General features: G+C 40.9%; 6 protein-coding genes, 2 long non-coding RNA genes and 1 other non-coding gene across 12 annotated transcripts; 5 read left to right on the forward strand and 4 right to left on the reverse strand.

The window, feature by feature from the left end:
- Nucleotides 1–14,453: 14,453 nt before the first annotated feature.
- Nucleotides 14,454–16,247, forward strand: LOC133730902 (peptidyl-prolyl cis-trans isomerase CYP37, chloroplastic-like). Its single transcript, XM_062158406.1, has 5 exons — nt 14,454–14,735; nt 14,817–14,909; nt 15,131–15,226; nt 15,739–15,846; nt 16,092–16,247. Exons 1-5 carry the CDS (start codon nt 14,454–14,456, stop codon nt 16,158–16,160), a joined length of 648 nt encoding a protein of 215 aa, XP_062014390.1. The 3' UTR covers nt 16,161–16,247.
- A 6,722-nt stretch (nt 16,248–22,969) lies between these two features.
- Nucleotides 22,970–23,076, reverse strand: LOC133735013 (small nucleolar RNA R71). The gene has a single exon (XR_009858750.1). It is a non-coding gene; the product is annotated as a small nucleolar RNA R71 (small nucleolar RNA).
- A 736-nt stretch (nt 23,077–23,812) lies between these two features.
- LOC133730903 (uncharacterized) lies at nt 23,813–24,892 on the forward strand. Its single transcript, XM_062158407.1, has 2 exons — nt 23,813–24,081; nt 24,181–24,892. The coding sequence occupies exons 1-2, from the start codon at nt 23,813–23,815 to the stop codon at nt 24,890–24,892; spliced, it is 981 nt and encodes a 326-aa protein (XP_062014391.1).
- Nucleotides 24,893–37,695: 12,803 nt separating this feature from the next.
- On the forward strand, nt 37,696–41,402 carry LOC133730905 (zingipain-2-like). Its single transcript, XM_062158408.1, has 3 exons — nt 37,696–38,200; nt 38,313–38,954; nt 41,341–41,402. The coding sequence occupies exons 1-3, from the start codon at nt 37,762–37,764 to the stop codon at nt 41,400–41,402; spliced, it is 1,143 nt and encodes a 380-aa protein (XP_062014392.1). The 5' UTR covers nt 37,696–37,761.
- Nucleotides 41,403–51,813: 10,411 nt separating this feature from the next.
- Nucleotides 51,814–54,057, reverse strand: LOC133727790 (uncharacterized). Its single transcript, XR_009855357.1, has 3 exons — nt 53,657–54,057; nt 53,119–53,179; nt 51,814–52,051 (listed from the first exon to the last, which is right to left on the reverse strand). It is a non-coding gene; the product is annotated as an uncharacterized LOC133727790 (long non-coding RNA).
- Nucleotides 54,058–56,797: 2,740 nt separating this feature from the next.
- Nucleotides 56,798–60,662, forward strand: LOC133727789 (uncharacterized). Its single transcript, XM_062155196.1, has 7 exons — nt 56,798–57,412; nt 58,205–58,345; nt 58,439–58,552; nt 58,641–58,814; nt 59,269–59,384; nt 60,001–60,085; nt 60,174–60,662. Exons 1-7 carry the CDS (start codon nt 56,909–56,911, stop codon nt 60,177–60,179), a joined length of 1,140 nt encoding a protein of 379 aa, XP_062011180.1. The 5' UTR covers nt 56,798–56,908; the 3' UTR covers nt 60,180–60,662.
- A 1,789-nt stretch (nt 60,663–62,451) lies between these two features.
- Nucleotides 62,452–63,208, reverse strand: LOC133733038 (uncharacterized). Its single transcript, XM_062160643.1, has one exon. The coding sequence runs from the start codon at nt 62,998–63,000 to the stop codon at nt 62,629–62,631; it is 372 nt and encodes a 123-aa protein (XP_062016627.1). The 5' UTR covers nt 63,001–63,208; the 3' UTR covers nt 62,452–62,628.
- Nucleotides 63,209–74,198: 10,990 nt separating this feature from the next.
- Nucleotides 74,199–75,982, reverse strand: LOC133727794 (NAC transcription factor 56). The gene is made up of 3 exons (XM_062155199.1): nt 75,704–75,982; nt 75,201–75,526; nt 74,199–75,087 (listed from the first exon to the last, which is right to left on the reverse strand). Exons 1-3 carry the CDS (start codon nt 75,894–75,896, stop codon nt 74,578–74,580), a joined length of 1,029 nt encoding a protein of 342 aa, XP_062011183.1. The 5' UTR covers nt 75,897–75,982; the 3' UTR covers nt 74,199–74,577.
- Nucleotides 75,983–141,692: 65,710 nt separating this feature from the next.
- LOC133732418 (uncharacterized) lies at nt 141,693–143,916 on the forward strand. Of its 4 annotated transcripts, XR_009857120.1 has the most exons (6): nt 141,694–142,169; nt 142,312–142,402; nt 142,644–142,736; nt 142,814–142,882; nt 142,985–143,063; nt 143,644–143,916. It is a non-coding gene; the product is annotated as an uncharacterized LOC133732418 (long non-coding RNA). The 4 variants fall into 4 exon arrangements; XR_009857122.1 differs by lacking the exon at nt 142,312–142,402 and having other exon boundaries at nt 141,693–142,169; XR_009857119.1 differs by lacking the exon at nt 142,644–142,736 and having other exon boundaries at nt 141,696–142,169.
- The last annotated feature ends 263 nt before the right edge of the window (nt 143,917–144,179 follow it).

Below are 144,179 nucleotides of genomic sequence, written 5' to 3' on the forward strand. Positions count from 1 at the left end.
GAGGCGGAGCCACTGACGGCAATAACTACCGCCAAGGTCATTCGCTTCCTCTGGAAGAACATCTACTGCCGCTATGGTGTCCCACACACAATCATTACAGACAACGGTACACAGTTCAACAACAAAGAACTCATATCGTTCACCGCCAACTTGGGCACCAAGTTAAGTTTTGCATCTGTCGCCCATCCCCAAACCAACGGATAGGTCGAAGCAGCAAACAAGATAATCAAGAAGCTGCTAAAAAAGAAGCTCGACGACGCCAAGGGTTTGTGGGCGGAGAAGCTTCCAGAAGTCCTATGGGCCATCCGGACAACTCCAACTACCGCCACCGGCGAAACTCCTTTCTGTATGATGTTCGGCACGGAGGCTGTCCTACCTATTGAAGTAACTCAGCCTACCGCTAAGGTCGAAGGCTACTGCCCAGAGACCAACAGCGACGGCGTCAACTTGGACAGGGACCTCCTAGAAGAAAAAAGACACAAGGCCCATTTGCACAACTTGCAAAACAAAAGGCTGGTATCGCGTTTCTACAACGCCAGAGTCAGAGCCCGGAACCTCCAACTGGGGGACTGGGTAATGAAGGAGGTCATTCCGCCACCAACAAAACTCCGCCCAACTTGGGAAGGTCCATACAAAATTGTGGAAGTCGTTAGCCCAGACACCTTCTACTTAATGGACAAGGATGGCGTCACGTCGACCCACCCTTGGAATACCGAACACCTTCGGTATTACTACAAATAGTCAGACCGCTACCCAGGAGCATCTTGACTTAGCTAAATTTTTGTTCAATATTTAGCTAAGGGAAGCTACACAACGGGTACTACCCCTCTTTTGTACACCCTGATCAATCAGCTATCAATGAAACGAGGAATTATTCAAACCATTGTTACCAAGTCTAGCACTGAGGGCAACTGGCAACGCCAGCAATCGTCAGCGGACCTCCTCCGCTACGTGGTGCACTTGGACCAATCTTAATTCCTTTAATGTTTCATTGATTGACAAAAGAAAAATATAACTCAGTACTAGCAGTACAAACACATCATAGCAAACACCAATTCAAAACTTCATTTCATTTCGCAACATTCATTACAAATTGTTATGCCTCGGCGGCTACAAAAAAAAATATATATAAGAGAATCTACTGCGGTCCCAGCTGGCTTCAGGGGTTGCCCTTGGCATCTTCTGCTTCAGCAGGCGGGGGCACGATCGCTCGACTCGTTTGATCGGACCCTCGGGCTGTCGGACTTGGGGTCTCTATGGTGCCGTCCGCCCGGGTGTGCGCCGCCAGGAATCCAGCGCGTGACACCTCCGACGGGGTGGGATTGGGAGTCTGCTGGGATCCTTCCGTCGGATTGGCGCCACTTTCTCCACTGCCTGAGCGGGCGCTTCCCGCTGGGGCAGGCACGACATCTTTCTCCGGCGGGGCACTCTTGGCCGGCGGCACATGAGGCTGTGACGCTTTGGTGAAGTCGATGGCGCCCTTCCGCTGGGGCAGGCACGACATCTTTCTCCGGCGGGGCACTCTATGTTTGCTAGGGCCCCAGCCTTCGCTGACTCGGTCATCGCCTTCGCATACTCCGCCGACTGCTTGAATGCTTCAACAGCGGCGGCCGCGGCAGTCTCCCCTTCAGCCCTCAAGCGGGCAACCTGGCCTTCCAGCCGCTTCAGCTCCGTCGCCCTGGCGGCAGACTCCCGCTGCACGATAATGAGTTTCTTGTCCTTAGCGACAATCCGCTCCTGCAGCAGCGCGACGTCCTGCTCCAACTTGGAGACGCGTTCATTCCTCTCCAAGTCCCGCTCGATGGCCACGTTGAGCTTACCACGGGCATCGGCAAAGTCACATTCCGCCTTGGCTAGCCACTTTTCTGTCCCCGCCAGCTTCTCCCTCGCCTCCGCCAGCTCCCTCTGGAGGCTTTGAATCTCCTCCCTCAGCTCCCCTTCGACCAGAGGCTGCTTCTTCGCCGCCTCAAACATGTCGTGCAGCCTAGCTGAAATCTGACCAAACGCCGAGTTGAAGGGCGATTGGTCAATTGCGGTTGGGCGTGAGATCCCCGCTAGGCCGCCAAACCCTACCCTTTCGCACAGATGGAAGAGGAACTCCCGCTCACCATCTGTCATAAATTCCGCGTAGGCGGCGAAGGAGTCCAAATCACTGGCGGCGGGCGCCTCTCCTTCCACCACAGCAGCTTTCAGCGGGGCTTGACGGGCCTTTTTCTGCTGCCAGCCCCCGATAATCTCCACATCCTCCCCCTCTTCCTCGTCGGGGGAGTCTATCTGCCGGCGCTTCCTCTCGAGCGCCCTTGTGTTCCTCGCCGGCGGCTCCTCCCTTGGCGCGGTGACAATCAATGCTGGGTACCACGCCTGTTGGCGGGTACCCTTTCCTTTTGAGCAGCCACTGTTGCGGCCCCCTTTTTGTCTCCTGCCACGGGAGCCCCAGCTTGAACGACGGGCAAGCCGTCGGCACCCAGATGGGAGTGATGCGGCATTGGCAGCACCACAGGAACCTCGGACTGGCTCACCGCCAGGGTCTCTGGGTTCACCAGGGTCTTCTGGGCCGCCAGACCCTCGACGTTAGGTTGTACCGCAGTCCCGCTACACAAAAACGAGTCACGGCAGCGGCGTTCGTCCGCCCTCCTGCCTCGTCAACGGCGGGGCCATCCTGGAGGAACCACGCTGACTCAGCATTCTCCCCCGCTGTTTCTTCTTCCCCAGCGGAGCCGCTGGCAGCGCTATTACTCGCCAAACGCTCATCGCGCCTAGCTTTGGCAGCAGCGGCCTCACCCACCCTAGAGCTCTCTGGACGTGGACCACGACGTATAGCTACTTCCCAAGGTATGGTCTGTAGCGGCTCAATCTCTAGCGGTTCTGGCAGTGAGGTTCCTGCATGGGCAGACGGATGCAACGAGTCAATAAATATCCTATCCGCCGCGCTGAACGACACGTCAGACCCGAAATCCTCACTGCTCGAAATCTCTATGATGTTAGCCATCCCAAACCCTAAAACCCACACCAGTTAGCACAAACACAGATCTAGCCTATTCTTACATCAGTTATAGCCAAGAGCATCAAGAACAATTTACCCAGAAAATGCCAAAATAAGAACAAACACATTCAACCCAGATTCGACCATCTAGCAAATCCCTAAACGCCAACTCTCTGCCAACCACCATAACCCAACCCCCCAAATCTCACTTTACATCTCAGAACACGCCAAAGAAAAACAGAAATCATCCCAAAAAACCAAAACCAACAAAACCCAGAAAATAGCAGATCCAATGAAACAGGGACAAGGGAATCCAGATACCAACCTCGGTGGTGAAGCCTACGATATGATGGTGCACAGTAATCTTAGGGGGGTGAGATCGTCGTTTCTCCGGGAACGGTATCTCCAAGCTCCGGCAACCTCTTTCTTCAGTCTCGGACGAACAAAGCGAGAAGACGACGACTGTGAGTTTGAAGCTTTTACCAAAGTGTCAAATCTCGCTGGGTTTCCCCCCCCTTTTATGTCAACATCAGCGCGTTCTCAGCCGTCCGCTAAAAAACGACATCACACGACAGCCGTACACGTGTCACAGACCTCCACTTACTCTCCGGATTAACCGAGGCGTCGCCTCGGTTACGAAATCCATAATTACTATCATTTATGGCGAGAAGACGGCTAGGCTTAGGAGACAGGCCTCCGCACGCTAACCCTCTGTGGGTTGGACATGTGTCAACCACCACCAGACGAAGCGTCTGGTGGAAGTAACTACTTCGGATGACTTCCCCAACCCTCCGAAGTCTCTGCTGAGCGAAACCCCGCCAGCAGAACTTCTCCCTTGTCACCTTCCAAGTGACGAAGTCTCCGCTGAGCGAAACCCCGCCAGCGGAACTTCTCCCTTGCCATCCTGCAAGCGGGGCGTCTTCCGCTACACACTTCTAGCGGAACCCCCTTTTTCATCTTGCAAGCTGCGTGCTTCGTTCAGCGCAATATCGCTCAATGAAGTACTGCTTGGCACGTCTACTGGACGCTGCTTCCTGCTGTAGTCAGCGGGGGGATATCCGCCAGCGGCGGATCCCGAGGCCACGCCTCACTCTGACAACGGCCGCCACGCGGAGTTACGGCCAGACCGTCCCTACGGGACACGGGGACTTGTCAACAGTCTACGACGGCCCTGATCAGGCACGTTGACCCCCGTCACTCGGGTACTAAGATTGAGTTCGCTACTCAACACCCTCTGCTCCGTGCAGCTCCCCCTCAACAAACAATTTACCGACCATCCGGAGGTCTATCTTAGCTGGGTAGTGGGGGACTCCCTGGGGGGCCTAGCAGGGGCCCACCCGAAAGGGTATAAAGCGTTTTCTCATTAAATCCATGGTTGACAACGCACTGACGCTAATTATGCTCTTGCAAGTCTAGCGGAAGAAAACGCTTCAAACGCTTCATACATGTACATTTGCAAGCATAATTAGCTATAATGGGCCACGCTCATTGTACCGCCAAAGGTACTAATTCCAACCAAAGGAATGACATGCAGACACACCGCCAGGCGGGCTACAGCCTCAGCGTCGGATCACCTCCAGATCGCCGCCGACGCGCCGCCACGCGTCGCGCCAAGATTGCATCAAAAGCTTCTGAAACTGGGAACTGAAGCATATCAGTCCCACATCGAAAACAATGAGGAGATCAGCCTCCTCCTCACCTATAAAAGGTTCTCTCCTCTCTCCTCATTAATTACGCATTCAATACTTACCTACTGTTACTTTGTCAACATAAATACATTGACTAACTTAGGCATCGGAGAGTTGAAGACTGCGCAACGCGGTCTCCCTCTGACGCCCTTTGTATTTTACTTGACAGGTAGCGGAGACTTTGAGAGCACCACAAGTATCGATCCGCTCACCGGATCAGCGTTAACAAAGGTTTAGCTACCGCCGGACTTTTAGACATTAACAGATAAAATTTTGTATTTTTTTTATTTTCATATTTTGTTTATCAAAAAACTGATGGTATTGATGAATACGTCTTAACTGTGCTACCTATGGATTTTCTGGGCATGTTATCATGGTGACTTAATTCAAGGTAAATTTTGAGCAAGCCCACTTCCATTGTTTCTCATAACAAGCTTATACAGATCCTAATGACTCAATTAGATATGCCTCGACCATTATTGAATAATGAAGGCTGCTTCTTCATCGATTGAGCCATGTCTGGATTGCAAAGGTGCTTGTGCTTTGTATATTTTGGATACAAAGAGCATTTTGCCAGAGCTTCCCAAATCTGGCTTTTTTGACCTCTGCTCACTGAATTTGGGACTGCTCCTTCTTTAGTTGTCGTAATCTTGTTCTGTCAACTCCATTGGAAAGTAGACATCCAGGGGTTTTCAATAATATACAACACGTTCCATAATTCCAACCGAGTCCAAAGATATGGCCTTCCGAATTCAACAGACATGTAAACTAGACACTTCCATCTTTGCATCCATATAATATTATCTCCCATATTCCATTGGACTCTTAAACTGTGCTGCTCCAAAAGCAACTGGCCTTCAAGAAGCAGAGCACTTCCTCTGTTTTCTATCAAATCACAGTATTGTCCTAGATATGATTACTTGGGAAAGTTCATAGCAAAGAAAATTGTACAACGAGTAAGAGAAATAGAGAAGGAGAAGCTGCATGACTCTACATCTATGAGGACTTTTGAGGCAAGCAGCAAGCAACAAGCAACAAGCAACAAGCAACAAGATGATTAGCCTTGATGAGAAAAGTAGTTGTTCTGCAATTTAGAATACGCTTGGTTTTGGTAGAACCTTGATTATCAGTCTTCTGATTACGCTAAGTTAATCTCATCATGTCTTTTAATCAGATAAGGAAGTTATTTTATTATTGTAATTATTGTATTTTTAGGTTAATTTGAAAATGAAAATAATTAGATATGCTAAAAATTATTTAACTGAAGGTGATGACGTGGTAGATGCCACGCAGGACGCCATGTAATTTGGTATTAGTTTTTTGTATTACTTTTTGGTGTATGTAGCACTACTCATGCTGAAAAGGTCCCAATACTTGTACTTGAAGGTGATATTTTCAGTTCCATGTAAAGATAGCAAATTCTTTTCAGCATTTATCTAACTTTCTCTCAAGTTCTTAATACTTCTATGTGGGTATAGAGATAGTGTTTGCATGTATCACCTTAATTTTCTCTTGTTTAAGGAAAAGAGAATCAAAAGAGATTGATGAGAGAATTGTGTATTTCATTATTAAGAATGAGAGCCCTATATATAGGGATTACAAAGTACATGTTCTAATAGTACAAGGAAAACTATTCCGAATAGGGCTAGGAATTTTAGAACATTCTCTCCTATTAAAATCACGGAACTAATCCTAGTTTGATGATGCACACATAAGTCGATTTCCTTCAACACTCCCCCTTGTGCCGCTCAAACTTGGTGGTGACGCTTCATCCATTGCCTCGTTAAAAACCTTGCTCGAGTGAAAAACCCTGTGGGACAAAAACAAGCTCGAGGAGGAGAAAAAGAGTACAACACATCCTTCACTCTTTGAGATCGAATATGTAGACATCATAACTCCCCCTGATGTCGATATCTCCCCCTGATTGCTACAATCATGGGAGTTCGGATAACTTTCTCAATCCGATGCTCTTCACATGTTTCTCGAAGGTGGATTTGGGTAACGACTTAGTGAATAAGTCCACTACATTATCCTCTGATCGGATTTGATTTACTTCAATCTTTAGAAGTGATTGTTGTTGCTGATTATAAAAGAACTTAGGCGATATATGCTTAGTGTTGTCGCCTTTGATGAAACCTAACTTCATTTGCTCAATACAAGCTGCATTATCCTCATAAATGCATGTAGGTTCATCCGTGGTAGACTTCAAACCACAACTTCCTCGAATATGTCTAATTACAGACCTTAGCCATATGCATTCGCGCACGGCTTCATGTAGAGCAATAATCTCTGCATGATTTGAGGAAGTAGCAACAAGGGTCTGTTTTGTAGACCTCTAAGATATTGCAGTGCTTCCCATGATAAAGACATAACCCGTTTGGGAGCGACCTTTGTGAGGGTCAGAGAGGTACCATGCATCAGGAAAACCCATCAAAACATCATTGTCATTTTGATGGAGGGGAGGAGGAGGACGTCGACCACCTTGGATGGCGGCGGCGCCGGCGGTCATGCTATGGGCGGCGACATCTTGCCTTTTGGGGTCCGATCCCAATTTTCCATCATTCCTCTTCTCTCTGTAAGGATAAAATAGGCTCATATCAATCGTACTTTTTAGGTATCGAAAGATTGTCTTTACACCAATCCAATGGTGGCATGTTGGTGCAGAACTATGTCGAGCTAACAAGTTCACTGCAAATGAGATGGCCGGTCTTGTGCATTGAGCTAAGTACAACAATGCGCCTATTGCACTTAGATAGGGCACTTCGGCCTCTAATAATTCTTCATCCTTATCCTTTAGACGAAATGGATCTTTTCCGGGCTCAAGACTACAACCAATCATGGGAGTACTCATAGGCTTTGCTTTATCTTCATTAAAGCGCCTTAGAATTTTTTGAGTATATGCAGACTGATGGATCAAAATCCCATCACTACGGTGCTCGAGTTCTAAACCGAGACAAAACCGTGTTTTCCCAAGATCTTTCATCTCAAATTCGGATTTCAAGTATTTAGCAGTTTCTTTTAACTCATCTAGAGTTCCAATTAGGTTCATGTCATCGACATATACTGGTACAATTGCAAATCCGGAACTTGTTCTTTTAATGAACACGCATGAGCATATTTCATTGTTAATATATCCCTTCCCAATCAAGTAGTCACTTAGACTGTTATACCACATCCGTCCGGATTGTTTTAATCCATATAGTGAGCGTTTTAATTTTATTGAAAACGTGCTCCGTGGTTTAGAGCCACTTGATTTGGGTAATTGAAGTCCATCTGGAACCTTCATATATATCTCTGAATCTAGATCCCCATAGAGATATGCTGTAACTACATCCATAAGCTGCTTGTCAAGTTTTTCGGAAACTACCAAACTGACAAGGTAGCGGAACATTATAACGTCCATTATGGGAGAATATGTCTCCTCGTAGTCGATTCCAGGACGTTGTGAGAAACGTTGCGCCACGAGGCAGGCTTTATATCTAACCACCTCATTTTTCTCATTATGCTTTCTAACAAGGACCCATTTATGGCCAACAGACTTTATATCTGGGGGTGTTTGCGTTATAGGTCCAAATACCTGTCTCTTTGCTAGTGACTCTAATTCAGCCTGGATCGCATCTTTCCATTTAGGCCAATCCGCTCTTCGTTGACATTCTTCGACAGAGCGAGGTTCGATATCATCATGTTCTATAATTCCTTTTGCAACCTGATATGCAAATGCATCATCAATAACAATAGAATTTCTATCCATCATCTCATGTACACTAGTGTAATTCATGGAGATCTCCCTATTATCTGGAATTGGTTCTGACATTGGAGAGTCCCCCAATGATGTCTCTTGGACATAACCATAATCCGGAATATTCTCGTGAGATGGATTATTTACATCAATGATTAATGGATTATTTTGTGTCAAACTCGCTTTCTTTTTTGGGCTAGAATCCATCGAACCTTTGGGCCTTCCGCGCTTCCTAGCAGGAGCCATGACTTAGCCACTGCGTCACCCATATAGGAGACGTTGGCGCCATGCTCAGTTTCCCTTGAGATGGCGTCATGTCGTCTAATTTTAGGGACATCAATCCTTGCAGGCACGTTTGCAGCAGGTATGTGTGATCTTGTCACTTTAGCGATATCAGAAAACGCATCAGACATTGATTCTACTACGTTCTGAAGATCGAGAATTCTCCGCACTTCAATTTCGGACTGTGCGGTTCGGGGATCAAGATGAGACAAAGTGGGGATAGACCACGACAATTCCTGTCGTTCCTGTTGAACATTTATGTTCTTATCTCCCCCTAACGACGGGAAGACGGTCTCATCAAAGTGACAATCCGCAAATCTAGCGGTAAAGAGATCGCCTATCAAGGGTTCTAAGTAGCGGACAATTGTTGGAGAGTCATATCCAACATAAATGCCTAATCGTCTTTGAGGACCCATTTTGGTGCACTGTGGCAGCGCAATTGGCACATAAATTGCACACCCAAATATGCGTAAGTGTAAGACATCAGGCTCATACCGAGTCACCATCTGGGATGCAAAAAAGGGTTGAGTGGCAGTGGACCTCAGACGAATAAGCTCAGCTGCATGCAATATTGCATAGCCCCAAGCAGAAATAGGGAGATTGGTGCGCATAACCATTGCTCTAGCAACCATTTGTAGTCGTTTAATGACGGCTTCTGCGAGACCATTTTGGGTGTGAACATGAGGAACTGGATGTTCAACTTCAATCCCAATGGACATGCAATAATCATCAAAAATTTTTGATGTAAACTCCCCAGCATTGTCTAGTATAGACTTAATAGGATGATCATGGTGGTGAGCCCTTAACTTAATAATTTGTTCTAGGAGTTTAGCAAATGCAGCGTTCCTAGTGGACAAAAGCATGACATGTGACCAGCGTGTCGATGCATCAACCAACACCATAAAATATCTAAATGGTCCGCAAGGTGGTTGAATAGGTCCACAAATATCACCTTGGATTCGTTGCAAAAATGGTATATTTTCTTTAGTGTCCTTTGCATAGGATGGTCTCGATCTTAATTTTGCTAAAGAGCAGGCTTTGCAGAACGAATGATGTGCTTTAGAAACAACAAAGGAGGATTTTGGTTGAGCCATGAAGTCACAATGAACTTTAGAAGTAGAATTTGGATTCATGGGAGTATAGGTGGCGTCAAAGCCACTCTTGGGCCGCAGGGGGATGGCGGCGCCGGCCTGTGAAGACCGGTCATGTAGGGGGACGGCGCCATGAGGCGCAGGGGCTCCTCGTTGATCCAAAATCTTATTTTTACTTCTTTTTGTTCTGAAGAATGGATGTCCGTGTGAAGTACGTCTTTAATATACAGATCATCATATCACGACCTGGATGTCCCAAGCGGTCATGCCAAAGCCTATATGTGTCAGAATCCCATAAATCATCTCTCATAACATGATTGGATTCAATGATTCGAATAGTGGTTGCATACAACCCACTAGAACAACACATAAGTTTCTCTAAGACTCTTTTATGTCCGTTGTCATTAGAGGTGATGCAAAGGAACTCTTGTCCATTCTCACAATGTGTTTCCACATGGAAATGTGGAAACCATTGGCTCTTATATCTTTAAAACTCAATAGGGTTCTTCCGGCCCTAGGAGCGTAGAGAGCTTCAGTGACATTAATGATTGTGCCATTTGGCAACAAGAATTGAGCTGGTCCTCGACCATGAATTAATTTAGATGACCCTGCCATTGTAGTCACTGAAGATTGAGTAGGCGTCATCTCAAGAAATAACTGCCTATTTCGAAGTATGGTGTGCGTAGTACGTAGCACTATCCACGAGGCATTCTAGCTTTCCGGAAAACATACTTGAATGAATAAAGTTCGAATCAAAATCGATACTTTATTTCAATGAAAGCCAATGATTATGTCAAAGTTTCTAGATCAAAATTTTAATCCAAAACAAGCTTTAGACAAGTAGTAATTACTCAATCGTTTCAGTAACTCCAATTAAGCATGACCAGGAAAGTAAGAGGAGATGTCGGTGGAGCAAAGCTCGCTTAAGTACCACTTATCTCAACTATTTTCTTAGACGTCACGCTTAATTTGGGTAAGCCTTGTTGCGAAAGAGTTATAACCAATGTCTTTGTTGACAATAGTTTCCAAAGTTTTGATTTAGATCGAAACAATGACGTTTAAATGGTCAAATTTTGATGCTTACGAACGCTCTTAGTCTGTAGCTTACGAACACTCTTAGTTCGTAATATTTCGATGCTCACGAACGCTCTTAGTCCGTGTTTTACAAACACTCTTAGTTCGTATATAGCGTGAACTCCCCACAGTTCCGCTTTGAGAATCGAACCCACGTTACAAGAAAGGTGGGATGTAGAAGAAGAGAGGTTGCAAGTCCCCGAGAAAAAGAAGAGAAATTGAACAAAAACTAAAAAAAAATGGGAACTTTTAGTAAAAAAATACTTTGAAATAGGTCGTCGGAAAATTTGGCCGGAAAAATCTCACCGGTCGCCGAAATCTAGCCGGAAAAGTCGCCGGAGGTCGTTGACTGAAGTTGTTCTGTGGGCTTATCGGAGTTGGGCCTGCTGACGTTAGCGGCCCAGTGGGCTGTGCACTCCCCTTTTTTTTTTTTTTTTTTCAATGGGCCGAGTTTGTTTGTTTATATGTTTTTTTTGTTTTTTTTTTTCTGGGCTGGGCTTGGCTGCTCTCCTCCTTTTTTTTTCTTCTTTTCTTCTCTCTGGCAGTTCAAGGGTGCAGCTGATCTTTGTGGCCGGTTCGGAGACTTTAAGGCCGATTCTCAAAAAATATTTTCCGGTTCCCGGATTCTGGGGTAGTGGTGCTACTGGTGACAAAATTTGATAGCAATTGAAAGTCCGAAAGGTGGTGAACCGGTGGAATATTTGCGGCAGGTGGTTTGGGGCTTCCTGTGGCCGGTTCGGTATGTTTCCGGCCGGTTCTAGTGGTGTTTCCGCCGGTTCCGGACTCCTGGGGTCGGGGCTACTAGTTCGGAGGCGGAGGCAATTAGGGTTTGAGGGTTCCGACTTGTTTTAGGGTTTTGGTTATTTGTTTCAGGGTTAGAGCTCGTGCTGATAACGTGTTTAAGGAAAAGAGAATCAAGAGAGATTGATGAGAGAATTGTGTATTTCATTATTGAGAATAGGAGCCCTATATATAGGGATTACAAAGTATATGTTCTAATGGTACAAGGAAAACTATTCCGAATAAGACTAGGAATCTAGAACATTCTCTCCTATTACAATCACGGAACTAATGCTAGTTTGATTAGGCACACATAAGTCGATTTCCTTCAACATCTCTTAATTTTTCCTGAACTTATTGTCTTTACATGAAACTGAAAATATCACCTTCACGTACATGCATTGGTAATATTTTCAGTTTCATGTAAAGATAGTAAGTTCATTAGAAAGTATGCACAAAAATCATAACATTTATCTCAACCAAAAACGATATATTCATTTTGTATCTGTTTCCAAATAACAAATTTTTAGCTCATCATATTCACGTAGTGAATCTTCATAAAGATGAGTCATCTCAAACATAAAAGCCAAGCTTTCCTGAGAATAGAAACAAATAACAGCAAGAAGCTGATGAAGAAAAAATGTAATATATGGAATTGAAGACACAGACTTGTGGGACTTATGCCTCATAATTGCCTAAAGTAGGATTCAAAACGTGCTGTTATAACACAAGTCAAACCCAAGAAAGTTCTTTGGGTAGCTTTTTGGTACAATTGATTTAGATTTTAGATAGAAAACTCATAATTGAATCACTAAGTAATATCCTTTTTACCGCCAAAGCATGCTAATCAAAATTTTAATTGATAAAATAGAACAACCTTCAAAATAAAAAAGTTGCAGAAATTCCAAACTGGCATGAAGCGTTGTTCACTGAGCTTGCGTATCTCATCCTCATAAAACTGTGCACGTCTATCCAATGTATTTCTGATGCACTCCATTATCTTGGATTCCAAGTCTTCCCAAAAGGTTTCTTCGGCACTATATAGGTCGAATTTGCAGCACCTGAGGAAGCCACATGTTTTTTTCTTATAAGTTATTTATATATAAGGTGCAGAGGTAGAACATTAGGGGTTTACATTCCTAAGAAAATACATTACAAACATTGTAAAATGATTAAAAAGCTAAGCACACTTGTGAAATGATTCCAACATATGTTTTAGTAGTTCCAAACATATAGGTAGGGGTGGCTCAAATTGCCGAACCTGCCGCAACCGACCGGAAACCGGCCGGACCGGAGGTGTCGGCGCCGACAAATACGGCAACCGGTGGATCGGTACCGGTAGTACCGTACCGAAGCTAGGAACTCGGCTCGGGAGTGGTACTGCAGAATGTATAGGTTCGGTAATACCGAACCGGCCGAAATAAAAGTTTTTGGTTTAATTCCAAAAACTCCTACCCATTTTGCATCTGCCATGCATCGAACCCTTGCCAACCTCAATGAGAACTCAAGCCACTTACCATTAGACCACAAGCTCGCTTGTGACTGGTTGTGCAAAAACACATTTAATTGCTCATGAAGAATAATAAGTTTCTCACCTTCCATTTCTTCCAAAAGCGACTCTTTCTTTTATTCACTCTTCCTTCTCCTTCTTCCAGAAAGTCAGAAACGACTCTCTCTCTCTCTCTCTTCATTTCTGACTTTTGTTCTTCTTATATTCTTGTTCTTCTTCCTCCATTTTCTCATCATTTTTGTTATTCATCCTTCCACTTCTTCTTTCACCTCTAGATATGAATCAAAGATCGGATCTCCAACTGAATTCTAGATCTGGAATTAGGAGGGCTGCTGTTCTCCTCTCACTCTCAGCTTCATCCATCACCACAACAGAATCAACTCTGTTCTCTTTCTTCTTCAGTTCTTCCTCTTTTGTTTTTTCTTCTTTTCTCTATTCTTCCACCTCTGTACTCTTTCTTCTTTCTGTTTCTTCTTCCTCCTCATACTGCCTTCTTTCAAATACCGGCCAAAACCGACCGTTGAAATCGGTAAACCGAACTTCCGGTAACCGAAAGCTCCGGCACGGTTACGGCAACACATTTGGTGAAACCGAAGACTTTCGGTCGGTATTCGGCTGACGCCAAAAAATCCGGTAACCGTACCACGGCCAGCCCTACATATAGGTATTCGTAAGACCTATCAGACCCACCCAAGCCAAGTATGCTAGTAAGATAGATGATATACAATAGTTCATAAAAACAAGATGGATGCCAAGTTCATTTTAACATGTAGACTTGGTTATAAAGGCTGAAAATTAGGAACGGTCCCTGTGGTGGAGGGTCAATCCTAATGTCAATACCCATGGGTGAGATTTATAACCAGATTTAGTCCAACCTCGCGAATCCGTTAAACTCTTTTATAACAAGCCCAGGTGCCACGCACGTGCCGGAGTAAATTTCCCATTCATGTTATGGAACCCTTCAGACGTTGGTCTGTATCCGTTGATGAATTTAGCACAAGCACATGCACTACACATGGGATTGTTATATTGGATTTTTGACGGAATCATGAATTTAATGCAATATAATGTAGTAAGCCATATGGTACTAAAGCATCTTGGCTTCTTTTTAATGGGATAATATGTTCAGCAGCTTTCAAATTTTATTGGTTTTCCGTCCATTGTCTCAATTACTTCATGCCAAAAATTAGTGTTATTAATCTTCAGGGTTTCGACATGATTTTCGGTGTCTTAAGAGATTATTTTGTTCGTGTAATGCATGAACAGATGATTTTGTTGTTCTTTGCGATGTTTTTCTTCTTTTGAAATGGGTTTTCAGTCATGCAGGGACTCGAAGACCAACGTACGTAGTACTCTTTCCAATTCCTACATGTCAACTAATGGATATAAAAAGAAACTTGAGAGTTTAATTGCTGTGATACTTGTGGTTGTCCAAATACCCTCGCCGCTTCCTTTGGTTGGTTGGGAGTTTTGGCCTATATCACCTGCGAATGCGGTTCTTTATTCTCCAGACACTAAGGTTCCCAGAACAGGAGAGTTAGCTTTAAGGAGGGCTATACCTGCAAACACAAACATGAAGGCCATGCAGGTTGTTACTGATTATTGATTTAATAATGCTCCTTATTGTTCAAAGTTAATCAGTTTGGGACGCACTTGCTTCGATTTCTAGGATTCTCTGGAGGAGATACTTTACTTGCTGAGAATCCCACAGAGAAAGCCTTATGGAACCATGGAGGGGAATCATGTGAAAAAAGCTCTAAAGGTATACTTTGCTTCTGTTCCAGGACTGCTACCTGGCAGCAAATTCTGTACATATGATCTGCCTACTTTTTTAGACCGACTGTAATTGTGGAGATAATAACATGTAGAAACGACATGCTCTTTTGAGCACTTGTATTCTTACATTCATTATACATTGCATGTATGTTGTTTAGCCTACCTATGTTTGATTTAATATTCTTAGTTCTTGTTTCTTTTCCTTAGATAGCAACAGATGAAAAGGACTCAATTTTGGCAAGTGTACCCACAGACTTGAGGGAGAAGGGTTCCACCTTATATGCATCTCTTATCGATGGAAAGGTATGCAAAGGTCCATTGGAAGAAAAAGGAAACATTCATGAGAAGGCAGTTAGCACTATATTATTTCTTCTTGCATTGTGACACAATATTATATTTGATGAACGAATAGGTAAAAAAAGAACATTGATATTATTGTTATGAGCACATTTTTAGGCTCAAAACATCACTGTTACAATTCTACACTTCATTTTCTTTTAGATGTTTTCCGAGGTCAAATTGACTATTGTTTTCTTGTTAGTCTTTTTTGGCTGATTGGCCAGAAGTCAAAGTTCTTGTTGGTCTAAAGGTTTTGTCTAAGAAAAAAACTTGTTTATGATGCTCCACATATAATATGTACACTATCCCAATCCTAGCTGCCCATCATTAACACTATAGAGAAGAAAGGAAGCACGGGAGTAGATGTATGGTTCTGCATGTTACTTGACATAATTATGAAAGCTCGAATGGCATGAAGTTAGGCTATTCACTGCAGAGACTGTAAGAATGTTATTGCATTTTTCTTAGTTTTCCAGGATGGATTGCAAGTTCTTCTTGGATATATAAAGGATAAGGATGCAGATAAAGTATCTGTGGCGCTTGCATCTTCACTGGATACCATTGCTGAGTTTGAGTTATTACAGGTAAACACAACCAATCAATAGCATTAGGTTCCAGTTTTAGACTTGTTACATAGATATATCAAAATCAACATATATATGGATGCTTTTTCAAAAGAATAAAATGAATTGTGTTGAAGTCATAGAAATTGTAAAAAAGATTGGCAATGTATTCATTTCTCTTATATATATATATATATATATATATATATAGGGGCTAATTATACAATGACATGTCTAAAATCATAATTTGATATTCTGTGCAACAGGCTCCAGGCCTGTCATTCTTGTTGCCTGAGCAATACCAGAGATACCCAAGGTCAGTCTTATCTCAGTAGTTCCTTTTGAGTGATATTCTTCATCTGTTTGGGTGATGATATATACTACATTCATTTAACTATTGAAAGCTAAATTAGTCAGTCATTTGAAACTCCCTTATTAAATACATTTAGGTATGCAAACTTTCAAAGTTTTAGTACATATATCTGTTCGTGTTGAAGGATGTTGACATCATGTGTGCCTCTTCAAACTAGGGTTTTAGTCGTAGAGTTGTAATAGGAGAAGGTTCTAGATTTCCTAGTTATGTTCGGATTCTATTACCTTTCATGTACTCTGTAAACTCCCTATATAAAGGGCTCCTATTATCAATAATACAACACAATTCTCCCTGCAATTCCTTTTTTTTACTTAAACACATTATCAGCACGAGCTTTAACCCTAGCCTAAGAGAGAGAAAAAAAAACAAAACCCTAAAACCCAAAACTGCCGCAGCCTTCAAGCCCTAGCCGCAAGCCCTAGCCCGCGCAACGCTGCAGCCCCTGCTGCCCTTGCACCTGCAGCCCCGCAACGCTACAGCCCTTGCTGCCTCGCGCATCCGACCCACTGCAAGCCTCGCATCATCATCTCCTCGATTAGCTTCGCTCCATCACTCCTGCATCAACACGCGCGTGACCCAAACTCCGAATCAACAAGTAAGTTTTTACGATTAAAGTTCATGCTTTCTTGTCTTTAAATTCCTTTATTTGCTGTAGGATTTGTATAATACGAACATGAGTTCGATTATTTAATAAGCGGAATTGTGGGGGTTCACGCTAAACGAACTAAGAGCGTTCGTAATCAATGAACTAAGAGTGTTAATAATAAACGAACTAAGAGCGTTCGTAATCAATGAACTAAGAGTGTTCATAATATTCGGACTAAGAGCGTCCGCAAGCATCAAATTGTGACCATATTAAACATCATTGTTTGGTCTAATCCAATTATTCTTGGAAATTGATTTCTTGGTAGCATAGCTCGAAAATCTTATTATTATTAGTTTTTTGTGGAAGTTTAGCTCCGAAACTAATTCGTTCTTGTTTCACCCCTTTTTCAGGATGTCAAACTTGAACATACTCGATTTTGTTCCATTGGATTATGCAAGCAAAAGATACCTATTGTGGGCTCAGGACGTTGAGCTCCATCTTATTTCCCGTGATCTATTGCACACAATCCAAGAGCTTTGTTCTGAAGGAACTGCTCCAGACCCTCAAACTGAGATTGACAATTCCAGGGCACTTGCCCTAATGATGCGTCATATGGATAGAGACCTCCAGTTTGAGTTCATGAATGAGGATAGCGCCATAAAGCTTTGGCAAGCGCTTCGTGAACGTTATGACAATGTTCGTGACTCCATCCTTCTGAATTTAGAAGCAGAATGGAATGATCTTCGCTTCTCTGACTTTGATACAGTCATACAATTTTATTCGGAAGCTCTCCGCATCACAGGAATGATGCGCTTCTGTGGCAAGACGATCACAGAAGAACAATTGATTGAGAAAACCCTCAATACCTTCCCTGTCTATGCTATGAGGTCCTGTGATTTATTTCGGACTCATATAAATGCAAGACGGATCACAAGCTTTCAAAAGCTTATTGAAGCTATGGAAATTGCTAAAAGGCAAGATAACGAGCTTGTGAGAAGAGAAATTGATAGGCTTCGAGATAGCTATCCAGAGCATCGTCCCATGGCTAGAGAAAGTCGCCATAGACATCATGATCCATATGATCGAAATGCTCATGAAGGTAGTCGCCAAAGGCGACAATCAAGCCACCGTAGGAGCCGTGATTTTGAGGGACTAAGGATTGGAAACCATAGAGCCAACGTTGGCCATGGTCATAATCTTCCAACGCCTCAGGTCCTAGGGACCATGCACATTGCGCCCATGCGCCTCAATCAAGGGAGAATCCTCTTCATGGTATCTATTTCTGATATGGAACGTCTGATCAATGGGCCTGAGTTTGCAATGTACCTAAGAAGGTAGCTGCCTCACACTTTAAATCTGGCGATGAAGACAAAATGCCGCAGATTTTTATTTAGAATAGTCTTTTATTTCCAAGAATTATGTAATGGCAGTTATGCCTTAAATCAATAAATGACATTTTGTTTTAACTCTTTCTCACTTGGCTCACCTAATTAAGTATGATGTCTAGGAAAGTAATTGAGATTAGTGGTACTTAAGAGAGCCTCGCTCCACCGACATCTTTTCCTACTTTCTTGGTTATATTTGATTGGAGTCACCGAACGGATTGAGTGACTACAATCTGTCTAAGTTTGACTTTTATTTTTGGATTAGACTTTGGTTAAGAAACTTCGATGTAATCATTGGCTATTAATAAAGTGTCGATTCTTTTACTTAATGTCTTGGACATACCTTAATTCGAACTTTATTTGAAAGATATAAGAGCCAATGGTTTTCATGTGGAAACACATTGTGAGAATGGACAAGAGTTCCTTTGCATTACCTCTAATGACTACGGACATAAACGAGTATTAGAGAAACTTATGTGTCACTCTAGTGGGTTGTATGCAACCACTATTCGAGTCATTGAATCCAACCATGTCATGAGAGATGATTTATGGGATTCTGACACATATAGGCTTTGGCATGACCGTTTGGGACACCCAGGTCGTGACATATATGATGATCCGTGTATTAAAGACTTCACACGGACATCCATTTTTCAGAACGAAAAAAAGTAAGAACCAAGAATTGGTTTGAGGAGCTGCACATGCACCTCATGGCGCCATGATTGTGCAAGACTGGCCACACATGGCCGGCACCGCCCACCCCCTGCGGCCAATACATGGCATTGACGCCATGTACGGAGACTTAGCTCCTCTCTCTACTTCTCAAAGTAAATTGTGACATTCTGGCTTAACCAAAACCTTCATTGGTTGATTATAAGGCCAATCTTTCTTTCTGTAAAGCCTGTTTTTTTAGGATCAAGACCATCCTATGCAAATGACACTAAAGAAATAATTTCATTCTTACATAGAATCCAAGGGGATTTTGTGGATCGATTCAACCAACTTGCGGACTGCTTAGATGTTTTATGGTGTTGGTTAATGTGTGGACACACTGGTCACGTGTCGTGCTATCATCCACTCGTAATGCTGCTTATGATGAACTCCTAGCCCAGAACATATGGCTACGGACTCACTACCCAGATCATCCCATTAAGTCAATTTGACTTGATAATGCTAGAGAGTTTACATCGAAAATTTTCGATGACTATTGCATATCATTGGGTATTGATATCAAGTATCATATTCCCATGTACACACCCAATTGGTCTCGCGGAAAAGCCACCATTAAAAGACTACGATGGTAGCCCGGACTTTGGTAATGCGCACCAATATTTCCGCTTGGGTTATGCAATATCGCATGCAGCTATGCTAATTCGTCTACGACTCATAGCAGCCACTCAACTTTTATTTGCGTTACAGCTAGTGACTGGGTTCGAGTCTAATATCTCGTACTTATGCATATTTGAGTGTGTGGTTTATGTGCCAATTGCGCCGCCACAGCGCATCAACATGAGTCATTGCAACAAATGCATATATATATTTGTGTTGGACATAAGTCTCCAACTATAAGTCCACTATGTAGAACCCTTGACAGGCGATCTTTTTTTCGCTGGATTTGCGAATTGTCATTTTGATGAGACAGTCTTCCCGTCATTAGGGGGAGATTAGAACGACAATGTTCAACAGGAACGACAAGAATTGTCGTGGTCTGTCCCCACTATGTCTCATCTTGATCCCCTAAAAGTGACAAGATCACATATACCTGCTGCAAACATGTCTGCAAGGATTGATGTCCCCACAAGAGAACATGGTGCCTCCCAAAGGAGATGGGTACGGCACCACTACCATGGATGGTGGTATGGTGACGCCGCAAAGTGGCATAATGGCGTCATAGGCCATGGGTTCCGCTAGAGAGCATAGGAGACCCATAGGTTCGATGGATTCTCGCCCTAAGAAGAGAGCGAGTTTGGCATAACTCGATCCATTGATCATTGATACTCAAAATCCGTCTCATGAGAATATTCTGGATTGTGGTTATGTCCAAGAGACATCGTTGGGGGACGCCTCAATGTTAGAACCAATTCATGAGAATATAGAGATCTCTACGAATTACACTAGTGTACATGAAGATGTGGAATTATTGAGACCAATGACATCGAACCTTACTCCGTTGAAGAATGCCAATGTAGAGAAAATTGGCCTAAATGGAAAGATGCGATCCAGGTTGAATTGGATTCACTAACGAAGAGGAAGGATTTCAGGCCTAAGATGCCAACACCTCCTAACATAAAACCTGTTGACATTAATAGGTCTTCGTGAGATAGCGTGATGAGAAAAAGAGATGATAATCTCGCCTTATGGCGCAAGGCTTCTCACAAAATGCCCTAAAATCGACTACGAGAAGACATATTCTCTCGTAATGGATGTCATTGCACTCTACCACCTTGTCAGTTTGGTAGTTTTCGAATAACTGAACATGCAGCTTACGAATGTGGTCACTACGTATCTCTATGGGGATCTAGATACGGAATATAATGAAGGGTCTTGTGTACTTCATTTACCCAAATCAAGTGGCTCTTGACCACGGAGCGTGTTTGCAATGAGGGTAAAACGCTCACTAAAGTGACTACTTGATTGGAAAGGGATATGATGAACTATGCCCCTGTGTTTTCATGACAAGTTTTGGATTTGCAATTGTCACAGTTTATGTTGATAAACATAATTGGAACCCTTGAGAGTTAAGGGAAACCGCTGAACACCTGAAATCCGAGTTTGAGATGAAGGACCTTGGGAGAACACGGTTTTGTCTAGATTTAGAACTTGAATACCGTGTCAATAAATGCTTTGCATTTTGATAAAGTCAAAGATGCACTCCCATGGTCGTCCATAGTTTTGACCCTAAGAGGGATACGTTTCGTCCCAGGGATGATGACGAAGACGTGTTAATTGGCAGAAGTGTCTTACCCAAGTGTAAGAGGCGCATTATTGTACTTAACACAATACAAGACCGGACACCTCATTTGTTATGAACTTGCTGGCTAGATGTAGCCCTGTGCCAACGCAACGCCATTGGACTGGTATAAAGACAATCTTTCGTTACTTATTCCTATCTTAGGGCTAAATAGAAATTACTACCCTGTGGTTTAGGTCCAAAATCAATTCAGTCCCTGAACTTCTAATTTCATCAAAAACACCCCTGCACTTTCAATTTTGATATAATAGGTCCAATTTATTAGTTTTCTAACAATTGAGTTATTTAACTTGTTAATGTGGCTCATATATAGCCTATGTTTTATGTTGTGGTGTCGAGGTGGTCTGCATAGTCAATTTAGGAGTGAGTCCTACTATTAAAAATAATTAGTTTTTCAACAAATAATCCAACTATAACTTGAACCCATAACAGAATATTAACGAATTAGACCTATTAGATCAAAATTGAAAGTGCAGGGGTGTTTTTGATGAAATTAGAAGTCCAGGGACTGAATTGATTTTGGACCTAAACCACAGGGTACTAACTAGTATTTAGCCCTAAGATAAATAAAGCAGATCAGTGATAGGAGCATAAATGCGACAAATATAATGTGCAATCCTTTACACTTTTCTTAGCTATTTCCTTTAAAAAGTCAGTTTTAACTTTGTTTTCTTTTGTGTGATTAATATAGTTACCCTCAATCTCTGGCATCGAACGATCCTTGCTTATCCTTTACTATTGACGACTACATTATTGCAGGGTTAAATTGAGCGTCTATATTGGGCGTACCAATTTTTGGCGCCGTTGCCGGGGATTGAAAAATACTTATCTTTCACACTTTTAATTTTTAGTTTGTTTAAAGTTTCGATTAGGGGTTGTAAATCATACTTGAATAGTTTTGGAATTCTTGTTTTTAACATTAACTCTATCTCTATTTCAACTAGGCGCATCTTATTACAGCACGATGTCTAGGATTGGTCTGGATACGAGAAGCGTTTTCAAGTGAGCTTTGTCTCCACCAAAATCGTTCCTTACCTACCTGGTCGTGTTGGAAAGGAGTTACCGAACGACTTAGAGAGAAAGTTTTGTTAACGATTAGAATTCTATTTCTTTTCTAACTTGGTTTACGATTTCTAATTGAAATCAAATTTGTTTTTGTTTTAATCTTTACATTTTTTTTTCGTACCCTATATATATTTCCTTGTTTTTCGTTTTTCTTCTTTGATTCTTAACGTTGCTTTTGTTTTCTCCTCAGGTACTTCAATTCGTGTATGCATACAAGGAGAAATCCAAAAGGCGAGCTTGTTCCTTTTGACCCTGAGTTACAAAAAACAATTCGAATCAACAAAAAGCTTAAGGAAGCAAGCTCGTCTTCACCAAAAGAAGAAGAAGAGATGTACGACATCTCATCACTCTTCCAAGAGCAACCTTCAACGCCAGCAGCTCAACCAATGGCTCTCTCCATTAGGCAACTTTCGACCTCTGTAATTCCACCAGGTGGCGTCCCCACTTGTATAACCCACCCTGCTGCAGCTAAGGGAGCAACAGCTGACTTTGAGTTGAAGTCTGGGCTACTTCATCGTCTTCCTACATTCCATGGACTCTCTATGGAAGATCCCAATCAACACTTAATGGAGTTTCAGTTCATTTGCACAAGCATGAAGCCACAAGGAGCTGACGAGCAAATTTTGAAGTTGAAAGCCTTCCCATTTTCGTTGGCTGACAAGGCAAAACAATGGCTTTATGAGTTGCCAAGTGGACGCATCACATCTTGGGCAGACATGATGAAAGCGTTTTTGGAAAAATACTTCCCTACATCTCGTATCATCATGCTTAGGAAGAAGATAAGTGGCATTCAACAAGGGCAAGATGAGTCCTACGTAGAGTATTATGAAAGGTTCAAGACTCTTATCACTCAATGCCCTCAACATGGCATGAAGGAGGAAACCTTGCTCACTTGCTTCTATGATGGTCTCACCAACTTGGAAAGAGATATGCTCGATGCAGCTTCTGGAGGATCATTTGTTGACAAGGACCTGCAGCTGGAATGGTCTTAATTGAGAATAGGGCCTTGAATCAACAACAGTATGGAAGTTCCAAGTCCACCCATACACGTGAAAAGGTCCATGAGGTAAGTACTTTGGTTCAATTGGAAGATAAAATTAACAAGCTTACTTCTATTGTTTCTCAGGGAATGAAATGACAAGTCATGGCGTGTGGAGTGTGCTCGATGCAAGGGCGTGCAGCTGATCAATGCCCTCAACTCATGGACAATGAAGGAGTCAACGCCATTGGCTTCCAACAAGGGCAGAATCGTCCTCGTAATGATCCTTTCTCGAACACATATAATGAAGGATGGGGAAATCACCCAAATTTCAGTTGGAGAGACAATGACAATGTCCAAGGAGTTGCCCCAAACGCCAATTACAATCGTGCTCTACCTGGCTTCTACCAAAAACCTCAGGCTCCTCTAAACTCTATTCCTTTAAATTCTTCATCATCTTCTTCTAATAACTATGATGAGATTATCAAAACTTTAACTGCTTCTACTCAGACTTTGTTGCAGAACCAGAATCAAATGCAAAATCAAACCAACAATTTGATGCAAGGTCAGAATCTCATGCAAAAGAGGATGGAAGCAATGGAGAAACAGCTTCCAAGTGGTTGATTTCATGACAAAAGGCCCTGAAGGTGGTAAGCTTCCAAGTAATACTATTCCAAATCCAAAGGGAAGCTTTGAGTCTGCCAATGCCATCACCACCAGAAGTGGAACGATCATCAATGACGTCCCTAAGGCACAAAAGAACACCACCGTGCACATTAGTGAAGAAGAGGAGACGCCAACTTCAAATAGGAAGGAAAAAAATGGCCCAGCAACGTCCAGGATTGAAACTGACGTTGCAATCCCAGACCCTGCTACGTCCAGGATTGAAAGTTCATTGTAATCCCCAACGAACCCAGAAACAAAAGGTAAAACGTCCAACTCTTCCATTCTGGTTAATACTAATACTTTTCCTTCTTCCATGCCCTTTCCAAGCAGATTTGAAAAATCCAAGAAAGATGAAAGTGAGAAAGCTATCTTGGAAGTCTTTAAGAAAGTGCAAATAAACATCCCTCTCCTTGATGCATTGAAGCAAGTACCAAAATATGCAAAATTTTTGAAGGAGCTTTGCACTACGAGGAGACACATTCGTGAGAAGGAAGTAGTGAAAGTTGGCGCCAATGTTTCTGCCATGATTGATGGAAAACTTCCTCCTAAATGCAAGGATCCCGGAAGCTTCACTGTTCCATGTGTGATTGGTAACATTAGATTTGACAATGCTATGATATACTTAGGTGCCTCCATAAATGTTATGCCATATTCTGTTTATACATCTCTAGGCCTAGGTGAGCTTAAAAAGGATAATGTTATCATTCAATTAGCAAATAGATCTAATGCATATCCAAAAGGTCTTTTGGAAGATGTTCTTGTGCAGGTTGACAAGCTAATTTTTTCAGCGGATTTTTATGTTTTGGAGATGGAAGAGTCCCCTTTGACTCCAACGCCACTTTTGTTGGGACGTCCTTTTATGAGAACCGCAAGGACTAAGATTGATGTCTACGCCGGCTCATTGACCATAGAATTCGATGGCGAAGTGATTGGCTTCAATATTTTTGAAGCCATGAGGTATCCTTTACATGAAATTAATTCTTGCTTTTCTATTCATGTTTTTGATACACTTGCGCAAGAATTCTTAAAAGCAAAGCAATGAATGAGGACATGTTGGAAACCACCATTGAGCAAGGGATCGGATTCACAAGCAATGGCACCCCAATTTCTACAAAGAAGCTCAAAGAAACGTTGGATGATGACATGATCAAAACCGTAGCCTCCCTTGAGACACTACCACGTCATGAAGGGTATACTCCTCCTATGTCAATTCAATTATCTACTAATAAACTTCTTCCTTCTGTGGTTCAGGCTCCATCACTTGAACTTAAACCTTTACCGGATCACTTGAAGTATGTTTATTTGGGAGATAATGAAACTTTTCCTGTGATCATCTCCTCCAAACTCACTGTTACACAAGAGGAACAACTCGTGGAAGTTCTCAAGGCACACAAGACTGCAATTGGATGGACTTTGGCTGACATCAAAGGAATAAGCCCTACTACTTGTGTGCATCGAATCCTTCTTGAGGAGGGGTCAAAACTAGCAAGGGAAGCTCAAAGACGTCTCAACCCTCCTATGATGGAAGTGGTGAAGAAGGAGGTTATCAAACTCCTTGACTGTGGCGTTATCTACCCTATTTCGGACTCCAAATGGGTTTCACAGGTTCAAGTAGTTCCTAAGAAGTCCGGAATAACGGTGGTGAAGAATGAAGAGAATGAGCTTGTGCCCCAAAGAACCGTCACTGGTCATAGAGTCTGCATCGATTATAGAAAGCTCAATGCCACCACAAGAAAAGATCACTTTCCTTTGCCCTTCATCGATCAAATGCTTGAGAGGTTAGCTGGTCATTCTTTTTATTGTTTTCTTGATGGTTATTCTGGTTATAATCAAATATGCATAGCTCAAGAGGATCAAGAGAAAACCACTTTCACTTGTCCTTTTGGCACCTCTGCTTACCGTCGAATGCCATTTGGACTTTGCAATGCCCCAAGTACGTTTCAAAGATGCATGCTTAGTATTTTTTCTGATTATATTGAGAAAATAATTGAAGTTTTCATGGATGATTTTAGTGTTTTTGGAGATAGTTTCAAAAATTGCGTAGGGAACCTAGAATTAATCTTGAAACGTTGCATTGAAACAAACCTTGTTCTAAATTGGGAAAAATGTCACTTCATGGTTACTCAAGGTATTGTTCTAGGGCATATTGTTTCTTCTAGGGGAATAGAAGTAGATAAAGCTAAGGTTGATCTTGTTCGCTACTTACCCTCTCCCACTTCTGTGAGAGAGGTTTGTTCTTTTCTTGGACATGCAGGATTTTACAGATGCTTTATCAAGGACTTCTCTCAAATTGCAAGGCCCCTATGTCAACTATTGCAGAAAGATGTGGCGTTTGAATGGTCTAAGGAATGCCAGGTGGCGTTTGAAAAATTGAAGGAGCTTCTGACATGTGCTCCTATCATGCTTCCTCCGGATTGGTCCTTGCCTTTTGAGCTCATGTGTGATTCTTTAGATTATGCAGTAGGCGCAGTACTTGGTCAAAGAAAAGACAAAAAGCCATATGCCATCTACTACGCCTCTCGAACTTTGAATGATGCTCAATTGAATTATTCAACTATGAAAAAAGAATTATTAGCTGTTGTTTTTGCTCTTGAAAAATTTAGATCTTATTTACTTCAAACTAAGGTTGTTATTTACACTGATCATGCAGCTTTGAAGTATTTATTCTCAAAGAAGGAGGCAAAACCAAGGCTAATTCGATGGATTCTACTTCTCCAAGAATTTGATGTCGAAATAAAAGACAAAAAGGGAAGTGAGAACGTGGTTGCAGATCATTTGAGCCGCATAGTACATGATGAGGACGCCATTCCTATGGTTGAGACATTCCCAGACGAGCAACTTTTTGGACTTGAGGTAAGTGTTCCTTGGTATGCAGATATTGTGAATTATTTAGTTACAAAGAAATTGCCAAGCACTTTATCGCATGCTAGGAAAGATAAACTTAAAAGAGATGCAAATCGTTTTATTTGGGATGATCCTTACTTATGGAAATTTTGTGGTGATGGTTTGATAAGACGTTGTGTGCCTCAATCTGAATTTAATCATATCTTATCGTTTTGTCATACTAAAAATTGTGGTGGTCACTTTGGGTCTAAGAAAACTGCTCTTAAGGTGTTGGAATCTGGTTTCTATTGGCCTAGTTTGTTTAAAGATGCATATGCTTTTTGTTTGACTTGTGATAGATGCCAAAGAACCGGAAATTTAGGCCCTAAAAATCAAATGCCTTTAACTCCTATTCTTGTTGTTGAAATTTTTGATGTGTGGGGTATAGATTTTATGGGACCTTTTCCTTCATCTCAAGGTTTTCTTTATATATTACTTGCTGTGGATTATGTCTCGAAATGGGTGGAAGCAAAAGCCACCCGTACTAATGATTCTCGAGTTGTTGCAGATTTTATTCGGTCTAACATATTTTCTAGGTTTGGAATGCCAAGAGCACTCATAAGTGATGGAGGATCCCACTTCTGCAATAGGACCATTGAAGCTTTGCTCAAGAAGTACAATATCACTCATAAGGTCTCTACACCTTATCATCCACAAACAAGTGGGCAAGCTGAGGTCTCAAATCGAGAAATCAAGAAAATATTGGAGAAAACTGTGAATCCCAACCGCAAGGATTGGAGCCAAAGATTGGAGGACGCACTTTGGGCATACAGAACAACGTATAAAACGCCAATAGGGATGAGTCCCTTTAGGTTGGTGTACGGAAAAGCCTGCCATTTACCTGTGGAACTTGAGCATAAAGCCTTTTGGGTCGTGAAGGAATTCAATATGAGCATTGATGAGGCCGGACTTCATAGAAAGCTACAGCTGAATGAGTTGGAAGAGATGAGGAACGATGCATATGAAAGTGCAAGGATTTACAAAGAGAAAACAAAGGCTTTTCACGATAAGATGATTCGTGGAAAAACCTTTGTTGTGGGTCAGAAAGTTCTTTTTTTTCATTCTCGTCTAAAACTGTTTCCTGGTAAGCTTAAATCCCGTTGGGTTGGTCCTTTCATTGTTACTAATGTGTTTCCCCATGGTGCAATACAGATTAAGAGTGAGAAGAGTGGGAACGAATTCAAGGTGAATGGCCACCGTTTGAAGCCTTACTACGAGGCATTTGTGGAGCATAGTGTGGAGGAGAAGAACCTCCATGATACACCACCTCACATGGACTAAAACAATAACTCCGTCTGGCTGAAAGACGTTAAACTCAAGCGCTTCTTGGGAGGCAACCCAAAGGATGTTTTCTTCGCTTCCTTTGTTTTATATTTAGTCCCTTTTGATATGTTTTGTGTTTGTGCAGGGTCATAAGGTTGTAGAAAAATATGAAAAAGTGTCACTTTTTGTGCAAAACAGAGTCCAGACGTGCCGATCAGTCTACTTTGACTGGCCGCCGTTTTCAGCTCTCCTGGAGTTAGGAGGCGTTCCATATATGGATCCACAGCTCTATGAGTCTAGTATCTAACGTTGTCAACAGATCCAGATTCGGAGTTCATATGCGTTCCCAGTTCCAGTTTGAATGCAGCAAGGTCAGCCCAGGAAAACAGAAAACTGTGCAGTTGTGTCACATAAAAGGCAAAACTGGGAATATTTCCGTGGTCCAAATGAGGAGTTCTTTACATGTAATCAAAGCTCTATCTGTGTACTACGTTCAGGCCCAAAAATATCTTCCATTGGACCAGGGATGCTCCCTGTATACAGGTTTGAGTGGGTCAAGGTCATTCTGTCAGATTTTCTGTTCGTTTTCCTGCTCTTTCTCTAACTTCACAGGCCTATAACTTTCAACCCACTTGGAGTTAGGAGGTGTTCCAAATATGCAAAGAAAGCTAGAAACGTCAAATTTCACCTCCAAGTGGTATCTCAGTCATCTGACGCTGCATCAAAAAGTTATGGGATCTGGAACATGGGCTACTGACACAAAATTGTGGTTTCAAAAGATGCAACAAGATGATTTCTTCCCTCTTTGCCCTCACTTACTTCTTCCTTGGAGTCAATTTAGCCTGGAGCTTACGTTAGGAAGTCAAGGCCTTATGGTCTTGAGGTTGGGGTCTTTGTTGTCATCTCCAAAGGTCGTGAGCATGGGAGGTCTACAAGGGGGAGATTTTCTCTACACTTTTTCACTTCCTTTGCATCTTGTGATTTCCTTTCTTGACACTTCGATTATGCATTGTTTGATTTAATTTGCCTTACATTGAGGGCAATGTATGATTCAAGTGTGGGGGAAGGGAATTTGTCAAATTTGAGTCTTATTTAAAAAAAAAAAAAATTTCGTTAGTTATTTTCTTTCTTTTCAAGTCTTTAGTTCTTGTTTTCAGTTTTTGTTTTGTTTTTCGAGTCGTAGGTTGCCTTTCAACTGTCTATGATGAACTTAATCTCTGAAATTATGGATAAAAGAGGATCACAATATTGAGATGATGTTAAAAGAATTCTTTGGTTAATTACGATATATATAAAGCATATGATTGTGTAGTAGATGTGGTTTTCGTTGACTTTGGTACAGAATTATGAGCATGTTGATCATGAGTGTTGATTCATAATAACCCTTGTGAGAATTTGAGCCTATGTGCCATTCTTTGTGAGTGTTTATTGAAAATTATACTCCTATTTTTCTTGGCGATGCTTAGTGATCTCATTATCTTTCTCTTTGATTGACTGCTTGCCACAAATTAAGTTTAACGGACTCTAGAGATTACTAGAACTTGCTCTTGTGCTGGTCGAAACTTTTATCAATACATGTCCCTGATTTCGGAAAGGATAAAGGCACCTAGGAACTTCCACCAAAGCCAAAAATAGCATGTGTCCCTATTTGTGTACACAAGATGTACACCCCTCTAGTTTAACCCCTTTGAGCCTACATGTAAACCTTTTCTTTCATCACCCTCAAAATCCTAACCTTAAACCTTAGTATTGTTATATCCATACCCTTGTTTTAAGAATTTAGTGGAGCTAATTCACGAGACATACAAGATTTTGAAGGCACTACAAAGGAGATGATGGAAGGAAGGAAGTGTGGGGGAATCAAGTCATACATCTTGAGTTGAAAAAGTGTAAAAGCCTTGCCATAAGAAAAAAAAATGATTGTTACATGCCGAAAAGAAAAAAAAAACAGAGAAAAAAAAGAGAATGGACGGCAAAGAAAAAAAAAAGTGAAAATATGGCTAAGGCATGAGATGGATTGATGTATGGACTTGGTTCTCTAGTTGTGACTACAAAAAGAGGTTAGAATGAAGCAAGAGCCCAACACAATGACATCCGGCCCTCAATAAAGACACACAAGAAGTTCAATGTTGCAAGATGCCTTGGTGACTAAAAGAAGACGTCTCAAAGCTTCAATTAAGGCTCCACTAGGTTTTTAGAACACTTTGTGATTTTTCCTTACCCTTTTTGTTTCTTTAAACCCCTAAACCTTGGCCCCATTACAACCTTGAATTAAGACCTCTTTGATCCTTAAGATGGGCAGCCTTTGATCTGTGGAGATTGGTTACAAGAGTTAAGCATATGGTTCGGTCCGTTTGGCAAGTAGTTGGTATCCTTCATGAGATCGTAAAGGAAAAAAAAAAAGCATATATTTCGACATAGCCTTCTTTTCTTTATATATGTGAGCTTTTTGTTTGTCGAAAATATTATCATCTCTCACATATATTTGAGTGAAAAAGCTTTTAAGCATTAGCCTTGATCGGAGAGAAGAGAGAGTGGTGAATCCTGTGAGGTTGAATCGTACTTGTTGGATACATGCTGAGCTCCACCCATCACCATTGTCACCCCCGTGTCTTACATGTTTATATGTGGAATATATGTTTTAATTAACTCTCGAATTCTGATGATTGAATCTTGGTTGCGTGCTAATCTTGATGAAAGTAAGAGATTTCTGAGACAACAATGTTGAAGGCATAGTTTGTTTTGAGTCTTTTGAGTCCTTGTTTTATTTTCTTTGTTTTGATTTTGCTAAGGGACTAGCAAAAAATAAGTGTGGGGGAATTTGATAGGAGCATAAATGCGACAAATATAATGTGCGCAATCCTTTACACTTTTCTTAGCTATTTCCTTTAAAAAGTCAGTTTTAACTTTGTTTTCTTTTTAGGTTGTTCGTGAAGTGATTCAAGAGAAATAGAAGCTTAAAGGGAGCAACGAAGCCATGGATCATGTAGTACTGATGCAGAGGACTAAGTTTGATCAACCTTTTAGCAGGAAATTACAAGGAAAGTCCACAGAAATGATTGTGCAAAACAGTTGCTGCAAAGCAGAAAACTGCAGTTTCAGAATCAGCTTTCTGGGAACTGTTTTGGGGAGAAATTATCGTATGTTTCCAGCTGCACCTTTGCAGAAAGGGCCAGCGATCCTTGAAGACATGATGTTATAATTCAACTAGAGCTAAGGAACTGGTCAGAAGCGTCAACGAGACAGTAGGAAATCAAAGTCAAAGTAGGCTTCCCGATAAGGCATAAACTGTCAGCTTTTCACGAAGCTTTTTGGGAGCTATTTTCCGGCCACTTTATTGGAGGTTTTCCAAAATATTATTGATCATTCTAGAAGATATGGTGTCATAGAACACGTAGGAATCAATAACCATCCAGAATTGTGTCAAGACGAAGTCGTTCCTTGCCTAAGAAGTAAGCTTCAGAGACAGAAATTGAATCCTAGTCAAAACAGGACAGTTTGGCAGGAATCTTAATTAGACGGATTTTGGGTGCATTTTTGGAAGGTTGTTGATGCTGAAAATATCAAAGAGAGTTCCTAACATCTTCATCATTATCTTTCAAAACCCTAAATTCAAAATCGTGTTCTTTTCTTAAACAAACCGAAACACAATATTCTAGTCCTCCAAGGCGCCGCACGCGCACAAGCTTGGTCAAGTTTTCGCCGAGTTCCTCTCGTCCGGCGGCGCTCATCATCGGCATGGGGCTTGTCTCGTCGTCGGTGTGAGGCTGCCGGACGGGTGATGGTGGTCTACGGTTCTCTAGCTTCTAGGATTTGCAGTAATTCGATGTCGACAACGTTGATCTGGTTTCGTTCTGGTTTCATGCCTTTCTGTGGCTCGGGCAGTCGTGGGATTCTGGTTTCAAGGGGCGGCGCGAACTGGTGTTGGATCCAAGCGGCGGCGCAGTGTCATTGACAGGGTGAGGTTGACCTTTCTGGGGCATAGGGGATCAGTTCCAGTTTGGTTCGGGTCGGGTGCTTTCGGGATTCTCTGATGGCCTCTCAGTGGTGGATGCGTGTTGTTGGCGGAGTTTCCTTGAAGCTGGGTGGCGACTACTGGATTGCGGCATGGCGTGGAGGCGTTGGCTGCTTGCGGCGGGCGCGTGTCGATCTCAGCGTAGGGAGGTGGAGATGGAACTGAGCTGGGCCAGTTGTTGGGCCTTGGGTGCTGTTTATTCTTTGGGCTAGTTGGACTTTTTAGTTTTTTTTTTTTTTTTCACTTGTTTTGGAACCCTAGGTTAGTTCTGCTCTCTATGTTTGTTAGGAATTACGCACTTTAATTCGTGCCTCTAGCAAATCCTCTAGAGTGGTAACGACGGAGGATTCTCGAGATAAGGGCTTAGGAAAGTCTTGGGCTTTCCTGGTCTTCTTGCCTACTACTCGAAATCTGGTCTTCTTCTACTTTCTTCTTAGTTTTCTCTAGTTGTACACCAATTGAGGTCTCTAGGCGACTAGGTTTACGTTTCCAAGAGAGGTTAGTAGTGAAGATTTGATTTCTTGTACTTAGGCTCAATAAGTGAGCGCATGTGTTAACAGTGAAGGTACTTGTCTTTTGCTTGGCGGCTTGTGCCATATAGATTTTAGGTATGAGACAGCATCTGATGTATGTGCCTTCTGGCCTTTAGTTAATAAAGCTATCCTTTTATCGAAAAAAATCGTGTTCTTTTCTTTGTTTTCTGTTTATTTTCGTTAAAAACCCAAAAACCCCAAATCAGTTTCGTTTTTAGGATTGCAGTACCCTCTTCTATCCCCTATCTGTCCCTCCATCTTTCTCTCTTTTCTTTTTGTTGTGTGACGTTTTTTCTAGTGTTAGTTTTGTTTTGTTTTGTTTTCTTTTGTGTGATTAATATAGTTACCCTCAATCTCTGGCATCGAACGATTCTTGCTTATCCTTTACTACTGACGACTACATCATTGCAGGGTTAAATTGAGCGTCTATTTTGGGCATACCAATTTTTCTAAAATGCACCCAAAATCCGTCTAATTAAGATTCCTGCCAAACTGTCCTGTTTTGACTAGGATTCAATTTCTGTCTCTGAAGCTTACTTCTTGGGCAAGGAACGACTTCGTCTTGACACAATTCTGGATGGTTATTGATTACTACGTTTTCTATGACATCATATCTTCTAGAATGATCAATAACCTTCTGGAAAACCTCCAAGAAAGTCGCCGGAAAATATCTCCCAAAAAGCTTCGTGAAAAGCTGACAGTTTCTGCTTTATCGGGAAGCCTACTTTGACTTTGATTTCCTACTGCGTCGTTGACGCTTCTGACCAATTCTTTAGCTCTAGTTGAAGTATAACATCATGTCTTCAAGGATCGCTGGCCCTTTCTGCAAAGGTGCTGCTGGAAACATACGATAATTTCTCCCCAAAACAGTTCCCAGAAAGCTGATTCTGAAACTGCAGTTTTCTGCTTTGCAGCAACTGTTTTGCACAATGATTTCCGTGGACTTTCCTTGTAATTTCCTGCTAAAAGGTTTATCAAACTTAGTCCTCTGCATCAGTACTTCATGATCCATGGCTTCGTTGCTCCCTTTAAGCTTCTATTTCTCTTGAATCACTTCACGAACAACCTAAAAAGAAAACAAAGTTAAAACTGACTTTTTTAAAGGAAATAGCTAAGAAAAGTGTAAAGGATTGCACATTATATTTGTCGCATTTATGCTCCTATCAATCAGTCAAAATCTGGAGCATCCATTGACTGAGCAAGTTCCTTTTTGCCATTGAAGTCTGCAATTGTGAGGTTGACGTCTGGGTCATGGCTTTCTTCTTCCATATAGTGAGCCTCTTGTTCTTTAGACTCCCTATACCTCTTGTAAGTGGCTGCAACTATGTTGCTTGCTTGGCAGTTCTTATATCAATGCCCAATGACTCCACACCTAAAGCATGGTTCATTGCCAACTCTTTCCTGTTTGACTGAAAGGTTCTTAGGTGCCCTTTGCACCTTGTTTCCAAGGCCACTAGGGCCAACACCACCATCTCTGCGCCATACATTGGGAGGGCCTCCACAGCCCATACCATGACCCCCATGTCCCTTTCCACGTGGTGTATTGTTGTCACGTAGGTAGGGATCAGCACGTCCAACCCCCTTTTCTTTGGGGTTCTTTCCACCTTTTTCTTTTCCATAATTAGCCTCGGGAATTTTCTTTGTCCCAATGGGCCTGGCATTGTTGTTCAAGAGAACCTCATTATGCCTCTCAGCCACTTGCAGTAGGCTGATCAGCTTATTGAATGTTGTGATTCTTTTGTTGTCATACTCCAGCCTATACTGGTTCGCGAGTATAAGTGCTGAAGTGGGAAAAGTGGAAAGAGTCTTCTGGATCATATCATCTTTTGTGAGTTCCTTTCCATAGAAATTTAGACGTGCCTTTAGGCGCAACATTTCATTGTTGAAGTCATTGACCCTTTTGTAGTCAAGCAAGTGGATTTCATTCCACTGAACGGTCAGTTCTGGGAGCAAGGTGTCATGAATGCATGTCCCTTAAGGGCATCCCACAGTTCTTTTGGTGTCTTCAACTGAAGGTACTCCCAGCGTAGGCTAGGATCAATATGTCGCCTCAGAAACATTAAGGCATTTGCTTTCACCTTGTCAGACGGTCCATCGCCTTTGGGGTCAGTAGGAGTTTTGATGGTGGCAGTGTAATCTTTTGCCACAAAGGCAGTTTCTACATCGGAAACCCAACGGTGGTACTCAATTCCTTCTGAGTCTAAAATGTCAAATTCAGGTCGAGTTGGATCAGACATCTACATAAAACAAGAGAGAAGATATAAATTACGTAGTCATAAAGACATCCACGTGAATTATTTTTCAAAAATATGAATTAGATTTCAAGACCAAGATTCGTAATGGTCACATTTTTTTTGATGCTATGTGAAAATACTTTATCACGGTAATTATGTGGTTATAGTGCGCATGAATTTTCATTATCATGGCAACGTAATTTATGTATAGCATTCTAAATGAGGAATAATCATAGCATGTGTAAACATAGCATATATAAAAAAATAAATTACATGGCATGCTCAAATTTCACAAATATGCAACAAAAAATATGCTTCACATAATAATAGCAATAATATATCATGCGTAAAATAAAATATAAACAATAGCATAATATAAAAGCATGCTTAGGAATAATTGTATAAACGTAAATAGAAATCACAAAACATGCTCAAAATTTCATAAATAATAAAATGTATATGGCATGCTCAAAAAGTAAAATATAAATCATGTTTAAAGATAATCATATAAAACATAAATAACAAGGCATGCTTAAAATTATCAATATTATCTAACTAAACATGCGCAAAAGTTCATGATAAAAACATAAACAATAAAATATAAAGCATGCTAAAAAAAAAAAATCTAATTCTAAACAATTAAATATACTGAAATATGAAATTAAATAAATAAAAGAGAACATACTTGGTTTTGAGAAAATAAAACAATCCTAGCGCACGCGCGTGTTTATGCAGGCGTGCGTAGCAATGTTTTTGGGCTTGAGAAAAACTGGGTCGCTTCCTCTTTCTTTTCAGTAGTGGGTCACGGGCCTTTTTTTTTTTTTTTTCTTTTCTTTCTGGGCCGGCCGGCCGGGGGGGGCCTGTTTCTTTTTTTTTTTTCTTTCTGGGTCGCAGGGCCCCTTTGTTTTGTTTTTGGGCCGGCTCTTTACTTTGGGTCGGGTCCTCCTTTTTTTTTTCTTCTTTCTTTTTTTCTCTCTTCTTCCTCTCTTTTTTTTTCTTTTCTCTCTCTTTTTTTTTTTTTTTTTTTTCTCTCTTCTTCCTCCTCCGCCTGGATTGCAGATGGGTGGCTGAAAGTGCAGAGGCGCTGGGCGGCGGCGGTGTGTGCAGTTCGCATTGCTGGGCTTGCAGGGGTCGCGTCGCCGGGGCTGGGCAGGGGCGCGGGAAGCGCTAGGCGTGAGGTGGACCGTTGGGCGAGCGTCTGTGCGAGCTGGAGATGCCGGGGACTGATCGCTGCAGCTGGAGGCGCCGGGAACTGATCGCTGCAGTTGGAAGCTGGGCGTCGATCTGGCCTTCTCGGGTCGTGAGCGCACCGGCGGCGATAACGAGGGAGAGGATGAAGGTGATGAAGCCGGGGAAGAGGAGTAAGATTGAGGTTAAGGCTTCACGGGGTCTGCGCAGGCTGCAGGCTGGGCTGTTGCAGCAGTGTTGCTGAGGCCGAAATTGTTTTTTTTAGGTTTAGGGTGGCGGCAGAGAAAAAAAATTCTAGGGTTAATTTGGGATTTTTTTTTCTCTTCGAATCTAGGGTTTTTTCTCTTGGCTATTGACTCTGAGCGTGCTGATAATGTGTAAAAGTAAAATTAAATTGAAATTGGTCTACTCATTTCATTTCATCGTCCCTTTATATAGGGATAGAATTACAACGGAAATATCAATTACAATGATGACATAAAATGCTGATTGATATGTAAATATGTAATCGATGCTGATTGATGGTAATCACTAATTCCTTGATTTTCTCTTCGTCAGTCATTTTGACGAAGGCACATAATGTGATTTTCCTTTAACAACAGGATCATTATTCCAATTTTCAGCTTATCTTTATTTTCCTCCATTCAGTTTGCAGTTTTTATCAGGATTCTAGAATATGCAACCATTTGCCATTGTTAACTTCTTTTTCTTTTTCTTTTTTTGGTCAAAGGGTAGCATCAATTAACAAGGCACATGGCCAAACAACAGTACAAGGGACATAGCGTTGTTTACACTGTTTTTTCACAAACTGATGTTAGCACGGTTTTTAACATCAGGTGCAATCCTGACCGATTTAATAGTGGCGATGTCTAATGACATTATTCTAGTAGTGAGCCCAATACACACGAACTCCACAAAGCATGTTTCACATAGTCAATTGCCAAAACAAGCAAGACTAGAGAAATAAAAAGAAACGAAAGAAAAGCAGAAAACAGAAAGCAAAAGAACAAAAGAAACTTCCAATTTACATTGAGGATTGGAAGACTTAATTGGACGTCACTGTCAACTTGGAAGCTTCATGCAAACTCAGAACACCGAATTCACGTCGCTGACCAGAAGGTTCAAAACTTTAGATTGAAGTGTGATGAACAGATCATAGACTCACTTGTCATGTGAATCTTTCTCATATATTAAAGCCAAGCCTTGATTTTTTTTGTTTTTTGTTTTTTTGTTTTTGTTTTTGGGATCAATAAGCCATCAAATTCTTTCACATGGAATGATGGAAATGGAAGTGTTACAAGTAGGATTACAATAACAAGGGAGCCATATATAGACAATAGATATCTTCCTAACGCTAAAAGCGCAATAACAAAATATGGAGCTTACATTCTCCAGAAGCACCAAGAGGCAATAGATAGTCAGCACCAAGAGGCAATAGATAGTCACTAAACCGAATTACCTATTGCCAGTAGTCACGTACTAGACGCCAAGTCTTGATTAGCGGGTGTACATAATCTTCCTAGTCTTTAGAAGTTGAACATAGAAATTTGGACTATAAATTGTGCTAATTTTCCGCATAAAGAAAAGCTTGTATATTTAGAAGTTATACAGAAATTTCCACATAATTAAGAAACGAAAACATCAATTTCTTGCCAATTATACACGTTAATTAGGTTTCTCCTATATAAACGCAATACTATAATACTTGCTTCTTCACAGCTTGCTTGCCAATCACTTCATAAAACAAGCCATTGTCACAAAGGTAACCCGGCCTCCGGTATTAAAATTGTGAACAATGGCTTTTCAACGCATTAACCTTGTGTTTATTGCCATATTCATTACCTTGGGGACTTTGGCTTCTCATGCCACATCCCGTTCATTGTATGAAGCTTCCCTTGCTGAAAAGCATGAGCAATGGATGGCAAAGCACGGCCGCGTTTACCCAAATGCGGCAGAGAAGGAAAGGCGTTTGGGCATCTTCAGGAAGAATGTCGAATACGTGGAGAAGTTCAACAATGAAGCGAATAAGACTTACAAGTTGAACATCAACAAGTTTTCTGATATGACCGACGAAGAATTCCGGAGATATCATACCGGATTCAAAATGCCCCCCGGCTTAAGTTCAACGTCATCCAATTTTAGCTACCAAAGCTTGGCTGCTACTGATATTCCAACTAGCGTGGACTGGAGGGAACAACAAGCTGTCACCCCCATAAAGGATCAAAAAGCATGCGGTAAGTGAATCACATGCACCATGCATATATATAGTGCCATGCATACGTCAAACCTACTTGATCGATCATATATTATCCCTTGTTACTAACTTTTGTATATATATACATGTAGGTGCTTGCTGGGCATTTACAGTAACAGCAGCTGTGGAAGGGCTAACCAAAATCAAAACCAGCCAATTGATCTCACTCTCCGAGCAGCAACTTGTGGACTGCGATCATCAGAACAATGGGTGCGGCGGTGGTACCTTAGAATCCGCCTATTCCTACGTAGAACAAAACGGAGGACTCGCTCGTGAAGAAACTTACCCGTACCAGGCAACAGACATGGGAACATGCGATACTAACAAGGAAAGTGAGCATGCGGCACAGATCACTGGTTATGAAAGCGTCCCTTCCAGAAGTGAAAACGATCTACAGAAGGCTGTGGCCATGCAACCAGTATCGGTTGGCATTTCTGCTTATGGACAAGATTTTAAGATGTACAACAGTGGGGTGTTCTCCGGCGAATGTGGGACGGACCTCAACCACGCCATCACGGCCATTGGCTATGGAACGACTGAAGATGGAATCCCCTATTGGTTAATGAAGAACTCGTGGGGGGAGGATTGGGGTGAAAGTGGGTATATGAGGATTCTTAGAAACAGTGATGCCCCAGAGGGTATGTGCGGCCTTGCTCTGCATCCCGTCTATCCGACTGCATTATATCAAACCAATAACATCAGGCCTCGGCCCTTTCCATATCTCTATGAATTAAGTATGCACTTCCTAATTCTATACTATATGTTCGGCCAAAAAACGGCTGTATTGTATTTTGTACCGGCATGTATTTGCTTAAATAAATTGGGTAGCTCTTGTTTCAATATAAGAGGATCCCATTGGAGGAAGATTGATCATTGTCAACTCATTTGTGATAATTACCATTGCACTATAGGTATTATTTAACCAGCTAAGTGCTCGTATATGCATCAAGGTGCTTGGAATATGCAATCAAATGAGAATGACTTTTTTTTTTTTTCAGAAAAATGAGAAGAAATTTTATATACACCTCCCGAATTACTTAATGCATACTCCCTATTTCTGATTTTTCATCAAACTTTCATGTAGGCCTCTCCTCTTTAAATAAACTAGTCTTTATTGACAAATGCGATGCATGTGTTAAATATTTTTTGTTTTTATTTTTATTTTTACATTTCGGAGGAAATAACCTTGAAAGGAGAAAAATAACCTTGGTCTTTATTGACAAATGCGATGCATGTGTTCAACATGTTTCTTGAAAGTGGATTTGGGCAGTAACTTAGTAAAAAAGTCTGCCACATTGTCCTCAGATCGAACCTGGTTCACTCTGATCTTGAGGAGCTTCTGTTGTTGCTGATTATAGAAGAATTTGGGCGATATATGCTTGGTGTTGTCGCTTTTGATGTAGCCTTGTTTCATTTGTTCGATACAAGAAGCATTATCCTCATAAATGCTTGAAGGCTCATCTATGGTAGACTTCAAACCACAATTGCTTCGAACATGCGTAATTATGGATTTAAGCCATATACATTCACAAACCACTTCGTGAAGAGCAATAATATCTGCATGGTTCAAAGAAGTAGCGATTATGGTTTGTTTTGTAGACGTTCAAGATATCACGATCTTAGTCATGGTGAACACATAACCAGTTTGGGAACGACCTTTGTGTAGGTCAGAGAGGTACCCTGCAGCATCAGCAAAACTTTCCAAAACAGTAATGTCGTTTTGGGATGGGGAGAGGGAACGCAGACTACTGTTGGTGGCGTCCCTGACATTCGATGGGTCCGAATTCATCATATCTCTGTAGGGATAGAACAAGCCCATATCAATCCTACTATTTAGGTATCAAAAGATATCCTTGACACAAGTCCAATGACATCGTGTTGGCTCAGAGCTATATCTACCTTACAAGTTCACGGCAAATGAGATGTCTGGTCTTGTGCATTGTACTAAGTACAATAATGCGCCTATTACACTTAAGTAGGGCACTTCTACCTCTAACACATCTTCATCATCATCCTTTTGACCTAATGGATCATTCTTTGGATCAAGACTACGGACGACCATTGGGGTGCTTGAAGGCTTAACTTTGTCAGTATTGAAACGCCTAAGCATCTTTTGGGTATAGTCTGATTGATGCATCTTCACAGTGTTCAAGTTCCAAGCAGAGACAAAACCGTGTTCTCCCAAGCTCCTTCATCTCAAACTCGAATTTCAAGTGTTCAACGGTTTCCCTTAACTCTTTAAGGGTGCCAATTATTAGGGCTGGGATTTTGAAACCGGGAACCGGCCCGGATCGAGCCGAAACTGGCGGTTCGGTTCGGTTTGTAGTTTTGAAAGAAGTCATTTTCGTCTGAACCGAACCATTTCCCCTCCTAGCAGTTCGGTTCCGGTTCTTCTTTTCTGCAACACTTAAAACCGGCAAGAACCGAGTCTAATACATTATATAATATATATATATATTATACTAAAGCATGTGAGTCGAAATTCCAATAGCTTATATTATATATGTATATATATAGACCCATTATACCGAAGCATGTGAGTCCAATAGCTTATATATATATATATATATATATATGTGTGTGTGTGTGTGTGTGTGTGTGTGTGTGTGTGTATGTGTGTGTGTGTGTGTGTGGACCCATTATATTGAAACATGTGCAGACCTAGCTACCTAGCATTTAGTCATTTTCGATCAAACACACCTAGCCCCCGAAACACACCTTCAGTTCTTCTTCTTCCCGAAATTCAAGTCTTCAGTTCTTTCCCAAATCCATCTTCATCACTTCAAGTCTTCAACGCCGATTCACTTCAAGTCTTCAGCCGAAACTCACTTTCAGTTTATCACTGATTCACTTCCCCAATTTCCAATTCGAAGGACATGGCTTCGAATTCCAGTCCCTAATTCCCAATTTCTTCGCATTCAAGTAGCGAATCTCCTGGGAATGAGAAGAAAAAGTTCAGTCTCACAATCCTTCCACATCGGGTTTGGGAGTGTTTGCATTCATGTTTGAATTTGCTGTGTGGCTTGGTGATTGACTATTTACAGACTTGGTGGTGGCTTTAAAGTTGGCAGCTTGCTTTCAATTTTTAGGTTTGCCGTGTTTTTAGATTTGCTGTTGCAGAATATGATAGTGGCTGGGAAGCTGAGAAACTGGATAGCTTTGCTGCTGTTTTGCACTTTTGATGTGTGTATAGGAGCCGGTTAGAAACCGTAACCGAACCGAACTAAACGGTTCCGGTTCCAAGTTGGTTCCGGCAAAAAAAAGTAACAACACCGAACCAGAAAAACATTGTTAGTTCCGGTTCTGGTTCAGGCAAAAAAATCCAAAAACAAAACTGATCCCAGGCCTACCAATTATGTTCATGTCATCAACATAAACCTCTACTATAGCGAATTAGGAACTTGTTCTCTTTATGAAAACACATGGGCATAGTTCATTGTTAACATATCTCTTCCCCAATCAAGTATTCACTTAGACAGTTGTACCACATCCGTCCTGATTGCTTTAATCCATATAGTGAGCGTTTCAACCTTATTGCAAACGCGCTCCGTAGTTTAGAGCTACTTGACTTGGTAAATGAAGTCCATCCGGAACTCTCATATATATCTCTGTATCTTGGTCCCCATATAGATAGGCAATAACCACATCCATGAGCTGCATGTTCAGTTTTTCAGAAACTACCAAACTGACAAGGTAGCGGAACGTAATGACGTCCATTACGGGTGAGTATGTCTCTTCACAGTCAATTCCAGGGCGTTGTGAGAAGCTGTAAGACTCCGGAAATTCGTTATTAATTTCTTGGAATCTCCCGGAATTAATAAAGTGTTCGTTAGTACATTTTCGTGATTCGAGGGTAGAGCGGAAATTATTTCGAACAATTATTCGTTAGAATGCTTCGATTCAAGGGTTGACTTTTTATACGTTTAGATTCTGTGAAAACTTCCTTCACGAAAGTCATAGAGAGCGTCGATACGAGTTCATGCATAGGTGGAACGCGAAAATTGGAGTTCGTATGAAGAAGTTATCGCATTCCGAAAAAGTTTCCATTTTTTATAAAAGGACGAAAGTTTCAGAAATTGCAGAAAACCCCAGGTTTCCATTTTGGGAAACCCGAGCTTCTCTCTCTCTCTCTCGACCGGAAATCGCCCTCTCTCTTCTTCTGGCCATTTCTTCCTCCTCTGGCCACCTTTGGACGTGAAATTCTTGGGGTAGCCTCGCCTCGACCTTGCGCACCTCCCCGTGGCTGCCTTGCAACCTATCTCGGCCTATAGCCGCCGCAGCAACGAAAACCCGATTCGACCTCAGTTTTGGATCAACGCGGTTTTCTCTCTTCTCCGGCCAGCATGGCTCGAGTTGCTAGGCATTCTAGGATCGCATAAAGCCGCTGATCATGCTGCTAGGAGGATCGAACCTGGATTGAAGTGTAGCTGGAGAAATCAAGCTCGCCGGAAAACTGGGAATTTTCCTATTTCACCAACTTTCGGGGGTAGGTTTTCAACCCTTCTTACTTTGATTCAGACCTTGAGCTAGTTATGAAAGTTGTTCACCATGTTGAGAAGAAGAGATGCATATAGGTTTCACCACCATTCACGGTGGTTGGCGGCGGCAGCCTGTGGCGGTGGTTTCCGGCCACCCCTGGAACAGTTTCTATTCCTCTTTTTATTCTCCACATCGATACGATCATTTCGATATATAGTTTGTAAATTTCGGAAATCGTATGAGCAAGTTATGAATTTTCAAAGTTTTAGGGTTTTTGGTTCGATCGGTTTTCGATCCGAGAGGATTCGACCGTCCGATTGACATGTAGTTTTGATATGTTGATCGTATAAGTATTCATGAGACCTCGGGTGGTCTCGGATGAAGTTTCGCGTCAATCGGCATTACTTTCGGAATTTTAGGGCAAATGGGAGTTCGAAATATAATCATTTTCAATTCGTGAACTAAGTTTAGATCGTATTGTACTTAGGTGATTGACGGAGCGTATTTGATCCCTTATCTGCAGTGAGAAGACGCAGCAAGATTTAGAGGTGAGTAAATCTCACGTGGTTCATTTACGAACTGAGTTATTTAATTGTCGGAATTGATTGATAATTGTAAATCATTTTCGAAAATAAAGATTTGTTTGAAATAATATGAACTCGATCGACTGAGTTCATAGGGCTACGGCTCACTGGTAAAAAAATGAATTTAAGTATAAAATGAATTTCTTGGTTTTAATACGTATAAACTATAGTTGGTATTAGTGGTCATTCCTGCATGAATGACTACGTATATATATATTTACGTGGAATATATATATTGGATGGTGTGACATTGGTGAAGTAATGATTGAGAGTTGATTGAATTGTTATTTTGAGCATTTCTCTTACGAGCATACAATTACCATGATGTGTTGATTATTGTGTAAAAGTGTGTTTTACTTGAGGAAAGTATTTGAGTCAAGTGGACTTTCAAATGTTCAGTTGAGTATCGTTTATCACATTGGTGATCGAGGCAAGTATTATCATAAGGCTGAACCTCGGCCGAGGTGACAGGTTACGATTCAGTTAGAGCTCTAGTCTATCTGCCAATGTACTTCTTGGGGAATAACTTTGAGTTATTGTGTGCTCTTGAGTACAATATACTTCTTGGGGAATAACTTTGAGTTATTGTGTGCCCTTGGGTATATTTGTTTAAAAGAGAGTGTCGGTGTCATTTCTTTTGTCGTCCATGTGGGACTTGATTTCGAATGAATTGTGGAGGTGACGTTGGTTGCTTTAATTTGATTTTGGGTTGAAAAATGATTAAACTGAGATTGTTTTAATGTAATTTCCTGAACTAAACTATAAGCAGGAGTTGCTTTGATTTGAATTGTGTGATTTTAGGTGATCGCCTGAACTAATTCTCTATGCAGGGATTACTAATTTTTACCGAGTGTGATTGTATGTTTGGTTGTGTTTTGTGGAGTTAAATGTTGTTGCTTTAATTTATCTCACGAGTTGAGAAATTATAAGCATGCGTGACGTGAGTCATTTTAATTGAGTTTACTCACACGAGCTTGCAAAAGCTCACCGGGTTTGTTGTTTCAACCCGGTGCACTATTCCATGGTGTAGGGGTTATTGTGCAGGTCGGAGTTACAGTCGTCGAAGCTGAAGTTTTATAGTTGTTGTAGCTTGGACGTAGAACTGTATTTTGTTTTAGTCTTCCACTGTGTAGAGAGTTGGTGAGCCGGTTTACTTATTGAATTGTTGTTCAGTTTAATTTGTAAACACTTGGTGACGTGATATGTGACTCTAGAGAACGAGTCGGTATTGACAGTTGTGAGTTCGATTTGTGTAGTTGCTTAATTTATATGAAAAATTTTATGTTTATTCTTCTTGTGCTTGTTGGGTTTTCGCATTTCGGATTTGAATTCCTTTATTCAAAATTCAGGGCGTGACAGAAGCCTTGCTCCACAAGGCGAGCTTTGTATCTTACAACCTCATTTCCCTCATTACGCTTTCTAACGAATACCCATTTATGTCTAACTGGCTTGGTGTTAGGCGGTATTGGCACGATTGGCCCAAATACCTTTCTTTTCGCTAGAGAATCTAGTTATGCCTGAATCACATCTTTCCATTTTGGCCAATCAGCTTTACGTTGGCATTCATCAACAGAGCGTGGTTCGATGTCATCGGTCTCAATAATCTCATGCGCTATTGAATACACAAATACATCATCAATGATGATGAAGTTTCTTTCTGACGTCCCATGTACACTAGTGTAATTCATAGAGATCTCCACATTCTCAGGGATAGGTTCTAACGTTGAGGCATCACCCAACGATGTCTTTTGGATATAACCATAATCCGGAACATTCTCATGGGACGGATTTTGAGTATAGATGATGAAATTATTTGTTTGTACCTCATTCGCCCTCTTTCTAGGGCGAGTATCCTTCGAACTAATAGGTCTACCGCGCTTCCTCGAGGGACCTACGGCCATAGACGCCACATCACTGCTAATCTGGGCAGTGTGCCATCTTCTGGTTCCTCAGGAGCGACATTACATCTAGGATTTGGGACATCAATCCTTGCAGGCACATTTGCAGCAGATATATGTGATCTCGTCACTTTGGCAATATTAGAAAACGCATCAAGCAGAGTATCTGCTACGCTCTGAAGTTCGATAATTCTTCGCACTTCAAGTTCAAATTGTGCGGTACGGGGATCGAGATGAGACATAGGGGGTACAGACCATGACAATTCCTGTCATTCCTGCTGAACATTGATGTTCTTATCTCCCCTTAACGACAGGAAGACTGTCTCATCAAAGTAACAATCCGTAAATCTAGCGGTAAAGAGATTGCTTGTCAAGGGTTCTAGGTAGCAGACGATAGTCGGGGCTACATATCCAACATATATGCCCATTCGTCTCTGTGAACCCATCTTAGTACGTTGTTGATGCGGCTAAAATAGCCTCACAATTTAACTCTGCAAAATGTAGTTGTCAGTATAGGATAAGCAGGGATCGTTCAGTCCGAAGATTGTAGGGTACACCTACACAAAAAGGTCAAGTAACAAATAAAAGAATAAAATGGGAGTTTTGAGATTTGGTTCCTAATCTACTTAAAATAAAAACAAAACAAATAAAACTATATACAATGATCGACTTCCCTAAACTAGACCAATACCACTCAGAAATTACTAAGTGTAAAAACAGAAAATTCATTTTAACATGCTACAAAAACATGCCCATCTTAAATGCCTAGATAAGAGCCCAAATGAAAAGCCTTAGCGGATCAATCCATTTATCTAATTTGTTCTAATGTAGGCTTAGATCGGAAAAGTCCTTACCAAGCCTAATACTACTAATTTTCGAAAACACTTAGCGTAATTCTCTTAACTAGTAGTATTATCTAACCCTCGAATCAACTCACACGTGCAAATTAACCATTACACATAGAATTTAACACGTAATTTCTAGAATCGTCTAACCATTGAACATGGTTTTTACCATTTTTTAGAACTAATTGCTACTTGTTTAACTTAGCGCCTTAACAAATAACAATTACTCTTGGCAAATTAAGCAAACACACAAAAACTCTCACCATTATTCTAGCATGCAAACTTATGAACCTAACTCTGAAAATTACCTAAACACATAAAAGGACACAAGATTGTAACATGCATCATAAAAGAATTCTCGAAATTAACTCAATAATAAACTGAAAATCTCAAAAATATTAATAAAAATATTCTGAAAATTTCATGTCTCCAATTACACAACTCACAAATCCAAACCCACAAAACCGAAACAAAAATTGTAAGTAGAGTCATAGTTACACTTTGAAGCGTTTTCCTTAGCGGCTTGGCAACAAGGTGATGAACTCGTCTCTGCTATGGTGGTGGAGTGTCCTTGACTTAGCGCCTAGGAGCTTCGTGGATTGATGGATGGGTGGTGGTCACGGTCTTGTAGATGATGGAAGTTTGAGGAGTGAATTGGGCAGAGTCTCGGAAAAGTTTTTGGCAAGGAAGTGATAGGCCAGGAAGTGATGATAATTCTGGTCTGGACGTTGCCTATTTATAGGGGAGCATTGGTTGGCTTTTGTCAATCATACCCTTCATCATTTGGACGGATGGGATTGCATCATAATTTCTTTAATTTCCAAACTGAAACGTCTCCTTTATGGCCTTAATTCCTCTCATAATGGGGTCTTTTAATAAGCTGAAACGTCTTTCTCTTATTTATTTTCCAGTTGAAACATCTTTTTCCTTTATTCCCCAACTGAAAACGTCTTTCTCCTTTATTTCCCTTCTTCATTGCTTGGTCAAACATCTTAAATGCTTTATTTTATGACTCTATCGTTGTTGTTTCCAAGACTCCCACCAGGCAAGGTTTCCTACAACAAAGAGGAGAATATCAGAATTTTTTAGAGAAAATAAAGGGAATTAAAATGTAAAGACCGCAAAAACGTCGACAGTGAGGAATCTTGATCCAGCTAGGATTTTTCATTAATTTTGCGTTTTTCCACCTATTTCACACCAAACACTCAACAAGACTCTCAAAATGATTTAATGACTCAAAACACGAAACTAAGGGAGAAACAAGGCTAAAATGGGGCACATACTCAATAATATCGTCGCACTTTGTGCTCCTATCAGCTGTGGTGGCATAATAGGCACATAAATGGCACACCCAAAGATGCATAAGTGCGAGATATCAGGTTCGTACCCAGTCACTAGCTGTAACGCAGAATAAGGGTGGGTGACAGTGGGCCATAGACGAATTAGCGTAGCTGCGTGCAGTATTGCATATCCCCAAGTGGAAACAAGGAGATTGGTGCGTATAACCAATGTCTGAACTATCATTTGCAGTCTTTTAATGGAAACTTCCGCGAGACTATTTTGAGTGTGTATATGAGGAACTGGATGCTCAACATATATCCCTATTGACATGCAATAGTCATCGAACTTTTTCGTTGTAAATTCCCCAGCATTATCAAGTCGAATTGACTTAATAGGGTGGTCCGGGTAGTGAGCCTATAGACGGATAATCTGGGCTAGGATTTTAGCATATGCAACATTTCTAGTGGACAAAAGCGCGACATGTAACCAGCGTGTCAATGCATCAACCAACACCATAAAGTATTTAAAAGGTCCACAAGGTGGTTGAATTGGTCCACATATATCCCCTTGGATTCTTTGCAAGAACGGAATGAGTATTTTTGGATCCTTTATGTAGGACGGTCTCGGTCCTAATTTCCCTAAGGAACAAGCTTTGCAAAATGAGCAAGGAGCCTTAGAAGCAACCAATGAGGATTTTGGTTGGGCTTGAACGTCTGAAGCGCTATTAGAAGCAAAATTGGTGACTACATCACCATTCATGGCGTCGTGGCCATAAGAAACATCACCCATGGCATCATGACCATGGGGGACGCCAACCATGGTGTTATTAGGGGGACCACGGCGGCGCCAGAGGCAGCAGCGGCGACGGTCACACTTAGTCCAGGAACCAATCTTTGATTCTTGCTTCGTTTTGCTCGAAAGAATGGATGTCTATGTGAAGTCTTTAGTATATGGATCATCGTATCACAACCAGGATGTCCTAGTCGATCATGCCAAAGCAAATATGTGTCAGAATCTAAGAGATCTTCTCTTATCACATTATTGGATTCAATAGGTCGAATTGTAGTGACATAAAGTCCACTAGATTGACACATCAGCTTCCCTAAGATGCGCTTCTGTCCGCAATCATTAGAGGTAATGCAAAGGAACTTTTTTCGGTTCTCTGTATGCATTTCCACATAGAATCCGTTGGCTCTGATATATTTAAAGCTCAATAAAGTTCGATTTTCCTTAGGACCATAGAGAGCTTATGCAACAATAATCAAGGTGCCATTTGGCAAGAGGAACTGGGCCATTCCATGTCCTTGAACCAATCCTGATGGCCCAGCCATCGTAGTCACAGACGAATATGTAGGAAACATCTCCAAGAATAATTGCCTATGGCGGAGAATGGTGTGCATATTCGCACTATCCACAAGACATTTCAATTATCCAGAATTCATTCCTAAAAGAAAATCTCATAATTAAAATGGAGTCATAATGAAAAGAACTCGAAATTTTATTCATAAGCCAATGGAATTAGGTCATTGTCTCTTTAACCAAAGAAAATCTAATCTAAAAGCAAGCTAATGCAAAACAATGGTAGTGGTTTGGCTTCTTTCGGTAACTCCAAAATAAATGTGACCAGATGAGTAGAGAGATGTCGGTGGAGCAATGCTCGCTTAAGTACCACTAATGTCAAGACCTTCCTAGACATCGCACTTACTTTGTATGAGTCTAGTTGAAGAAAAACTAAACCAACGGCATACTACAAAATTATATGCACTACTAAAAAGAATTCCAATTGCTTCGGCTTTTTACTTCGGCATCCATTTCCGTCGCAATTGATCACCAATTGCAAAGGCACTTTTATTATTAGCAACGGTAAATCTTTACCGTAGTAAGATTTGTTATTAATCGCTACGCATTTTCGTGTTGCCGTCGCTAATATAAACATATCTTTTTCTTTTTTTTTAAACCACCTGACTCTCACTCTTCTCTTCCTCACTTGTCCACCACTCCCTTCCCTTTGTTGATCACAGACCCACGCCCAAGCTCAACTCCACTGCGCCGCCACGAAGCCCAAGGAGGCCAAGCTCTAGGGCGACCGCTTCAAGGAGGGCCTCACCGACGCCGTTGAGAGCTTCACCAACGCCGTCAAGCACTTCACCGAGTCTATTTCCTTGCTGCACCGCCACAAATAATCCACCAAGCCATTGAACTGCGGTAGGAACCCGTGGCCGAACAACAGCATTGTCGATCCTCGCCGCCGCCGAATCACACAGACGACCAAGTAGGGTCGTCGAAACATTCCAATAATAAAGCACGCCCAACGACTGTAGCCGTAGCGCCATTGCGTTTGGATCGCAGCCGAATCTGGAGGGCCTCCTCGTCTGAGCATCCCGCCCTGTCCCAGACATCCATGTCCTCGGCCAAAGACGACTTTGAATAGCCTTACTAGTTTTGGTCCTAATCGGCAGTTGCACACCATTAAAGCTCCACCATCCAGCGTCCTCATCTCGGCCTGCACTCCTCCTCAAACCTTCACCGGTGGACTAATACTGTAGACCTACTCGTCCGACGACAAAGTCCGAAAGACGTGCCGCCAGACGGAACATGGGAACAAACTGTTCGACTCCTCTTCGAAAAAAAAAAATTGCTCTTACTTCGCTCCGAATAATGCGGGAATAGACGCTCCTTTATGCAAAATGGGTTTTGAAAAAGAGAAATTTTATTTGCACATCTTTATTTATTTAATACACACTCCTTTATGAATTTATGTTTCCCACCTGCAACAACGACAGTTGCCCCTTTCTTCTTCTCTCTTTCTTAATCTAGTAAACTGACTAAACATTTTTCGATACAAATAAACTGACGGAAGGTTATTAAACTAATAGTACTAGGATAATTGAATATCATATATTCATTATGTAAGAAAATTAAACAAAAATAACAAATATTAGGTGATTTTGATGAAATGAAAAATAACACATGCCTTGGCATCAACAAATCAATTGTAGTTGATTAACCCATCTAAGAAAAAAAGTGGGCTGAAACTATTGTGAATTGCAGATTATTGCTAATTATGCCAAGTATAACTTAAAAATGCAGGTTGCTTGGATTGATAATTCACTTGCAAGTTGCAGCAGAGGCGCATGATTTTTTGTTTTTATTTTTAGTTAGAAAGAAGGAGAAAATTGGAATTAAAAGTTTTATAAAAAGTGGGATGTACTTAAAAAAATAAGATGTGTAGATAAAATCACCCTTTGAAAAAATCTCTCTGTAAAACGTTGTAAGACGCAGCCTTAATTCACAACGATATGAACTCGGACATTGCAAATGCCAATATCAAAAACAAATATAAGCGGATTAGCTAGACAAAACATACTCTTGTTTCTCCCATGTACAGCACAGGAATTTCTTTGATCACTTGGTTCGCATAGCTCAGAAAGAGTAAGGTTATCGAATTGAGAGTGTCTGAACCCAAAATAAAATTTTCGAGGGTCACACCTCACTTGAAGATTTGAACCTTCAAAATGAGCTCCACAGTCTCTAATTAAGTACAAGTTTTGCATTTGTTGGTGGAAAAAAACACCTCTAGAACAGTTCTCCATTTACCTTGAGTTGGTTTTTGGGTTGACTGCTAGCTCAGCCTACGACTCTAGTTACATTCAACATAAGTACATGTATAGCCATCATTTACTAAATCTCTTTCAAATTTTCAATATGAATATTGTTGATCAAGACAGTCGAATCAATTTATCCAAATATATTGTTTCTCTTTACAGATTTTGGCAAAATTAGCTTTAGCTTTTTGAAATTTGGCCATACTTTTGTTCTTGCCAGCATCGACTGGATACGCTGGAGTATGAAGTGGCTGAAATGATTCAAATGTCCCTTCAAATGAATAACAAGCTCTTCAAGCTGGAGCTAAGAGCATCTCCCATGGTAGGCTAAAAACCTATTTATGGCCTTCACCCCCCCCTCCCACCGTAGGCTATATCCCAAATGCCAAGAAAAAAATTTGGCATTCTCAAATATGCTAGGCCAAATTTGGGCTGAGAATTGGTAAGCCAAATGTTGGACCCGCTGCCTTTTTGTTTGTTTGTTTCATTAATAACATGAATTTTACATTTAAGAAAATTCATTTTTCCTATATACATGGGTTATTTATAATGTTACTAAATATTAAAATTACATCATTGTAAATATCTTATTGAGATCTTCAATATGAGCACAATATTTGATATGTTTAGAATTTTTAAAATAAATGTGTAACCATTAATTTTTATGATATACTTATTTTCATTTAATTAAATCGACTAGTTTTATTGATAGCCTCGTCAAAACCATACTCGGAAATATATTCTGAGCTGGGAAAAAGAGTACTAGTGACAAGACCCGCCCCGAATTTCACCTTGAAATCCGAGGTGGCCCTGTGGGGCCCACCTTAGGGATAGCTCTACCAAAAATTCGGCAGAGTCACCCCTAAAATGGACTACCCAAAAACCTGTAAACACACAAAAACACTTCAAGCAAACCAATCTTATACTCCTGGAGCCACCCTGCTCCCAATTTCCAACAACTCCACTTTCACAAAACACAAAACTCAACAATACTAATGTCAAAGGTTATCAGAGCAATACTACTATACACAGGGATATAAAAAGAAGAGTAAAGGATCAAGGGATCCTACACTGCGGAAGTAATGACAACTATGCCTCAAATGTCATGTACGCCCGACCTCCACTAATTCGCCTGCACACTGGGCATTAGAAACCGAAAGGCCCAGGGGAAAGTTGACGAAAAACGTTAGCGTGAGTGGACAAAAATAAACAATTTAAAAGAAAAAGGATTTCATACTTTCCCACATTTATTTCATTAAAAACCGATGCATGCAGCAATTAGAAAACACATTTAGCTTTAAATCCAATGATTTCAAAACGATAAACCGACTAGCCTCGCTAGTCACAACATTCAAAAAAATAGATCGTAAAACCGAAATCTCGTTTCTCAAAAAGATAAGACCAGCCCTGCTGGCTACAGTGAAAATCAGACTAGCCCCGCTAGTTAAGCAACGATAAGATATGGGGAAGAAGTATCACCATACGAAAGAAGGGAGCCTCCCAGGCTCGGGTCGGAGTGTCCCACACTCTGGAGCATCCCATGCTCTGCTCTTACTCACCCACGAACACATAGTAAGCAGGGAGGAGTACTAATAGGCTAGCTAGCAATAAATATGACGACCCAGGTATGGTGGGTTAAAATCATACGAAAATCGAAAATCAGTAAGGCTTCCCCATAAGTCCCGCGAATAAAACAAAAACACGGGTACGATTCCCAACCGTACCCGGAAATTCTCGATAAAAAGTCACATAAATCAACAGTGTGTCCCACACGCTAAAAGAGTAATTAGATCATCATCAAGACATTCCCAAAGCCAAAACCGAAGGTCGATAAATAAATATGAAAACTAACTCCATCGAAATCTCATTTCGAAAATCTCTTATAAAATCTCAAATCGACGAATAGAAACATAATATAAGTAGTATAATTCCGGAAATCACCTCGGAAATAATTCGTCGAAAATCATGCTTGCAAATAAAAGTCATATATCGGAGATACTTATCGAAGGCTCAAAATCCATTTCCGAAATTAAATCATAAATCCAAATCCGAGCATAATAAGTTCATATCCGAAACTCAAGAAAAATCAATGTCAAATTATAATCCAAGACAAAATATCATGCTCGATAAATAAAATGATAATTAAATTAATCAATAATTTCAAGATAAATGCATGCATCATTATTTAAAACAAAAGTCCACTCACAGTACTATTGGGCGACCACGTAAACGAGTTCCTTCATCTAGCCATAGCTCACGACATTGCCCTGTACACAATTATATTTTCGTAAACGGCAATCCGATAAAATAATTACAAACCTAAACGAAACCTCGAAAATCCCTATCTCCATTACTTCTCAAATTCAACCCAAATCACACCCACAACACCAATTCCCCAATTTACATATTCCACAACAAAAACGAGGGAAATCCGGCAGTCGGATTTCCCACAATTCAATCACAAAACTTCAAACTTCGGAAATTCACAAATAATTTCAAACTCCTCCATAATTCACCAAACTTCACATACAAGCTCTACAACATTTATAGGATTTAATGGACTAAAAACTGGAATTAAAACAGTGCCCTACACGCCTCCACGCGCCGCCCACAGTGGCAGCGCGTGGGCCCCACGCGCCGGCGGCCACCACCTCCGATGACCACCAAATTTTGGCAGCAGCTTCATCTCAACCATCCAAACAACTTCCTCAACTACAACAATTTCAGAAAGTGACCGGAAGTACCTCAACAATTAAGGAGAAGCTTGAACCCGATTTCGTGAATAGTGACCCAAAACTTCCCGCCGTCAGTTCTTTCTCCCTAGTGAGAATTTCAGCTAGAAGCCTTGAGGGAAGATGATCAGTGACTCGAGGCGCTCCTAATGGACCTGGTTTCACCGCCGGAAGTGGCCGAAAAATGGAGAATTTAGCCGGAGACCAAACTGCTACAATAACGGTTTTTGGCCAAAATTGATGGTTTTCCGGCCAAATCGCCGTGAACCATGGCCACAGCCGTGTAGAGGAGGAGGAGGCGGTCCTAGCCCAGTCGGTGTTGCATCAATTGGACGCCGGACGGTGAAGAAATCGGAAAAAGAAGAGAAAAAGCCGACGTGAGGGAAAGAGAGATCGGGGAAGAGGAGAGAGGAATGGCTGGGTAGAAATCTGATCTACCCACAGTAAATTCCTATATATATACTAATTACCATAAACAGTAACTTTCGTATTTCGCTTATAACTTTCGCATACGAACTCCGATTTTTACGTACCATATATGGACGCGCTCGGTTTAACGTCATCTACAACTTCCATGAAGATCATTTTCTCAAATTTTGACCCGAACAAAAAGTCAACTTTTAGGGCCACTAAAAGTATCGAAACAACGTAAAAAGTGAAAGTAGTTGTCGTTTACCGTCCAAATGACTAGTAAACAGGTGAATTTAGGTTCGGGACGTTACAACTAGAATGTGAAATATATTGATAGCCGTTTTTTTTTTGTCATTTTCAAATTATAGCCGTTTATTACCGCTATTTACAACTATCATTATATCATTGATTAGAAAAATAGCCGTTTTTTTGTCATTATCAAATTAAATTATAGCTGTTAGATGTGATGATATTTGATTTTGGCCTACAGAATTTGGCCTACGGTGGCAGCACTGTTTTTTGTTGGTAGGCTAAAAAAACATATTAAAGGGAATATTCTGTTTTTGATAGGCTAAAACCATTTGGCTTTTAGCCTACCATGGGAGATGCTCTAAGATGGCCTTCACCCCCCTCCCATGGTAGGCTAAAAACCTATTTATGGCCTTCACCCCCCTCCCACCGTAGGCTATATCCCAAATGGCAAGAAAAAAATTTAGCATTCTCAAATATGCTAGGCCAAATTTGGGCTGAGAATTGGTAAGCCAAATGTGGGACCCGCTGCCTTTTTGTTTGTTTGTTTCATTAATAACATGAATTTTACATTTAAGAAAATTCATTTTTCCTATATACATGGGTTATTTATAATGTTACTAAATATTAAAATTACATCATTGTAAATATCTTATTGAGATCTTCAATATGAGCCCAATATTTGATATGTTTAGAATTTTTAAAATAAATGTGTAACCATTAATTTTTATGATATACTTATTTTCATTTAATTAAATCGACTAGTTTTATTGATAGCCTCGTCAAAACCATACTCGGAAATATATTCTGAGCTGGGAAAAAGAGTACTAGAATGTGAAATATATTGATAGCCGTTTTTTTTTGTCATTTTCAAATTATAGCCGTTTATTACCGCTCTTTACAACTATCATTATATCATTGATTAGAAAAATAGCCGTTTTTTTGTCATTATCAAATTAAATTATAGCTGTTAGATGTAATGATATTTGATTTTGGCCTACAGAATTTGGTCTACGGTGGCAGCACTGTTTTTTGTTGGTAGGCTAAAAAAACATATTAGAGGGAATATTCTGTTTTTGATAGGCTAAAATCATTTGGCTTTTAGCCTACCATGGGAGATGCTCTAAGTTCCTTATATAAGATTATTAGTGGATGACATAAAACCCAGCACAGGAGAAAATTGTCCTGCAATTTTGCATGATGAGCTGCCTTCTATATATGATATATCTATGGAATTCCATGTCCACCTAATTCATCTTTTGGTGTTTTGCTTTGTGAATTGTTTTGCATACCCACATGAAAACAAACGAAGCAATCGATCCTGGATGACAATCTAAGCAAATATATATGTGGAAAAGTCCCATACCATTAATTATATATCTAGCAAAAAATCAAATGAAGAAAAACAAGAATGTACAACTGTCTTGAGCATGACCATGGAAAACTTGAATGGCATACAAAAAATCAGCCAAGAAAATTGTGACGCCAGTTTATCTACATCATAGTATATGCACCAAGGAATTATCTGGAATCACTGGTACGAGATATGTGAGATATATAGCTTTCATTTCCAGACTAGTAAATGGGGCTAGTTCATAGTCAAGGCACCCATATCCATGTAGATAACTAATGGATTAGAAATGGCCTCGTACCGTTATGGTTTCTGGAAGCACAAAGTTGCTTAATAGTCAATACACCATTCAAACAATTTTGCAAATGGCAAAAGGAAAAAAAAACACAACAGCAACATTAAAAATATATATATATATATATATATATATATATATATATATATATATATATATAGCTTTCTATATGAAATGAGTGCACATCAATTGGAATTTGGTGGACATTTAAACCAGCTTAACTTTGTTGCACTCCAAAACATTGTGGATGTTATTTCGCGAACAAGATACACTATCATAAGAAATATTACAGCATTATTTCTTTTCATGACATTAGAGGAGACTGAACTTTTAACTAAATTTAATGTTAACTTAATTTTGAACCATCTCACCACCAGTTTTACAAAGAGTAAACTATAATTTTAAAATCAGATTCGTCTACAATACATTAATGTTCCCAATACGGCAATACATAAAATAAACTTAGTTTACTATAAAGATAGACTAATTCGATACAAATATAGAGTAGTCCTAAATTAGGCCTACCAATTTATGAAATCAATTTAAATGAAGATTTTACTTCAAAATTTAATTAATCTATTTAATATATTGTTACATTAAATCGTTAACCTCGTCTCTACGTCTGTTAATGCAAGTCAACGTCCAATTATTTATTTCTTTTTAAATAAAATTTAATTGATCAATTTTTTCTGATCAAAGCAGCCACCTCGTCGTGTGGCCAGCATGTCATCCTTAACAACCAATCATATCCTCACACGTCTTTCACAGCACACTGTCGTCACAAAACCCACCAACCAAATTTGACTCCTCACATACACCCACCACAGAGAATCAAAACACCCGAAGACGAAGCATATGAAAACCAATCCTCTTCCACATTACCAAGTGGGAGAACACCGTACCATCACAGCTAAAACAGAACACCACTAAACTCAACTCGTCCTCTCCCAACTCACTCATGGCGTCCATCCACGCCATAGCTCCCCAGAGCTTCCCAAACCTCCCGAAACCCAATTCCAGAAAACCCATTATTACTTCCCACCCAAAACCCACCTCAAGCTCCAATCTTTACACCCCCAAACTCCCAAAGACCCAGTCTTTCCCCTTAAACAATAGGAAACCCACTTGGGTCCTCAACTCCGTGGCCCAACACCAAGAATGTGACGTCATCCCGGTTCAGAGCTCCGACTGTGTTGACCAGCAGGAAGGGATGGCGGTGAGCAGGGCAGGGTGTGAAGGTGTGGAGAGCGAGTTGGTGAGTCAGGTCGGTGGGTTTGGAGCGAGTGAGGGGAGGCTCTCGTTTGAAGGGGCTGGTGGGTTTGGGTCTTCTGGGGTTGGAAATGAGAGAGGGAATGAGGAATTTTACAGGCTTGTGGATAGGAGTATTAATGCCACCATTGTGCTTGCAGCTGGTACTTTTGCTATTACCAAGTTGCTCACTATTGATCAGGATTATTGGCATGTGAGTCATCTGCTTTAGTACTTGGTTGTGTTTTTACTTTACTTATTGTGTGATTGTTTGAGAACTTTGATTTAGTGTATCTAAGGAAGATTGGGATTGAAGAACCCTCTGGTTTCTTAGTTTGTAGCAAGCTTGATGATTTCTGCAATGCTTTTCTTTATTGGGTTTCTTCTCTTTGAGCTTGTAGGAGCAGTTTTCTGTTTCTTACTAAATATGTGAAACAATGCTCTAAAGTTATATGGCTATGCTTTGTGGTGGATTGATGCTGCATGGTTGAATTAAGTTGCTGCTTTATCATGATATGCTCATCCATATGGAGGGTGAGAGTGAGAGGAATCAGAGGATGTTTTCTCTATAATTCACGTGGAATAAACTGCTTTAAGACACATCAACTGGAAATTACAAATCATACTCATAACACAAGTGCGCAGCAACATGGGCATAGAATTGCAGGCTTGATGAGATGAGTGAGTTGCTTTTTGAGGCTGGAGAAGGAATAGGATTAGAAATAATCAAATAATTGATAGGGGGTGAAGTTGGAGATCGCTGCAATGTATAAAGTTGAAGTTGGTATGAAGAGCAGTTGTGCACTTATGGTTAGAGTGGAAGCAATTTGTTTGGTCCTGTCCAACTAGTTTATAGCTATCTTTTGAAAATTTCATCATTAAGTGTGATCTGTTAGTTGAATGGTTTATACATTTGTTTATATAGGGTAGGCTGTGGTTGATTTTGGAATGTTCTATTTTCATGTGTATTGTACTTTTAATGATTTATCTGATGGTTTTCTTATAGGGATGGACTATATATGAGATTGTAAGATATGCACCTCAACACAACTGGACTGCTTATGAGGAAGCTCTCAAGGCTAATCCAGTGTTAGCCAAAATGGTAATTAGTGGTGTTGTATACTCTGTCGGGGACTGGATTGCACAGGTGCTTTGGCCACGTTAAGTAAAATAATTAAAGTCTTCTACTCGGTGAAGTTAGTCTTTACACTGTGCATGATCATGTATTATAATGTTGCAGTGCTTTGAAGGAAAACCTTTATTTGAGTTTGACCGGGCACGAATGTTCAGATCTGGACTTGTTGGTTTTACTCTCCATGGTTCCCTATCACACTACTATTACCAGTTTTGTGAGGTTAATTTTTTCTTCTCTTGTTTATGTCGGAACATTTTTTTTATAATTCTTTTTATTTCTATGGTTCCTTAAACAATCCTTTTTTCAGGAGCTTTTTCCTTTCCAAGGGTGGTGGGTGGTTCCTGTCAAAGTAGTCTTCGACCAAACTATTTGGGCAGCAATTTGGAACAGCATTTACTTTACAGTTTTGGGATTTTTGCGTCTTGAATCTCCTATCAATATTTATAGTGAACTGAAAGCAACATTCTGGCCCATGCTGACTGTAAGAGAACCTTGAATCTTTTTTTTTTTTTTTAAGAAAAAGTACTGTCTTTGCAATCTCTTAAGTGGTTAAGTCAAACAACATCAAACCTAAATGATTCTCATGTAAAATGTCCTCGGAGATCATGAAAGTTGTTACACTCATCCAAAGTCTCTGATCAGTGAGAAATTGAGTTCGTAGTTTTATCTGATTTTTGAAGCATTGTTCCTGGACGTCAATCATAATATGTGTATATTAACTATGCATTGGCATGTGAAAATATAGATTGCATCAGTTGTTTCATGTCCACTTTTAGTGATTGAGTTCTTAGTAACCATCTTTAAGCGATATTGTTTGTTTTGCTACTGTGTCGAGAATTAAGCAGTCTATATATGTATTCCTTGTGATTTGGAATAAAAGAATGCAGATTTGTTTGACCATTGACATCTTTCTGTAATGTGATTTGTTAATGCAGGCAGGGTGGAAGCTTTGGCCATTTGCTCATCTTATTACCTATGGTGTGATCCCCGTTGAACAAAGGCTCTTATGGGTGGACTGTGTAGAGTTAATTTGGGTGACTATACTCTCAACGTAAGTACTGGATAGTCATTATTTTCACTTAAAATAATGAGCAACAAAGATTGAAAATCTTGTCCTTTTCCTCCTAAAAGTAACTACATAGGTGACCTGATTATAATGATTCATGGTTTTCTAGTTCTGCTAATGACAGTGCTACAGTTTAGATAATATTGGGATAAAAATGGTTGTCTGGTACATTTATTGACTTAGTTGATGTTTTCTTCATAGAAGAGTTGGTTTCAGAAGTTCTGTTTAGGTATAAGTTGTGTATACTCTTCTTGTTCTGTGGTATACTTGATGTGTAAATATTTTTGGTACAGTGAGTCTGGTTCAGAAGGGTCTAAATTAGGAATTTTCATCTTTCTTGCATCCAATTTGGGGTATATGTGTTGTAATTTTTTGTGTATAAAAATGTCCAAGAATTTTATGATCTTCTTGGGTTGATTATTAATTGGGGCTCTATTTCTTAAACCAGTTGGCCAAGAAATATTTAGAGAACTTGCCTCTTTAGAGTGATTATCAAACATGTTCAGTGATTGTTTTCCTGTCTTGGTGCTCCGGTATCTTTTCTTTTTCCTTTCTTGGGTGGGTTTCATGTCTAACATTGTGGATAATTTCTCTTTGCTAGTTATTCCAATGAAAAGTCTGAAGCAAGGATTTCTGACGCACCAGCTGAAGCAAGTTCCAGCTCTCCTAACACAAGTCCTCTTGAGGTATATGCAAACCCTTTTTCCACTGATTTTCTTGTGTATGTAAGAGCTGCAATTGCAATTCTGATGTGTGTTCTTTCCTCTTCATCAGGAGTAAAAATTTGAAAACAACCAGAATATGAGGGACTTACAGGAGAGATTGCTCAATGAGTAAGTTGAGGACTAAAATCCACTTCATGGTGTTCTGTGGCTCGAGAGGTGTAGCATTGTGGAAATATGCCTGGGCTGGTTGATTATGGTATATATATCCTGCACATATCTCAGAATTCCCACGTGTATGCCAAGTGACACAGTTTCCAGTTTTCCACTTCTATATTGATCACGATTCATCATACATAAACTTAGATAATTCAACTAATTTATGTAAAACCCCAAAAAAGAAAATATACCTAGTCAATGTAAAATTAACATGATTTATATAGTTTAGTTGTAGGAATCTTTTTTTATTTGGATATCTTCTCTTGGAGCTCAAGAAAGTTGTTGAAAGTGGGGTTGACATTTCCCAGTGATGTAGTGCCGGTAGAGAAGTATACAGTACATAATACATGATTGTGTTTAGCATAATCATTTTACATCCTAATTCTCAGAGCTCAGCTGTCTTCATTTTTTTTTCATTCCTCAAGTTTGCTAGAAACGAATTAGCAATGGTGTTTTCCGTGATTGGATTAGACTGAAGCACTGCATTATGCAATCTTCTAATATGCATAAGCTAATATTATTTCTCGAACAGTAGGGTTTTAAACCCTGTATACCATTTTCAGTCATTGACAGTATGATTTACTAGCTACCATCAAAGTGTTCGTCATAAGTCATCTGGATGCATAATAATGAATCTAGATAATTAAAAGTTTTGCGATACTTTGAAGTATGGAATACTCCAATTTTTTGTGCGCTGCCAGTTGATCGGTTGATCCATTAAAAAGTAAATCTAACGGTAAAACATTTCGGAGCGTGCTATACTCAAAGGACTGGAATATGATATATTCTGATGGAAGAGTTGAGAAAACCTTTTAAGCTCCCAACGTGTTCAGTTCAAAACATGGGACTACAGGGGGACTCCTTCAATATTCTGGGATTATTAAACTCATTCTTTGTAAATTCTGGATCAAAGTACAGGTACCAAGTTTGACTCTTCTTATTGGTCGTTTGAATAGGTTTCAAAATTGATTAATTCCTTAATAGCGTGAGAGTTGGGTGCACCCCACATTACAAAGCTGGGGGACATCAGCTTGCACTAGAGGCTTGACCAGTCAGGTGGCTCACCATGCCAAACCGTGTTTTCTCTACAACTCCCTGTAAAATAACTAGAATTCGCAACCCCATTACATTTGCAAGTCAAGGAAAACTTTAATAATAAACAAATTGCCGGGAGTAGCCCTCGAGGGTTTACTGGGGTTTTCGTTCTTTCATAGCTTTAACTGGTCAGGCAACGAAGTATTTAGTTATTTACATTGCTAGATGTTTTTGATGGTCCAGAACGTTAGTAGTAGTTTTCATCTGCAATGATGAATGAGGTCCTAACTACGCTCAAATCTCCCTCTCATTTTCGTGATTTAATCACCGTGATAGTTGCCGACTTGCCGACAAAATGTGCAATCTTGTAGCTCTGCTTCTACCACAATTTTCAGTTTTGTGTCAGCATTGTTTGAGCCCAAAAGTATTTTTGACAATATCCTTTAGAGGGTTGAGCGAAGCAGGCCGATACCTGAGGCCCAAAAATAAGTCTACTATGGTTTTGGGTTATAGCTTCACTCATTCCAGAGTTCATGATGAAAACGAGCCCTTACAGGATTCAAGTAGCAGAAACCAATTAGAAATCTTCAATCAATAATCCTTCTACGGCAAGGAACCACTGAAACCCTAAGTATAAATACCAGGTTTCAAGGGTAAGCAACAGACAACCTCTCAATCAACTAATCTCTCAGATTACCCAAAGTCTCTTCGGAGCAACCTACCTTCAACCTAGCTGAAACCAGGGTCACGCCCTAGCAACCCAGCGAAGCTAAAGTCACGCTTTAGCAAATCTTGTGCTTTCTCCTACTTTTCGGTGATTGCTCTGTTCAACCTACAACGTTGAGTATCGACTCGGTGACGCAGAAGATCACAACCAAAGTCCTTATTCGTAAGGCATAGAAAAGAACCTTGTGACGAGATTGGTGCTATCCTTGTCCACAACGTTTGAAAAAAAGTCAGGTCCAGAGACGCCCCGACGACTACACCCTCAGTGTTGGCACGCTCGCACAATCACATCAGCAAAAAGAGACTGTTTGCTAGCCCAAACTTGGTCGCAGCCAAACAAGCCTGATGAACAAAAAGTATGAGGTGCTGCAATTACAAATTTTAGGCGCCGAATCATTTGCTCACTAAAAGAGTTCAAAAACCAAGAGTACATCTTTCTTCAAATTAAGTTACTAGCTAGTACATGATCGGTGCATGGTTTCCTAAAGAAGACTAACAAGAGAAATAGCAATCCAAATCTGGTCTAGTACAAAATCATTAAAAGAAAAGAGAGAAAAAAAGAAGGAAAGAAAGAAGAAGAAAGGCAGCTAGCTCCTCTCAGCCATAGACATGTTAGAGAGCCGACTAGGGGTAGGTTGAAAGTTCCACCACCGAAGACTTAAGCCTCGAGCCGGTGCAGTCCTAAGTGCTCTCCTCGATATCTCCTTGTTTGCATAGTTTTTCCTCCATTTTTCCCCGCCGGGCACGGCAAACCCGTGGTGGTTACACCGGTTCAACCCAGGCCTATTCCCGCACGTACACGCCAGTCTGGTCCTCGGAGACGATACCATATAACCGTGCCTAAGACCACGATGGTTACTAATTCCCTCAGCCTTGTTTCCGGTACTGAGTGGCGGCCTTGCCGGAATCCCTTGTAGCCTTTCTCCAACTTGCTTGTAGTGATGAGAGTTCTTTTGCATTTTCTAAAGCCAAGAAGAGAAGAAGACAACGAAGGAGAAGAAGTATGTTGTGAATTGAATCGATCTGTAGGGGAAACTGTAATGTGCTTATATTTGAAAAGGAAGGAAGACTTTTTCTGAGGAGTTCATTAAAATTGGGCTGGCAAGAGTGTTTGACCAAATGATAGAATATACTTTTATTTGTTTTTTTGGTTTTTGGCTTGAGGACCCAGGGAAGACTTGGTCTAGAAGACAAGACTTCAGGTATAGAAGCCGGGATATTTGAATATGGTCGAATATGAATGTTGATTTGGACATATCAAATTAAACACCTCTGGTGTTTGGTTGAGCCTGCAGCCTTGTATGACCAAATTAACCTTATTGCCAGCTTACACTGCAATTCTGGTCCATATTTCTCCCAACTTCTTCACTAAAACAATAATGTAGGTTCAATCATTTTCTATGATTTTTCTTTCGGCTTCTTTTTTCTTCCATTTGGACATCCATCAAGAAGCATTTATGTCATAACCTAATAATTATAAATAACTTGTTTACCTAAACAATCAATTTTTTCTATGCATTAAATATGGGGGGCTTAAATATTTGGGACTGATCGAATTAAGCTTTTGCCTGGACAATTAGGAATCATCTTCATGAGACAAAAAAGATAAGGTAAAAAATAAAAACAAACAAAAATTTCCCATATTGGGTCATTGTCAATATACTCAATATACTCATTAAAAGAAAGATTCATTGGAGGTCTTGGGAGAGAATGTGTCTCCCAAAGGAGCAAGGTGGTATGGGATTTAAACATTTGCATGCTCATAATTTAGCCATGTTATCGAAACAAGGTGGAGAATTCTGTCGAACCCCAATTCACTAGTGACTCAGGTTTTTAAAGCTAGGGCTAAATACTGTTTAGTACCCTGTGGTTTGGGTCCAAAATCAATTCAGTCCCTGGACTTTCAATTTCATCAAAAACACCCTCACGCTATCATTTCTAATCCAATAGATCCTTCCGTCATGATTCGGTCAAATAGAGCCGTTAAGTAGCTGATGTGGCATGCCAACTTGGCATTAGTGGGGCCCACATGACAGGAAAAATTCTAAAATTCTAAAAAAAAAATTCAGAAAATTAAAATAACACATTTTATTCTCTCTCTCTCTCTCTCTCTCTCTCTCTCTCTCTCTCTCTCTCTCTCTCTCTCTCTCTCTCTCTCTCTCTCTCTCTCTCTCTCTCTCTCTCTCTCTCTCTCTCTCTCTCTCTCTCAAAAAAGGGTTGGCCCTTTTCTTTCCTTCAATATGTGTTTTACGCACTGTTGCTTCCCAGGCCTTCATAATGAATCTCAACTCTTTGCTCATTCTTTCTCTTCACCTTCCTCTGCCCTCTTCACCTTCATCAATCAAAAACTTCTCATTTCTCTTCTTCCCCTCTCTAATGTATCTCTTTTGCACACAATGCATACGCTTCAAAACCACACAAAAGTGACTAGTTCTGGGACAAACCCAGAAGCCTGAATAATGCAAAACAAACTAGCAAATCTGGATTTTATTTCTTTGTGGGTTTTAAGTTATGGTTTGGTGTTTCAGATTCTGGGAAATTAAAAAATGCAAAAACTCAGAAATTTTTTTATTTATTGCAAGCTATGGCTTGTGGAGTCACCAAACAAGAATTTTGGAACGATGGATTAAAAATCGATTCTCATCGATTCCCAAATCCTCTAGTGTTTCCCAAAATCGATCCTCGTCGGTTATATATGGATTACATCCAGATCGACGCCGATGAAGTCCCGATGACTCTTGAGAATACCCAAACTCAAGATTTCGATTGTGATTGCGATAGCCTCCACTCTGAATCGAATTCCTGCTATTCTAAAGAAATGCAGTGGAAAGACCAAATTTGCATGTATAACACAAGACCAAATTTGCGGCACACAAACAATGAATTTCTGTAATTGAATTCAACATTCTAGCCGAATCAAGAAGGCTCAATTCAAACACAAAACAAGACCATACAAAGTCGAAGTACCAATTTCGGAACCTCAACAAGATCAAGTAGCAAGTGCCATTGAGAGCAAATCACATACATCAACAACTTCCTAATTCATTGAAAAGAACAACGAAAAAATGATAATTTTGATACACTGCTGGGTGCTGTTTGAGCTTGGAGAGCTTATCTACAAGTTAGATGCAAGTGACGTAGATGCAGATTTAGAAGGAGATGCAGATCGAGGAAGTGGGCCGAGGCGGAAGAAAAGCGGATCGAGAAACCGGGCCGAAGCGGAGGTAGATGGGGATCGACTGACCGAGATCTTCCTGAAGCAAGCTGAGGCAGCGATTCTACAAACAGAGAGAGAGAGAGAGAGATGCAGTCGACGACGATGGTAGTCGAGGTCGATGGCGGCGAAAACCGACGCTTGTTCGTCAAGGTTCTAGCCCATAGCGGCTTGGGCCTGGGCGAGCCAGTTGCTGGTGACGACGCCGTGGTGGGCAGCCTGAGTCTGGTAGTAGCGAAGTTGACAATGGGGCTTTGCAGGGCAGAGAGAGGAGAGAGAGAGAGAAAGAGATAGAGAGAGAGAGAGAATAAAATGTGTTATTTTAATTTTCTGAAATTTTATTTTAGAATTTTAGAATTTTTCCTGCCATGTGGGCCCCACTAATGCCAAGTTGGCATGCCACATCAGCTACTTAACGATTCTATTTGACGGAATCATGACGAAAGGATCTATTGGATTAGAAATAATAGCGTGAGGGTGTTTTTGATGAAATTGAAAGTCCAGGGACTGAATTGATTTTGGACCCAAACCACAGGGTACTAAACAGTATTTAGCCCTTAAAGCTATATACTATCCTAATGGTTCTTTCCTCACCGCTGATATGGGAGATAGACCATCTTACTCTTGGCGAAGTATCATGGAGGCTCGACCAATAATCAAAGCTGGCCTTCTGTGGAGAATTGGGAATGGTACCTCTGTGAAAATTTGGGAGGATGAGTGGATTCCAAATGTTGCTTCCCATTCCTTAGTTAAACCGGCTGACACTATTTTTGAGATAGTCTCGGATTTGATTGATACAAGTACATGGACGTGGGATAGTGTCGCTGTTCATGCATGTTTTGATGAGGATGTAGCTATGAATGTTCTTTCTATTCCATTAAGCAGAAGGTTTGGTTTGGATAGGGTTGCTTGGAAGTTTGATAAGAAAGGTTTTTTCTCAGTTAAATCTGTATATACTGTGGCTCGAGATTTCTCCATTGGCAACCTTTTTGCTTCAACTTCTATGGGGGACCCTTATGCTCCATTATGGAAGGCCATGTGGAAGGCAAAAGTCCCTAACAAGGTGGCAATATTTGGATGGAGAGCAGCTCATAACCTCCTTCCAACTAGAACAGCTTTGACTGCTAAAGGCTACACGGGTGAGTTGCATTGTGTAGTCTGTTCTCAATTTGTGGAAACACTTGAACATTTGTTTTGTGATTGCACTATTGCTCGTGCGATGTTGAGTGCTCCTCCTTTCTCTATTCCTACATCTGCTCTGCCGTGGAAAGAATGGCTCCTGGAGAGGGCTAGTTCTTTGTCCTCTACTCTTTTTGATAAGCTATTAATTCTTCTATGGAGCATTTGGAGAAATAGAAATGATGTATTGTGGAGGAACCATTCCCAAACTAGTTCCGGCCTGGTGGCTTCCTCATTGGCTTGGTATGAGGAATATTTGCAGGCAAACATTTCTTCGGGTAGTTCTCAGCCTAGACAAAAGAATGCAAGAAATGGATACCGCCTGAGGGTGATATTTTGAAAATGAACGTGGATGGAGCTTTTCTGCCTAGCATTCAATATGGAGGTACAGGGGGTGTACTTCGGAATGCTCATGGGCAATTCCTTGCTGCCTTCTCTCATAGGGTGAATTTTGTAAGTTCTCCTCTACACTCCGAGCTACTAGCCTTAAATAATGGCTTAGAGATGCTACAAGCTATGCAAATAACTAAAGCAGTTGTGCAAAAGTGATTGTCAAGTAGCAGTGCAGGCTGTTAGTAACGAGTTCAGTGATCTATCCCCTTTCAGTGCTTTAATTGCAGCAGTTAAAGGCTTGCTGAGTGATAGTGAAGATGTATGTATTAGATTTTCTCCTAGGCAGGCAAATACAGTAGCCCACAGGCTTGCCAGCTTTAGTTTTGATTCTAATGTTCATCATGAATGGTTTGTAAATGCTCCAGGCTTAATACTGGATGCCCTTAAGTACGATCTTAATCGTACTTAGTAATAAAACTTTCTTTCTTCAAAAAAAACTTAAACTTTGATGTTTGTGTTTGATTAGTTTACCCATGCCAAAAGAAATTTTGGTTTTTGAACTCTAGGCAAATAAATTTTGCTTAAATATTCTCTCGCTAGAAAACTTGGCAGTGGTCTTTTCCTATGAGAATGACTCAGTTCATAGAACACACAGGTACCGTGATACTTTTGCACCTTTGCACATCGTTGAGGTTATTTTCCAGTACGTTTGTAGTCAATCTCATCGAACTTCCTTGTTTTCGTATCATTCTCCTTGAGCCTCACTCCAGTTTCTTTTGCCAACTCTATGTGTGCCTTCATCGGATATCAATCTACTGTAACAGTAACTCTTTGCTAGATACTACGCCCGTTTTATCCTTATGTATCCCAATATCTTGTCGACCATTAGGTGGATTGGTCGTTAGGTCCCTAGAATCACATTTTAAAGTTTCTTGGAGGTTCTCATTAATTAGTTTAATATGGTATTACTATGTTGTGATGATCTAGGGGAGCATTTTCAGGTGGCTAAGCTCACACTATGGTCGCATATATCTTGGGTGGTGGTGTTCTTGATGCGTTGTTTCAATCATATTGATTATGAACTACCGACTGTAGGACTGTGTTCGAGCTATGGCCAATCCCCCACTATTTGGAGATTGGAGGGGTGTCACTAACCCAAAGTATGAAGGATGTGCACCTTGCCACCCTCATTCCTTCCTTAGCATTAAGCTTTTCCTGAAATGACTTGAGATCATATATGTACAAGCATAGAATAATTGAGACAAAAGGAAGCACATGCCAACTCATGGACATTTATGTGTTTATTATTCATTTCATTTTGGTTGCAAGCTTGGATGTCTTCGCCTAGAAAATAAATAAATAAATAAATAAATTTTTGTTATATAGTATGGAGAGGATAAAGAGAGAATAATTGAGAATAAGTAGAAGTATTGTTTTTATTCAGTCTCATTAGCCTTCTTTATATGAAGGTAGAGTTTTACATCAATGTACATAACTAATGAGTATTTATGTGGACAGCCACATAGATAATAATATTTACAACACTCCCCCTTGGATATCCACAATGAATAATGGTGTTGGACGCGTTTATTGTTGTTTCGTTAAAAACCTTATCAGGTAACAAAACCCAATGAGACAAAAATAACCCTAGTCGAAGGAGAAAAAGAGTACAACAGGCATATGTCCTAAGTAGCATACTTCTGGATGCTCCCTCTGATTATTACAAGCTTCAATTATGTATGTGGTATCATGTGTAGCAGTTTGATGTGTCTATCACTGGGGTGAGACAGTGTGTGCTTTGTATATAGGGGATCATCATGAATTGAAACCTACAAGGTTTAAGTAATACCAACAAAGCTAGGTAATTTTCATTAAGCCTTACTTCAGATAATAAGGTTAGAAACAACCTCAAATGCTCAAATTCAAACATTAAGTAATAATATAAAGAAATGAACACATTTACATACCTTTATATAGTTTAAAACATTGAAAATTTATCATGACATACCTAGTCATAAATATCAATATCTTTATGTATTGATACGCCTCATATAAACTCTCCAGGAGCTCTAAGTAAATCATAACTTCTCGAGAGTTAGATTATGTTGCAACATTAATTATAATTTGAATTCAATTTCTCAGTATTATCATAGTACTCATGCGTTGAGGCCATTTAGATCACATTAACTATAACAGAATGAGTACATATGAGTTAGCTTTACATTCATTGATTTCATGAGTGAGCTTCAAGCTCATTCAACAATTCATGGACTAGCATTTGACAATTTGAATCCTTCAAGGATTTGATAAGCAATAAGCTTATAATGACACTTTATTTTGGGAATTTATTTTTAGCAATGTGCTTTTAAGATCTTCTAGTATACTGTGACAACATGCCATAAGTCTCTCATCAATATAACAACTATATGTACGTAACACTGTACTTGTAGAAAAATTGTCGTTTCTATGAAAGGAAGAATGATATTCATAATTTCATATTTCGGTAAAGAGACAATGTGTCATAGTGATTTCTCTTTAGTTTAATTAACACCCTTTTGTAAGAGATTAGTTTTCCCTTTTAGTGGGAATTAATTGGTGTAAATTCCACACGGTCTATCATCCCCCAACTCGAAGCCTCTATGGTTATGCTACCCATCAGATTTCATTTGAATCAAAATCTGCCCCATTGACAGGTCTAAAATAAAAGGAATTATTCCAATTCATGAGTTTTTTTTTTAATAGGGTTGATTTTATTAATAATCAAGCCATGAAAACAGGCCAGAGTCTAACAGAACATACATAAGAAAATCCGGGATAAACCGGATAACCTATCTAAGCCACAATTAAACTCATTAAAATCTAAAGAGACGCTCGCTGAACATCAAGCCTAAACTAAGCAAGTATAATCTCGCTCTCTAAGAAAAATATATTCATCTAGTCTAATCTGCCAGATACGCAATTGTGGTACAAATTTTCAACTAGAAACGTCTTAGAAAAGCTTATAGAAATTACTCCTACTGCAAAGGCTCGAGTCCAGAATGTCTTGTTTTGTTGAAACCCTAAGCAAGTACCTTCTCCTTCCCCTTGGGGACGTTGCTACTACCTATTTCAAGCTCGTCATGCATCAAACAACCTCGGCATCAAGTTGGTCCTCTTGCTTTCCAACTCCCCATCATGAGTTTTAGACTTGTTTCGATGACCCCTAGGCCGACCCTTTTTCTTCAGAGTCTTCCCAACGTATAGTAACTGGGACTTCCACAAGTTCACCAAGATGAAATTCACGAGGGATCACCGCCAAGCTAGGCTTTAGCCGCTTCTCCATGCTCCACTCACCATGGCACCATTTGCGCACTCCCAGAACTGTGGACTTTGCATCATTAGGCCCATGTGCAATAGCCTTAAAACTCCAGGCCTGGCAGTCTCCATTAGTCCATCAAGCCCATGTGCGCCATCAGACCCACAATTCTCCACCAGCCCAGCAAACTCTCCTGCCACCTCAGCTTTAAGTGGTCCAAGCTCCGAGCCCAACACCATCTTAGCCCCAGGCCCACTGTGACCTGACTTAACAAAGAACCCTAAAATAAAATCAGGGTTTCCAGCCGAGAATTCCGAACCGACCGCATCATTCAACTAAGAAGCTAACCTACGCACAACCGCTGACCCAACTGCCAAAGCCCCCTCCTTGCACGGCTCCGGACCTCGGCCAAACTCCAGCCTCACCTCAGACCGGTCGGGCGACCCAACTCCGACCACATCAGCCACCACCAGCACCAACTCCAAATCTGGAATGTTTCCCCCAACTGCCATAGCCATCGTCAGAGCTTTGTCACAGCCACCCAATCCATGATCGAAGAAGCCATAGGCATGGCAAAATGCCATGACACTTCTCATACTTCAACTCCAGTTCCACCGCCACCTCCGCCGAGAACGAGTACGTCCGCCAAGCCCATATACGACAACAGATGTCGTGCACGACCCATATTCTTTGCACATGATCCTTCCTCTGCAACACAGTCTGATCATACCTCACAAAGCACCCCAAAGCGTTCCCAAATAGGGTTAGGGAACATTCATTGTGCATAGCCATGCGCAGCCCTTTCACCGCCACCCAATTCAATGGAACCTCTGCCAAATCCCGAATTCCTTCATAATCCGCTAAGAGAAGCATCAAATTGTTGAAGAACCAGGGTCCGCCATTTAAGACGTGATCCTTCGTCTCCTGCTCCTTGAACTGGAAAACAAAAATCCCTTCTCCCTCTTCGCGGATCAGAACACATTCTTTCACACCCCAGATGCTTGAAATCACTGCCGAAAACGACAGCAGCAATACATGTTTCTAGGAGAGCAATCGACCACAAACATAGAAGAAAGGATCTTGGATTGCCTCCTCGCCCCCACCAAGATGCACGATAGTCTCCTCCACCGCCATGGTAAGTCAGAACTCGATCAGTTTCCTCGCTAGAGAGAAAACCCTAGCAGAGAGAAAAAGTCGACCCCAATTTTTCATTCAAGTCCCTTGTTTGTTAAAACTTGCCAAACTATCCAATTCCTGAGTTGTGTTGCCTACACTAAAACAAAAGATATCAATAGAACCCACATTACAAAATAAGTAATTCCTCATTCCTTCAGAAGTTTATCATATATTGATGGGATTAACATGTTATAAATGTATAGCATATAATACTCTTTAAGCTTCATAAGTCAGTTACTATCATCTACTTAATTACTCGGAGTGAAACGCTAGAGAGGGTAAGATCAGTTTTCCGATACTTTTTAGTGGGAATTTTTGGTAAAAATGCCACAGTACCCCTATCATCCCCTAACCCTAACCCGAAGCCTCTGTATGCATAGGAAGCATGGCTATGGCTATGCTGCCCCAGCATGCATGATTGGGTTGTAATTCTGAAACAAAAATCTGAATTACCTAGGTCATCGAATAAAAATACGAATTAGGTCATCCAAGTAAATTTGTATGATGAGACAACCTAACCAAATAAATTTAGGATGCAACCTGACCACCTTTTAGCGTCAACATGGAGGACCTGATCTTTTTGGTAGATAGATAGAGGTACGCGAGCGAGTTCAACCAAGAAACTGCCCCACTCATTAATTTCAAACCAAAACTCATAGAATCGATTTATTCAGCCTCAGTCTGTATTTCCTTTTCTTTCATGAAAAAGTTCTGAAAATGAAGGCGAATAATTAATTTGAATTCTGCACCCTTTTCAGTTTCACTATTTTTTTATAATTATTTTCTGATCATTGTGGGCAGGATAGATTCCATAAATATCTGAGAAAGCAAGTCAGGGAATTCCAATAATAATTTTTGTCAATTAGAATAATTTGATAATACTGGAGGTGGCTACAATTTGTGGTGGGATTTATTTATAATTAGGCTTTGGTAAAGCATCTTTCAGAAAGAAGATAATAGCGCATTTTCATGAGATATCGCAATAGCTATACCAAAATTAAGCAGCAATGATGCGGAATTTAATAAAGTTGGTTTGTACTCTTTCCTGGGTTAGAAATGTGATTAAAGGGGTATTTAATTTGCGTGGTTTTAAGATAATGATTCCCTTTAGATGATTGCAAGAATGGCCCCATATAGAGTCAGCAGAAAGAGGAAAGATAGGCCTCTCTTGTTGTCAATTTTTGTGACCTCAACGGGTCGTGGAATATACTTAACTGTGTCTTATCAGTCCAATGAAAGAAAATGACACTCACACTGCTCGATCAAATATCTGGAAAAATCTTTCTGGAGATAAAAGCAAGAAATTTTTGTGGATTAAATCAAGGGGGTGTGCGGCAAGGAAACTGAGGTAAAAGCAAGCTCATCTTTCTGTACGTTCAAACCCCATTCCCCTCTGGTTGACTTGGCTAGCACATATTCATATATGATCAAAGCATAAGTTAATGACCCATATCATCAACAAAGTTTTTACTTAGTAATCGTTTGAAAACTAATTATTTTATTATATACACATACACACACACACACACATTTATATGTATCTCGTATACATTATGTGGTAAAATCCGGTTGTGTATAGATTAATTCAATTGTTATTATGCATATTTGACACTAATTTATTGTTTTGTATCTCATTTACTGCTATAATTTAGTGTTTAGCTCAAATTCACTCGTTTCAACTAGTTTATGATCAATCTGAAAATATCAACATTAATCACACGTCAAGTAATTATTCGTCCCATACATTGTGTTAGGCATTGTGGCATTATGTATCCGAGCTAACATTTTTCACATTTGAACTATCTTTATTGCAAGATGGAAAGTGATGCGCCCAACAAAATACACCCTCATGGCTAGCTAGATTGGCCAGAATTTTGAAACTTTGTGTAACTTGTAATTCATTTGTTTAGTGTTTTTCTTTCTTCATTCAATAACTTTCACTCTTTCGAAAACAAAAAACTTGGTCAATAACATTCTCCTCTAAAACAGATATAAAAAATATTTAAAGTTCAATTTGTAAGAGAAATATGTTCGGTCTTTTTGACAAAGTCATGCTGGTCACATTTTTTCTTCAAAAGTTATTTTCATGTAAACTTTTAAAATGAAACTTATTGTCACCTAAAAACTTAATTTTTCTTGCATGACAAATTTTGTTTTTATTTTTTATTTTTTATATTATAATATTTTTCACTTGCTTTCTATTTTTGATATTCAAATGAGTGAGATCGTGTTATTAAGTTTCTTATTAAAGGGATGGAGTATAAGCTAATGAAAAATGGAATTTGATTGAACATGAAGCATCTTTTGTGAGACTAGGATGAGAGAAATGGGTGAACAATAAGATTAAGACTAGCGAGAAAACTATTGGTGTGTTTCTATAGACTTCATTTTCTTCGAAATCCAATAGCGGAATGACAGCCCGCATAGTCTAATCACTATCTGCTGAAAAATTTACATATCACTTTCGGAAAACAATTACACAGAAGGTAGAATTAATCAACTGTGGCTGACTTTTGGAATCAGATTAATATACTAATAGTATAGCAATGAGCTTAATACTAATAATCTTTTTCATGAAGATAAATCTACAACTATATGCTTTGGATAAAAAGGCAATGGGATCCCGGCATGTGACTTCAAATTAATGACACGTTTAATTAATTATACTCCACCAGTTAGTTAAAGAAGTCATTTCAGGTACTAGGTAGTAGTGGAGTTTTTTTTTTCTTTTTTCTTTTTTTCTTTCTCCTTATCTGTTCCAGTGGAGATATACAGTTAGCATAAGAAAATGTAGAAAACCATTTGAATTAGGAAAGTTGATGAAAAGAAATCATTAATATATTGATCATTTCGCCTTCCCTTTTACAACCAGCATAATTTATATGATGAACATAACATAAAATCATGGAGCATATAAATTTCAAAGCTTCAAGCTTGCAGATATATAATGGAAAACCAAGTACAATAAGTTTTGTCTTTGTTGATTTAAATATATAACTGTAATGTACAAATAGGGAGCTACTTATAATTCTACAGAAAATATAATATAACTCTGTTTTATTTTATCTACAATCCTTTTTGTCTCATAATTTCTACATGACTAGATTAAAAAAAAAAACTGCAAAATTATGTATACAATGATATTGCTAAGGCCAAGGCCTCACCTGAAATTTTAGCACCTCAATTGAATTCGATGCGGCCAAACTCAATTGCTAGCAATCAAAATCTCAAATCCCCAATAATACTCCCCGTCTATACAACTACTTGTTGCGCAACAAGATTATGCATATAACATCATCATATGAAATATATGTGCCAACCCGCTAATACGAAATTGGACTAAGAATACCAATTCATCCCCGGATGTTGATATTGTGTATCACGAAACAGACCGTCGCCACCGAGCTGTGACCCCAGCATTGGCTGCTGGTGCAATGGAGGAGGTGTCTGAGGGAGCTGAGAAAGCAGAGTGGCAATAGAACCATTTCCAGTGCTATCACTGTTATCCAGTTGTAGTCTCCTTGAAGGCCCAGCTTCGTCCTCCTGATCATTCCAGTACAGACTCGGGAGTCCCCGTTTTAGAGGGAGAGAGCTGTTGGCCAAAGCCGCGTTTGGAAGAAAAGAAGCTGTACTACTATTAATCCCTTGGTGGCTTACCATCCAGTCGAATAAATTGTGGTCGTTGTCCATGAATTGGGAGTAGGTTGATGTGGTAGATTTCGGGGGAAGGTGGTGCAGCTTCGACAGTTGGAACGACGATCCCATCATGTCTTCCATGGGGTCCTCCTGATCCATCGGCCTATGCGTGTTGTTCTTCTTGTAAATTCGACAAAGCACCCAATCATCAAGCTACAAAGCACCATATATGATGAATCAATTTAAGTTTACTAACAAAATTGCTCAAAAAATAATTAATAAGTGAAAGCCCAGATCAAATATGAGCAGATTATTAGGATAATTACCCTCAAGGAGTTCTTCTTGTTACCCAAGTTATGACACCCAGGTGGCTTGTTACTTGTGTTGTTATCAGCAAGCCTATACTCATGCATGATCCAATTGGTTTTGATTCCTTTTGGGGGCTTTCCTCTGTAGAAAACAAGTGCTTTTTTCACCCCAACTTTCCGAGTACTCCCACCTCCCTCATCAGTAGTACTCAAAACCGGCTTATCAGTTCCCGTCGCCTTCCAATACCCTGAAGTCGCTGCTCTATTAGGCCGTGCTCCGTTTGGGTACTTCCGGTCTCTAGGACTGAAAAAATACCACTCTTGCTCTCCGAACGTCGCCTTTTCTGTCAAATCATACATCATATCAGTTTCTTTTTGTTATAGAGATAAAGAAAGGAGAGAGGTCCCTTATTTTAGAGAAAGAGCACAAAAATTACATGCTATTCGATTCCATCAACTCCGGAGAATTCATGCGCACTTTAGCACTTATCATGTCTAGCGTGATTAAACTAATAAATTACCAGGGAGCTGCCATGGATCGAATTTGTAGAGGTCGACCTCGGCGATGATGGCAACGGGGAGAGGCGCCGAGGAGACCTTTTTCTTGAGGTAATGAACGACTAGCTCCTCGTCGGTGGGGTGGAAGCGGAACCCCGGCGGCAGGTTTGGCTGTGGCGGCGGCTGCGAACCGAACGACGAATCGGTGCTCTCCATCTGTAGAGGGTTTTGAAGCCAAGAACATATTACACACCACCCAATGCACACCCCAAAAATAGAGAGCTCGGAAAACGAAAATATGGATATTCGTATGAAGGCAGCGCCCTTCTTTATTGAGTACGGCACCCCAGGGAGATTATTCGCATGCAAGCGCGTACATGTTGTTTAAGCAAGGGATCCAATCATTAGGCGACACGGGATAGGGGTTAGGGGCTGATTAGTCCATCTTTGGTTTTTTGTAATTACGGGGTGGAGGTCTAAGTTTTGTGCATGGCGTGAAAGCGACTTGGACGTGAGAGCCCGACTGGAGATCGATGGAGGAGGGTATAGGTACCTCATGAGTCATGACGACGTCAACTGGCAACTGAGGCCATTGAGGGTGTGACACGTGTAATTCCCATACGCCGACTCGTGGGGCCGGGAGGGTGGCGGGGGCCACAGGCAACACTAGACAACAAAAAGTGTGGCGTGGGAACGAGCTTTACGGTTCAAGATGTCACGCTTTTGTTGCGCAAATGTCTCCAGTTTTTTTCCGAAAGGACCCCACTTAACCAACATTGGAGGGGAGATTAAGAATAATTAATTGGAAGCTTAATTGCTCTAATGTGGGTCACATTGATACTTAATCCGTGCAATTCATTGATAGGACTTGTATTGATCAGCTAGCGTTTTACCACAGGGGTACCTGAAATATCCGTAATAGATAGATGCCCTAAAATAATTTTACAAAAGATATCAGATACGTGTAAAAGTCTGGTTCAGATTTTATTTGTGCTTGTTTACTATATTAAGAAAGAAATTGCTAGATACTAGAATGTGACCCACGTGCTAATTACATTATTTAGTACATAATGGGGTCGCTATGATCGACGTGCACTAGATCGAGGACATGACAATTCAAGCTGTGTAAGAAAGGGTGTGTTATCAGGGGCTCAGGTGGTGTAAAGATGTCGACCAGATATTAAGGCAGGCTGTAGCTGGGAGTCTATTTTATAAGACCTTTTTTGTGTCTTGTTCAAAAAATAAAAATTTAGTAATGTAACATTGTTAAACAATAGGTGTAGTAATTAAGCTCTTAATTACTGATGACAACACAAGTTACTTAAGAGATGGCAATGGGTACCCATTGATCGAGTACATGCACACAAGTTACCGGCCGCCCAATTGATTTTTCATTTTTGTTCTCCTTATAAAGAGAGAGGGGGAGGAATAAAGGAAGTTGATCATTGCCATTCTTAATTAGTCCACCATCTAGGTTTGTAGCTGCGAGGTCGAAGCAGAGAGACAACCTGAAGTCATAGTAGAGATCGAGAATTGACGGGGATTCGAACAGAACTTATTATGGAGGCTTTGGTAATCGCTGTTTGATGCCAATTAACAAGTGTTTTGAAAGAGATGTCTAAGTTCATACTCGACACTTAAACTGATTTTAATTCTTGGTTTGTTACATGCGCTGATGATAATCTCTTTTGAAACCTATGAGCTAGCAACTAGGTTCTCGTCTTTGCTATCACATAACATTGTATAATAATAAATCAGAAAAAATCTGAAGAATTACAGATAATTTTGGTTGAGTAAATATAACAAAACTTTATTCATATTTAGAGCTGCATCCCCAAGTTCGTGTCCTGAGTTGCCTCTTCTAAAGGCCGGACTCTTTCACGTAGCTGTTTGAATTTTAAGTCTTTCCATGTATCTCTGTAAATGGAGTTTGCTCGAGTCCAATTCAGTGTTCCCACTTCCTAGCCTCTTCTGAGTCATGATCTGCACATCTAGCTACCATGCATTTAATTAGTACGTGTACCCAATAAGAGCTAGAGCCGGAGAAACCAGATTCGCTGCTTAATTGGTTAGCCAAAGCTAGCTAGGGCTTTATTGGGCCCTAACCGATCGTGTCTTTGACCAGCAACCAAGAAATATAATGGTCCCCAATCGTGATCGCTGACAATGCTGGGTGTGTCTCCAGTGCTGGTTCCATCAACAACCAAATCATACCAATCAGTCACTTCTTGCTATCCATTTTGTATTACTTATCATTATCAATCTTAATCTTACATTAAAAAAGCATCGATCTGAATTCTTACTTACACCTCCTCCACTCACTTAGAACTTGCACATACAGGTATGGAGTGTAGACACACGTTGGTAAGTTTCACATATTTCATCCACAGATCGAGTAACCCCAGCTTTGATCAATGATCATAATCACACAACAACTTTGATTCGCCATTGATGTGAAAGAACTGGACTTTAGATCTAAGTGGGCCCTTGATGGACTCATACATTCATTATAATGCTTTTACCAAAATATTTTTTTCCAGAGAAAAAGTTGACATTTGGACAATAAGATAATTGACTGCCCTCCACTGGAAAAAAGGGAAAGTGCCTTTCCTCTCTGTCAGAATTCGATGTCAAAGATTCCCCCCAGAATACCCAGTCATTTAACCTTCGCTAGGGTTTCCCCTGAAATATAAAACGAGAAAAAGAAAAAAAAAAAAAAAAACAGAATCCACACCTGGATTAGTGCGGGATGTTGCAGTGTGTTCTAATACTCACTCACACCCAAAGCAGGGATGGAGTTGCATCCGACTACTGAGCCATATATGGTATCAAAATCATAGAGTATAGAAAATTATCACAACAGATTATGGAGATGATCCACATAAAATGGAGGAGGCCGGACCCTCACAAAAATCTTTCCCGTGTGATCAAAAACCTTTACATGATCACAACATGAAACAGAGAATAGGGCCAGGCCTGGGATTTTGTATCGAACCCAAAACCTGCGAACAAGGTTCCAGGCTTCTTTGTCTCGACATAATTGCAATTTTCTATTATCTTTTTATAAATATTTATAGTCGTTTAGTGTGGAAATGTGAATTATGTTCTACATTGAAAAATAAGAATCTTTGTAATAGAATTAAATATATGGGTTTCTCCAACTATTGCGAATTGGTTTTCATTTCACGTGCAGCGGAGAGCATGTGAAAATATCCACAACCGTTCTACCAACCCACAAAGCCTAGTGCTTAACAAATGAGATTCCATCGATCAGAGCCAGCAGGATCCGCGGTCCTTACAGTAACACCTCGATACGAGAATTAATGTTGACACTATCACTCTATCAGGATAACATGAAGACATCAATGTTCATAGTAGCTCATCCTAAGGACGCGGCGCTCTAGACAGGGCATGAAGCACTTTTAGAGAGAGTGGCATCAGAAATTATGACCTAACAAATAATTTACAATGTAAGATGGGGCAGTAATCTAACCACCTAATTTCCTCCTTTTCCTCTAACAGACTTGGGCAAAGTCATATTTGCATGACCCTCTCACAAGTGAATGGAAAACTGGCTGGTCTGTCTGTTAAACTCATTTTTCTTAATGTCACACGCAATCTTGAAAGTTGGGCAGAACATCCCATATTTTGCAAACAGCATGTGTCCAAGCTCCAAACAACGTGCAAAAACAAAAGCCTTTAACTTTGATCTCAACCTCATTGGCCAGATTGAATTTGTAATCCATCTTTATCACTAAAAGTAAAATGAGCTAGGGCTAGCTAATAGCTCACTGAGTTTGCGTTCGTAAGTTGGCCCTTTACGAAAGCATGTATGAGTTATATATGTTCATAGAACTAGCTTTCTTTGATAACAAGATATTCGATCTTTTGCGCATTGCATGCATCACTCTTAGCTTTTATCTGGTCTAAATTAAATGACTTGTAATAACCAACTTCTCATCGAGAAACCTTTCAGAAAATCCTCCTAAAAGCTAGCTAGGTTTCATTGTATAAATAGATCCATAGCATTTTAACCATGTGGTGGATCGGTTAATTGATGATTTGTGACGTGCACTTTGTCTTGGTCAATTGCGTGTCACACTTGCACGTAGACATATGAGGAAGCAAGCTAGATAGTGGAATTGTATTAATTTGCACTCAAATCATGCATCAAAGAATTTATGATCTTTTATGTATGTGGAAATACTCAATATCATGAAGACATGAACATTATCCCTTTTCTACCATATGTCCTGAGTTCTTACGCAGCATATATATATATCTATGCCGTGGTAAGTTCATTGGTTAGGTCCATATATGTTTCATAATCATTTCTATGAAAGAAGAATTTAAATTGAAAATAGTGTAGTTATTTTTCTGAAGCGGTAAATAATTAACACCATGTTCTGGAAAGGAAAATACTTGCATATGAATAAGTGTGTATGTGAGTATCCAAAATCTCTCTTATTTACATATAGTCAGAAATTTAAATCCATAATTTAACCGTTCAGAAGTTAAATCAATATTTAAAGATCATTTCTGCAGAAATTTATTATAAACAATAATTGTTTACTTATTCGATTGCATCAAATAAATGAACGTACGTATATGGTGAAAGTTAACAATTTCATGACAACCGTCATTTTAAAAAATGATGATATTGTGATAATGACAGTAATCATATGAGCCAACAATTCCATTTTTTACTAATTTTAACAAAAATAATTATTTACTAAAGATATATAGTATATACGGTTAAATTATTGTACTACCATCATCCCAAAAACCGGGGAACTATTCATATAGTAGCGCATGACAATGCCGAATTGTATGTTAGACGAATTGTTGTTTTACATGAGACTAATCGCTTAAGGCTTACAACTTAGCTCACAGACTCTTGCAATACATCTAAAATATACCTAACCTGAAATGACAGAAATTAATGGTTTGCCCTACTTCTTTTCCTTTCTTTTCAATTCAGAAAATAGCATCGTTAGAAAAACAACGTGAGTTTACATACAGATCGATGGATTCTCTCTTTGTATTGACTATATATAGTCCTTGGCAATTAAGATTAGAAAAGTATATGATAATAATATTATATTTTAGTCCTACTATTAAACCCTAGCTTGTCTGTTTCGGTATAATCTAAGGACACAAAACAAGTATGAGCGCTCAGATGGTTGCAATATGTTTACACGTAGCTGGCACTTCTAGTTTGGGGTATTCTGATTACATTAACAGAAGGAGATAGTCTAATTAAACCAGTGTTTATATATGTACTGTTGTAAGCTAGCTATAGCTGGTTTCACAATTGGTTTAATTATGTTATTCTCTCTTTTGTGGCTCCAATTAATAAATATCGTTTGCCAACTAATCAGCACATGAAGCAGCTAGAATCTCCTTATGATCGACATATCAGAGCTTGTGTTAGTGACAGGTGATTACGTTGCCTCTTTTGAAATTTACGTTCTGTGATAGATTTGCCTTGATTTCAGTACTCCAGAGACAGCGCGATAGAAAGCCTATTCCGGATTTCCGGTGACAGCTAAACTTCTGAATTCCATGTATTGTTGATATATCACAGTCTTATACATCAAAAGGCTTATTGACGTATAGATAGATAAAGTTAGTTGATCAATCACACAATTCGAATCTGCCCTATTCCGCCATTAATGTCTGAACCAAGTTATTTGGTTCTTGTATCTTCTGTTAGGGTTTACATCGATCCACTTCTGGTCTTCTCATATTGCACTGTTATTGTCGAGAAATGAACCGTGGTTTGCTCTTTTAATTTTCAGTTTTGTACTTTACCGGTTTACCCTTCGGTTGACCTAGTTGTTTTTCATGTGCTGCTTTTTTCCTATGTGTTTGACTTTATCGATCCTTATATTGCTGGGTTAGGTCTTCTCTTTTTTGCTTCCTTTTTGTGAGTTTGATTAGCCAAAATTAAATTAGTCAAATTAATGACCAAAGTAAAATTATATTTGAAATAAATTATGTAAGAGCAGTTGTACGGATCGAGTCTAATTAACCACTAAACAGTTTTATAGGATATATGTTTGTGTGGCCGGTGATCGATCTGTCTCAGGATTATAGCTTAAGATAGGGAATCAACTTGGAAGGATAGGATAGATATTGTTTAGCCTTATAAAGAGTAATGAGATGTACAGGCTGAGCGAGGTAGCTTTCGCTAATTGTTGTTTTAAAGCCACCTGTGGAAACTTATTTGTTGAGAAGCACAAATGAGTTAGCCAAATTTTCAAACCACAACAAAAGCAATAGGCCGTTTTTCTTCAGGCCAAGATGGTGCAGATAAGATTACAATGTTTAACTCCAGCAATGAACCTTTCAAGCTGACTATATACATAAAATTTACTCGAGCATCGATGCCAACTTCCTCTCTCTCAATCTCTCTCAATATATGACTATGATACTTTTCAATTGCTTGTGGCTCACAGAAATTCCGAGAATTATAGTTCCTTAATCCTCATTAAAAAGAAGTACTCCGTGCAACTTCGTCTAATGAAATAGAGAATTAAATTTAGCACATTTTCATATAAATACCATGTACTTCTAAATTTTTTGTGGGCACTTATGATTGTTTTTTTTTTTTTTGAATAAAGGGTTGGTGCGGCTGCTCTCAACTCTTGATTAATGAAACTGTCAAATACAGGGGGGGAGACATGGAGCCTAAACCCCTGATTACGATAAGCATATACAGAAAATCCCGAAATAGTATCAGGATTCTCTACAAAGGACCTGTATTCTAACTAGCACCAACTAGCAAAGAGTGCTCTACTGGCTACTCCATTTGATTTAACATAGCGGTGACATAATGGAAAGATAACTCGATATGTAACCCGATTACAATGTAGCATAATTACCAACTGCACAGCTTTCCTACTATGTTGTCGCCGGAGGATAAGCCCGACGACACTTAGTTTCATCCTTCCACTAGGAGGTTGCGATCATTTGACCAAACAAAGAATTCGTCGCCTACCTAGAGCAGATAAGGCACACAAGGTGCATAGACCGGCACAAAGCCCTTCGCGTCCTACCGAAACATGGCAGAGACTTATTATCAAAACAATAACAAAACAACTAGAAATTAAAGACCACCAGCAAGGCCCAAAAGCAAAGGCCCGGCCCAACCACCACTCCCTCCAAGGACCAAGCGCTACAGCCCACCGAACATGCTGCCAATGCTCACTGCCGTCACTATGTTGTCTCCGTGCACCACCACGCCGCCACACCGCATCCCTACGTCGCCGCACCGCCGCGTCGCATCGAAGACCACCCCAAAACCCGGCTGACGCCCGAGATGGCAACCCAAAGCAAGTCAGACTCTCTCCGGGCTCGTCTCTGCCATGAGATCGAAGTCCCATCCGCTGCCCAGATCCCAGTTGCCGCAGTGACGCCATAACTCGCCGCCGGCAAGCCCCACCCTAGCGCTGCTTCACGTCTGCCCTTGTCCCTGATCCCAAAAGAACAGATCTAGATCGATCTGCCCCCTCCGAACTCGAGTCTCCATTCTCCAACCCCGGACCAAACCGCTGCCATAGACCTACGCTACTAGCCCAAACCATCATCCTCTCCCGGACCGGAACGCAGCGGCAGAAGCGCCGGCGGAGTTCGGCCGGGAGAGATCGTGTGAAGCACGACTTTGTTGCCTTCTTTCTCCGCGCGTGAGGCGCGTTCTCCTTCTCCTTTTCTAAGTTTTTTTTTCTAAAACCTCTACATTTCTAAAGTATGTGTACATGAATATTACCTACTCTTGCTTGCATATATATGGTCGTGCGCATTACCTCCTCTTCGCGAGAAAAGTTAACAAAATTAATGAAAGTATCAACAACCCTTATGGTATTTACCTATTATTTGTTTCCAAAAAAATTGGCAATGTACGGGCAAATAATTAGAGGATTTTTTAAAAAAAATAAAAAATAAAAAAAATAAGGGTTGGTGTGGCTGACCTCAAATCTTTGTTAATAAAATTGCATAATACAATGGGGAGGGGGTGACATGGTGCCTAAACCCCACTATGTTGTCGCCGGGACATTAATCTAGCTGCACTTCCTTTATCCTACCACTAGGAGGTTACGCCCATTTGATTAAACATATGGTTCGCCATTTTGTTGGTGACAGATAAGGCATACAGGGTCACATTAACCCTAACAAAGCTTTGTAGAAACTTACTAAAAGAAAATAACAACCTAATACAGTAATAGCAAAATAACTAAGAAGAAAGGAAAGGATAAACCTAATCTAACCAAAAGACCCGACCCAAGGGTGTGGCCCAGGCCTGCGCACCCTCCTCCCAACAAGAAATCCAACAATGTGCAAAGGCCACCAAATCCACTATATTGCGATCTGCACAGCACCCCATGCCCATACCAGCAACAAGGCCAACTCACATTCACGCCACCGTGCCACCACTTGTCATGAGTCCTCACAGTCAATTGCGGCTCAACCCTTATCCAAGCTTGATCCAAAAAGGATATGGGTTGCCTGCCTAACCAACCCAGCCATCGCTCTTAAAATCCTTTCGCCACCTTGGCTCTGACCATGCAACCACTCCACCTGCAGCTCCATCAGACCACCTTGCCTTTAGCCACAATTCCTAGAGGACTAGATTGAGTTTCGAATTAGATCACGCAAATTCAACCTTCTACCAAGTTGACTGCACCCCAACCCAAGCCAACAAATCTCACCAAATCCTGCTACCTAATTAGCCTGTTTGATGACAACGTCCTAAGGATGCGCCGCCGGACGGAGAAGGAATCACTATTGTTGCTCACTAGCACGTGCGACGCGTTCTCTCACTAATATTTTTTTTTTGTGATGTTCGATCATACTTTGAGATTTTATCGATTGAAGAAGTCTTATCAATTTTTTTGGTCAAGGTTATTTAATTCTTCGGCATACATACAAAAATTTTACTATATACTATTTTTGAGTTCACTGTTCATCGGCTTAGTAACAGTGCCGACTCAAGCCAAGCCGACATTGTGAAAAGACAATTTTGCCCCTACCTCCTATCTCTTGCCCCGACACCTACCGTACTGTTGCTCACTGCTATCGTGTCTTTGATTCTTCACTCCACAGAGAGGCAGTGAGCGAGAGAGAGAGAGAGAGAGAAGAAAGTGGTGCTGTTTGTTAGCATCTACAACTTCGATTCCACCTTCCCTGCTACGCCATTCCTTTTGTCCTTTATGTTCTCAGTTGTGTTCTTCTGATTAGCCGCTGGTTGAGAATTACACAACCATTGTTTTACCCGCATCTGAGGACTCTTGGCAACATCAGCTCCTCCGGTGCAACCAATTTGTGGGTAATTCCTTTTATGCTCGGATTTATTCTTCGCCAAATTTTTGTTCTTCGTCCTCAATTTTTATTTTATTTGTTCTGATATTGACGTTGCGTCTCAATCTATCTGGGCTGTGTTTTATCATTGGCAGAGAGTGTAAGAGAGGGATAGAGTTGCAAATAATAGGTTCTGCATGTCGTGATTGTGTGAGTTTTCTTTCGATTTGGGGTTTGTCTATTGGGTTTTGTTTCGATTTAGGGTTCGTCAAATTTGATTCAGTTCTTTGTATATGACTAATTTGGGATTTCAGTGATGCAGGGGCTTACGATTGTCATATTGGGTTCGTCATCCATAAGGAGAAGGAAGGCGATTTTTGGAATTGCGTTGAGGAGACAGGAGAGCTGCAGGTCAGATACTCGCTTTTGTTTTGGTTTCTAAAATTCGTTCAATTTGCATATGAGTTAGAACTTGCTTAAAGTATTTACGAAATGCGGCAAATGGTTTAGAATGTCTTGATTTTGCATGGCACACAATAAGCGATTATATAACTGTTAATCTGCTAAGACTATTCCATCTGATTTTGAATGTTTGAGATGACCTTTGGAAGCATTTTATATAGTTTTTTTTAACTTATCTTTCATTTTTCTGTTTTCATGTAGTAACATAACATTGTCTGCATTTGCTAGGGATTTCAATAAAGAGGAACAACTTGAGGGACCAAAGCCTGAATGAAGTCCAGGGACACACCTATTCCAGAGAGAATGGTGTTGGTGGTGTCATGGGTATGTGTGAAAAACAGGTTACAGGGTACAAAGAAGGATTCTTGGATTGAGTTCAAGGGTATGAACAAATCCTGGGGGTAGTACAATTGAAGCTGATGAGTGAAGTAAAGGTTAAAGATGAAACAGTCGCAGCCTCGCAGGAGAGCAACTGGGTATTGGGGAAAGCATGGTTTTGTTCTTCTTGGCAGATTGAGTATTGGTAAAAGGTCTCCATGGTCAGGACTGAAGAGTAGAGAGAGAGCTTGGGATTAAAAAAAGTGTGAAGGAACAAGGAAGTGAAAAGGTTGTATGCAAATTTGGGGGAATTTGATGCTTGTGTGTTTGGGAGGATTAACAAGGTGAATTGTGTGAATTTATTTTGCTTAGTCCAGTCGGTTTTGCTTTGCTAGGCTACCTAGGTTCCCAAGTAACATTACCTAATTAACAAAGTTGGCACCAAATTTAGCAAAAAAAAACAAAATCAAAGAAAATAAATTTTTTCTATAAAAGTTTCATACCCAAAAAAGATATGAACTTGGTACCAAAATTTGTTGCTTCTTGACTATATGTCTGTGTTAATACCATTTGAATGTCCATTTTTGTTAACATGGTTGGTTGATTCATCATTGCAGTAATTATATATATATTTTTTGAAGCGCCCGCGGGCGAAAAAATATATTCATAAGCCAGAATAGGTCATTACATACCATTCCGCTGTCATCTAGACAGATAAGAAGATAATGGTCCACAGTGGTACATAGAAAAAAGACCTACTCATTGTACAATTAAATACGAAGACATAGCGGGATCCCCCTTTGGTACTACGCCGGAGGCGCTAGAAGGATCCGACCCTCCCAACCTAACTATTACCCAGTAAATCTAGTCGCCTAGAGACCTCAATTGATGTACAACTAGAGACACGGAGAATTAAGTCGACAAAATCAAGACCCATAGATAAAACTAGAAGCACACAAGTGCCTAGATTGTCCCTGAAAGTAGGGAATTATTGAAAAGACTAAGCAAACTGAATAGGGTCTAGGTCAAACAACCCAGCCCAAAAATTGCAGCCCAACAGTCCAAAGAAAGAAACCCAGCTCAGGCCCAACTATGAACAGCTTGAAACCAGGCCCACCGTCCATCTTCAACCTCACCAGTCTTCCGCCACCACCGGATACTAGACCCTGCCGCCGCAACCGACTCCAACCCTCGCCACTGCCACTGACGCCAGCCTCGCCGCCGCAACGCAACACCCGGTTACGCTGCCTCAACCCACGTCGAAGCCCGACCGAGCCACGTCAAAACCAGTTTGATGCAATCCGATCCAGCATGCCGCCACCACCGTCCAGCCCCTCCATCACGTCTCCGATCATGGAGATCAAGGAGGTGCCTCAGCGACGCTCGACTCGCGTTGTGTCGCCTCCCACTGAGCCCAAGATTTCTTCCGGTGGTCGTCGCCAAAACCATCCAGAGCCGGACTCGAGCCATAACCCCTCTCCAAGAAGCTGTCGGGCCTCTAGTTTTCAAATTCCCGTCCGGCAGCAGCCTCTAGCAGGCGAGGCGAGCCAACGCTGCCGGACAAGAAGAAGAGTGCAAACCCTAGACCAAGAAACAGTCCGGGTTTTGTGGAGCTATTTTTTTTTTTAGTCTATCACTATCTTACGCGTTTTATCATTGTAATAAAGGGTGTGAGTGAAAATTCAGTATGAGTAATCTTTTGTATTTTGTGATTCTTATTGTGGTCAATTTTGGAACGAGGATTTTTGGGAGTTTTAGTGCAGAGTAAAGTTTCTGAAATTTTCAGGTCTTTAGAAGTATAGAGCTTTACGGATTGTTCTTATTTGTTCCTGTTTTGGTTCTGCTTAGGATTGATGTAAAGGACTTCTCTGCTTTGTTATTTTCTTTTCATTTTATCAATTTCCCCACTGATGTTACTTTGGAAATTGAGAGTCTGATATTGATTAAGGATTATATTGGGTGCTTGATATGATGTGAATTTACTGATGTTCTGTTTGGGTAGTTTATTTTATGCTGCCTTTTACATGTATTTTGTAAGTCTTACTTTTGGATATATACTTGGTATTATAATACCTTTGTTGATGTTGGTAAAATTATCTGATTTAACCATCTTTTACTCTTATTTTGTTATAGTACGTACCATGGGGGAACGAATTTTGGCCGAACTACAAGCGGTCCCTTCATTGCAACTATCTATGACTATGATGCACCTCTAGATGAATATGGTATGCAAATAGGGAATTAGCATCTTGACTAGACTCTTTGTAAATTTTGGCTCATAACCCTTGCTTTACACATCTAACATTTCCCTAATATTAAATGTGTAAACATTTCCGTGACGCTATAAACCTAACATCATCTTACATGAGGTCTATGCATTTCAACCACATGTATTAAATATAAATGCAGAAATTATAACAATTTAAAACTGTGCATTTTTTTTCAGCCGTCAGATTCACTTGTCCCTCACAGTCCCTTAAAAACTGTCCCTTAGGTGAGGAGGCCTTGTCTATTACTTACCTAACACATGCTTTTTCCTGTTTATTCCAGGACCACCTAGGGAACCAACATATAGCCATTTGAAATATCTGCACAAAGCCGTCAAATTAGCTGAGCGAGCTTTAGTGGCTACTGATGAGCTAATAAAATTTATCTATGATAGGTATGTAATTAGCTGAGCCAATGTGTGATAAAGTCCTTTCACTGTTGAGGACTTTATCTCGGATGAGCTAATAAAATTTATCTATGATAGGTTTGTAATTTGCTGCTCTTATTATATATTTTGGTTTCTTAGCATTAAGCTGCAACTCGAACATGGAATGTTTCATAGTTGTTAATATAATGATCATGTCAACTATATTTTCTATGCTTTTGAATTTAGTCCTTAAATAACATTGTGTTAGCTTCAAAACCCGCGGCAAAGCGTGAACACAAATTCTAGTGAAATACGCTAAGTACTTGTTAACCTCAAGTACTTTGTGAATTATGTCAATACCAACCAAGGATAAAATATATATATATAAAATAGAATAAAATAAATATAAAAAAAAAAAAACTAGGGAATGGAAGACAAGGGCTTTTTTTTTTGAAAAATGCAAGTGCATCGTACGTATCTTCAAATTTCAACTCATAGATACTTTTTTTTTTTTTTTTGAGAAGAAATAGAATCCATTAATAACCAAAAAAATTACAAAGCATTGGAATAACCGGTTGTGGTAACAACACCACGACACATATTCCTACCAAGATCCCTAGTTATGGGTCCGTCACTAATAGTAACTTCCATGAACCGAAAAGGTCCAACCCCTAACCAATTTTTACGCCTATCACCCCAGGCTACACAGAACGATAACCAATCCCGAGTGTCCCGATACGACCTCGTCACCAACATCAAGACGAACTGTTTCACCCTCTTCAACACCGTGTCCCAAAACCAGACCACGTGCAAGGGCAATTCACCATCACATTGATAACCAGAAAGCACCGACAATTTAACAAATAGTCCCCAGGCAGAACACCATAAAAATAGCACAGCAAGACCAAGACTCCCAAACTCTAGCTCAAGTGAGTAGGGACTTATTATCAGACCTAAAAAACCAACAAAGAAAATCCTAAAAATAACCAAAGAGACACTAATGCAATCAACTCTACTTCCCATTGAAGCCACCAACAGCAACCCAGAAATTCTCATCGCCGGAGATATGTAAGCAACTGCAGCATCCCTTCCACCAGTTCCTTCGCGCACCACCAACTCACCACTCACCCAGCAACCCCATCAGTGCCAACTGCCCAACGACGCCCGACCTTGAGTCTTAAACCACCAACCCAGATCGGCCCCGAACCACCTCTGCCACCAACCCTCTCCATCTGCAAACCGCCACCCAACCTCCACCCAAGATCCATTAGAGGATACCCCAAACCACCTACATAGCCACCGTAGAGAACTCCATCCCCGATCGAATGCCAACACGCTCCAACCCATGGTTCGTGTTCCAATAGGATTTGCCGCCGCTGCCATCCAAAAAGAAGAAAAACTGATCCCAAACTCCTTACCTACCATAACACCTTGGAGAATAGCCCAAACCCGTCCGGCAGCAACCACCTTACCCCGCCAAAGCCAAAGGCCTGCGTAGGCACAGGGACGCCGCCGGACGAGCAAACCAGCAAACCCTAGATGCGTCAAGTTTTTCCTCCGATATTTGTGGAGCAGTTATGAGACCCTAAAAATGAAATTCTATTTGTCAACTCATAGATACTTCAAATAATTAAGAATGTGATTTATAACTATGATTATCATTATTAAAGTGTGAATAATTGTTCATAATTCAGTGACTTTTATCATTAAAACTGTTGTTTCAGCAGCTTTGGCAGTTCTTTTTGGACTGAGGTTTTGTCTAATGGAAGGATTTACTATAATAGAAATTGTGTCAGATGCGCTGAATGTGATCAAGGCAATCAGTTGTGTTGAAAGTGATCTGAGCATGAAGGGTGCAGTATTTGATGAAATAAGGTGTTTTAAGCATTCATTTGTTGAGATTACTTGGGATGTAATATCCAAAAGTATGAATAAAATTATTATTTGATCAAAAAAAAAAATCCTATTTTTACTTCCACTGGTTCGAGTTCTCTGCGAGTTTTTTACTCGTCCGACGGTGCCCCGTCATCAGTGCTGGCCTTTGGCCACGCTGATGGTGCGATTCGTGCTTCCGAACAGGTGATTGATTTCTATTGCAGGCTTTGCCTTTTGGGATTGCTGAGTTTGGAGGTTCGGGTAGAAAGGGTCGATGTCAGGCTCTAGTTTGTAGCTCTAAAGCTATGGAGGTCGCAAGTATGAAATAAAGGGACGGGATTCGGTGGATTAGGATGGGTTTGGCTTCTCTAGATCTATTCCAGGGGCCGAAGGCGGCATTAAGAGGAGATCACGGTGGCTCCGGGTTCGGGTCTGTTCAACAACCCGTCTTCGCTTGGGTCTCTTAGGTGGTGACGCTGAGATGGTGCAACGCCAAAGGTGTCCCTGGATTGGTAAAGGCGGCGGTGCGGTCGCTACTGACCTGCTGTGCGCGCGTCTGATTGGCAAGGGAGTTGTGCAGCTAGGCATGTACTGGGCTTTTTTAGTTTGGGCCTTGGGCTTGGCTTTCTAGTTGGGCCTTAGGGCTGTTTTTCGTTCTAGAGTTTTATTTTGTGTTTTGTCTGATAAATCTCGACTATTTTTAGTGGATTTTGTCCTAGGTTGCTAGGTAAAAATTAGTCTAGTTTATCGAGTCTATTCTAGTTAAAATTCTTTTATGAGTCTTCTTAGAAGTGTTACATATGTCTCGTACCACGATTGCGTGGTTGGTGGGTGTAGGTTAATAGCCTATATTTTCCTTTGAAGGTGAAGTGTTTGGCTCTGTTAGGCTGTGGAGCTTTATGGCACGTTTACTTACTTGGAATGGAAAATAATCATGAATCGGAGACAAGTGGAATGGGAGAAGAAATGAATCGGTATTGATTCCGGAGGAATGATTCATAAACCCATCTCCTCCCTTCGTAATCGAATTCCTGAGTATTCAGGAATCAATAGGTGGGACCTACACCAATTCTCATTCCTTCATGTGTTAGTAAACACAGGAATTCTTTTACCTGGAATCATTCCGATTCCTTTATGTGTTAGTAAACACAAGGGTATTTTTACTCCGTAATCATTCCATTACATTCCATTCCATTCCAAGTAAGTAAACGTGCCCTTAATGTTCATGGAGTAATTGTGTACCAATGTAGTCTAGGGCTCTAGGCCTATGCTGATATCTTAGTGTATGTACTATTCCAACCTTTGGTTGTTTCATTAATACACTGAACCCATTCACCCTTCAAATTTTTTTTTTTTTTCATAATTCAGTTCATATACCACAAGTACTTTTACTATTCTAATAACAGAGAAATATGACTTAATCGAATATATGCCGAAGAAAACTCAACACCGAAACCAAAAAAAAGTAACCAAAAACAAAATAAAAGAGTTTGTGTTGCTCAACAAAGGGATCAAGAGTCCACCACTATCTTGGCAAACAAAATGAGTCCACCATTATTAAGCCGAGATTTCAAGGATTCTCAACTGCTAATTTATCAAATCTAATACATTTTTCCACCCTCAACTTCCTCACCCATTTTTTTAGCTTTATATAGAAAATAATTTACCAAGATAGTGTGTTTTTGCATCAACTATTGATAAACACTTCACATACATACTTCCTATTTGTTTATTTTCAGAGACTTATGTTAAGAAGCAACAAATAAAGGTCCACAATCGAGATTGAACTACTCATTTATACTTAGGGAAAATGATCACTGACCCCCTTCATACCAAAATACTTCTCATACACCCCACTAACTTATTTTTATCCCCTTTCACACAAAACTTTTTCTTTTTCGTCCTATTCACTTAATAAACTACCATTAGTACCCTTCTTATCTTTCACCATCTTTTACTTTTGAAACTTTTACCGTTTTACTTTTACTTTAAATATGTATTTTTCTGACGGAGCGAGGTGAGCCCATATATTGAAGTTATTTGTTTAGATATCAATTATAGTTAAAATTCATCCTCTATATTCAAACGTAAACAGTTAATTTTTACTATTCTAATTTCAATCCTTTTCAGACTAGATTTACTTGCTATTTGCAATGTTCTTAGTAAAGAATTAGCAGAAGAAAGATAAAAGTTGAGAAAATTAAAAGATTTTAGATCAAGGCTCAAAAGAGAAACCCCAGATTACTAGGATATTATCTTCATAGTCTAGAAAAGAATCTATAAAGTTGAGAAAAATATTAAAGAAATTAAAGAAACTCTTGAAGAGGAACAAGAACCTCTTAATTATTTAAGCATCGGTTAGATCCGCCTAAACTGGTATCAGAGCTTGCTTAAAAAGCTCAAAAGGAATCCCAAATAGGGACAATATCTGAAGTAATAATAGAGAATCGAAGTTGAACTCTCTATTAAAACTCTCTAATGAAAAACATCATAATCTGATACAAGAATTATCTAGATACCATGATATTCTAGATAAATTACCCGATATAATCAACCAAATAGAAAAATTGGAAAACAAAATAGATTTTATCAAAGAATTTCCTCAAAGGGAAGAAAAAGAGCTAACAAGTGTTGGTAGAAAAATCAATGAACAAAAAGAAATACTAGATTCTATAAAACAAATGCTGAAAGAAAAGAAAAATCTTCTAGCAAAATCCAAAAAATCTAATAGGTTCAAATCATTAAAAAAACCTATGAATAATCCTGTTCCAACCATGATTTTTCAGAACCAACAATGAGTTTAACTAGTATTAAAGTCGAAAAACCAAAGCATTTGGTAGCAAGAGATGTGGTAACGCTAAAAAGCAAGCACGCAATTTAACCCTACAAAATGTAGTTGTCAGTATAGAATAAGTAGGGATCGTTCTAGCCGGGGATTGAGGGTACACCTGTAATTGCAAAAACAAGTAAAGAAATAAAGTATCAAGTAAAAATTTACAAAAAGAATATATACAAATAACAAAATAAAAGGGGGGGTTTAAGAATTAGAGTTTTGAAAATTAAAATAAATAAAAGAAAGAAAATAAAAAAAAACACATGTACAAGAATGAAACGTAAGAAACAAAGATCAAAACCAATTCCATATGATTAAACTCAATTCAAATCCTATAATTGATCATCTAAGTCATGAGAAAGAAGTTGATCATGTGAAACATTCGACACAAATGATTTCCCATATTTTACTTTCCTTTACTAATTAACCTAAGTGAAAACACCTAGATCAATCCTATTAAACATGCAATCAAAGTCTAGAAAGCTAGCTAATCAAAACATGTTCAATGCAAGAAACATAGAGAAAGGTTATCAACTTAAATGCACAACCTAGTTATGAATAAGTTCACCTATTTGCAATCCTCTTCAATTGAACTCGACCTTTGTCCAAAGCCTTTACTACTTGTGATTTAGGTTCACAAAACTATTAGGTGAATCGGTTACCTAAATCTAGCACCAATTACATGCAAATCCTATAAGTGTCGACCCAAATAAGATAAACATATAAAAGTTTTCTGTCAAGCAAATTCAATCGAACAAACTCACATAAGAAACTTAGAATCACAATTATAGAATTCGAAAACTTTATTTAAACATAGAAACTGGGCTTAAACTTTGCCCTAAACGTTATTGTTAACTAGAAACAAATTCCTACGAAATCAAACAAGGAAATCAAAAGATTACAAGGAAAAAGAATGAATTACACCGTGAGTTGGAGATGGAGATGGAGAGCTTGAACGTTGGACTCTTGAATCTTGGAAGCAAGTCTTCAAGGTGGATGATGGAGGATATAATCTTCACGGCTCCTTCTTCTTCTTCCTCTCATTGCTTGAAAACGCAGAACTTGCAACTAGAGAGTGGAGAGGGAGGGAGAGCTTATGACGTTATGGAGGATTTTTTGAATGAAAGTGTGTTTTGTGGTCAAGCATAGGGGGTTTATATAGGGGGACGGCCAAGCTTCATGATCCTTCTTTTAATTTCCCAAGGAATTAATCTGATAATGTCACACAGCTTCGACCAATCACGTAGTGCCACGTCAGCTCTATTATGTCATCCAATCAATCAAAAAGCTCCAAAATCAATCCCTAATATATTGTTGCCGAATTTCCAAGGATTATTTCTGATTTTATTCATAAATTTCGGCCAAATATCTAGGCATGAACCTAGACAATGTATCTGGATGCATTTTGGACATTTTCTCCCATAAATCTCTCCATGACTTTATCCTTAACATCCTCCCCTTGATTTTCACATTAAAACTGCAAATTTTAATTCCTTAATTTCGGCCAACACATCTTGAGGAACAAATCTGGACTTGTTTTTAGCCTTATCTTGTTGCACAATCCCATGAAACTCTCCCAAGATTTTCTCAACGTAATATCATTGATTCTCTCCTTGATTTTCACATTATCTCCATCATTTCCCATGACAAAAATCAGATTTAATCTCCCAAAATATCTCCAACGTCATCTTCAAGCATTGTGGTCTCCTAATGCCTTCAGGTTTCCTAGCCTTATCAGGATTCCTGCGTTGACTGGGATTCCTTGTCGGACCAGGAAAACTCCATTTCTTCACACTACTACACAAAGTGAATCAGACAACAGTCAAAAGCCTGTTGTCTGAATGAAAATGGAGATGTTGTAAACTGGCGTGCCGTCTGATCTTTCCCATCAGACAACATTCTTTTTTAATTGTCTCTCTGGTCATTCACACAACATTTGTACCTAAATATGTGTTGTCTAAATTTACCAAATTTCGATTCATGACAGTAGTCTGTTGTCGGGTATGAACTCAGACAACAGCTTACTGCCGGGGTGTTGAGTGAAATTCACCAAGCACAACAATCTTTCCAAGCCAATGTTGTCTCCTAAATATCTTCAACGGCAATAATGTACGAGACCTGATATGTGAAGTGTACCTACATGTACATTTGCAAGCATAATTAGCTATAATGAGCTACGCTCATTGTACCGTCAGAAGTACCAACTCCCACCAAAGTAATGTCCTACGGATAGACAGCCAGGCGGGCTACGGCCTGGGCACAGGATCGTCCCCAGATCACCGCCGACGCGCCGCCACGCGCTGCGCCAAGACAGCGTCAGAAGCTACTGAAACTAAGAACTGAAGCATATCAGTCCCACATCGAAAACAAAGAGAAGATCAGACCTCTCCTCAACTATAAATAGGTCCTCTCTTCTCTCTTCATATTTACGCATTTACTACTAATTTATTGTTGTGCTGCCTATATGTGTTAACTGACTTAGGCATCGGAGAAGTGAAGACCGTCCAACGCGGTCTCCCTCTGACGCCATGTCTTTCATTTGGTAGCCAGCGAAGATCGTCAAGTATACAGAGTAGCGGTCCGCTCACCGGACCTGCGTTAAACGGAGGTTTGGCTACCGCCAGACTTTGAGCATTAACATTGGCGCCGTCTGTGGGAACCCCTTGAACAAAAGGTCATCCCATCACAACTACCATGACTAGCTGTAGCGGGGGAAACGCTGAGGAGCAGGCAGACCAATCCGCCATCCCCCAACCCTCCAATCCAGCGGTAGGTGTTAACCGCGCACTATTCACCACCCCGGCCAACCCCGGCGGTGAGGCAAATCCAAGCAGCAGCCGCCCACCAAGCCAAGACCTCGCCGCCAGGTACGAGCTGGCACTGGCAGACCTTCACAAGGCAAACAGAGAGCGTGAAGAGGAGCGCAGAGAGAAGACTGAGGCCCAAAAACAGGTGGCGACGCTGATGTCACGTTTTGATGGCCTGAAAAGGACGTTGGAAAGAACCGCCAATCCAGCGCAAAGCGAGCATTCACACAGCACAAGGCGTAGTCAGCCCAACACTGGCACGTTAGCACCCAGACCAGTCATACAGATGCAGGTTCCGCTGGACCCACCTGAACTATTGGGGATGGGACCACCGTCCATCCCCCAGCTCATGTTGGAGCAGGAGGCGGAGTCAGTGCCCCGCACCAACCGTTCGGAAGCTAGGGCAAGAACTAAGGGCAATCCGCCTGCGCCAAGGCGTAGGCAGGCTCAGCGGAGTACATATGCCGGATCCGCCGGAGACGCAACAGCCCAAATTCTGGAGAGGATGCAACAGTTGGAACAGAGGTTGGTACGGGCGGAGTCGGGCGCCCCGGCGCCAACTCAAAGTCCACTTTTCACGTCCAGACCAGGGCCCTTCACCGCTGCAATTCTGCAAGCTATCAGGCCGGCGTACGCAAAAACTCCAAAGATGTCACACTACAGCGGTACGTCCGACCCCTTCGTCCACATGGACACCTTCAAGAAGGTCACCAACAACAAAAGATTTGACGACCCCACCCTGTGCCACTTGTTCATCGAAACACTGGACGGAGAGGCAATGAATTGGTTCTTCGAGTGTCCGCCGGGATCCATTGACTCATTCCATGCACTATCACATACCTTCCTCTCCCGGTTCATCTTGTTGTCCGCCGGACATCATAACACAAGTCAGCTGTTCAGCGTCAAGCAGGGGGAAGACGAATCACTAAAGGCATTCGTCACAAGGTGGCGAGCGGCAGCATCTCAGTGCCGCGATCTAGACAAATCGATGGCATCGGCGGCCTTCAAGCAAGGACTCCTCAAGGGGCCGTTCCTCTATCACCTCAACTACAACCATCCAAACGCGGCGTATGACCATATCATGAGTGAGGCGGTCATTCACGCCCAGGCGGAATTCATTACATATGGAGAAGCCCCACCGCCACCGGCAACGCCAGCAAAGACAACACAGCCCACCTCCAGTCATCATGTGACCGTTAATAAAGCACCCACCGCACCGCCAACTGACAAGAAAAGGGAATGGCAACAGGGCCACTACCAGAGCAAGCGGCAGAAGGACCAATACCACAAGGGCAACCGCCCAACCCAGGAGGATAACCGCAACAAGCAAACGGAGTCTTCTCAGCGGTATGCAGTGTTCACGGTCCTCACGACCTCGTACGAGGAAATATACAATCAGTGCAAGGATCAAATCCCGCCACCACCCCCAGCAAAATACCCAAAGACGGGCAAACCTAGAAACACTGGCAGGTGGTGCAAGTACCATGAAGACAGCGGCCACAATACCAACAGCTGCAACGCACTGAAAACGGCCATTGAGACCTTATACCGTGAAGGCAAGATGGAGCAGTTCAAGGTGTGCCAACCGCCACCTGTGATCACCAACATAGAGACCTTGGGCCGCATTAACACCATCGACGGCGGTGCTCCAATCACGGGCATGTCTCACAGAGCAAGGAAGCGTTATGCACGCGCTAATCACCCAAAGGAAGTCTACCATATCCGCTACGAGAGATCCGCCAAAATCCCAAAGGCGGGTTGGGAACCTATTACATTCTCAGAGGAGGAGGAGCGCGGGGTGCATCTACCCCATGATGACCCCTTCTTGGTCGACGCCATTCTTGGCAGATTCTCAGTGGGGAGAATATTGGTAGATAGCGGGTCCGCTGTCAACGTCATCTTCAGCGGTTGCTACAGCCACCTCAAGCGGAATAACAAGTTGCTCCAGGACCATGAGCCACTGCTCAGCTTCTCCGGTGACGTCACGCAACCGCTCGGTTCTGACTACATGCGGTTGACTATTGGTGCTAGTCCATGTATGGCAGAGGTACATACAAAATTCATAATCGTTGATTGTCTCAGCTCGTATAATGCCATCCTCGGACGACCGGCGCTCAACAAGCTTAAGTGCATCATCGCCGGATACATGCTTCTCATGAAGTTCCCCACACCTAATGGCACGGGCAGTGTGAGGGGAAGCCAGCAGTTGGCACGCGAATGTTATTCAACGACTATAGTGGATCGGTGGGAAACCAGGCACCGCCACCAAATATCTTCGAGGACCCTAGGGATGAGGAGGAGAAGTATGTAAGGAAGGAGCCGGTCAACCTGGACACATCCTTGAAAGTTGTCTGCATCTCAGACGAGCACTCTGAGCGGACAGTCCGCATAGGCGCCCAACTAGACCCAGAAGTGGAGGCAGAACTCATTCAATTCCTACGTCATAACGCCGCCGTCTTTGCATGGTCCTACGCGGACATGCCAGGTATCTCCCCTGAAATTATCACTCATAAATTGACCATCAAACCCTCTTTTTATCCCATCAAGCAGAAGCGGAGGGCCTTCGATGAGGAAAAATACCGGGCAATCGGAGAGGAGGTCGCCAAACTCCAGGACATTGGATTCATCCGCCAAGTCATCTATCCCCAGTGGATCTCAAATTTGGTAATGGTCAAAAAGCCCAGCGGCAAGTGGCGGATGTGTGTTGACTTCAAAAACTCAACAAGGCATGCCCAAAGGATAGTTTCCCGCTACCTCGTATCGATCAGTTGGTCGATTCAACCGCCGGACATGAGCTCCTCAGCATGATGGACGCTTTCTCCGGATACAATCAGATCAAAATGCACCCCAGCGACCAGGAATGCACCACCTTCACCACCGACAAGGGCCTCTACTGCTACAATGTCATGCCTTTCGGTCTGAAGAACACCGGTGCAACTTACCAGCGGTTGATGAACGCCATGTTCGCTGAGCATCTGGGAAAAATCATCGAGGTCTACGTGGATGACATGTTAGTTAAGAGCATAAAGGCCAGCGGACATGTGACAAACCTCAGGATCATAATAACCATTCTCTTGGCCTATGGTATGCGCCTCAACCCAGAAAAATGTTTCTTTGCGGTCACCGCTAGCAAATTCCTGGGATACATCGTCAGCGAGCGGGGCATCGAGGCTAACCCAGACAAGGTACAGGCCATCCTTAACCTGGCGGACCCCGAGTATAAGAAGGACGTCCAGTGCCTCCAGGGCAAGTTAACCGCCCTTTCTCGATTCATCTCTCGACTCACTGATAAGTGTGCCCCATTCTTCAAACTCCTCAAAACAACGCACAAGAAGGTCATCGACTGGAATCCAGAATATCAGGCGGCGTTCCAGGGCCTGAAGGAATACCTGGCGGCAGTCCCTCTCCTTTCTGTCCCTGTGCAAGGAGAAACCCTATTCATATACCTAGCGGTATCCGCATCGGCGGTAAGTTGCGCAATTGTCCGAAGGCAAGGCCAAGATGAGCTCCCAGTATTCTACGCCGGCAGAGGCATGAACGGAGCAGAAACAAGATATCCTCCCTTGGAACAACTGGCCCTCGCACTTATCGTTGCCGCCAGACGCCTCCGCCAATACTTCCAGGCTCACACGATCCATGTGTTAACCAATTAGCCGCTGTGACAAGTGATGCAGAACCCCGAACATTCGGGGCGCCTCAGCAAGTGGGCCATCGAGCTTAGCGAGTTCGACATAGAATATAAGCCAAGAACCGCCATGAAGGGCCAGGCAGTGGAGGATTTCATCGCTGAACTCACCAAGCGTCAGCCAGAACACGGTACTGAGCCAGAACCCGGACCAGAAATGGTAATCGTTGAGGAGGCAACTCCCCTATAGTCAGAATGGAACCTGCATGTGGACGGCTCTGCCAGCGCCAAGGCCAGCGGCGCCGGAGTCATCTTAACAGGACCCGGGGGACTGAACGCGGAGTACGCGTTGAAATTCAACTTCAAAGCTTCAAACAACATGGCGGAGTACGAGGCACTTATCGTCGGTCTGCTCCTCGCCATTGACTCAGGGGCTGACATCGTCAACATATTCAGCGACTCTCAATTAGTCGTTAACCAGGTCAACGACAGCTTCCAAGCCAAGGACCGGCAGTTAGCGGCATACTTGGGATACGTCAAAACGTTGCTAAAAAAGTTCAAATTTCACACCATCACACAAATCCCCAGGGAAAAGAACGCCAAAGCTGATTCACTGGCGAGACTGGCAACCGCCCAGCCGCATCAGAGTCCAGCGGACACAAAGGTGGAATGCCTTGACAAGCCAAGCATCACAAAGACCCTAGCGGAGATCTTCAACATTGAAATCAACCCCAGCTGGATGGACGAGATCACTACATACAAGCGCAGCGGCACATTACCAGAGGATAAGGTCAAGGCACGCCAACTTCAGCGGAGGGCAACCCGCTACAATATCCAGAATGGCAAGCTTTACCGCCAGGGGTTCACTCACCCCAACCTCCGCTGTTTAACCCCAGAGGAGGGAAAGGTCGTGCTGGCAGGAATCCACGGCGGGGAGTGCGGAAACCACTCGGGCGCCAGATCCCTGGCCAATCGCGTAATGCGACAGGGCTACTTTTGGCCTACGCTTGGTGATGATGCCCGGCAAGTATCAAGATCTTGCCACAAATGCCAGCAGTTTGCTGATCTCCCACATGCACCGGCGGAACCACTTTCAGTCATCATCGGTCCATGGGTTCACTCTACATGGGGCCTCGACTTGATGGGGAAATTCCAAACCGCCAAGGGACAGTTCAAGTACATCATCGTTGCCATCGACTACAACAGCAAGTGGATAGAGGCAGAGCCATTGACGGCAATAACTACCGCCAAGGTTATTCACTTCCTTTGGAAGAACATTTACTGCCGCTATGGTGTCCCACATACAATCATTACGGACAATGGCACACAGTTCAACAACAAGGAACTCATCTCCTTCACCGCCAATCTTGGCACCAAGATGAGTTTTGCATCTGTCGCACACCCCCAAACCAACGGCCAGGTCGAAGCAGCAAACAAGATAATCAAGAAGCTGCTAAAAAAGAAACTCGGCACCGCCAAGGGTTTATGGGCGGAGAAGCTTCCAGAAGTACTATGGGCCTTCAGAACAACCCCGGCGTCCGCCACTGGTGAAACTCCTTTTTGTATGATGTTCGGCACTGAGGCTGTCCTACCTATTGAGGTAACTCAACCTACCGCTAGGATCGAAGGCTACCAACCAGCAACCAACAGTGACGGCATCAACCTGGACAAGGACCTCCTAGAGGAAAAACGACACAAGGCCCATTTGCACAACCTGCAAAACAAGCAGCGGGTATCACGTTTCTATAACGCCAGGGTCAAGGCCCGGAACCTCCAACTGGGGGACTGGGTAATGAAGGAAGTCATTCCACCACCAACAAAACTTCGACCAACTTTGGAAGGTCCATACAAAATAGTAGAAGTTGTTAGCCCTGGCACCTTCTACTTAATGGACAAGGGTGGCGTCACAACCACCCACCCTTGGAATACCGAACACCTTCGGTATTACTATAGATAGTCATGTCACTACCCAGGAGCATCTTGACTTAGCTAAACTTTTGTTCAATATTTAGCTAAGGGAAGCTACCCAACGGGTACATCCCCACTTTTGTCAACACTGATCCGTCAGTTATCAATGAAACGAGGAATTATTCAAACCATTGTTACCAAGTCTGGCACTGAGGGCAACTGGCAACGCCAGTAATCGTCAGCGGACTACGTCCGCTACGTTGTGCACTTGGCCCAATTTTAATTCCTTTAATGTTTCATTGATTGCAAAAGAAAATTCTAAGTCAAACCTCTAGCGGTACAAGCATATCATTACCAGCCAAAATTCCAAATTCCATTTCATATATTGAGGGCTGGGACTCCCCACCCAAAAATATTCTTTACATTCACTCAATATTCAGCCTCACCGGCTACACAAAAAAAAATGAGGGAAAGTTAAGCATCTCAAGGGTTGGCTCCCGCATCCTTTGCGGCGGCATGCGGGGACGGCTGCGCCCGGCTTGTTTGTTCAGACTCTCGAGCAGTAGGACTTGGGGTCTCTATATTCCCATCCGCCCGAGTATGCGCCGCCATAAAGCCGGCACGGGACACATCCGATTGGGTAGGAGGAGTCCGCTGGGCACTATCCACCGGCCGAGCTGTATTTTCTCCGCTGCCTGAGCCAGCGTCAACGACATTCTGCACTGGCGGGGCATTCTTCACCGGCGGAACATTCTGCGCTTGCGGCACGGCGGGCTGGGACGCCTTTGCCCAGTCAATGGCACCCTTTTGGTGTAACGTCCCGTATCTAAATTTACCCGTTTACTAGTCATTTGGACAGTAAACGATAATTTGTTTTACTTTTACTCTTTTTCAGCAACTTTAGTGGCCCTAAAAGTTGACTTTTTGTTCGGGTCAAAATTTGGGAAAATGTTCTTCATGGAAGTTGTAGAGGACGTTAAACCGAGCGCGTGCATATGTGGTTCGTAAAAATCGGAGCTCGTATGCGATAGTTATAAGCGAAATAGTAAAGTTACTGTTTACGGTTACTGTTCATAGTAAGTTTCTATAAATAGCCAAGTTACTGTGGTAAGTTTCCATTTTTGGAAACTTACCTGGCCTTTTCTCTCTCTTCTCCCCCGACATTTTCTTCCTCTTCGGCCCGATTTCTTCTCCCTCCGGTTTCTTCCTTCTCCGGCCGACCCACGACAGAATCCGGGCACCGGCAGGTTCGCCTCCTCCTCCTTGTCACGCCTGGGGTGGTGTTTGGCGGTGGCTCGACCGGTGGAGCTCGGAATTGAGCTGTGAAGGTTACTGTAGCCGATCGGAACTTTCATCGATTTCCGGCGATTCCGGCCGTTTCCGGCCACGAAATTGGCATCGAAGGTTCGGTTTTCACCACTGATCATTTCCCCTATGGCCTTGTGTCACGATTTGTTGTGTAGAAGTCGAATTGATGAATTGAAATTTTAGGGTTCTTGAGAAATTTCTGGGCTTGTGTTCATTGGCCGAATTGGAGCTCTTTCAGGTAAAATTGGAACTTGTTGTAGTTGAATGAATGGTTGGGTGTGTTGAGTAGATGCTACTGTCCAAATTTGGTGGCCATCGGAGGTGGTGGCCGCCGGCGCGTGGGCCCCACGCGCCGCCACTGTTGGTGGCGCGTGGAGGCGTGTAGGGCAGTGTTTTAATTCCAATTTTTAGCCCATTAAATTCTATAAATGTTGTAGAGCTTGTATGTGAAGTTTGGTAATTTTTGGAGAAGCTTGGAATTAATTATGAATTTTTGAAGTTTAGGGTTTCGATTATCGAATTACGAGAATCCGACCGTCGGATATCTCTCGGTTCTGCTTTGGAACCTTTAAATTAACGAATTGGTATTAGTGGTATAATTTGGGCTGAATCCGAGGAGAATGGGAGATGTAATTTATGAGGAATTGAGTTTAGGAATTATATTAAATTGTTGAATAATTATTCACGGAATATAATCGTGTACAGGATGTCGTACCGAGCCCTGGCTCGATGAAGGAACTCGTATACGTGATCGTCGGAATAGTACTGTGAGTGGACTTTTGTTTTAAATAATGATGCATGCGTTTATTTCCTTGAATTAATGCTTTATTTAATTAACATATTACTTTTCGAGCATATGAATTGATTTTGGAATTTGATTTTGGTCTATCTCATGGATTTGCTTTCAATAATGATTTTCTGAGATGGATTATGATTTACCTCGGTTGTGAATTTCGGTTATTAATTTGTTATGCTCGGATTCGAATTTATAATTGATGTTGAATTTCGACGAATTATTTTTCCGAGGTGATTTCCGGAATTAATTATATTTCTATTCGTTGTTTTGAGATTTCTGGAATATTTTTCAAAATGAGATTTCGATGGAATTATATTTCTTGTTATTTATTGACTTTCGATTTTGGCATTGGGAATGCCTTGATGATGATTTTAGAATTTGTTTTGTTTCGGTTTACGGGGATTACGATTTATTATTATTTCTCGCTTTTGCTATTAATTTGGAGATACTTTTGGCGTGTGGGACACGTCGTTGGAAATTCTTTTACGAGAGATGGGGGAAGCCTTATGTATTTTGGATTTACTGGATTTTCGGTTATGTTACCCTGTGCCATACTGAGGGGTGATTTTATCATGCTAGCATTGATTTTCCGCCTTTGTGGCGCGGTGATGGGATCACCGTAGCCCTTCCGCCTTTGTGGCGCAGGTTACTGTCTCTGTGACAGTAATTCTGTAGCCCAGTATCCTATCGCTACACTTAGTGGCGTAAGGGTATATTACGGGAGTTATGGGAGTTCTTTAGCCTGGGAGGCTATCACCCAACCAAGCCTGCGTGGCTTATTCGTATGGCTATCATCTTCCCCTACTTATACTATTTTTGACTAGCGGGGACTAGTCTGAGTTTTCTTAACCAGCGGGGCTGGACTTATATTTTCGAGTATTGAAATTTCAATCTTTTACTCTGTTGTTGTGACTAGCGGGGCTAGTCGGTTTTCTGGAGTTCAACGTTTTTCGGATTATTTTTGTAAGTGTTTTATAAATGTTGCATGCATCCGGATTTTATATATATCGAAAAATGTGGGAAAGTATGAAGTTTTATTTTGTTTTATTCATATTAAATTATTTATTTTTGTCCACTCACGCTAACGTTTTTATGTACTTTCCCCTGGGCCCTTCGGTTTCAAATGCCCAGTTTGCAGGCGAATTAGTGGAGGTCGGGCGTACATGACATTTGAGGCATAATTGTCACCACTTCCGCATTGTAGGATCCCTTGATCATTTACTCTACTTTTTTATTTCCTTGTGAATTAGTATTGCTCTGATAACCTTTGGGATTTGTATTGTTAAGTTGAGTTTTGTGTTTTGCGAGTTGGGGAATGTTGTTTGGGGGAGCAGGGTGGCTCCAGGAGAATAAGGATGGGTGATTTAGAAGTGTAAATTTTCTTTCTACAGGTTTTGGGTTGTCCACTTTAGGGGAAGTTCTGCCAAATTTTTGGCAAAATTTCTTCTAAGGTGGGCCCCGCAGGTCCACTTCGGATTTCAGGGTGAAATCCGGGGCGGGTTCTGTCATTTGGCGCAGCATCTCCACATTGGCTAGGGCGCCCGCCTTCGCCGCGTCATTCATCGCCTTTTTGTATTCCGCCGACTGTTTAAATTTCCCCACTGCGGCGGCCGCGGCACGGCTCCCTTCGTCCCTCAGGCGGGCCACCTCACCCTTTAGTTTCTTCACCTCCCCTTGCCTGGCGGCAGACTCCCGCTGCAGGATATCAATCTTCTTCTCCTTAGCGGCCACCCGTTCCTGCAGCAGGGCCCTGTCTTGCTCCAGCTTGGAGACGTGATCATTTCGCTCCACATCCCGCTGGATAGCGACTTCCATCTTGCCGCACGCGTCTGCGACATTGCAGTCAGCCTTCATCAGGCGCCGCTCCACATCCGCCAGCCTATCCTTGGCATCCGCAAGTTCCCCTTCGAGTCTCTTGACCTCCTCCCTGAGCTGCACCTTGATCCGGGGCTGCTTCGACGCCGCCAGGAACATTTCATTCAGCCCAACCGCCAGGTGACCAAAGGCCGAGCTGAAGGGCGACTTGTCAATCGCCGTTGGCCGCGAAATCCCCGCTAGGCCGCCAAAGCCCAACCGCTCGCAGAGATGGAAGAGAAACTCCCGCTCACTGTCGGTCATGAACTCGGCATATTCGACGAAGGAGTCCAGATCGCTCACAACCGCCTCTTTCTCAGCAACCACCGGGGCCCTTGGCGGAGCTTGTCGAACCTTCTTTTGCTGGCGGATCCCGATGACCTCCGTCTCATCCTCATCCTCCTCGGCGGAGTCATTCTGCCGGCGCTTCCGCAGGAGCACCCGTGTGTTTCCAGCGGGCGCCGTGGCCGTCCCCACCGGATGTCCCGCCCTCTGTGAGCCACGCCTGAGGGCAGCCACCCTCTCTTTCTGCGGAGCAGGAGCAGCGGGCCCCTTCTTCCCGCCCTCCACAGTGGCACCAGCCTGAACAACTGGCAGGCCGTCGGCGCCAAGGTGGGAGTGGTGAGGCATGGGCAACACCACCGGAACCTCGGATGGGCTCAGCGCCAATGTCTCCGGGTTTACGGCCGTCTCTTGGGCCGCCTGCCCTGACGCGTACATGGCCTCCAAGAAATTTTTAATCTCAGCACGGTCCATGGCCTTCTCGAAAGCGTCGCGGCTAGCTTTGTTCCCTGGCGGAGTATCTACAACAAAAACAAAATGCGAACGTCAGCCTCGAACAACCTAGCAAAATGTACTGTCTGACGGAGGTGTCTTACCAACGGCACGAGTCAGTTGTTGATCGACCAATAACTCCCAACCGGTCAGCAGGCGGAAGTCCAGCAAATTGCGATTCCGCCAACAGCCTCTGATACGCGCCACGCTGCACTCTTCCTCACGAGTCAGGGTATACCGCAAGCCCGCTACAAAACAAGAATAATGGTTAGCATACGGTACAAGGGCTATACAAAACGTAAAACCAGACGTGTTCAGCGGAGACCGCCAGACAACCTCGGATAGGCTGAAACTCCGACTTAATTCTAAACGTCGGCTCCCCCTCGTTGGACTCCGCTTGGTACTCCCAACCCGCCGTGGCAACGCAGAAGGTCCCCCGCCAGTAGGACATCGAATCCCTCAAGTTCTCAATCAGCTTGGGCGCTCCCTGGCGGCGACTCAAATTCACCTGCCATCTGCAACCTTGGCGATTCATGTACACCAGTTCGTAGAAGTGTAGTACCTCCGCCACAGTTGACCCCTCGCAGCCGGACAGCCGCCACAGTGAGTTCACCGCCAACATCAACCGCCACATGTTGGGGCAGATCTGCCCAAACGCAAGGCCGAACTCGCACACCAGGATCTGGAGATTGGGCACGAGCGGGAATGTCACCCCTTGACGAAATATTGCCTCATGCACAGCGGCAAACCCCGCTGGCAGAATGGAAGCCTTCTCATCCACTGTCGGCGGACGCAGTTTCACCACGCCAGGCAACCGGTACACCCGCTTCAACCGATTGACGGCAACGGCATTCATCCTCCCTCCCGCCTCATCAACGGGGGTTCCATCCGGGAAAACCCATGCCGACTCGGTATCCTCACCCGTCACATCTCCCCCTTCAGTGGAACCACTGGCGGCACTGTTACTTGCCAGCCGCTCCTCACGCCTATCCTGCGCGGCGGCAGCCTCCCCCGCCCTGGAACTCTCCGGACGCGAACCACGACCCATAACTTCCCAAGGAATGGTTTGTAGCGGCTCAACCTCTAGCGGTTCCGGCAGTGAGGTTCCTGCACGGGCAGACGGACGCAACGAGTCAATAAAAATTCTATCCGCCGCGCTGAACGACACGTCAGACCCGGAGTCCTCACTGCTCGAAATCTCTACGACGTTAGCCATCCCAAACCCTAAAACCCAAATCAGTTAGCTCAAAAATGGATCTAACCTATCCCCACACCAGTTATAGCCAAGAACAGCTACCCAGAAAAATACCAAAACACGAACACACACTCAACCCAGATTCGACCATCTAGTAAAACCCTATATACCAACTCTCTGTCAAAACACCATAACCCACCCCCAAATCACACTCTACACCCTCCCAGAACAGCAAAGAAGACACCAATCCCAGAAATAGCAAATAACCCAGAAATCGACAAAACTAATGAAACAGCACAAAGAACCAGATTGCTAACCTCAAACGCTGGACTTTGTGAGGTCGTGGTATGCGTTGGTCTCCGACGACGGAAGCTTTCGTCTTTCCGAGCACGAGAACTCCACAAAAAACACAGCAGCCTCTTTCTTGAATCTTAGACGCGAAGAGCTTGAAGACGAGTAGGGTTTCAAGTTTTGCCAAACTGACAAAATTTCGCTACGTTTCCCCCCTTTTATGTCCCCGTCAGGGGATTCTGGGCCGTCAAGTAAAAAACGACATCACCTACCGACCGTACACGTGTCCCACGTCTGCAGTAAACTCTCCGGATTAACCGAAGCGACGCCTCGGTTCCGCAATCCATCATTACTCGCATTAATGGCGAGAAGACGGCCGGACCAAAGACACCAAGCCTCCGGACGCTAACCCTCTCGCAGTTTGCCACGTGTCAGCCACCATCAGACGAAGCGTCTAATGGAAGCAACCACTTGGGCCAACTTCAACAAGTGACGAAGTCTCCGCTGAGCGACACTCCGCCAGCGGAACCTCTCACTTCGTCTCGTGACGAAGTCTCCGCTGAGCGAAACTTTGCCAGCGGAACTTCTCATTTTCATCTCGTGACGAAGTCTCCGCTGAGCGAAACTTTGCCAGCGGAACTTCTCATTTTCATCTCGTGACGAAGTCTCCGCTGAGCGAAACTCCGCCAGCAGAACTTCTCATTTTTCATCTCGTGACGAAGTCTCCGCTGAGCGAAACTCCGCCAGCAGAACTTCTCATTTTTCATCCCTTGACGAAGTCTCCGCTGGGCGAAGCCCCGCCCGTCTCGTCACCATCAGAGTCTCCAACAATGGAGCTTCTCCCTTGTCAGCCTGCAAACGGGGCCTCTTCCGCTACACCACACACCGCTAGCGGAACCCTCTTTCATCTGGCATTTCGCGTACTTTATTCAGCGCGGTACCGCTCAATAAAATACCGCCAAGCACGTCTACTGGACGCTGTTTCCTGCTTCAACCAGCGGGGGGATATCCGCCGCATTCTGCCAGAACGTCCGCCACGCGGCGTTACGGTCAGATTGTCCCTACGGGACACGGGGACTAGTCAACAGTCTACGACGGCCCTGATCAGGTACGTTGACCCCCATCACTTGGGTACTAAGATTGGGCTCGCTACCCAACACCCTCTGCTCCGTGCAGCTCCCCCTCAACATACAATTTACCGACCTTCCGGAGGTCCATCTTAGCCGGGGAGTGGGGGACTCCCTGGGGGGCCTTGCAGGGGCCCACCCGAAAGGGTATCAAGCGTTTTGCTCAAAAAATCCATGGTTAACAACGCACTGACGCTAATTATGCTTTTGCAAAGTCTAGCGGAAGAAACGCTTCAAACCGCCGATCAACTCCCCAACCAAGATTGCCCTCCTTGACTGGGGACTTGGGGGACTTGTACCTACATGTACATTTGCAAGCATAATTAGCTATAATGAGCTACGCTCATTGTACCGTCAGAAGTACCAACTCCCACCAAAGTAATGTCCTACGGATAGACAGCCAGGCGGGCTACGGCCTGGGCACAGGATCGTCCCCAGATCACCGCCGACGCGCCGCCACGCACTGCGCCAAGACAGCGTCAGAAGCTACTGAAACTAAGAACTGAAGCATATCAGTCCCACATCGAAAACAAAGAGAAGATCAGACCTCTCCTCAACTATAAATAGGTCCTCTCTTCTCTCTTCATATTTACGCATTTACTACTCATTTATTGTTGTGCTGCCTATATGTGTTAACTGACTTAGGCATCAGAGAAGTGAAGATCGTCCAACGCGGTCTCCCTCTGACGCCCTGTCTTTCATTTGGTAGCCAGCGAAGATCGTCGAGTATACAGAGTAGCGGTCCGCTCACCGGACCTGCGTTAAACGTAGGTTTGGCTACCGCCAGACTTTGAGCATTAACATGAAGTAAACATCAAACAAGCATTTTTGATTACTAGATGTTGTGTCAAATGCATTACAAATATCAATTTGCTCGAAATGGTGTTGTCTTGAATGAACCTCAGACTACACTTTCGATTACCTAATGTTGTCTGCATCTTATCTAAGATATAAATTATATGGATTCCGGTGTTGTCTGAAATTCAATTAATATGACTATCTCTTGGATGCATGTGTTGTACCGGATGAATTTCAGACCACACATTTTATTTTTCTTGTTGTCCGAATTAACGTTATATAACAAGTTTGAGGATGCCAATGTTGTCTGAATGTTATTTAAGATAACATTGACGTTGATGCATTTGTTGTCTTGAATGAACCTCAGACCACACTTTGCTGGATGCCAATGTTGTCTGAATAGTTTTAAGGTGACAAGTTGCTAGATAATGTTGTCTGAATTTTCCTCGGACAATATGTGTTATGTCTTTTTGCTCTTGTGTGTTGTGTGATAGTTTGCATTACAACAATTACTAATCCTATACATGTTGGAATCGAATCTGCACAATTGATATGGAAATAGGCTGATATGAAATTCGAAGTTCCAATGTCATTTACTACATTCTCATACATCATTCTCACAAATCTTACATTATCAATTCAAAGTACTAGCATCAACTCATGTCCAACCAAATCTAAAGAACAAAGTCTCAACTGAACTAAAAAAATGCTTACATGTCTTTGACTAATACCTGATATAATCGACTCAAAACACACTCCCCTATTTCACATTTTTGGTACAAGATACTTTTCATTGCAAAAATATAACTCAAGGCCAGACCTTTCATTGCAGGGCATTCTAAAAGAAAGATAGAACAAGGTCCGTATGTACAGTAAAGGGTTGGGTGTCCACGGAAAGCTGCATAGCAATAGGGGGAAAAAGATATATCAATAAGCCTTCAGCTTTATACCATTCAATTTAAAGAGCACCCAGAATAAGCATTGAAGCAAGATTACAAATCACTGTCAAAAGCAAAGAGTACGGAGGTTAGTATCGGGCGTAATATCTACATGAATTAATTTAAAACTTATTTTATTCATTGTGACATCTTACTGGAGTCATTCAAAAATATAATACAGAAATCAACACCATCAATTCTTGACCAAGGCTGTGGCCCAATTTCAGAAAGATGAACTGGGTTGTGTCTCTTATTTATTTTCTTTTGGCAATATTAATTTTAGAAATCACAAAAAAGCTATAGTATTTTGTTCATACATGCATGCATTTAAAACAATTATATATATATATATATATATAGAGAGAGAGAGAGAGAGAGAGAGAGAGAGAGAGAGAGAGAGAGAGAGAATACAGAACAACTAGCAAATTCTCCAAGTTAAGACGATAAGCAGTTTAAGTATGATCACAGTCAACATGAGAAAATGTCAAGGAACACACCTTCATAAATGGTCGATCACGACTAGGAAATGAGTCAATGAAACTCTCTTTCAGAAGTAGTGACACCTCTAATTGAAGTGTGTGTTAGATCTGCAGCACTTAATTTGATTATTTGGTAAATCAAGTACATGATCATAGTATGAATATGCCTATACATAGTGTTCACTGCATCTGCAAGTTGACAATTTTCACATTCAATCGGAATAGGCTATTTGATCTGCATTTTATTCTGTACAATATTAGGACCCAAACAACTGGTATATGCAAGATGCCAAGGTTCCATAAACTGACACTCCTCCATGATTATATATGCCTATCCCCGTGAAACTTTACGTCACAAAGTAAAGCATAGAAATGTGCCTATCCCCATGAGTTGGAAAACTAGCATTAGCCAACTCTACTCTGTAAATATAGCCTAAATACAGAACATTGCAGTACATTGCCAGAATGTCATATATAGCCTAAATACATCAGACAAATATCATTATCGTGGAATTCACCTTATTGTCATTCGATTGTACATTTGTAATTGTGTGTGAACGAAGATTAGAGCAAAGCGAACCCAAGTAAGTTCTTAAGACTCCTAGGAAACCTTTGGCAGCTTCAACCTACACACAACAAATAAAGGCATTAATGAAAAGAAAGGCAATACTATTGTGGTGCTACTGCTAAGTTTTTCTTTCTTCTTTGTTTGGTGTTATTGCTGGTATATCTAGTGAGTTCTTCTCCATGGATATCTTTTCCACTCTGTAGATTTTATTTTTAATCAGTAATAATCTGCACCTTCAAAACCCAAAAAAAGAAGAAAGAAAAAAAAGGTAGTGTAATCTTTGACAAACTCATTAATTGGCCCAGTACTAGGACTATGCAAAGTAAAACAGTCATTGTACATAAACATGAATATTGGATATTTGCAATTTCACCATTTCAAGTTTTCCCAAAATATGTTGACACCAGAATGATGCTCAACTATCACAGGACCAAGCTTGTCAGTAATGATGAAATATAGCAGACTTACTAATCAGGACTCAAACATGGTTGAATTGCTTTGAACCAAACTATATCGTTTATGACATTAAAATTGATGTTCAAGATAGATATTTGTACTATGAATACCATGGAAAATTAGAACCAAAGTAGCTACTTAGTGGACCAGTGATGAAGTGCAAACCAATACTTGACCAAGCCGTATTAGCATTAAAAATGCTAAAAAAAAAGCTAAATACAGCCAAAGAATCTCCCAACATCGCATAGAAATCTTGACCAAGGATGGTGACATTCACAAAAACTAATTTCCAATATAATTAGATGTAATATAATCCCAAATATTCAACCGCAATCCTGAATCCATCTGTAGGTGCACTTTACCATTACATCAAATATCCTTATTTCCACTAACATCCAATTTGCAAAAAAAAAAAAAAAAAAAACCAGACCACTTAGAAAATTCTCTAATTTCATCTTCCTTTTACTTAAATCAAAAACAGAATGTGAAGCAAGACCCAGTTCCATTTTCTCTATAAAATCCAACCAAGTGCGAAACCAAAATCAGAAGAAGAAGATGAAGACAGACAAGAGGAGAAGAACAGAGACAATTCACCTGAACAAGAAGTGGAGTCTTTACCCCTGGACTTCCTGAACACCACCCAATTCATGTTCTGCAGAAAAGCTGAACAAATAAAAAAATAAAAAAACCAGAGCGGCAAAAAGTTGCTCCATTAGCACTTGTATCAGCATACTCATCATATTCAGATTCAATTGCCAATAGTTGAAGATCATGTAAATCCAACGGGGTACCAGAGATTGTCCATGCCTCACTGCGAAGCAAAAGATAAAAGGTCAAAACAGACAATGTCTACACCATATTGGCCTGAAGATTGTAATACAAAGAGCACTATCATATATATACATCCTGCCATCTTTCCAAAATTTAATTCTGAAAAACCAAAAGAAAAAAAAATCCCATAATGTAAATTGTGGGATTGTGAACCGAGTTAAAAGGCCTATGTAAATTGTGAACTTGCCTGATGGGGCAGTATAACCAGGTTGGTAAGGCTGCATCAAAAGAACTTTTTCATCATAGAGAACACAAACTGTGCAATTCATGACTGGAGAAGATTCAAATAAACCATTTGAAATCATCAAAGTTACCAGAAAATGGTCACATGCTAGAATAAATTACATAGATGATAGTTAATTGATATGAAAAAATATATTCTCATGATACATCGAATCGCAATAAAAGAAGTGGGAAAGCATGACAATGATAGCTTCTAAATAAACGAAGCTGCTTTACTTATATGAATATAAGGAATTTCCAAAATTACTAATCCCTAACTTAGAAATGGAATCAAACAGATTTTATAAAAGATCATGAAAATGACACTTGCATATGCAAAGGAATGAAAGCATTCTAGCGAATTACCTGACGACAGATTTCACAAATGATATCTCCCTTCTCATTGCACCACCTATGGACAGATTTTCTATGAGCATTCTGGAATTGTAGAAGAAACAGTTAGAGGCTTGGATAAAAGATTTATATCAAACGATTGATTTGTAATACAACAAGGCAGTGCAATTGTTCAGTAAATATAGGACAAAAAGCATAATATCCAGTGGATAGTGAAAAACAAAAGGAGAAATAAAATCAGGAAGAAAAGTACATGAGCTAAGATCCTTCAGCATAACCAAAACATAAAGAAAAAGGAAATAAACAGCACATTTCAGATAGTACCTCAAGCCCACAAAACTGATTCCAGAATAAAAGATGACACTAACTACCAGGGAGAAAAGAATATGTGAACTAACAACAACCAAACTAAAATGCTCAAGAACAACCTACTTCAAGAATTTATCTCTTGAAAGTCTGAGTTACTGACCGATTATTGTAAACGAATTCCAAATTTAAAGTCAAAGGAATCAAAAGAACGTGAAGCAAGACCTAGTTCCATTTTCTCTGTAAAAGTTCAACCAAGTGCGAAACCAAAATCAGAAGAAGAAGATGAAGACAGACCAGAGAAGAGGAAGAAAGACAATTCACCTGAACAAGAAGTGGAGTCTTTACCCCTGGACCTCCCTAACACCACCCAATTCACGTTCTACAGAAAAGCTAAACAAATCAATATTTTATAACTAGAACAAGCAATGACATCAACATCTCAAAATCTCAAACTCGAATAAAACCCAAACCCAATCATACCCAACAAACCCAAATTGAAAATTTCCAAACCCTAATCAAACAAAGGCCCTATTAAAGAGGGATATAGTACCTGTAGACTAATCAATTATCTAGCTCAACCGGAGTTGATGCGGTCTTAAGTTTCGGCGACTTCGAGCTGAGGCGGCGGAGAGAGTAAACCACCGGACCAGGTAGCGACTTCGAGCTGGGGCGGCGGAGAGAGAGTGAGAGTGAGAGGCGGAGAGAGAGTGAGGCAAGAGCGAGAGAGAGTGAGAGCGAGAATGTATCGATTTCACTCTCGATAGGCTGGTGAGATGGTGAGAGCGAAAGGGAGGGAGAATGACCTAATTTTTTTCAACCAAGGGAGGGAAGTTTTTGGTTTTGATACGACCAAGGGAGGGAATTTAGCTAGATAGGGATTTCAGGATTTGTGTTTTGGCTACAAAAATAAATGTAAAATAACTTTTTTTTGTTTTTTCTGATTTCTCAGACAACACATGTCCTAGTAACTGTTGTCTTAAAGTTGTCAATTTCACCAAATTTCAATTGATTACAATGTGTTGGCTGAGTTTGAGAATAGACGATAAATATAACTAATATGTCGTCTGACTAACTCAGACGACACCAAAATGTCGTATGTCGTCTGTTACATGTCGTGTGATTCACTTTGTGTAGTAGTGTCATTTCAGCTCATTTATGCATCCCTTGTGCCTTGCCTTTGTCATCTCCAATGTCTCACATCCTTCATGTGTCTTTAAGCTCATTTCCTTGTCATTTATTCCAATGTACCTAGAAAATAGAAACTAAATTTAAAATGATTAAGTAAAGGAAATAACTAAGAAAAATATGAGGAAATAATTATTAAAACGTCGCATAAAAATGCTCCGATCAAATTCCCCCACACTTAGCTTTTGCTAGTCCCTTATCAAAATCAAAACAAAGAAATTAAAAACGAAGACTCAATTACTCATGAAATACACTACGTATAGAAAATGTAAAAGACTCAAGGATACTTAACTCAAAAACTACTAAGTCTTCCAACTATTTGTCTCAAAAATCTCTTACTTTCATAGCATCAAGATTAGCACTTAACCAAGAATCAATATTTAGATATTCAAGAGTTAATTCAAACATATAATCCACATATAAATAAGTAGGACCTGGTTGTGACAATGGTGATGGGGTGGAGCTCAGCATGTTTCAGACAAGTATGATTCATATCCTTACAAGGTATATCCACTCTTTCTTCTCTCAGATCAAGGCAATGCTTAAAAGCTTATAATCACTCAATTATATGTGAGAGAAAATATTTTGAGGTAATCAAATAGCTCACACATATAAGAAACGAAAAACACTTTGTGAATATAATTTTTTCAAAATATCTCATGAAAGATATCAACTACTTGCACGAATGGACCCAAGCCATAGGTTCAACTCTTATAACTCATCTCCACAGATCAAAGGCTGTCTCATCTTAAGGATCAAAAAGGTCTTATAAAGGGTTGTAATGGGGCCAAGGTTCAAGGTTTTAAGAAATAAAGAGTAAGGAATGTCACAAAGTATCCTAAAACCTAGTAGAGCTCATGTTGATGTAGAGACTTCTAGAAATCCACCAAAGCAAAACGTCATACCCATAGAGGCAAAGTAAAAGGCCTAATATCTTCATGTTGGGCCTAATCTTCACTCTAAACTTCCCTTGAACTCTAGTGAATTGGACAAAGACCAAATTTTCCAATAGTGGGCCTTCAATTCAAAACGATCTCCAAACTCACCAAGTATGAGGGACTAAAATCCATAAATTTTTTTTCTTTTTCTTTTCTAGCCGTACACATTTTTTTTCTTTATTTCTTTTTCACGGCTTCCACATAATTTTTTTTCTCATGGACAAGTCTACCCCCACACTTGAACTTTCACCTCTTCTCAATCTTCATCCCTAATGCCAAATCTTCAAGTAAAGTCTCAAAGTCAGCTCCACTAAGTTTTTAGAACAAAGGGTGGAATTGTAACTACACTAAGATTTAGAGGCTAAGGATTTTAAGGGTGATAAAAGAAAAGGCTTAATGTAGGCTCAAAGAGATTTATCTAAGGGGGTCCCACGACGGGCACAAATGGGGATACAGGCTTATTTGGCAATGGTGGTGATTCCTAGGGTGCCTTTATCATTTCCAGAATCAGGGACATGTATTGATAAAAGTCTCAACAAGCACAAGAGTGAATTCTAGCATTCTCTAGTCCATTAAACTTAATCTATGGCAAGCAATCAATCAAATGAAAGAATAATGAGATCATCAAAACATCGCCAAAAAAATAAGAATATATTTTTCATTTATCACTCCAAGAAAAAGGGACAAGGGCTCAATATCTCACATGGGCTTTTATGAATCAAAACTCATCTTAACATGCTCATATTCTGTACCAAGGTTACGAAATCCATATCCACTACTCATGCATACGTTTTTCATATATCTCAATTAACCAAAGAATACCATTTAAAATCATCTCAATATTGTGATCCTCTTTTAGCCATAATTTCATCTCATTTATCACTCCAAGAAAAAGGGACAATGGCTCAATATCTCACATGGGCTTTTATGAATCAAAACTCATCTTAACATGCTCATATTCTGTACCAAGGTTACGAAATCCATATCCACTACTCATGCATACGTTTTTCATATATCTCAATTAACCAAAGAATACCATTTAAAATCATCTCAATATTGTGATCCTCTTTTAGCCATAATTTCATCTCATTTATCACTCCAAGAAAAAGGGACAATGGCTCAATATCTCACATGGGCTTTTATGAATCAAAACTCATCTTAACATGCTCATATTCTGTACCAAGGTTACGAAATCCATATCCACTACTCATGCATAAGTTTTTCATATATCTCAATTAACCAAAGAATACCATTTAAAATCATCTCAATATTGTGATCCTCTTTTAGCCATAATTTCAGAGATATAAGCTCATCCTAGACAGTTGAAATGGCATCCTAAGACTCAAAAACCAAAAATAAAAACAAATTTGGTTTTTTTTTTAATTTTTTGACATTTTTCAAATTTTTTTTTTTGTATTTTTCAATATATATGACTCAAGACAAAAATATAAATCCCTTCCCCCACACTTAAATATTGCATTGTCCTCAATGTAATCAATTATAAGCATGCAATGAAACAAATAAGCATAGATAGAAGACTTTTATGAAAACAAATCCTAAAAAAAAAACAAAGGAAAAAAATTGAAAAATAAGAAAGAGAAAGCAAATCTGTGTTTGTAGACTTGTGGGGGTAATCGACGAATTTGACCCACCATTATGACAATTGACCCTCGCCATAAGTACGCAGACAATGACAATCGTAAAAGCGGTGGCAATTACCGTTATTAACGGCACAATGAAGATAGCGTTATTAAATAACGCGGAGTAATGACGTTATTAATAACGCGGAGTAATGGTATAACGCGAAGTAATGGCGTTATTGATGGCATTATTGAATAAACGCGAATTGATGGCGTTATTCAATACTGCGGAGTTATGGCGCGATAATGAGTACAGTTATCAAACACGACTTGAGGGGCAAGCTCTCTTTCACTTATAAATAGGGGGCATACTGACCAGGTAAACCATCTCATTCTAACCTGTTTTACTTTACTACTGAGAAACGTACTGACTTAGGCATCGGAGGGTTTTCTGCAGGTACCCCCATTCTCTTCCTCTAGCCGACGGTCAAACTTCGAGTCAACGCTCGAAGGAAGCTTCTCGATTGTTCCCGGTCAGCTCCCGCTCCAGTCCGCATTCATTGGTGAGTCAAACTCCTCTACGGAATTTTTCTGCACCAACAAGACTCCTTCACGGCTACTTCTGAATTGGGTTGCCTCCCAAGCAGCGCTTGAATTTAACGTTTTTCAGCCAGACGGTACCTCCATTAAATAAAGTTAGTGACTATAATTAACAAAGAACTACAAAATACAAAAACAAGTAACTACGAATTACAAACTACAAGTAAAATTAACAAGTACATTGTACATAAGACATAAGTGAGTAAAAAAAAACGTGAAAAGTATTTTTACAAGTATTTTTACAACATTTTCTTTTGTTATAAATATTATTGATATCGAATATAATTCCAAGCGGGAAATCAAGTGGACGTGCGGCCCAAGTATAGTCGCCTAGACACAAACTCCCTTCCACATCCTTTGGGCAACCTTACTGAAATGGCCAGGTGGGGGAGGGCGAACACGAGAGACAAAATCCATTTTGGCATGAGCTACTCCCACATAGTGGTTTAGGCCCATTTGGAAGCACTTCTGAATTCAAAAACCCGTCATGAACGTTGTCCCCTTCCTAGACACCATTCCACATAGGCTATACTTACTAGGATGAAAAAGATCATAAGATCATAAGTGTGAAGACAGTTCAACAAATGTTAATAAAGGCCGCCCTCAACCTTAAGGGACCTGAACTAGGTACCAATAAGGGGTTTAGGCCAATATCAACAAAAGAGACTTCACCTATTCCATTCAATTTACAACTTACAATTAAAACTCATATTCAACAATATAAAAAGGACTAAATACTCGTTACTCCTCATACTTTTGCATGAAAAATAGTTTAGTCCAAAATTTTTAAATTAAACAGTTTAGTCCTTATTATTTCTAATTCTCACAAAACAGGTCCTAAAATGACTATTATACCCCTCACTTTTCATTTTTTTTATTTTTATCTCTTTTTATTTTTTATTTTTTCTGCCTCTCTCTCTCTCTCTTTTTATTTTTTATTTTTTTCTGCCATGGAAGCCCAGAAACCTGCAACCCCGACCTCGATTTCTACCCAGAAAAGGTCTGGGATGCCTCCGGCCTCAGTCCGGTTAGCCCTATGCCACCGTCGCCGCCTGAAAGCTCCTGCTGCGTCGACGTCCGCACTTTAGCGAAAGTGCGGACGTCCGCTTCAGATCCTTCCCGTATATGTGTGTGTGTGTGTGTATATATATATATATATATATATATATATATATATATATAGAGAGAGAGAGAGAGAGAGAGAGAGAGAACAAAAATAAAAAGTGAGGGGTATAATAGTCATTTTAGGACCTATTGTATGAGAATTAGAAAGAATAAGGACTAACTGTTTAATTTAAAAAATTTGGACTAAACTGTTTTTCATGCAAAAGTATGAGGAGTAACGAGTATTTAATCCATATAAAAAATATCCTAGTTAATTTAAACTAAGTTTCAAACAGTTTATATACAAAAATTATAAACAAAAACAAGTGATTTTTCAATCCCCGGCAACGGCGCCAAAAAATGGTAACGCTAAAAAGTAAGCGCGCAATTTAACCCTGCAAAATGTAGTTGTCAGTATAGAATAAGTAGGGATCGTTCTAGCTGGGGATTGAGGGTACACCTGTAATTGCAAAAATAAATTAATAAAAGTAAAAAGTATTATTTACAAAAATATATACAAATAACGAAATAAAAGGGGGGTTTAAGAATTAGAGTTTTAAAAATTAAAATAAATAAAAGAAAGAAAATATAAAAACACATGTACAAGAATGAAACGTAAGAAACAAATATCAAAACCAATTCCATGTAATCAAACTCGATTCAAACCCTATAATTGATCATCTAAGTCATGAGAAAGAAGTTGATCATGTGAAACATTCGACGCAAACGATTTCTCATATTTTACTTTCCTTTACTAATTAACCTAACTGAAAGCACCTAGATCAATCCTATTAAACATGCAATCATAGTCTAGAAAGCTAGCTAATCAAAACATGTTCAACGCAAGAAGCATAGAGAAAGGTTATCAACTTAAGTGCACAACCTAGTTATGAATAAGTTCACCTATTTGCAATCCTCTTCAATTGAACTCGACCTTTGTCCAAAGCCTTTACTACTTGTGATTTAGGTTCACAAAACTATTAGGTGAATCGTTTACCTAAATCTAGCACCAATTACATGCAAATCCTATAAGTGTCGACCCAAATAAGATAAACATATAAAAGTTTTCTGTCAAGCAAATTCAATCGAACAAACTCACATAAGCAACTTAGAATCACAATTATAAGAATTCGAAATCTTTATTTAAACATAGAAGTTGGGCTTAAAATTCGCCCTAAACGTTATTGTTAACTAGAAACAAACTCCTACGAAATCAAACAAGGAAATCAAAAGATTACAAGGAAAAAGAATGAATCACACTGTGAGTTGGAGATGGAGATGGAGATGGAGAGCTTGAACGTTGGATCTTGAATCTTGGAAGCAAGTCTTCAAGGTGGATGATGGAGGATATGATCTTCACGGCTCCTTCTTCTTCTTCCTCTCCTTGCTTGAAAACGCAGAACTTGCAACTAGAGAGTGGAGAGGGAGGGAGAGCTTATGACGTTATGGAGGATTTTTTGAATGAAAGTGTGTTTTGTGGTCAAGCATAGGGGGTTTATATAGGGGGACGGCCAAGCTTCATGATCCTTCTTTTAATTTCCCAAGGAATTAATCTGATAATGCCACACAGCTTCGACCAATTACGTATCGCCACGTCAGCTCTGTTATGTCATCCAACCAATCAAAAAGCTCCAAAATCAATCCCTAATATATTGTTGCCGAATTTCCAAGGATTATTTCTGATTTTATTCATAAATTTCGGCCAAATATCTAGGCATGAACCTAGACAATGTATCTGGACGCATTTTGGCCCTTTTCTCCCTTAAATCTCTCCATGGCTTTATCCCTAACATCCTCCCCTTGATTTTCTCTTGATTTTCACATTAAAACTGCATATTTTAATTCCTTAATTTCAGCCAACACATCTTGAGGAAATTGAGGAACGAATCTGAACTTGGTTTTAGCCTTATCCTGTTGCACAATCCCATGAAACTCTCCCAAGATTTTCTCAACGTAATGTCCTTGATTCTCTCCTTGATTTTCACATTATCTCCATCATTTCCCATGGCAAAAATCAGATTTAATCTCCCAAAATATCTCCAACGTCATCTTCAAGCCATGTGGTCTCCTAATGCCTTCAGGTTTCCTAGCCTCATCAGGATTCCTGCGTTGACTGGGATTCCTTGTCAGACCAGGAAAACTCCATTTCTTCATTTCAGCTCATTTATGCATCCCTTGTGCCTTGCCTTTGTCATCTCCAATGTCTCACATCCTTCATGTGCCTTTAAGCTCATTTCCTTGTCATTTATTCCAAAGTACCTAGAAAATAGAAACTAAATTAAAAATGATTAAGTAAATGAAATAACTAAGAAAAATATGAGTAAATAATTATTAAAACGTCGAATAAAAATGCTCCTATCAGGATGCTAAAATGATGAGCATCTTTGGGAAACAGAAAGGAGTACGTACAACTCCTAAATTCAAAAGAATTTGAATGCAATGAAATAGAACAAGAAATGAAAAACTCTTCAGATCTAAAACTAGATTTCAAACAAATCTATAAAAGAGGAAAATTTGAATTGCTGGATAGCCACCATTTCAAATTATTGGAATTCACAACTCCATCCACATCAGGAGAAACAGATCTCTTAATGAACACTCCTCAAGAGGTTGCTAGAGCAAGAGCAAAATATTATCAATTTATGCATATTGAAGCAGTCCAAGAGAAGGTATAAACTGTTCAGTTATGTTAATGTCTAAGATTTGGCGGTGGCTAAATCTTGGTTAACGCTGGTCCGGTGGGCGGACCGCTACTTGTGATGTAATAATAGTTCCGCAACCTGTCAAGTAAAATACAAAGGGCGTCAAAAGGAGACCGCGCTGGGCGGTCTTCTCTTCTCCGATACCTAAGTTAGTCAATGTATTTATTTTGATAGAATAACATTAGGTAAGTAGTAAATGCGTAATTAATGAAGAGAGAGGAGAGAACCTTTTATAGGTGAGGAAGAGGCTGATCTCTTCCATGTTTTCGATGTGGGACTGATATGCTTCAGTTCCCAGCTTCTGGAGCTTCTGATGCTATCTTGTCGCGACGCGTGGCGGTGCATCAGCAGTGATTTGGGGGTGAGTCGGGGCTCAAGCGGTAGCTTGCTTGGCTGTGCTTCCATAGGTTCACACCGTTGGTGGTTATTGGTATTTCTGGCGGTAGCATGAGCATGGCTCATTATAGCTAATTATGCTTTGGCAAATGCTCATGCAAGCGCCATCAGTAACCGCCACATATTAGGGCAAATTTGCCTAAAGGCAAGGTCAAACTCTCAAACCAACATTTGGAGGTTTGGCAGCAGCGGAAACGTCACCCCCTAGCAAAAGATGGCCTTATGCACGGCGGCATGCCCCACTGGCAAAATCGACGCTCTCTCATCTCCCGTCAGCGGACGCAACTTCACTACGCTAGGGAGGCGGAATATCCTCCTCAGCCGATTTACCGCCGACGCAGTCATGGGACCGCCCGCCTCGTCAACCGGTACACCATCAGGAAGGACCTAGGCTGACTCTATCTCTTCCCCGCCGGCCTCTCCCCCATCAACGGAACCGCTGGCGGCGCTATTGCTCGCTAACCTCTCCTCCCGCCTATCGGGGGCGACAATGTCCTCCCTTACCCTAGAACTCTCAGGACACCCACCTCGAGCCATTGCTACGTCCCAAGGTATAGTTTGTAAAGGTTCGATGTCTAGCGGTTCCGGTAGTGAGGTTCCTGCAGGAGCAGACGGACATAATGAATCAATAAAAATCATATCTGCAACGTTCAGCGACACCTCAGACACGGAATCCTCACTGCTCGAGATCTCTACGACGCTAGCCATCGCAAACCCTAAAACCTAGGTCAATCAGTTACAAAATGATCTAAACTATCCCTATATCAGTTTTCATCCAAGAACAGTCATCCAGAAAACACCAAAACAAGAACACAATGTATATGCATCCAAAACCCAGATTCGACCATCTAGAAAATCCAAAAACCGCAACTCTCTGCCACAAACACCTAACCCCATCCCCAAAACCATTTGACCCTCGGACACACATTGGAATGACACCATTCACTCCAAATAGCAAAAATCTCAACTGACTGAAACAACGAGCAAACAAATAGGCAGAGGGCTCAGATAACCAACCTGAAAGATGGGAACTCTGGTGCGTTTGATGATGCTCGTCTTCGCTTCAAGAGGTCTTCACCTCCAAAGATCAATAACCTCACGCGAATTACAGAACCTTATTCTCAGATCTCAGAGCAAATCTTGAAGGCGACGATATTAGTTCAAAGTGCAGAAAGTGTTGAACCACTCGGTTTCCCTCTCTTTTATGTCAAAATCAAACAAATCTAAGCCGTCCGCTGAAAAACGACATCACACGACAGCCATACACATGCCCCATGATCGCACTTACTCTCCGGATTAACCAAGTCATCGCCTCGGTTACAAAATCCATAATTACTCGCATTAATGGCGAAGATACGGGCGTGCTGAGGAGATGTTATCCCACACGCTAACCCAATGCATGATGGACACGTGTCGGGCGCCGTCAGACGAAGCGTCTATCCGAAGTAACTGTCAAAGAGGAAATTCACCAATCGTCCAGATAGTCTCCGCTAAGCGCAACACCGCTAGCGGGATTTCTCCCTCCTATCTTGCAAGCGAGAGTCTCCGCTAAGCGCAACACCGCTAGCGGGACTTCTCCCTTCCATCTTGCAAGCGAGAGTCTCCGCTAAGCGCAACACCGCTAGCGGGACTTCTCCCTTTCATCTTGCAAGCGAGTCTCCCCTAAGTGCAACACCGCTAGCGGGACTTCTCCCTTCCATCTTGCAAGTGAGTCTCCGCTAAGCGCAACACCGGTAGCGGGACTTATCCCTTTCATCTTGCAAGCGAGTCTCCGCTAAGCGCAACACCGCTAGTGTCACTTCTCCCTTCCACCTTGCAAGCAAGTCTCCGCTATGCGCAACACCGCTAGCGGGACTTCTCCCTTTCATCTTGCAAGAGAGTCTCCGCTAAGCGCAACACCGTTAGCGGGACTTATCCCTTTCATCTTGCAAGCGAGTCTCCGCTAAACGCAACACCGCTAGCGGGACTTCTCCCTTTCATCTTGCAAGCGAGTCTCCGCTAAGCGCAACACCGCTAGCGGAACTTCTCTCTTTTCATCTTGCAAATGACAGTATCTGCTAGGCGCATCTTACTTCATCTTGCAACAGCCTCCACTGAGCATAACTCTGCTCGCTGAGCTTCAAGCCAGAAGGTCCCATCGACGCTTCTTACCGCTTTTTATCAGCGGATGGACTTCCTCCAACGACGATTCCCAAGGCAACGCCTCATTCTGACAATGACCACCACGCGGCGTTGCAATCAAGCCCCGTCCCTCCAGGCCAAGTAAGGGGACATATCAACAGTCTTCGGCAGCCCTGATCAGGCACATTGACCCCCGACACTTGGGTATCAAAGATTGCGATCGCTACCCAACACCCTCTGTTCAGTACAGATCCCCCTCATCAAACAATATGTCAGCCAAACGGAGGCCCATCTTAGCCGGGGAGTGGGGGACTCCCTGGGGGGCCTAGCAGGGACCCACCTGAAAGGGTATAAAGCTTTTGCTCAGAACAAATCCATGGTTTACAACGCACTGACGCTAATTATGCCTGTGCAAGACTAGCAGAAGTAATGCTTCAAAACCGCTAGGCAACTCCCCAACCAAGATCGACCTCCTTGACTGGGGACTTGGGGGACCTGTACTTGCATGAGCATTTGCCAAACATAATTAGCTATAATGAGCCACACTCATGCTACCGCCAGCAATACCAATAACCACCAGCGGTGTGACCCTATGGAAGCACAGCCAAGCAGGCTACCGCTTGAGCCCCGGCTCACCCCCAGATCATCGCTGACGCGCCGCGCCAAAACAGCATCAGAAGCTCCAGAAGCTGGGAACTGAAGCATATCAGTCCCGCATCGAAAACAAGGAAGAGTTCAGCCTCTTCCCCACCTATAAAAGGTTCACTCCTCTCTCCTCATTAATTACGCATTTACTACTTACCTACGGTTATTCTGTCAACATAAATACATTGACTAACTTAGGCATCAGAGAAGAGAAGACCGCCCAACGCGGTCTCCCTTTGATGCCCCTTTGATAGGAGCATTTTAATGCAATGTTTTAATAGTTATTTCCTCATATTTACTTAGTTATTTCATTAAATAAATCCTTCTTCTTTAGGAAAATTTCTATTTTTAGAAAGTTTATATTTTTAGTAAGTTTTAATAAATGTTTCTATTTTTAGGTCTCATGGAGGGAATGGAGCTGAAATAAGCTGAAAGGAGAAAGAGAAGCTAGGAAAACGTTGGAGATAGCTAAGGCAAAGCACGAGGGCTGCAGAAATCTTAAATGAAGAAATGAAGTTTTCCTGGTCCAGCCAGGAAATCCTGGTCCGACTAGGAAACCTACTCCTGCAAGGAAAAGGAATCTTAATGACACAAGGAGTCCCAGTTGAACTAGGAAAGCAAAAGAAGATTCTGAAAGGTTCAAGAACATTTCATGTGAAGAATTCTCGTTAGACTAGGAGTCCTGATGAGAATAGGATACCTGGGTGGACTAGGAGAGCCCAAGAACAAGCTCAAAACGTCCTCTACAAAGGGAGATTTCGACAGATAAGGAAGGAGAATTTCAAGGGATTGCAACAAGCAGAAAGGTGTTAAATTAGAGGCTTCTCATTGGTTGAGTGACATGGCAGAGCTGACTTGGCATTATTTGATTGGTTAATGCCGTGTGGATCAATATTGAAGACTTGGAGACTAAGTTGCCATCCTCCTATAAATAGGAGCATCCACCAAACACCACACCACAACACACACCTCTCTCCCTCAGAAAATAAACATCAAAAAAATTTTCTCCATTCTCTAGTCTTCAGAAGCTCTGCGTCTCAACCAAGGAGGAGAAGAAGTCATGCAATACATCAAGATCCTAGCCGCCCTCCACCCTTGTGTCGTCCCTAGAAGATTGCTTGCTTTCAAGGATCTTCAAGTTCTTCATCTCAAGGCTTCGTCATTCATCTTTCACGGTGTATTTCATACTTTCTTTTGTTTTCCTTTGTTTGATTCGTAGATTTATGAATTCTAGTTAACATGACGTTAATGGCAAAGTTTAAAGCCCGTTTATATGTTTTTAAATAAAGTTGTGATTTCTTTATGTTGATTTATATGTTGCTTATGTGTGATTGCTTGATTGATTTTGGATTACAGAAAACTTTTATATGTATGCATATAATTGGAGCTAGATTTAGGTAAACAATTCACCTAATAGTTTTGTGAACCTATTTCATAAGTAGTAAAGGCTTTGGACAAAAGTCAAAATCAATTAAGGAGGATTGAAAATAGATGAACTTTTTCATACTAGGTTGTGCACTTTGGTTGTCATCCTTTCTTTGTTCTTCATGCATTGAATGTGTTCTTGAGTAGCTAGCTTTCTAGAGTATGATTGCATGTTCAATAGGATTAATTTAGGTGTTTTCACTTAGATTAATTATTCAAGGAAAGTAAAAAATGGGAAATCGTTTGCTTTCTAACGTTTCACATGGTCAACTTCTTTCTCATGACATAGAAAATCAACTATAGGAATTGTAATTGGATTTCATTCATATGATTGTGGTATTGATCTTTATTCCTTACGTTCCACCCTTGTATATATGTTTTTACTTTTTCTTTATTTTATTTATTTAATTTTGGATTTAATAATTCTAAAACCCCCTCTTTGTGTTTACTTGTATATATTTCTATTCTTTGTTTTATTTTTGTAAATAATAATTCATACTTTTTATTAATTATTTGTTTTTGCTATTACATGTTTACCCTCAATCCCGGCTAGAACGATCCCTACTTATTCTATACTGACAACTACATTTTGCAGGGTTAAATTGCGCGCTTGCTTTAAGCGTTATCACCCTTTGTATTTTACTTGACAGGTAGCGGAAGTACTGATTATCCCACAATTAGCGGTCCGCCCATCGGACCAGCGTTAACCAAGATTAGGCTACCGCCCAAATCTTAGACATTAACAGCTCGCGTGGCTTCCATCTCCGACACCGGGGCTGTTTGATCGGGTAGTTGCGGATTACTTGCATTCTGCTGGTCCAAGGATCCCAAACCATGTGTTTCCTTTCCAACACTTGGCGTCCCTGTTGATGAAGTACCTGGGCTGAATACTAATGCTCGGGCAACATTTCTGCCCTCACCTGCTGTTTCTTCTGGCTCAGTCATGATTCGGGACCCCTATCTGGCGCGCCAATGTTTCTGGTGGCTTTCTCCGGGTACCTTACGCAGAATGCTATACCACTGGGGTACCTATCCAACTCCTGATTCATGTACCAATAACACAACGTCAGAGGGATAAACCATACCGGACAGTTTATACCTCTCCGATGCCAGAGTAAGGTACCAATATATAAATGGACGTAGTAATAGTGTCAGAATGGAGTTATTACCCTCAAAAGGTTGTTGTGCTGATCCCTTAATATTCGAGCATGGGAAAGGAGTTCCTCATCCTCTCGATGTGGGACGCAGGTTGTCCCTCTGTAGTTATATTAGCCTTCTGATGTGCAATTAGACGGGCTATGCTGATCATGTCCCGAGCCTCGGGTGTCCGTGGTGTCGTCCCCGATGAGCACCATCATGGTGGGTTGTGAACCCGGCCCATGGCATGGTACCTGGGTATCCGTACGGGCCCCAGTTGATAGTGCCAAACCTAGTGAAGTGTTCCCTAGTGTGTACACTGGCCACAACTGATCAATCCCACGGTAAAGGATTGGCTAGGCCATCTCAAACGGCAGAAGGTAAAGGTTTATCAAGACCGTTTAAGGCTGTTGCTTTGCCAAAAAGAAAAATAATTCCATCTGGAATTTTAAATGTTTTTAATTACCAATTAAAGACTTTTGAAGAACCTGTGTTCAGAACTCACAGAAGGTTATCATCAGAAGGCCATTCTGGATAACCTTTTGTTTGCTTTTCAGGAAAGAAATAGCGGTCTCATGTTCCCAGCGTTGTTTGCCCTAGCTGAAGAACTTTATGAAAATGTCAGACCACCATTTGAAGAATTTCATGAAAAAATTTAATATCTTGAAGATCCTGAAAGTGCTACAGTCCTGTTTTAGCACTACAGTCCTGTTTTAGCACTAATTAAAAGAATCAAAATGGATTGACTTTCAAAATCTTATTGAAAGTCCCCACTCAGATCCTCCTCAAACCCTCTTTATTGTCCCTGGACCTTATGTTGGAAGATATGTGGTTATTGTTCAGAGTGAACATCCACAAAAACACAAGCTCTGGCTTGTTGAAAATGGTTTTGTCCATAATCTCTAGACAAAAACAAATGATGATCTCAAAGAACTGCCAGCCATCATAGTCAACACAATTAAGAATGTTAGAAAGAATGACTACATTCTTAGATCAAGTTTAGATCTACTCCACCCAAATGGATCCAAAAGAAAAATGGTGAAGTTGACTACATTTCTCCATACCATTATGTGAGAATTATTCAAGGAACACATCTGCAGCCTGCAGGCGAAGGATATAATGGCCAACCAAATTCTAGCATTCCTTGGATGAAGGCTATGTCTATAGAATACATCAAGAAGATCATCGAAGGAAATACTGAAAATACATTCCTGTCAGCAGGAGAGAAAATCATCATTACTGCTTATGATCGTCTTGAGGTCGTTAGTAGTGACCTTTTTCTATCTCTCAAGTAAAATGAAATCGACTCCGCTTTAGCTTGTTTCCAGTGGCTCGAAAAAATTGAAAGTGACAACCACTACAAAATGTATGAAGATACAGATGTAGAAGAAAACATAACTACAGCTAGGATGGAAAGCAACTCATTTGTCCTAGGCCACAATTCAAAAACAGATGAAAACATGTGAAGGAATAAGCACCGAAAGCAACTTTTACTTTTCATAAAGTAGCTTTTGCTTTTCAAAAAGAAGAAGGTAAAAACACTTCATCAAGGGGAATCTGCTTTTTGTCATCCGACCTCAATCATCCAGAGCACTCACAAAAGCAGAAAATAATGAAGTTGTCATGTACATTTTTATGTTTTGATTTCTGATTTGAGTTCCGCTCCCTATATAAGGAGCTTTAGAGTCAATTTGTAAGGCATCAGAAAATTGAGAAGAATAAGTTTCTCTCAAGAAGTAAGACAACCATAGTAGCAGTGTGTTTAATCTTTCTTGTAAGAAATCGTGTGGAGTGGTGTGCTTTCATTTCAAGTAAGTATTTGTAATTATACTCAAGGATAGCTAAACAGCTTTTAGCTGTTTACCTGAGAATGAGGCTCTGAGTTCTTAGCTTGTAATTATGTTTAAATAAAGGATTAAATACTTGTTACTCCTCGTACTTTTCCCTGAAAAACAGTTTGGTCCCTCGTCTTTTAAATTAAACTGAATAGTCCTTATTCTATCAAATTCTCATATAACAAGTCCAAAATGATCCGAAATGATTATTATGCCCCTCATTTCCTATTTTTATTATTATTTTAATTTTTTTCTCTATTTTTTTTTTTCTCTCCTTTTTTTTTTTTATATTTTCTCTCTCCCTCCTTCTCTCTCTCCCCTGACCTCTCTCTCCCTCGACCTCTCTTCTTCTTCTCTTCCTCTGCAACCACCGGAGAACACCAGCGCCGCCCTCTCCTCGGGCTCCCCCGCCTCCACCGCCGAGAAGCTCCAGAACGCCTCCGTCCACACCCGATCTGAGCTCTCCGACCCCTTCCGCTCCATCACCGCCCTCACTCTCCGGCTCGTACTCTGCAATTTCCTTGCTACTCCACCGAGATCACCCAGCAGGTCATTGCTCGGAGCAGCACTCTGCTTCGGAGCCGAAGAAAACGACCCGAAAAAGTCATCTTCCTCCACATTACTATTAACCGAACCACCGGAGCTCCCAAACACATCAAAGCCGTCGTCAAACGACGACGTATTGGCACCCGAACCCGAAAACATGGAATCCAAATTAAAGTCGGAGCCTTGGGATTGCTGTTGTGCGGGTCTAGTGACTCCGCCGACGTAATCGTTGAATCCGCCGGAGGCGGCCGTGTTTTGGAGAGCTGGAGAGTGAGGGCGGTGATGGAGCGGAGGGGGTCGGAGAGCTCAGATCGGGTGTGGACGGAGGCGTTGGTGGAGACGGGGGAGGCGGGGGAGCCCGAGGAGAGGGCGGCACTGGTGTTCTCCGGTGGTTGCAGAGGAAGAGAAGAAGAAGAGAGGTCGAGGGAGAGAGAGGTCAGGGGAGAGAGAGAAGGAGGGAGAGAGAGAATATTAAAAAAAAGGGGAGAAAAATTAAAAAAAATAGAGAAAAAAATTAAAATAATAATAAAAATAGGAAATGAGGGGCATAATAGTCATTTCGGATCATTTTGGACTTGTTATATGAGAATTTGATAGAATAAGGACTATTCAGTTTAATTTAAAAGGCGAGGGACCAAACTGTTTTTCAGGGAAAAGTACGAGGAGAGGAGTAACAAGTATTTAATCCTTAAATAAATAATTTCAAATTGCTCATCCATTTCGTCAAAATTTCAAATTTATGTTCATATTGTTCATATTATTTTATATTCTGCCTTTATCCTATACAACCTTGAAGTTTAGATTTTCTGTTTCAGATAATAAACTTTTTCTTTACTCTGTGTAGAAACAAGCAACAGTGATTCCGCCTGTTTTGAGTAACCGTTAGGTAAAAAGTTTTGGCATATTGAAGGCTAGTTTTGTTTTTCTTAAAGTTTAAGAAACAAGTTTTTCCAAGAAAAAGTAAGTTTTTAAACTAAAAAGTCAGCATAGGATATAATTGGCACTACCCTAAAAAGGAATAGCATTTTAGGTCTTTTCCTAAGCGATTTGTGTAAATGGGCACAATACAAACTTGTTGGTCTATTTGGACAAAATACAAGGAGATTTTGGGCATACAGGCAGAACCCCTTAATGTCAGTGAGATTTGAACCCATGACCTCTACAATGTTAATTAGACAGCTAGCTAACTAACAGGTCATGGCTCACCGACAATAATATGGTGTTATAAAGCTATGTTTATTTATAGTCTAACCATGTGCAATAATTTATGGCCCATTATGGTATTACTCTTGTGTTTGTCACCTCACTTTTAGCCCAAGCATCCTCAAAACTCAAACAGAAGCTGAAGTCTTTTGCTTTCTAGAAAGAAAATCAAGCTCACATGCCTTTCAACCTTTCATACTGCCTTCTGATTTTTTTGGCCATTCCATGGTCCGAATCGAGGGCCGACGGCATCCTTTTTTCCGATGGGAATATTCTAGCTACTGGCCGTGTATCTTATACTTCTAGTATTAGTAACGTATAGGTTAGTAATACTTCTATAGAGGTACGAATGCCATGGACATAAAAATATTGTTTTATGTTTTGTTGTATTGGGTTAGTGAATGCCCTTATCATTTCTTTTTTCATACTTCTTAAAAAAAAAAAGATATCATTCAATATTGCGAATAAGAAATAGTATAAGATCAATTGTTAGTTAGATATGCTAGATTACATACATACAAGGGCGTATCTACAGCAAAGGCTGTTAGGGCTACAGTCCAATTCATATTTCGTCCAAAATACCTTCAAGTAGGGATATATGTGTAATAGCCGAGCAAAAAAAAAAAAAACTTTGCATGTAACTTTTCTGTTACGTCCCGTATCTCAATTTACTGGTTAGTCATTTGGACGGTAAACGACAATTACTTTCACTTTTTACTTTGGTTCGATACTTTTAGTGGCCCTAAAAGTTGACTTTTGTTTGGGTCAAAATTTGAGAAAATGTTATTCATGAAAGTTGTAGAGGACATTAAACCAAGCGCGTGCATATGTGGTACGTAAAAATCGGAGTTAGTATGCGAAAGTTATAAGCGAAATACCAAAGTTACTGTTCATGGTAGATAGTATATATTTGAATTTCTACAGTGGCCGGGTAATTTTCTCTCTCTCCTCCCCCGCGCGCTCTCTCTCTTCCCCGAGCTCTCGTTCTCTCTCTTTCCTCTGCAACTCCGGCGTTCTCTCGACTCAGCCCACCACGCGACGCGAGACCAAGCTTGAACGACACATCTCCTCTTCCTCAACACGCTGGTGGTGGTCGATCATTGTGTCTCGGCTGGAGAAGGAAGAATCGGCCGCTTGAAGTTCACTATAGCAGCTCTAGTTTTCTGGAAATTTTTTCCAGAATCCGGCCAACCCAGACGGTTTTTATGGGCTTAACTTTCAAGTCTTGCCCCGTGAATGACCTCCCTCCAAGATTTCTTCCACAAAACGCAATGAAAACGACGGATCGAAGGTTTGAACTTTGGAACTCAAATCGGGTTACTGTTTCCTTAATTGTTGATCTAGTTCTAGTTGTTTTCTGGACTTGTGATAGTTGAGAAAAATGTTTGGATGGTCGTGACGAAGCTGCTGCCAAAATTTGGTGGCCATCGAAGGTAGTGGTCGGCGGCGCGTGGGCCCCACGTGCGAGGCACGTAAAGCAGGTTTCTGGCTTCGATTTTTAGCCTATTAAATCCTATAAATGTTGTAGAGCTTATATATGAAGTTTGGTGAAGATTGGGGAAGTTTTGAATCAATTATAAATTCCTGGAAATTTATAATTTCGGTTATTGATTTAAGAGAATCCGACCGTCAAATTTCTCTCGAATCAGCCCTAGAACTTGTAAATTAATGAAATGGTGTTAGTGGTAAAGTTTGGGTTGAATTGAAGGAAATGGAGATGTTGATTTAAGAGGATTGATTTTGGAATCGTATTTAATTGTCAAATGGTTATTCACGGAATATAATTGTGTACAGGGCTCTATACCGAGTTACCGGTCGACGAAGAAACCCGTATGCGTGGTCACCTATATAGTACCGTGAGTGGACTTTTGTTTTAAATGTTGATGCATGCGTTGTTTCTTGAATTAATGCTCTATTTAATTATCATAATATTTTGTCGAGCATATTATTTGGTTTTGGAATATATATTTGGAATATTGATCGGATTTTCCATCATGATTTTAGAACGACAGTTTTCTACGCTCGAATTTGAATTTACGATATGTAATGATTTTTCAACGAATTATTTTCCGATGTGATTTCTGGAATTATATATTATATTTCTATTCGTCGATTTGTGATTTTTAAAAGATTTTCGAAATGGGATTTTGATGGAGATATTTTTCTTATTTACTCATTGACTTTCGGTTTTGGCATTGGGAATGCCTTATTGATGATTGTGGATTTGGTTTTGTTTATGAGTTACGATTTATAATTTGATCTCGCCTATTTGTTATGATTGTGAGAATATTTTGGCGTGCGGGGGGCCACGTCATTGGAATATACTTATTTTTCTCGTGAGATATTGGGGAAGCTTTATGGATTTATGGATTTACTGGTTTTCGATTGTTTTCCACACCATACTCGATCGGGTAGTTCTAATTGTATCTCCTCCTCACTTACTTTGTGTTTGTGAGTAGTAGTCGAGGTGATTTATTCTCCTCCTCACGTGAGTGGTAGTCGAGGTTATTAGTTCTCCTCCTCACACAATCTATGTGTGAGTGGCAGTCGAGGGTAGGTAGAACCTAAGGGGCTCCTTTACCCGTATGGTGATATTTCTTCCCCATATCCTATTATTACTTGACTAGCGGGGCTAGTCCGATTTCTCTTAACAAGCGGGGCTGGTATGTTTTCACTAGTTTTTGAGTTTAAAGAAATATGTTTTATAAACGTTGCATGCATCGAGGCTTTATAAGTTTAAATACGTGGGAAAATATTCAAGTTTGCTTCTTTTAAATTATCTTGACTATTTATTTTTTTCCACTCACACTAACGTGTTTTTCAATACTTTGCCCTGGTCCCTTCAGTTTCAAATGCCCAGTTTGCAGGCGAAATTAGTTGAGGTCGGGCGTACACGGGTTGAGGCATAGTTGTCACTGCTTCCGTATTTTAGGATCTATCGATCATTCTCCCTCTTTACTTTTATTTATATTATACCTTTTGTTTTAGAATTGCTCTGATAACCTGTGGGATTAATGTTATTAAGTTGAGATTTGTGTAATGTGAATTGGAAGATGTTGTGATTTGGGGAGCAGGGTGGCTCCAGGAGAATAAGGATGGATTGCTTAAAAGTGTAAATGTTTTTCTACAAGTTTTGGGTAGTAGGGAATTTCTACCAAATTTTTAGTAGAATTTTTTCTAAGGTGGGCCCCGCAGGGCTACTTCAGATTTCAGGGTGGAATCCGGGGTGGGTCCTGTCATTTTCCTCTTTTTTTTCCCCCCTTCACTTTGGCTCTTTTCCTCTTCCCTTTTGGCTTAATGAAGTATTTTCTAGCTAGGTCAATATAGCTTTTGTCAAATGGTTCAACTTCTGGGCACCATTTGCCATTCTCATACTTCTCTATATCTTTTGCTACTTAAAAATGCCAAGTATACTCACCAATTACGGCTCCCAAAAATTGGTTCTTGATATGAATGTTCAAGGGCTTACCTTCACTCTAGTAAGTCCACCATATTCTACCATGCTTTATTTCTTTCTTAATACTTTGTTTTTTCATTTTCTGGGTATCATTTATATCATGCTTCTTAATTTTTAGGTTTTTAGATGAATTTTTTATGGCTATGTTGTGTATGTAGATTTGAGTGTTTTTGTTTTGTAATACTTATTATGCACTGATTTTGGCTCCAAATTGAAGGCATTGATTCTATGCAGGTTTGGCTATATATATATATATATATATATATATATATATATATATATATATGAGGGCCCTTCCACTAAGGGATCCTTTTTTTTTGTATTTTCTAGGGATAGGGCATTAGACTAACTTTTTGATCACATTTTCACATCTCAACGGTTCAGTTTTTAGGTCCTAATGTGCAGATCATTTATACAAATTTTCAGCCAAATCGGTAATTGTTAAGGTATCAAACTAGATTAAATCAATGGACAAATCAAATCTGTCAAACTTGAACCGTTCATACTTATAATCTTAAGTCGCCGTTTTGAATGGGTTAACGATAATCAATTTGGCTGAAAATTTGCAGAAGTGATCTACACATTAGAACCTAAAAACTTAACGGTTAAGATGCCAAAATATGATCAAAAAGTTAGTCTACTGTCTTATCCTTAGATAAAAAAAATGATCCCTCTCTAAAAGGGCATATATATATATATATACAGATCCTATCCAGAGCGGAGCTCCACTTTGAAAATTTACGTGTGAAGTTCAAGTTTTGGGTCACTTTTCGGTCGCATATCCACATCTCGACCGTTCAGTTTTTAGGTACTAGTGTATAGATTGTCTCTGCAAATTTTCAGCCAAAATGATGATCGTTAAAGCATTGATAATTGCCTTAAAGCTAGTACGGTTCAGGTTGACAGATTCAGTCCGTCCATTGGTTTAAGCGAGTTAGATACCTTAAAGATCATCAATTTGGCTGAAAATTTGCAGAGAGGATCTATACACTAGTACCTAAAAACTGAACGGTCGAGATGTGGATATGCAACCGAAAAGTGACCCAAAACTCGAACTTCACACGTTAATGTCAAAGTGGAGCTCCGCTCTGGATAGGATCTGTATATATATATATATAAAATTGGGCTTCGTCCAAAAAAATAGGCACCAATAAATTTAACCCATCCCATTTATGAATTTTAGATACGCTACTGTGTATGTAACTTTTTTTTTTTTAACGCAATTTCGAGATTTTAAGCACAATGACACTGTTCTGTTGGAACCAGTTTTTTAAAACTCGGGTTAATCAAACTCCACCATCAAATCTTGATTCTCTTCTTAGATATTCAGTCATGCATTACAGCACTCTATCGAGAGCTACAAGCATTTCTAAAAGATATTTTGTTTTATTGGTGAGCAACAAAATCCAAGTCGCTTTTCCTTACAAACACACACGACACCAGAAAAGGAGAAGTTCCTGTTATAAAAACTTGCACGATTAGAAGTGTTTTGGAGCTTTGAATCTGAAGCCTATTCTTTTGAAGAGAAAAGAGAGTGAAAACGGGATAGTCAAGATGTCACATTGACCACACGTGCAAGCAAAGAATCATAGAATGAGTCTGCATTATCTACAAGAGGTGGACACCTTTTTGGAAAGAGTAATACCCGGAGTAATACATGATTGGCATCTGATGGGAATGATTCCATTGTAACTCTAAAAAACTGTCCAATCCTTCAAAGTACATTGTTCGACCACGAATAAGCGGTTCTATAATACATATCTTAGAAAAATTAGTCAAAATAAGAGGAGTAAAAGTTTGTGTGATATATATTTTTTTTCTTGATCTTTTTAACATGTTCTTTTTATCGCATTTATAGTGATGTAAGCATTGGTTGGTTCAAATCCTAATTAATTATTGCTACATCAAACTAAAATTTTAGATAATTTAATATATTCGGAAATTTGGTACTTTTGTAGAGACTCATGATTTTATTTCAGGATGTACTCTAGGTGCTTATTGTAATCAGGGGTTTAGGCTCAATGTCCCCCCCTTGTATTCGACGGTTTCATTAATCAAGGCTTGAGGGCAGCCGCACCAGCCCTTAATTTCAAAAAAAAAAAATATATATTCGGAAATTTGGTACTTTTGTAGTCCTAAGGCCATCACTTGGTGATTGGCTTTCAAAGATCACGGTTCGGCTATGAAAGAACAAGTCTACTTCATTTGTGGAATGAGAGAAAGAAATAACTACTTGTGGCAAGATCAGAACTTAAAGGCGTCGTCCAATGGTTGCTTTTCATATAGCACTTATCTAATAAATTCGCAGAGTATTGTAGATCATAAACTCCTCCATAAGTTAAAATATGAACAACGACTGTTAGTTCTCCCTTCGCTGGCCAACTCGACGGATTCGATCTCGGACTTGGAGGCAACCTGGCGGTGAGGCGTCCGGCGCGGCGTGGCTGGGGGCTACTTGGAGTGATCCGATCTGGTTAGGATCATCTGATCCCGATCTGGGTTGTTTGGTTCCACACGGCTTCTCCATGGTGCGATGAAGATGGTTTTTTTGCAGGGTTTATGTTCGATCTGGGATGACAGGTCTCCTAGGCGGGACGACGGATCGCTAGCGGCGGTCTGGCGAAGGCGGCGGGGCGGCTCTGTGCAGGGTCCGGCGGCGGTGGCTGTTGTGGGGTTTGGCCAAGCCCAGCTGGTAGTCTATGGGTTTCCTGTTCCCTCTATTGTTGCTTGGGCTTGGGTCCTTCTTTTGGGCCCGGCCTTAGTTAGTTATGTTATTTCCAGTTTTATTTACTGCAGTTTATTTTGGTCGCGCCTTTGGCGTGAAATAAGGGTCTACACTTGTTGTGTAGGACTGGTAGGGCCTTGTGCCAGGATATGCACTCCATGTGCCTTATATGCTCTAAGTTGGCTGCGTATTAGTTGCTTTGTCAAATGGTCGCTACCACCTAGTGGCAGGATGAAACTAAGTGTCGTCGGATTTATCATCTGGCGGCAACATAGTAGGAAAGTTGTGCTAAAGCTGGCAATTATGCTACGTTGTAATCGTGTTACATATCGAGTTATCTTTCCGTTATGTCACTGCTATTTCAAAGCAAATGGAGCTGTCAGTAGGGCGCTCTTTGCTAGTTGGTGCTTGTTAGAATACAAGTATTGTGTAGAGATTCCTGATATTATTTCGGGACATACTCTAGTTGCTTATTGTAATCAGGGGTTTAGGCTCAATGTCCCCCCCTTGTATTCGACAGTTTCATTAATCAAGGCTTGAACAACGACAATGCCTAAATCAAAACCTCCATTTGCGAGAAGGATAAAAATAAATATAGATGGTAAATATGATTGAAAGTCAGCCTAAAAAGATTGAATATAATAGTGAGAGATGAGACAGCTAATTAGGCGTTCGCATGGCGCGCTGCTTGTGGTGGTGCAACGGAGAGATTTCTCATACGAGTTTTTGTCCATTTATCTTAATTCTTGGTATTTTTTTTCCCACTTACCCCATTAAATTTTCTTAATTCCCCTTACCCATGAAGACTCTAATAAGGTCTTCCTTAATACACAATTATGTTTTTTTTTTTAAAGAATATTTTACCCTCACCCATTTGTTACATAGAGAAAGAGAGAGAGAAGTCATAGGAGACTTCGCCGGAGTCCCGTCACTGGCAGCGGAATTTCGGTCACCGGTCGCTGGAATCTCATCACCGATCTCTGAAATCCGGCCAAAGATCAACGGAATCCGGTCACCGACTGCCACCCACCGGACTTCTCTGAGAACCTCGCCGGAGCTCCCCAAATAGGTCGTCGGAGATCTCATAGGTTGTCGGAAAGGTTTATTGCCTCCAAATAGACCTGTATTGCCCCCCAATAGAGGGGCAATAAACCTCTATTGCCCCCTAATAGACCTTTATTGGGGAGCAATAGAGGTTTATGAAACCTCGCTAGAAGTCCCTAAAGAGGATGTCAGAGATCTCATATGGAGCCGGAGAGGTTTATTGGCCTCCTGAATAAACTTGTATTGCCCCCAATAGACGTCTATTGCCGCCCAACAGAACTTTCGGTTGCCGGAATGAGAACTAATTTCCTTAAAATTAGACAAATAAAACTTCGATGAAGGAAAAAAAAAAATTATATCAATTCAAAATATTTATTGCCCCTAATAGACATCTATTACCCCCCAACAAAATCATATTAAAGAAGTCCATTTGCTAGCGAGCTATAGTACAAGTCAAGAAGCATATGAAAAATGGCTTCCAATGATCCAATCCTTATTCCCAGAACAACAATATAAATTACAATACATTATTCCCATCTACATCTAGGGCACGTTTACTTACTTGGAATCGGAGGGAATGATTAAGGGGTAAAACTATTCCTACGTTTACTAACACATAAAGGAATTGGAATAATTCCAGATAAAAGTATTCTTGCGTTTACTAACACATGAAGGAATCAGAATAGGTGTAGGTCTCACTTCCAAGAATCGATTCCTGAATACTCAGGAATTTGATTACGAATGGGGAAGATGAGTTTAGGAATCAACTCCTCCGGAATCAATACCTATTCCTTTCTTCTACCATTCCAGTTGTCTCCGATTTATGATTGTTTTCCATTCCAAGTAAGTAAATGTGCCACTAATGTTATTAGTGTGCCCAAAATCACGTCTCAATACCAAGCTTCCATCCATTCTTCTCAAGTAGAAACTCTCCACCAAAACATGACAACCCAACTTCCTCCACGTGCCTCTTCTACTTTTTGCACCCTTGCATTCCTTTCGTGCCTAGTAACCCACCCTCTTGCCTCATACCCATTTCATATTCTGAACAATTGCTGAACTTAGACACAATGCCAAATACTTTAAATCACAATGACAATCAAATAATTTTGTTGGACCCATTTCATATTCTATACAAGTTTGATAATATCAATCAATCTTAGCATCATCTCAATTACACACAATCACACAAATTCATTATTTTCTCTATAGAACTGAAACTAAGTAAATAAGGAAGCAAGGAGAACGTACTAGAGATGAGAGTTTAGTTGAGCAAAACCTAAGCTCGTCTTCAAAGTCATCCCAGGCCAAGCTTGTCTTTAACATCTGAATCGAAGCCTTGTGAAATTAGGTTTGCCGGAAATAGATTTCCGGCGGCGGTGGTGGTTGTGAGTAGAGAGGCTTGCGATGAAGTGAAGAGAGAGAGAGAGAGACTTGCACTAGCCGGATCTTCTCGTTGGAGACGAGTCGTAGATGTTGAAATCGGTATACGAATCAGAGTTGGGTTATCTGATTTTTGTCAACATCGATTCTTCGAAGACGAGGATGAGGCGGACCACCGAAGTGTGACAGTGCCGGACTTGTACCTACCTGGAGCCCTGAAGACCAAAAGACACCGAGTCAGCATCAGTGAAATTTGAAAGCGTCATCGATGGATCCGATCTCGACAAGCCTAACTCCGAGTCAGCAATGGACGTTGCACTCGTTGCCGGCGACGAAGCAGGTTGGGAGAGGGGGGAGAGAGACTTGGGCTCCGGTGTCCTCGTACTCTCTGTGCTTGGCATCGGCGAGGATCTGGCCGAGAGCATAAGGAGGAGATAGAGATGGAGTGAGAAAGAGTCTGAATGAGACGTAACCTGTAATTTCTTAATTAATTAGAGGTTAAAATTGTCATTTAACACTTCAATGTGAGTTTTGACATAGAGATGGAGTGAGAAAGAGTCTGAATGAGACGTAACCTGTAATTTCTTAATTAATTAGAGGTTAAAATTGCCATTTAACCCTTGAATGTGAGTTTTGACATATATTTTCGAAATCGCTATAATTCGGCAAGTCTTCCGGAAACTTCCGTATTAAGACTCCAATTCTGACCTGTTGACCTGCCACGTCACACGACTTTAAATAGGACTATAATTCCATTTAAAAATGCAAATTGTAATCATCAAAGTTCGAACCTTGGTGGGCTCGATACACTTGAATGACTCAACCAACTCTGCTATGTTTGCATTTGGTACATGTTTGCAACTTTGTAATATATATTTGTTATCTGCAAACCTAACGAACTGACTTACAACTACTATTTTTTATCTACATTTTTATTTACCAATGGTTCAAAAATTTTATAACGACCTTTCAAAAAGTACTCCTATAAATTGAGCCAAATCTACTCATTTGTTGGCTTGTTACACCTTTCATGTTTCATGACTTCCATTAAAAAAAAAAAAATTAACACGTTTAAAGTAAATTTTAAAGAATTGTTAGCAATGTAGCATTTACTATTTTACTTTATATTGTTATAACTCAATATATAATCATGTTTATTCAAGATTTTCTTGTGAAATATAGTAGATAATTGATAAAACAAACATCTCCAAAGTTTCATTTAAAATTTCCATGTTTTTCTTCAAATTTCCGTCATTTTTCTCAATTTTTTTTTTATGGAAATAGGTCAGCTCTTTCATTATAATTTAGCAAGCAGTACAAAAACGAAACACCCCTATGGGATCGACAGAAAGAATCGTTCCTTAGAACCTCATGAAACCCTATTCTAGAAGAATAAAATCCCAAAAAATCCCGAGTACACCCACCTTTTGGTAAATTCACGCACTTTCTCAATTATTTACTAATATCGATATATCCTCGATATTTATATCGAAATTTTCATTTTCTGAATTATCGATATTTTCTCGATATTCAATATTTTAGTCATTGGTTTCATATGCTCTTTACACTTTACACTATGTTCATATTTAATAACACCTTCTTATTAAAACTTAATATAAAATGTTGCTCGTAAATCACGCACACTATTGCTAGGTGTCTCTGGCCCAGTTTGGGATTGATTTTGGAGGTGCTTTTGAACCTGATTCTGCTTTTGGGCTAATGCTATGGTGTTTGGTAAAGTGTGTAGAAGCGGCTTTTGGTCCGAATTGATTCTCCTCAAAGCTGAAATTGAGAAGCAGCCTACTACCAGCTTTGGAAAACTGCTTCATGGAAACACGGAGTGAACAGGATTCATTTAATGAAATTTTACTCTTTTTTCCAATTATGTCCTCATCTTTTAACCTTGACTCAGATAGGGTTTTATTATTCTCAGCTTCTCTCTTCCAGTCTTCCCAGCCTCCTCTACCGTCAAAACTCAAAACACCTTCTTCCCATCGATCGATCTCTCCTGTGTCTTCAAAACCCGATTCCGTCGCTCCTCCACCACACGCCCCAAACCCAAAGCATTCCCGGACCTTCTTCAACCTCCTTTCGTACTTGGTAAGCTCCTCATCAGAACCACTCTCCACATCTTCCTTCTTTTTCCTCCTCCCAGCATATATTATCCCATTCGAAGTTCATTCTTTTTCCCGGATCTGTTCTAGTCATACAATCTGGCAAAAACCCCACTGACATGAGCAGCGGAGGGAACCGAGTAACCATCAATTTCGCCTAATCACATCTTCGCAAGCCTACGAAGAACCACTGTATCACCGCCTCTCTCTCTCTCTCTCTCTCTCTCTCTCAAACCCAGCAGCAAATTGAGTCGAAAGTTTGTGTCTTCCGCGAATCAAACTCACTGTAAGTCCTCACTGTAAGTCCTCTCCTTCTCCATCTTTCCCTAAATTTACAGTATATTGCTGTTGCAAGCTTCGATTCACTGCGCTTGTTATTGTTTGTCTCCTCTAAAGTTCTTAATTTTCCCCATATACGTCACCTGTAGATCAAGTAGCAACAGATCGAAACAACTAGCTTGTTATTGTTTGGTCAATTTGTGGTATTTTGGGTACCAAATTTCCACACACAGAGACGGGGTAAGTAAGATTCTGACACTTTTCAATTCAATTCCAGTCCCTCCAATTATTTCACCTTCTGATTTCATTTCTTTGATTATGATGCTACCTGGGTTTTTTTTTTTGGCTACTGGTTCTTTTATATGTATATATTTCAACCTTTGCATACTAGTGTGAAATTGATATATTATATTATATCAATTGAACTAGTGATACAATTACTGCTACTAGCCATCTTATTTTCTTTTTCTGTGACTGCAAGATTGTTTATGCTCATGCATATACATATGAGTATCAGTATAATATGCTTTTTGGTCTAGCTGCAAAAATGGCTAAAGAGCCATTAAGACTTCTGGTAAAGACTTTTGCCATCCAAACCTCTCTTATAATATAAAATGACCTGGATGATTAATTAGTATGCTCATGTTTCAGGTTATGGATTCGGTGATTTCTCTCTTTCGAGTGGATGTTACTGGAAGAGGAGAACTTGGAGATCGCCAGGTCAGTTTCACAAGTTCCCTGCAATGCCTATACTCACTTAGATCTTATGCTCTATGTCTTTATCCATAATTTATATGACATAAAGCAAATTATTATCTGCAGCAAAAACTTGCACATATGCTTTCCCTTTTAATAAAGATTGCTGAGGAATTCAATGTTGCTGTCTACATGACAAACTACAGTAATCATTGATTTCCCTAGTATGAAGTAGTTATATGTCTTTGGGACTCTGTTATGAAATTCCAACATGTTTAAAGTAATCAATGCATGTCCTTTTGGAGGCTTATTTGTGCATCTTACTGTTGTGCAGTATAGCTGATCCCGGTGTATATTGTAATACTGCTATTGTTCTGATATCATTATGGTGGTTGTTGTCACTGGAAAACATTATTTACTGAATTTTGGTATTGATATGGTTTTTCAAATGAGAGTTTTATTTTGGTATTGACTGAAATCATGGTTTGTGTTATGTTTTGTTTGGTTAGTATGTGTATATATGTAGACGCCATTCCCTTGTCAAATTATTTCAAATTTGAAACACAAAGATCTCTTAATTATTAAATTACTCTATCTGAGTTCATTGTAGTCCAAGTAGATAGATAGTTCCAAAGATGAAAATGTTGGCTCACTATGCAAAAGAGGAAGATGATGATGAAGTCCAGAAAGTTCATTCTTTGTTTATGTGATATATATTAGCTGTGTTCATATCATTTTTTTTTCTTTCTCATCCCCAAATCAGTTCTACTTCTTTGGCTTTGCAGCAACTTCTTATTAACAGCTGACAAATTTTTTGGGCTGCAATCTATTGCTACAAGGTCGAGACCCAAAGACACCATCCTCGTCGTGATGAGGATGGTAATATTGATGAAAATGAGCAAGAGAAGGATACAAATTTGTGTATTAGGAATTTCACATTTCACATTTCACATTTTGGATGTAAATTAATGTCTGATACTTGGAAACATATTTTGCTTATCTATGAATATTCTCAGTTTGTACTTTGAAATGCAATATATGATATTTCAATTGAAATATATGCCAGAACATGCAATAAGCTATAAAAATGATGAATGTGAAATAAATTTTCAAACCAGTGAAATTAAAAAATAATAAAAAATAAAAAATTGAGACGAAATGAATTTCGTCACCCATTGAGTGAGATTTGGCGGTTACCAAAAAATTTGGCTCCAATTTCTGAAATCTATCAAATTTCTGGATGCCGGATATCCACAAATGAAGGGTTATTTAGGACCATATAAAGGTGAGCGGTATCACCTTCCACATTTCCGTAGAGGTG

The sequence above is a fragment of the Rosa rugosa genome, chromosome 2 (genome assembly GCF_958449725.1).
Source record: "Rosa rugosa chromosome 2, drRosRugo1.1, whole genome shotgun sequence".
NCBI classification, from domain to species: Eukaryota; Viridiplantae; Streptophyta; class Magnoliopsida; order Rosales; family Rosaceae; genus Rosa; species Rosa rugosa.

What these genes read in the sequence shown, in the direction of transcription:
- LOC133730902 (XM_062158406.1), top strand. Translation starts at nt 14,454, where the DNA reads ATGGGTTTTCAGTCATGCAGGGACTCGAAGACCAACGTACGTAGTACT. An exon ending in CAAACATGAAGGCCATGCAG is followed by an intron (nt 14,736 to 14,816) that starts GTTGTTACTGAT and finishes TTCGATTTCTAG; the next exon opens with GATTCTCTGGAGGAGATACT. An exon ending in CTGAGTTTGAGTTATTACAG is followed by an intron (nt 15,847 to 16,091) that starts GTAAACACAACC and finishes TCTGTGCAACAG; the next exon opens with GCTCCAGGCCTGTCATTCTT.
- LOC133730903 (XM_062158407.1), top strand. Translation starts at nt 23,813, where the DNA reads ATGACAAAAGGCCCTGAAGGTGGTAAGCTTCCAAGTAATACTATTCCA. An exon ending in TCCAGGATTGAAAGTTCATT is followed by an intron (nt 24,082 to 24,180) that starts GTAATCCCCAAC and finishes CTTTCCAAGCAG; the next exon opens with ATTTGAAAAATCCAAGAAAG.
- LOC133730905 (XM_062158408.1), top strand. Translation starts at nt 37,762, where the DNA reads ATGGCTTTTCAACGCATTAACCTTGTGTTTATTGCCATATTCATTACC. An exon ending in AAAGGATCAAAAAGCATGCG is followed by an intron (nt 38,201 to 38,312) that starts GTAAGTGAATCA and finishes ATATACATGTAG; the next exon opens with GTGCTTGCTGGGCATTTACA. An exon ending in TCCATATCTCTATGAATTAA is followed by an intron (nt 38,955 to 41,340) that starts GTATGCACTTCC and finishes TTGCTGTTGCAG; the next exon opens with AATATGATAGTGGCTGGGAA.
- LOC133727789 (XM_062155196.1), top strand. Translation starts at nt 56,909, where the DNA reads ATGGCGTCCATCCACGCCATAGCTCCCCAGAGCTTCCCAAACCTCCCG. An exon ending in TCGGGGACTGGATTGCACAG is followed by an intron (nt 58,346 to 58,438) that starts GTGCTTTGGCCA and finishes ATAATGTTGCAG; the next exon opens with TGCTTTGAAGGAAAACCTTT. An exon ending in CATTCTGGCCCATGCTGACT is followed by an intron (nt 58,815 to 59,268) that starts GTAAGAGAACCT and finishes TTGTTAATGCAG; the next exon opens with GCAGGGTGGAAGCTTTGGCC.
- LOC133733038 (XM_062160643.1), bottom strand. Translation starts at nt 63,000, where the DNA reads ATGCAAAAGAACTCTCATCACTACAAGCAAGTTGGAGAAAGGCTACAA.
- LOC133727794 (XM_062155199.1), bottom strand. Translation starts at nt 75,896, where the DNA reads ATGGAGAGCACCGATTCGTCGTTCGGTTCGCAGCCGCCGCCACAGCCA. An exon ending in CGATCCATGGCAGCTCCCTG is followed by an intron (nt 75,527 to 75,703) that starts GTAATTTATTAG and finishes ATGATTTGACAG; the next exon opens with AAAAGGCGACGTTCGGAGAG. An exon ending in ACAAGAAGAACTCCTTGAGG is followed by an intron (nt 75,088 to 75,200) that starts GTAATTATCCTA and finishes GGTGCTTTGTAG; the next exon opens with CTTGATGATTGGGTGCTTTG.